The sequence below is a fragment of the Sphaerodactylus townsendi genome, linkage group LG04 (genome assembly GCF_021028975.2).
Source record: "Sphaerodactylus townsendi isolate TG3544 linkage group LG04, MPM_Stown_v2.3, whole genome shotgun sequence".
NCBI classification, from domain to species: domain Eukaryota; kingdom Metazoa; phylum Chordata; class Lepidosauria; order Squamata; family Sphaerodactylidae; genus Sphaerodactylus; species Sphaerodactylus townsendi.
Genome location: NC_059428.1, coordinates 5164894 through 5309072, shown reverse-complemented (window position 1 = coordinate 5309072; position 144179 = coordinate 5164894). Strand labels below are relative to the sequence as shown.

The window sequence follows — 144179 nt, the reverse complement described above, 5'->3', positions numbered from 1 at the left end:
TGACCAGTTGGGTCATCTGGTATCCTTACAGGCGTGTCTCCATTTTCTCCCAACCACTCCGTTTTCCTTCGCTTATTAATATGGGATTATTAATAGCCTCACCTGTTTCAGCGTTTGGAAGCCAACTATTTTCTCTCCCATGCTCTTCGAAGCCCAGGGTTGCTGGATGTCGTCTCCTCCACAAAAGTTTCTTTTCACCACTGGGTTCATGAGAACCGGCCACGACGAACGCCCAGAGAGAGTCAGTCGTCTGATTAATTATGTACTTAATGGGCAACTGTTTCAGACAATGTACAGGGACTGAGAACGCTCCAAATCACCGTCCTGAGATCAGGCCGAACAATAACACAGGGAGATGACTTTATTAAATGATGGCTATTAAATCAACCCGGCGAGGCGGGGCGCTTTCACCTTTTGAGTGTGAGGCCAAATCATTTCTCTCTCCTCTTTCTCCCTTTAATGGAGATTGCACCAGTGAGAAGCTGCTTTTTTTTTTAGGGAGGGGGAGGTTAGACAAAGATATGCAAGATACACATTTGCAATTGTGATAGAAGTTAGACATACCAGCACCTAGAGGATTCTGGGAACTAATAATAAGAGGTGGACGCGGCTGCATTTGCCTTGCTTGGGAATGTTTATGTGACATTTTGCTGGCTGAGTTCCAGATCCAAGGGTTCACCGAACAGAATATTTCTGCAAGCTTCTCGCTGCAATTCTCCAGTTTATACACATTTTCCCTTCAATTGTGCCACGTGAGGGATCTAAGAATCTGCATCAGGAGGGCAGACACACAGGCTTAGGGTTCCCATTTACCTGCCCTGGATGAGTTTCACCTTTGCACAGAGGCGGAGCGAGGGGAAACTACGCCTGGGGTGTGCACGTGCCCTGTGCCCCTGCCGCAGCATTGCCCACCCCTTCCCTACCCTGGAACGCCCCACCACACCCCCTCGATGGCCCAGCCACGCCTTCGCCGCTGCTCCACCCAGGGCATCGCGCGCACACACCTGTCCCGTGGGCGCTACGCCACTGGCCCAGCCTTAATATTCTACTGCCAAGGAACTGAGAATTAAAAAAGTGACACTCTAGGAGTTTTCCCAATCTCTATGGTAAAGGCTACAGAGGCAACTTAGAGCATTACCCAGAAGCGACATCACAGCTGGCTGTTGTGGATTTTGGGGGCTGTGTGGCCTTGGTCTGGCAGTTTTTGCTTCACCAGACCACAGCCACACAGCCCCAAAAACACACAACAGCCAGTTGATTCTGGCTGCAAAAACCTTCGACAATACAGTGACATCACATCCTTCCCAAATTCCACCCTCCCCAGTCATACATATACACAATATCCCAACAGGTAGTACTGGGAAACCTTATCCATCTCCCGTTAGGGTAGCAGACATAAGTGATAGATCCAGAGGTGGGATCCAACCAGTTCTCACCATTTCTCTAGAAGTGGTTACTAATTTTTTCTGAGTGCCGAGAAGGGGTGACTAAAGCAACTTCCCTGCCCAATAGGGACTGGAGGTGCGTGTGTGTGGCGGCCCCACTGTTTGAATCCCACCACCATCGGAACCTGTTATTAAAATTTTTGGATCCCACCACTGGATAGATCTATAGAACCAACATTAGAAACAAGAGAAGAGTCTCTTTTGCAACAAGAAAGCCTGGCCTGGAAGTCAGGATTCAAACGTTTCCGAGACATGTTGCTACTGGTTCTGAACTCAAATTCAGTAGCACCTTGCAGACCAACAAAATGTTGGGAAGTATAAGATTTCAAGAGTCAAAACTCCCTCTCTCAGATGCCTGATATATCTGAAAAAGGGAGGTTTGACTCTTGAATTCTTATACTTCCCAACATTTTGTTGGTCTCTAAGGTACTACTGGATTCGAATCAATATATCCTATTGCGGTCCAACACAGCTACTCTCTCAAAACTTATCGGTATAGCCATGAACACCACAGTTCCCTCCTTTGGCCAGAAGCGAATGGTAACAGATGGGAATTCATCTTTTGATTGATATCTGGTGGATCACAGGTTCAGTACCTGCTGTAGGCCAACAGGAAAAGGGTCAAAAACCTAGACTCATTACCAGAGAAAAGAAACAAAAGATTAAGATGAAACTGGGTCTCTTAAAATGAAAACTGCTAGGTAGCAAAAAATACAACGGTGTTTATTTGAATTAAAATCAAAATATCGCCTACAACCACTACTTCTGACTTGAAACTCTACAGGACTAAGGTATCATAGGACACCATTTTACCCGAACTGAGCCTGACTGAAAATATTGGCACATCATTTCACATCTTTTGAGCGAACAATGGCTCTATAGTGAAGACCTGAGTTTAAATGGTACTGAACTTTTCAATGCTTACCTCGGGCCCCTTCCGCACTTGCAGAATAATGCACTTTCAATCCACTTTCACAATTGTTTGCAAGTGGATTTTGCTATTTAGGGCATTTTACTATGATACTTTGATTTTAATTTGAATACACACATTTGCATTTTTGCTACATAGCAGTTGCCATTTCAAAAGGTCCGGTTTCATGCCATTGCTAGGTTCTTTCACTGGTATATACCGGTGGCCTGCAATCAAGTAAGTCCAGAAGACCTCAAGTGATCAAAAATGATACTTCGTTATTGTTCAGTGAACCATATGGAGGATCAGGTCCCTAGCCACAATGGGGCGAGAGGAGGCAGTGCCCATCAATAATTTGTCATGCCCCTTCAATCAGCACTAGGGGTTGGTGTGAAATTAGTTGCATGTCTTTCAAGTGTGATTTCTGTATGTAAAGGGGAAAGGAAAGAATTGAGGCCAAAAGGTGTGAATCGCAACATAAATCTTTCCGAGATTGACTACTCCAAGCAACCGGCTAAAACAGAATGAATAGTTAGCAAGGCTGGCGAGTGCTGATTTTAAAAGCCTGCAAGCAGTGAGAAAAATTATGTCAGAGTAGAGAGAAAGAGAGAGATTAAACAATGAAGGGGTAAAAATCATGTTGTAGCAGAGGCGGATTCCACATGGGCCAAAAACAGCGGTGTGAAAACTACACCGTTTTCACACCGCTGTTTTTGGCCCGTGAGGAATCTGTTGGACCAGGGGTCTGCAACTCGTGGCTCCGAAGCCGCATGCGGCTCTTTCAGCCTTGTACTGTGGCTCCACATGGCCTGGAGGTCGGAGGGTAGCGTGGGTGTGTCCCTCCAGCCCTCCAGAGCAGCACTGGAAGGAAAGGTGAGCGGAGGGGCCGAACCAGAAGCGACTCCATGTGGAGCCGCCTCTCCAGCTCAGTACATCTTCGGGGCTGTGGAAAATGGGTCCAAATGGCTGTTTGGGTGGTAAAGGTTTCCGACCCCTGCGCTGGACTCTGAACAAAGCAAAGAAAAGGCAGAAGAGTGTCCTGAATAACTCTTATTGCTGGGGAAATTATTTTTGACAGGACAGGAGACATCCCCACCCCAGATTCTTATTCCCAAGGGAGGGTTGTAGGTTTTGCTCTGAAGATGGAAACTTTTTGAGAAAGGATCCCTTTCTTGTTGGCAGCTCAGGGATCATGCCACTGTTGCTTAACCCATGCGTGTTCACTCCGAAAAACAAATCCTACTCCTAGCCTGCTCCTGTGCATTTTATTTATTTATTCACTTTATTCACAGTCGACCTTTCTCAGTGAGACTCAGAGCAGGATACGCTGTGTAAATCAATGCAATCAATCAGACGAGATATCTAATAAACAAAGCAATAAGACTGGCTTATAGCAATTGGAAATGGAGTAAAAAAATCATTACACATAATATCTCAATGCAGAAAATGGCATCTCAAAGGTAGAAGGAAACGCAATCAGAGCAGGATAATGCATATAGCAAACAGATAGTACATAATACACAGTGATGTTCTCCACAGTCCTAGCTGCTGCGCCCCCACCCCACCCTTTCTGATGTTGAGCGGGGAGAGGCGAGGGAAGGTGGCAACTTCGGGAGAGGCTGCGGGGGGCTCGTGGGAGCTCCAGCAGGCCACCCTGGCAGGCCGCACACAGCCTGATCTGCAGTCAGTCTGGGGTGGTGCCACAGTGGGATTCAGCCGGTTAGCTATTGGTTTGGTAGAACCGGTGCAAACCAACTGAATCCCACCTCTGAGTCCAACACCCTAACTACTTGGAATCTGGGGTGTGGCAAGCCCAGCTGACCTTGCTCCCAAGCTTTACATGGAGCTCAGGGGCAAGGTGAGCCACATTGGCCAGCGTTTAACTGCACCCCTGCCCCGAACTCCATGGGGAGTTCGGGAAAGGGCCGCAGTTGCATGGGGGATGCGGCCCTGGAATGTGCCCCTCGGGAAGTAGTGCATGGGGTTCTAGCCCCACACACACACACCCCTCGCTACGCCACTGCTTGGAAGTCTCCCATCTAAATACTTGCCAGTACTGAGGTTGAGAGTGTTCAGCTGACTCCACCCACCAAGTTTCCACAAACCTGGTTTTAGTCAAACTTGGGTTTAATCCAACACCGTAACCGCTGCACCATGCCACCTAGCAGTGATCATTTAAGAATCTGCCTGGGTCATTTGATAAGATGACTTAACAACATCTGAATCAAGCAAATACAGTTTTCCCCTTCCAGATTATGGCATCGCAATCCGTTCTGAATTCCTACACGGAGAACAAGTATAATAGGACATGACAGATTTTCATTGTCCTGCTGCCTCAAAGCAAGACTCTGTTCACATGCTATGAAAAACCACTTCACAAAACGTGTGTGTGTGTGTGTGTGTGTTTTTTCCCCTGGACTGCCAACCAATGAGAGGAATTGCGCCAACTAAACATCTTGTGTTTAACCAACCTATCAATTAAATTGGAATTTGTTTGTATAGTCTTTGAGTATTTGCCCTGCTGATGAACTTGCTAGTTCCATGTCAACTTCGTTCCTTTTTTTGCGACATCGAAAGAAGCAAAAATGTTTGCCATTTAGCAAGGTAATGTTTAACATTTTCCACTTTTCATCCCCTGTTTCAACACCATAGCAAAGCTGATATAGTCTCAACAAAGGATCAAGTGCAAAATTCTTGAGCCTTGAGCCTTGATGGGCCAAGATGGATGATTTCACCAGATCTCAGAGGCTAAGCAGGGTTGGCTCTGGTTAATACTTGGATGGGAGACCACCAAGGAAGCCCAGGGTCAAATGATGTATGCAAACACAGGCAGTGGCAAAGTACCTCTGTATACCTTCTGCCTTGACCTAGATGGCCCAGGTTGACCTAGATCCGTGGTGGCGAACCTTTGGCACTCCAGATGTTATGGACTACAATTCCCATCAGCCCCTGCCAGCATGGCTAATTGGCTATACTGGCAGAGGCTGATGGGAATTGTAGTCCATAACATCTGGAGTTCCAAAGGTTTGCCACCACTGACCTAGATGGCCCACATGATCTCATCCAATCACAGAAGCTAAGGGTTTGCCTTTAAGACATGGGGGAAAACATGGAAAGTCAAGGATCACTATGCAGAGGTAGGCAAGCACAAACCACCTCTCTTTGTTTCTTGCCCTGACCTGGATGGCCCAGGCCAGCCCAAACTCCCCAGATCTCAGAAGCTAAGCAGGGTCAGTCTGGGTTAGCACTTGGAAGGGAGATCACCAAATAAGTCCAGGGTTTCTGGCTACCTGAAAATGTCTTGGAAACATCAGCAAATATATACAGTCAAACCAATACTGAAAGATTTGAGGCCAGCCAAGCCTAAAAAACAAGGACTGTATCTATTGAAATTATACTCAAACTAACTGCTTATACCTCATTGCCTTGTATCCCTATATATACAGTCCTTGTTTTTTAGGCTTGGCTGGCCTCAAAACTTTCAGTACCTGAAAATGTCTGCAGGGGAGATTTTGCTTTCCAGGATGACTCAAACATCTCTGCCCAAACCACAATCGACAGGATACCTTTCATTAGGACCAGCTACAAGGACACAAAACAGTGTTTGAGCATTTGCATCCACTAGAACTCTTCTTGTCAAAAAATAAAAAATAGCCAGAGAGAGGGACAGGAAGGTGAGGAAAAGATGCTCCCAGAAGGGTTGCCGACCATCAAATAGGACCTAGAGAGCTCTAGGAATTACAGCTGATCTGCAGATCACAGAGATGCGTTCCTCTGGAGTAAAGGGCTGCTTTGGAGAATGGACTCTAGGGTGCCTCACCCCTGCTGAGTGAGCCCCCTCCCCTTCCCAAAACCCTGCTGTCCCCAGGACCTACCCATCCAAATCTCCAGGAATTTCCCAAACCAGAGTTGGCAACTCTAGTTCCAAGCCAAGATTTCTCACTGGAAACTTTGGGCTGAATGTCAGAAGCCGGCACAACCCCTAGTGCCTTCGACAAAGGTGGGTGGATTTAGATTTGGAACTGGTTCAGGTGCAAACCACCTTTGTTGCTGAAGAAATGGATGCTTTGGGGGTTGGACTCTGCGGCATTATACCCCACCAAGGTCCACGTTCTCCCCAGGCTCCATCTGTTGGAATAAGCGACTTCTGCATGCCTGGACACTGGGGGGTGCTGTGTATATCACTCTAACTGTGATGTTGCCTCTCTTGTCTGGGCCAGGAGACCGCCCACCAACTTCCTTTCTTCCCCATGCTGGTTTCACTTCTGCTCTAGCCTTTGACCTGAGCGCATGGTCAATGGCAGACTGCTCAGTGGGGCTTTCCCACTGTAGCATCCTCTCACCTGCACACACGTGATGGCGCGTTAGTTGTGCCCACTTGTAGGGAAAGTAATCTCTTTAGTCTAGGGTTTCTTTCTATCTACCTTTTTCCTGGAACAAAGCTGTGAACTGGAGGTGCTTGAATAAATGTCAGTTTTACCTTTTTACTTTTATCTCTTGGGAAGTTTCTATAAACTGCACTCACACACACTACTGGGCAGATCCATGACTCTAATCTAAACTAAATGTAACACCATCTCCACAACTCCAGGAGTCTCTAACCTGGACCTGGAAACCAGGTTGGAAGGTTGGAAGCCCTTGTAGGGGCAAATGTTGCTGGAGAACAGTTTGCCGGAAACCCCCCCTCCGGCCTCCAGTGGGGGTTCCGGCAAACTGTTCTCCAGCAACATTTGAGCCTACAAGGGCTCCCAGCCTTCCATTTTCAGTCTAATTCTCATCTATACAAGCCTTCACCTGTTGAGCATCTCTGGCTCTTTTCTGTGGGGTACCCCCTGCCACCTAGTGGTCCCTTTAGGAACGTCCCTCCTTTGTTGATGCATGAAACACTCCATTGGCGTTATTACCGAAAAGATTAATTACCAGCAGATCTGCTTCGGGGGCCTTCTGATGAAATATTTCGCAGGCTATCGCCCCCCAGGAGAGAAACTCTGTTTGCTGATTTATCTTAAACTTCACATTACGCAGGCCCCATTATCTAAGCTTTTTCGGAGATGCCACAGGCCTTAATAACCTCCCTGCCAAAAAAAAAAGATCTTTGACAATGGACAATAAACTTGTCCCGGGTCTGATGTACCTTTTCCAAGAAAACTTTTGGCAAGACTGAGAAACATGTCAGGGGCAATTAAGCCATGTGGCACGCCGGTCCTGTTGGAGAAGCGGAATGCAGATATGGAAGGGGAACGTCCCGGCCCAAATGACCGAGAGAGACTCAAATGGTAGCAATTATTACTGGCCCTCCCGGGACCAGGCGTAGTTTACGATAATGGATCATTGTCAACTTTTCCCTTTTCCAAGGGTGGGAGGGCGAAAGGGTATGTAGGAAGACAGGAATTCGTTCGAACGGCATGAACTTTTCCCATGGCTAGAGAACTGGGGAATTGGAACTTCGGCAGCTTGGTAGACAGAAAGGTGGGTTTCAAGGAATAATTTTAGGAAAGAACAGGACATAATATGGCCATTAGTGTGATGCTCTTACTGTACTTATAGTTCTGGCTGCCCTATTTTTTGTTAAGGATATCAAAGAACTGGAAAATGAATGGCTACAGAAGGAGGAGGAGGAGTGCGGTAACACATCTGGTTTACCAGATAAGCTTCTGCCACTCAAGTGGAGGAGTGTGGAATCAAACCCAGTTCTCCAGATTAGAATCCACCCGCTCTTACCCACTACACCAGGGGTCTGCAACCTGTGGCTCTCCAGATGTTCATGGTCTACAGTTCCCATCAGCCCCTGCCAGCATGGCCAATTGGCTGAAGATGGAAGTTAGTGGGTGGTCCCCAGATCCTGACAAAGAGAGAGCGATCTTCAAGAGATAACAACATAGAAAGGTACAGCATCTCCCCTCGCCTCCCGCAACAGTATCCAGATATGCAGAATTGCTCATCCCAACAGGTTCAGCCTTCCACCCTTCCGAGGTTGCTCAAATGAGTGCTCAGCTTGCAAGGGGTAAAGTGCAGGCGACTGGGGAAAGCCATGGCAAACCACCCCTTAAAATAGTCTGCCTAGCAAATGCTGTGTGATGTGATATCACCCCATCGGCCAGCATTGACCCGGTGCTAGCACAGGGCACTGCCTTTACCTTTATGAGGGTCCATGGTAGAAAAAACAACACATGGGATGAAGAAAGTGGATAGAGCCAGGATAATGTGGGGGTTAGAGTGTCAGAATAGGGACATGGGAGATGCAGGTTCGAATCCCCACTCTGCTGTGGAAGTTTTCTGGGTGACCTTGGCCAGTCTCCCATTCAACTTATCGCTCAGGGTTGTTGTGTGGATGAAATGGAGGGGAGGAGACCAATGTAAGCATTGACAGTGAGACTATTGGATAGTCTACATGGGATGCTGCATTCCGCCCAACCTCATCTGCCCCGGCAGCATCTAATGCTACTTCAGCATCATTTGGAACTGCCGATGTTTGATATAAACTGGGAGGAGTAGCAAGAGAAAGAGTTGCCAGTTCATCATCATCATCATCATCAACCTTTTATTGGCATGAGTTTAAAATACAACAGAGAGGTTGAGGAGAATCAAGTTAAAATAAGCAAGTTCAAACATTTCCAGCAGTTAAAACAATAAATAAATAAATAAACTAAAATCTGTGGCGAATCTGTTTATTGCCAGCACTTTTAAGGAATTTGTAGCGTCTAGGGGATCTCTGAGGAGACTGATCCACCTAAAGCAGATAGAAAGATTTGACCTTGTCTGATGAGTAGGCGTAGTTCTCAGTATATCGGTCTATATATTGTCTTCTAGATGAAGGCGCATACACGTTCACTTGAAATCTATAAGGAGGATGTGTGCTTTCGATTGTTTCAATGGCTTGTTGTGAGCAGGGACCGTTCTTTGTTGGTATGGGATCATGGAGAAATCTGCCGCTCCAGGACTGCTGAGGAGTAGGGCGTTCAGTCGGGCTAGCATTAAGATGCGTCGGAGTGCAGCGAAGATATATTGTAAAGAAATACCTCGGTAGCCCTTTACTGAAAAGGGGAAGAGTGAGGAACCCTCAGGTAGAATGCCCTTCATGTACTGAGTAGAAAGCAGTTGGTTTTCATCATCTAGTAGCCTTAGCGACAGAAGTTTGACTATTTGTGCATTAGCCGATCCATGTTTGTGAAGAAATCTAAAGCCCGAAGCCCTAACTTGAATTAATTTTTTCTTGATCAGAAGACTCCAGAGTGGAGAGATAGGAATCCGAAAGCATTAAGCTTTGTTAGGCTGTATCCCTGTTCTATTGATGTCGAAAATGGAAGCGCAGCCAGTATCGAAGCGAGAGGAGAGCCATATAGAGTGTTTTGAGAAGATTTAGACCCTAATTCGAACATAAAGAGAGATATGACACGCTGTTGGAAAGGGGTGTCCAAATGTAGTTCTTGGCAAAAGCTAGATTCAGTATAGACTCAAGAGGCTTCAGATTATGGTTTAGCCAAACTGGGGCACCATACAAGGTTTTTGGAATCAGTGATCTGCCATCAAAGGCTCTCTGGCGGCTGGGACGCATTGACCCCCCCTTGGGAGTAGAAGAACCGCCTAATTGCTGCTTGCTTGCACTGATTGGTGTGGAGAGAGGGAGATGTGTTTGTACTGCTGGAGTCCAATTCCAGATTATATTGGAAACAGATTCCCAAGTAGTTGGAAACTTTTGACTTGGTCAATTCTGTTCCCCATTGGTAGACCATGCTCTGATGGCTTCCGCGATTTTGAGAATGTCACAATTTTGGTCTTCTCATAGTTTATTGTGAGTTGATTGCATTAAGCAGTATTATCTTTCAAAGGCAGTAGATGTCCCGTTTCAGGCCTATCTTGGTGCGCGAGAGTAGAACCGTGTCATCGGCGTATAAAAGAGTGGCCAAGGGTGCGTTGCCAAGGATGGGAGGGTGAGCTTGAGCGGTTGGAAGGGAATTTGGGAGGTCCTGTAGAAACAGTTGCCAGTTCTGAGCTGGGAAATTCCAGGGGATTCGGGGATAGGGGTAGGGTATCAAAGCTCCCTGGCCACTATGCAGGATGGAGTGGAGTGGTAAGTAGAACCGCCACTGCCCGATCACCTGGAGGGATGGAGTCTAAGGGGAGGATAGAAAGTACCTCAGTGCAGGGTACAAAGGTCCCACATAGTCAGAAGGTGGGGATCAGCAGGTTCTCACCAGTTCCTGAGAGTGGGTTACTAATTATTGGTGTGTGCCGAGAGGGGGTTACTAATTGGGTCTGCTTTTGCGTTAGAAATCCCATTAGGTCCAAAGATCATAAAGTCCTGTTGTTTCCTATGTGGCTGGTTAGCGAAGGTAGAAAACGGGATAATTCTCCCCGTTGGGCTGTTTTAAAAACATGTTTTAGGAATATGGTCAAGTTCCTTGTTTAAGGAAAGTCTCCTTCTTTTGATTTCTAGAAACAAAATTAAGTATTTGAAAGTATTAAGTATTTGACAGGCGGTCAATTAGAGGAGAAGTAGTTGTTTCGGTTGGCAGCAGACGATAGGACTTGCTAGAATGAGTTTAAATGATGGACAGAAAGATACCAGCTGGAAATTGGGAACTTTTTTTACAGTAGGAGTTTTTTACAGTTAATGCCCCGCCCCCGGAATGCCCAGCCACGCCCCCGTCGTGCCCCGCCCAGACCCCATTGGCGCTACGCCACTGTTTGAATCCCACCACCATGGGGACCTGTTACTTAAATGTTTGGATCCCACCACTGACAACAACCTTTGAGGTAGGTTAGGCTGACCGTGTGTGACTGGTGTGAGGTCACACAGCAAACTTCCATTTGGAGTGGAGATTCCAACCTGAGGTTCCCCTAAAACACAACACACACCTGACAGAATGTCAGTCACACTCAAAAGGAGCCACGCCAGAGGCAGGCCAAGAGTTCACGGCTGGAATCGAGAGGGAGATTTAGTGGGAAGCGCCTCGGAGCAGCTGAGTTACGATGCCACGATAAAACACCCTCCGCTAAACCCTCCCAAAGCTCCCTCTCAAAGCCTTCCAAGTGCCTTAATACGCTGTCATTGTTCCAGCCGGGACGGGTTCAGCTGGAAGCTCTCAGCGGTGCAGGGGTGATATATATATTTAAGTGGGCTGCCAGGATTTGTTTTGCTTTTTTTTTTACAGTTAAAACCCTTTTACTAACTCTACAGAGGGACCCCTTTCCCCCCCCCCCCCAGCTGATTTTGATCTGGGGTTTGTCAACCTGCAGACACAATCCAGTCCAGAAGGATGCGCATTTTAGCTTGCTGGAACACGTTGGAAGGAGAGTTGCCAATCTCCAGGTGGGGTCTGGAGACCTCCCAGAATTACAACTGAGCAGCAGTGGCATAGGAGGTTAAGAGCTCGTGTATCTAATCTGGAGGAACCAGGTTTGATTCCCCACTCTGCCGCCTGAGCTGTGGAGGCTTATCTGGGAAATTCAGATTAGCCTGGGCACTCCCACACACGCCAGCTGGGTGACCTTGGGCTAGTCACAGCTTCTCGGAGCTCTCTCAGCCCCACCTACCTCACAGGGTGTTTGTTGTGAGGGGGGAAGGGCAAGGAGATTGTAAGCCCCTTTGAGTCTCCTGCAGGAGAGAAAGAGGGATATAAATCCAAACTCTTCTTCTTCTTCATCTCTTGGTTACAGAACTCTGCTTCTGTAGAGAAAATGTCTATTTGTGCATGTTTCTTACCTTGTGGTTGTTTAGCAGAGGGCTTACCTGCTTTATTTTTTTTCTAAAAGAGATTCTTTGGCTGCAAAATGTCCCCAGCCAAGCTGATCCTTCATTTTGCCCACCAATATCCCACCTCCCTGTTCCATTAGTCCAATCTTCATCTGGGGAGGTTGTCTGCTGCCTTTTGCTAGACCATGTAAGCTGCAGTCGGGTGCTGTGTGGTTTCCGGGCTGTATGGCCGTGTTCTAGCAGCATTCTCTCCTGACGTTTCACCTGCATCTGTGGCTGGCATCTTCAGAGGATCACTATCAGATCCTCTGAAGATGCCAGCCACAGATGCAGGCAAAACGTCAGGAGAGAATGCTGCTAGAACACGGCCATACAGCCCGGAAACCACACAGCACCCCAGTGATTCCGGCTGTGAAAGCCTTCGACAATACATTAAGCTGCAGTCAATTCCCATGGTCGGTTGCACCATCGGGTTGCACAGTCTATTGCACAAGCTTCAATGCAACAGCTGCTTTACAGTTTGGAACTCACCCCCTGAAATCATAAGTAATACAAAAATTCAGACGCCTCTATGTTGCATCTGTCTGCTCATTGTATTGTTGAAAGCTGTCACAGCCAGACTCACTAGGATGCTGTGGTTTTTTCCGGGTTGTATGGATGTGTTCCAATAGTATTTTCTCCTGCTGTTTTGCCTGAATCTGTGGCTGAATCTGAATCTGTCACTACACAATACTGGCATGGGGGAACTTTTTGCTTTCTGGCACTTACACAGCGATCTGTGATGTGAGACACAAGACTTCGCTGGAGAAATCTGCTCTCTGAAGAACCCAAAAATCCCATTACACGATCACTGTCTGAATTTGGGGAATGATTCATCCCTCCTGGCTTTCAGCAGCCACAACGGTGGGCCCGGCTCTGCCATTCTGTTTCACGCTACCCCCGCTGGCGCTGGACACCTTTGGACAAAGTGGAAATTAGACCTAACATGTTATAAGATTTCCAGGAGAATCTCATTTCCCTTCAGCGTGACTCGTCGTCTCCTAGCCCAACCATTCGCTTTTTTGCCTTTAATAAATTTCCAGGGTCTGCGACCTTGTAAAACCTCCGCCGAAGAGCCGGTCGCTCGGCAAATGTGCATGCAGGAAATTGCTGTCATTTTTCACTCTGGGAGCCTGGTGTGGGCACTGCAGATCAGTACTGGCAGAGAGCTGTCCTGCAAAGTGATGGCAAACCCATTTCACCAGCGGGGCATTTATTTTGCCTGGTGCCGAAGAGACACCACAAACATTTCCCTGGCATGTGGGTGCTGTGTGGTTTCCGGGCTGCCACAAACGCCACAAACATTTCCCTGGCACTCTCTCACTCGGACTCTGTGGAGATATGAAATCCAGTGAGGGAGAATAGAAGAAGAAGAAGAAGAAGAAGAAGAAGAAGAAGAAGAAGAAGAAGAAGAAGAAGAAGAAGAAGAAGAGGAAGAGGAAGAGGAAGAGGAAGAGGAAGAAGAGGAAGAAGAGGAAGAGGAAGGAAGGGAGTTTTGGTTACCATCCTTGCCGCCTTTTCCCCCCTCACAACAAACACTCTGTGAGGTAGATGGGGCTGAGAGAGCTCCGAGAAGCTGTGACTAGCCCAAGGTCACCCAGCTGGCGTGTGTGGGAGTGCACAGGCTAATCTGAATTCCCCAGATAAGCCTCCACAGCTCAGGCGGCAGAGCTGGGAATCAAACCCGGTTCCTCCAGATTAGATACAAGAGCTCTTAACAAGCTCGGGTGCTTGACGGAGAGTGCTCCATGATACCTCTTCCCCAGGAAGAGGGTTGCTCGAAGCCGTAGAGCTGGGAGATGAAACCAGTTCCTCAGATTGATCTAAGAGCTCTTAATAAACTGGTGCTTGGAGGGTGCTCCCCTGGAAACCTCTTCCCCCAGGAGAGGGTTCATCAGAGGGTGTGATGTCACTTCCGGGGAAACCTGGAAGTGACTTCACACCTAATATTGCCACCTTTGAACTGCCCAGGATGGTTGCTCAGTCTGGAAACCGGCATGGATGTATGGCAGCCTCTGAAGAAGGCGTGATGTCACTTCTGGGGAAACCTGGAAGTGATGTCACATCTAACCCATTGAGCTTTTATATAATTAGAATTACAGTTTTGTAAACTTTTATCGCTGCTCTTAATTGTCTATTTGCTTTTATATTGTATCCTTATATATTGTGCACCGCCCAGAGCCCTTCGGGGATGGGCGGTATAAAAGTCCAATAAAATAAAATAAATAATAAATAAAAATAATGTTACCAACTCTGAATTGGGAAGTTCCTGGAGGTTTGGGAGTGGAGGGTGGGGCTTGGGGAAGGGAGGGACCTCAGGAAGGTGTAAAGCCAAAGAGCCTATGTAACCTCTATCTGTGGGTTCTGTGGGGCAGAACTTGGAATGAGTTTGCAACAACAAATTTTAAAAACAAAATGGTTTACTTTCTTAACATATAACATATAACATCAACATTTAACATCACACTTCAAGGTCCTGTTCAGGTTGCATTTTCAAGTCCTTCTAGTTACAGTCTACTGATACTGCCAAGTCCAATTCTTCTTTGCAAGTGGGTTGGCTCCTGAAGACTCCAAGGGCTTGGTGAACAGGATTCAACATGATGAAGGTTTCCAGGAGAACTCTCACCCATTACAAACATAAAAAACCATTAACAAGGTGTTAAGGGCTTATAGAAATCAAGGACCGAGTCTGGTAGCCTGGTCTATGAAACCAGCAGGGCACATGAGCCACAGAGGTGTGATAATCCTTCGGAGAAACCTGGAAGTGACTTCACACCTAATATTGCCACCTTTGAACTGCCCAGGATGGTTGCTCAGTCTGGAAACCGGCATGGATGGCAACCTCTGAAAAGAAGTGATGTCACTTCTATAGGAAGTACAGATGATGTCTCACATCTAACCCATTAGACTTTTATATAATTAAATTACAGTTTTACTTAAACTTTTGTCGCTGCTTAACTCTGGTATCTCTTTGCTTTTATATTGTATCCTTATATATTGTACTTGCCCGCTTAAGAGCCGCCGAGGATGAGAGGGTATAAGAATCAATAGCATAAAATAGTAATAAATAAAATAATGTTACCAACTCTGAATTATAAGGAAGTTCTGGAGTTTAGAATTGTGGAGGGTGGGGCTTGGGAAGGAGGACCTCCATAGGAAGGTGTAAAAGCCAAAGAGCCTATACTTAAACACTCATCTGTAGGTTCTAATGAGGGCCATTTAGAGATGGTTTGCAACAACAAATTCCAAAAACAAAATGGTTTACTTTCTTAACATATAACATATAACATCAACATTTAACATCACACTTCAAGGTCCTGTTCAGGTTGCATTTTCAAGTCCTTCTAGTTACAGTCTGCACTGATACCTATAAAGAAGTCCAATTCTTCTTTACCAGTGGGTTTGGCTCCTGGGGAGCTCAAGGGCTTGGTGAACAGGATCCAACATGATGAAGGTTTCCCAGGAGACTCTGCCTACAAACATAAAAACCGTGACTAACAGAGTGTTGGGGCTTATGAAATCAGGACAGTCCTGAGTGTGTACTAGTCCTTCAAACTACGCATGGTGGCTCTCACCCAAGCCTTGCTGCTTTGAGTCTCCACCCCTTTCTGGGTCAACCCATTCTGAGCATGGGGGTTACACCTACTCTCCAAAGAAGCCATTTCCCCAAAGGAGCTGGTTGCTGTAGCATGAAGCTCAACTGCAATTCCAGGAGACCTCACCTGGATGCTGGCACCCTACCTTTCTAGGAATTTTTAGAAATTATATGGAAAAATCAGAGTGTTCAGTTATTCCAAGACAGTCTACGGGTTTTTCCCCCATCCCCCAGTTGGACCTGGATATCTCCCCAAATTACAACTGATCACCAGGTGACACAGATCAGTTTTTTTTTGAAACCAAAGGGCTGGTTGCTGTAGCATGAAGCTCAGCACCTGATTCAGGGAGACTTTCACCTGGATGCTGGCACCCTTTCTAGGAATTTTTTAGAAAGTATGGAAAAGATCCAGGTGTTGATTTATTCCAAAGGGAGCAGTCTCTGAGGTTTCCCCATCTTTGCCCCAGTTGGACCTGGATATCTCCCCAAATTACAACTGATCACTGTGTTCGGTGGCCTAATAGATCAGTTTTTTTTACAGAGCTCCACGGTTGCTGGGTCATGCTGATGTCCCTCTGCTTCCCAGGTTCCGCCTGTCTAATTTTTAGGAATTTCCCAGCCCACAGTTGGCAAGTCTACCGGGGGGATGCTCAGTCCTTGGGTTGGCATCTTCCTGGGAATCCTTTTATGCCGCCTTGAATTTCAAAGAAGAAAGGTAGGGAAATCAATTTTAAAAACCCTTTCCACAAGGACATGGTTAAAAGGGAAGGGGTAGAAACGAGAGCAGTGGTGGTTCCTGAATGAAACCTCTGGAGGTGAGAAGATGGGGGTGAGAGAAGCCAAATGGTGTAGAGCAGTGGTGGCGAACCTTTGGCACTCCAGATGTTATGGACTACATTTCCCATCAGCCCCTGCCAGCATGGCCAATTGACCATGCTGGCAGGGGCCTGATGAAAATATAGTCCATAACATGGAATATAAGGTTCCTGATGATGAACTCTAATCTGAAGAAACGGGTTTGATTCCCCACTCCTCCATTTGAGCGGCAGACTCTTATCTGTTGAACTGGATTCGTTTCCCTGCTCCTACACATGAAGCCTGCTGGGAATTTGACCCTCTTGTCTAAAATACTAAAGTTCACCACCTGAGTCTCTGATGATGAACTCTATTAATAATCGGCAGGTTTGATTCCCCACTCCTCATTTTGAAAGCAGACTCTTATCTGGGACAGGCACTGCTCCTACACCCCACCTCCCTTACAAGGTATCTGTTGTGGGGAGAGGAAGGGAAGGAGTTTGTCAGCCACCGTGACACTCGTTACAGCTGAGAAAAGCAGGGCAGGGCATGAATCCAAACTCTTCTCCTTCATCATTGGCAGAGCACCTGTTTTGTACGCAGAAAGTCCCGAGTTCAGATCCTGAAAGCACCAGTTAAAAGGGTCCTGTTGTGGGTGCTGTGAAGGATTTCTCCTCCTGAATCCCTGGAGACCCATTGCCAGTCTGTAGATGATATTCTGCAACCCCACAAGATCGACACAGACTTCAGAGAATAATCAGAACTGCAGAAAAAAAACAATTGCTGCTAACCTGCCTTCCATTGAGGACCTGTATACTGCACGGGTCAAAAAAAGGGCTGTGAAAATATTTACTGACCCCTTACAGGCCATCTGTTGGCCAGGAGAGGGAAAGAGTTTGTCAACCGTAGCCTGCGTTACAGCCTTAGAAGAAAAGGCAGGAAGCACATAGATCAACTCTTCTCCTTCATCATTGCTGCAGAGCACACCTGTTCTGTCACATGAGAGGTCGAGTTCCAGATCCTGAAAGCACCAGTTAAAAGGGTCCTGTTGTGGGTGCTGTGAAGGATTTCTCCTCCTGAATCCCTGGAGACCCATTGCCAGTCTGTAGATGATGACTACTGCCACAAGATAAACCTGAAACTTCAGAGAATAATCAGAACTTCTACAAACAATTTGCTGCTAAACCTGTCCTTCTGTTGAGGACCTGTATGCGGGTCAAAAAAAGGGCCAGTGAAAATGGCTTTTACTGACCCTAAGCATCCTGGTTATAGGCGCTGTTTTAGCTCTTTTACCTCCTAGTAGCTAGCACTTGCACCAAGACAACTAGACATAAGAACAGTTTTTTCCCGAATGCCATCACTCTGCTAAACAAATAATTCCCTCGATAATGTCAAACTATTTATTATATACTTATTATATAATTACTGCACTACTTTTTTCATCATTCCTATTACCCATCTCCTCCCAATTATGACTGTATGACTATAGCCTGTGCTGACATTTCATTTTATTTTATGATTTTACATTTTATGTTTTTATTACTATTGATTGTTTCCTGATTGCTTACTAGACCTATATGACAATCATTAAGTGCTGTACCTTATGATTCTTGACAAATGTATTTTCTTTTATGTACACTGAGAGCATATGCACCGGAGACAAATTCCTTGTGTGTCCAATCACACTTGGCCAATAAAGATTCTATTCTATTCTATTCTATTCTATTCTATTCTATTCTATTCTATTCTATTCTATTCTATTTGCCTTGATAGTGTGTTTTTTTGATATCTCTAGATGTGTCAATTGGCTACACTATTAATAAACCAGTGGGCAGTTACGTATCCTTTGGTCCGCATAACTCTCTGCTCCGTCCCCTTCGGTCTTGTCCTGTTGAGCAGATCAGACTCAATTACGCTAGATACGGGAACAGACGTACCTTGAATCAAAATGCACCACTTAACCACACCACAGAATTCATCATTTCTTCTCTTTAGCAAGGGCTGCCGCTCATGCCGCTAAGCCCGCTTTTCCTAAGCCCAAAGCCGATTTACTGGAAAATTTGGGCAAACCAATGCGGCTCCACCGCTTACGAAATGCCAGCTGGGAAACTGGAAAGACAATTCGTGCCAAAGTCATCAGTGCCAAAGCACAACTATCAACAGACGGGGGTGGTGGAATGGGAGCTTTAATCTCTGTTTGGGGCTCAAATTGCCAAGAGTTGCCGATGCAGCTGGCGGCGCAATAAAACCCGCAAGTCTGAGTTGGGGGGCGTTAAATCAGCTCCCGGCTCAGGATCTGGTGAACTCATAACCAAACTGTTGAATCCTTCATTTGTGGTTTTGACCCCTTCAAAGAGCAAAGGGCAAAGAACCGCGATGGAACTAACCATAGGATGATTCTCCTGGCACACCATCCAACAGAACGGATATTAATTTTTAATTGAGCTAGGAGCGGCATTAGTCACTTTATTACTAAATTTTAAATAGTCCGACGGCAGACTGGATGGTTGAGCTGACGCTGCGGGTAGCCTCAGTCACAGCGCATTCTTTTGATTATTAAAAAAAGGGGGTTGGGATAGAATAATGGATTAGAAAGTTGGAGCGCAGCTTTGAGCAAGCGGAACGTCATGATTCCTAGCTTTGCTCCCTACAGTGTCAATTGCAGGCTCACGGAGCCTCATTGGGTCTTAGGGCAGTGCTGGGACAGAGATGGGGTTTAACCCTTTAGTCTCTATTCCGTGTTTCTGTTCAGGGCTGAGCGCCCACTTTTCTTACACTCTGTCTCAGAAAAAGATGTTAGCACGGTCAGTTGAGGGGCAGCGGTTGAGAAAACTGTTTGTTTCCACATTAGAATATAGTCCCAAGCAAATATGAGAATGATAATTCATTTTTACATGCTGCCTTTGTCAGCACAGTAAAAGTACATTATTTTGTGCTTTACTGAACATGGTACTTTGATACAACAGCATTTATAGTTCATAGTATTTTTATTTTCAAACTTTCAAATAGATGCCGGGGGCGGGGGTGGGGGAGCCAGGCTAGGTAGGCACTAAGGTAAGGTGACCAGATTATCACCTTTGTAAACCTGGACGGGCGGGTAGGCGGGCGGCCGCATAAGATCGCAGCCGCAGGAGCGCACTTCCTTCTGGGGTGCTCCCGTTTCCCGCCCTTTCACAGGGCGGGAAACGGGAGCGCCCCAGAAAGCAGTTCTCCTGCAGCCGCGTGCGCGGGAGGCTGCCGCACTGCCTTGTGCCCCAGAAGGCAGTGCAGCAGCCTTCCAAAAATCGGGACACTTCAAAAAACCCGCGGGACGCAGGACAAATTGTTTTAAGGCGAGACTGTCCCGCCAAAAGCGGGACGTCTGGTCACCGTACACTAAGGCCCAGGCAGAGCATTCAACAACAAAGAAGGTCTGGCATGTTGGAAGAAAGGGACTTTATGCTGTTTCCTGCCTCAACCTATAGAGGGTTTTTTTACTAGATAGCCAGTGACTAGAAAGGGACCTAGGAATTTGTCACCTTTACTCTATCATGCTGATCCTGTCCTTTGAAGTAGACTGATACTCCTAGGGACTTCCTCCCTTGCTTCCGCCTTCTTCTCAGAACTCTCCATCTTACTTTCACCATGCCTAGGGAGAGGATGTGTCTCCTACGCATCCGTCTCCATCCAGCTAGGATAGTTAGTAAACCTATCTCTCCACCTTTCTATCCAGAATGGCGTTCACTAAAAAATACTTAATAGATTAGAAACTGCAAACGACTCTGACTTTCTTTTGTGCCTAAGCGCTCTCTCTCTCCCAAGCTCATCCACGGGTTGTCCAGGTAAGCTCCGTTATGTGCAGCCTCTGCTGGGTAAGCTCCGCTGTGTTTCAGCCTCCGTGCACCCTGCTCTACGTGCAAAGGGAAAACACACACACCAGGTGCTGTTTCTTCCAACATGGCCGGCTGAGTTCTGTGGTGGAGGAATACACAGCCCTACTAATATCTTTTTCTGAGACAGACTATAGCATTTTAAAACATTCACAAAGCCTTAGTGTGCTTTGGGACAATGCTCAGAAGGAGACAGTGTTTAATCCTTTACTCTTCCTTCTGCATTGCTGTTCAGAACTGGGCTCCCGGTTTTCTTAGTCTTTCATGAGAAGAAAAGACACATCCTTTAAAATGCCCATTTTTTCCCTTTAAAATGAGCAACAGGGCCACGTTTGAATAGTGAGACTGAGTAGAAGTTGAAGGGTTAAATCCCACCCCCAAGTCCGTTCCTTGAAAGACTTCAAAGCAAACTGAGACTGCAAGAGCAAGAAACATGCATTTTTATAGGCTGCTTATTATCACTCCAACCCAAGGCAAAAGGGGCCTTAGGTTAAATCCCCCAGTCAGTTATGAAATTCACAGCAGACTTGGGGTCAGCTGCTCTCTTTTACCCTAACCCACCCCACAGGGTTGGTGGTCAGGATAAAATATGCTGAAGAGCTTTTGGAAGGAAAACAGTAGAAAAACATAAGAAATGGTCAGAGTAATAGTGGCAAGACCAAGGTTCTAACAGCAACCTGGCCACTATGCTCACTGGGGCCAACCATTCTCTCCCAGCCTACCCCGCAGGGTGATTGTGAGGACAAACTGGAGGGAGGGGGTACCTCATGCACCTGAGCTCCTTGGTAGAAAGAAAAGACAAAAATCACAAGAAAATGAAGACAACCCCCCTCCTCATTTGCTCCAGAAGTTAGCTTGCCATTATTATTTATGTCTTCATGGCGTTGACCATTGAATGATTGTAACTTCATTTGTGACCAGTGTTGGTGTCAGCTATCACCGAAGCCTTCTTTCTGCTTACGTTTCGGAAGCCTAGGTAAAGTCCCCTGGGCCAACTGTCAGGTGGATTGTATCTACGTGACTGAGATGCATTCTTAACCCAATGTAACTGCTTAAAACTACAAATCAATGCTGTTACAAAATATATGTAACCAGCCTGCTATATGTTACCACTGCCACCTAGAGCATTCTTTCCTTGATCTTTACTTTGTGGCTTCACATGCTTTGTAGATAACTAGGCTTCCCCTGACACCCTGGTCCCACGAGAAACAGTATTGTATCCGGTATCTTGTAGGAGCAGGAAGCCAGGTGGCTTTCTCTTGCTATCTGTTGCCAACCTTGGGATGCTTCAGCTTTGGAGATTGTTTTTCACAACTTCTTGGGAAAGGGGGACGACGACTTGCGATGGGATAAAGGGGGTGGCAAAAGCCAGGTTTGTCAGAACTGGCTTTGCCAAGCTTTGGTGCTCTGACGCTTTATCAATAAACGCTACTGATCAACAATACAGTGTCTGTTCATTGCCTTACGGTTCAAGACCTAACACAAACACACAGTCATTACCGACCCATCGGGTGACATCACATCATGATGTTTACTAGGCAGACTATGCTAACGAGGTGGTTTGCCACTGCCTTCCTCTGCATAGCAGCCCCAGTCTTCCTCGGTGCCCTTCTATCCAAGTACTAACCCTTTTGCCAGCCCTGCTTACATTCCAAGTCGTGACGAGACTAAGCTGGGTTGTTTGGGCTGCTGCTCAAATATGGTTAAAAGGTAAATGTAGTTCTCTTGTGCAAGCACCAGGTCGTTACTGACCCATCGGGTGTTTACTAGGCAGACTGTGTTTACGGGGTGCTTTGCCTTGGCCTTCCCCAGACGTCTACACTTTACCCCCAGCAAGGTGGGTAGTCATTTGACTGGCCTCGGAAGGATGGAAGGCTGAATATACCTTGAGCCAACTACCTGAAACCGACTTCCGTCAAAGGAACAATGTTTATTTACAGTGTGGTTTGTATTGTCTTCCCCAGTTGTCTACACTTTACTGATTTTACCGACCACGGAAGGATGAAAGACTGAATCAACATTTAGACAGCTACCTGAAACCGACTTCCGCTACAGTTGAACTCAGATCATGAGCAGAGCTTTGACATACTCCGCACTCTGGGGCTTGCTAAGGCAAGATGCCACCAAGCAGAGGCATAGCGCCAATCGGGTTGGGTGGGGTGCAACGCCCCGGGGGCGCGGCATGGTGGGGGCGTGGCCAGGGCCGGGGCATTCCGGGGGTGTTCCGGGGCGGGGTGGGGACAGAAGGCACCGCAGCAGGGGCACAGGGCGCGCGCGCACCCCGGGCAGAGTTTCCCCTCGCTCCGCCCCTGCCACCCAGTAATATTAAAAGGGTAAGACTCCATGTTGCCCTTCATAATGAAGAGGAAAAGAATCTCTGTGTTTGTAACACTTCAAGCCTATGCAGCAACAGCAATGTATCCATCTTAAGAGCTGGAAAAGTAGCCAGTTTCTTCTAATCCTGTCTTCTACCTCTCTCTCCACAGTCCCTAATCCCTTCTACTTCAAAAATAAGCCCAGGAAGCCCTTATTGTCAAATTTCTAGTGGTCTCTTCGGAGGTTTGCCAGCAATCTATTCCATCTGCTTAATTGCATTTTGCAGTTAAGATGGCGGCAGCCACAGACTCAACATATCGCAGACGTCTGTCAGGACTCAGTTCGAGAGGAGGAGCCAATGAAAGAGATCCCTGGCTATAAAGCAAGCAATATCGCCAACTGCACGTACAAGAAATACTTCCTTGATCCAGAAGCTAAATCACCCGTAAGACAAATTGGGCACGCGATCACGTTGACAAGGATCTATGACCTCCAATTTCCTGAAAATACATTTCTAGATGCTCTCAGAGGACTTGCTGGACTTGTTTGTTTTTTAAAAAAAATAGTGATGTGGGGTCACCTTGGATTTGGGGGTTGGTTCACATGCTATCGTAGTACAACAGCCAGTATTCATATGAATCACAGGTAGCTACAGAAAAAAGAGATCCATTATTTGGGGAGTGTTCCAGAGCACCTCAACAGAGAGCAGAGCTCTGCAAAGGGCTGGGTTGGTTGCCAGGTAAAGTTCAGGTGTTGGAGAGTCCCCCAGGTTCCCTCTGGTTACCAACCTCCATGTGGGGCCTGGAGATAGATTTATTTATCTTGTATGCCGCCCTTCTCCTCACAGACAGGATAATAATACACAATATCAGACATAATAATATCGAATTATAATAATTAAAACCCTTCTGGTGGTACCCTAGTTGTTGTTATTTTAATTTCCAGATTGCCCCAAGCCCTTGGGCTCGGGGCGGTTAACAACTTAGCAATCAGGTAACACACACATATAACATAAAACCAGGACAAGACTAAATAACCCCAAACCTTAGTTAAATCAATAATCAATATGGTGACGCCATTTCAGTTTATAAAAATGCTCACCCAATGAGCTTGGTCCAGGTGGGATTCAGTTCACTGATCGCAACAGTTCCATTTGCAAAAAAATCCAACCAATTCTCAAAATAAGTTATTAAAAATGGGATTCGGGGAAAGAGGATCCCAAGATGGTAAAAATGTTGTTACCTCAACCATATCGTAGTAGTGGAGCAGCAGTGGCGTAGGAGGTTAAGAGCTTGTGTATCTAATCTGGAGGAACCGGGTTTGATTCCCAGCTCTGCCGCCTGAGCTGCGGAGGCTTATCTGGGGAATTCAGATTAGCCTGTACACTCCCACACACGCCAGCTGGGTGACCTTGGGCTAGTCACAGCTTCTCAGCCCCACCTACCTCACAGGGTGTTTGTTGTGGGGGGGGGAGGGCAAGGAGATTGTAAGCCCCTTTGAGTCTCCTGCAGGAGAGAAAGGGGGGATATAAATCCAAACTCTTCTTCTTCATATGCCTGGTGGGCCAGCTCTGTCTGACAGGCCTTGTGGGACTGTGATGGGACAAGGGGGCAAGGGAAATAAGGAATTCCAACTCTACCAGCTCAGCCAGACCATCTCCCTCCCACCCCCCCACCCCCAACCCCGGGCCTTATGGCTTACCTGCAAGAGAGTCGCTCATAACTCATAACTCACATAACCTAGCCCATAGCTGGATAAGGATATTGTGTAAGGATATTGAAATAAAAAGGGACTTAATTCCGCATAAGCAGCATTGGATCAGACTGACAGAGAGACGGCAGGATCTGGAGCTGCCCTATATACTTGGAGATGAGACACGTTATTAACAGAATCAATAAACACCCATTTCAGCCTGTTGTTAAATCCTTAAATTCCAGCAGTTTCCTGGGAATAACTGTGACCCTGCTTGTTAAATTAAACTCTTTAACCTGCAGACATTTCACTGGAAGCTTGTTAGACATCCCCCGCCCCCCTCCCCTCCCGGTACTGGCCAAGACTCACCAACAGGAAATCCAAGAGCCCAAAGGGGGTTAGCGGTAACAAATTTATTGTACGGTGTAACCCCAACCATCAATTTGGATTATAGTGTTAAAAATAAGATCATGTCTTGGTATACCCCCTGGGCTGCTTGTCAGAAACTCAGGATTGAAATTGGCCAGATACAGGAGATGAGAGAGCCAATTTCCTCCAGGAAAAAGACGCCAACAGTGTTCCTGTCGTGCCAGTGCCGGGTGGGAGCTCCTTTCCTTTGCCCTTGTTCCTTGCTCGCTTTCTGCTGCCAAAGCTAGGAAATGCCAATCCGTTCTGCATCAAAAATATCATCACAATTGCGCCACAAGCCAATCCGATTCCACACCAAGAGGCAGAATTCTGCAATCGGTACTAACTTGCAAATTAGTTCCGCAATTTCTTTTGCGGTGCAGAACTCTGACTTGGGGAGTTGCGGCAAGGACAGGTAGGTGCCAGAACCCCCACCCCGCAGCCAATGGACATTTTATTCAGCTCTCCAGCCCATCAGGTGGGTTCTGAGATTTAGCGGCTTGGATCCAGTAGAATATTTCCCTAGATGATGGTGGTGAAGGAGGAGGAGGAGAGTTGGAGTTGAAAGCAAGAAGAGGAAGAGTTTGGATTTATACCCCACCATTCTCTCCTAGCACATAGCTAGGGGGTAAAGAATAGCCGGGGAAAGCAATGGCAAACTACCCCACAAAAACAGCTTGCCTATGAAATCACTGCTTGCAGTGGTACCCCAGGGTCGAATACGACTGAAGGGGAAACTTCACCTTTACCTTTTCTCTCCAGTAAGGAGACTCAAAGAGACTTACAAACTCCTTTCCTTTCCCCCCTCACAACAAACACCCTGTGAGGTAGGAGGGGCTGAGAGAGTTCTGAGAGAACTGTGACTAGTTCAAGGTCACCCAGCTGGCATGTGTTGGAGTGCACAAGCTAATCAAGTTCCCCAGATAAGCCTCCACAGATCTAGTGGAAGAGCGGTGAATCAAACCCGGTTCTCCAGATTAGAGTGCACCTGCTCTTAACCACTACACCACCCTGGCTTTGATTTTTGAAAAAGAAAAAAGCAGCTGAGCGTCTGGTGTATGTAAATGTTGTCAAGTTGCAACTGACTTATAGCAACCCCAGGCATTCAAGGCAAGTGAGAATCAGAGGTGGTTTGATATCGCCTTCCTTGGCAGAATTTTCCTTGGTGGTCTCCCTTCCAAGTACTGACCTGCTTAGCTTCTGAGATCTGGTGAGTTCACACTATACGCCATACTGCTGTGCCATCCCTTCCACAGAGCATCTTTCAAAATGCAGCCGACAGCATCTCAGCTGTACCCACAATCCTGTAGGACAGGCCAATACTGGAGACAGTTAGCCGAGAACCATTATGTTCTTGAAGGCCTCTACACAGAGGAGGAGGAAGAAGAAGAGTTTGGATTTATACCCCCCCTTTCTCTCCTGCAGGAGACTCAAAGGGGCTTACAAGCTCCTTGCCCTTCCCCCCTCACAACAAACACCCTGTGAGGTGGGTGGGGCTGAGAGAGCTCCAAAAAGCTGTGACTAGCCCAAGGTCCCCCAGCTGGCGTGTGTGGGAGTGCACAGGCTAATCTGAATTCCCCAGATAAGCCTCCACAGCTCAGGCGGCAGAGCTGGGAATCAAACCCAGTTCCTCCAGATTAGATGCACGAGCTCTTAACCTCCTACGCCAGCAGGGCAAAACTCAGCTCAAAGCTCAGCATCTCAGACACTCTGCTCCAGACTGTGTCTCTGGACACTACATGTTTATTTCCTTGATGGTGTGGATTTGGGTTGAATCTCCGTCAGCCAAAGCAGAGTTTCTAGTCAGGTCGACGGAACCTGAGCATCTCACTTGGAAAAAAATCTTATTCTTAATCAGGTTGGGGGATGGGGTCTGGATCGAGGCCATTCAGACAGAGGCAAATTTCGTTTCTGGCACCATCCCACGAGGTCCCGATGACAACATTATCGTTTTTTACAAACAAGCTAGAGCTAGCCCAGAGCTCGCCCTGCTTTCTGTCACTGTGCAATAAGAGTTCCGTGATGCTACAGCAAAGCCAAAAGTGTCTTGGTGGTAGAACATGCTGTCGAGCCGCAGCCAAGTTATGGTGACCTTGTAGGGTTTTCAAGGCAAGAGATTTCCAGAGGCGGTTTGCCACTGCTTGTCTCTGCCTAGCAACTCCAGGCTTCTCCTATCCAAGTGCTAACTCTGCTTCGTTTCCCAGATCTGGCAAAATCAGACTTGCCTGAGCTATCCAAGTCAGAGCAAATGCGTCTTAGAAGATCCTAATCCATACAGAAAAACCAGACTGGCAAAGGTAGCGGTCTAACTAGAACCGATGAGAGCCGGGTTCAAACCCCCATGAAGCCAGTCACTGACTCTTAGGACTGAGGGGGGAAATGATTGAAGTCTATAAAATTATGCATGGGGTAGAAAATGTTGACAGAGAGAAGTTTTTCTCTCTTTCTCACAATACTAGAACCAGGGGGCATTCATTGAAAATGCTGGGGGGAAGAATTAGGACTAATAAAAGGAAACACTTCTTTGCGCAACGTGTGATTGGTGTTTGGAATATGCTGCCACAGGAGGTGGTGACGGCCACTAACCTGGATAGCTTTAAAAGGGGCTTGGACAGATTTATGGAGGAGAAGTCGATGTATGGCTACCAATCTTGATCCTCTTTGATCTGAGGTTGCAAATGCCTGAACAGACCAGGTGATCGGGAGCAACAACCGCAGAAGGCCATTGCTTTCACCTCCTGCATGTGAGCTCCCAAAGGCACCTGGTGGGCCACTGCGAGTAGAAGAGAGCTGGACTAGATGGACTCTGGTCTGATCCAGCTGGCTTGTTCTTATGTTCTTATGTTCTTATCATAGGGTGGTCACAATGAGGGTGAAATGGGTCAAGAGGAACTGTGTGGGTCTCCCCGGGCTCCTGAGCGAAAGATCAGAATGGAAAGGTAATGGAGACAAGAGCTTGTGAGGAAAAATTAAGCAAGAAGCAGTTTGTCGAGATCCAGACTCCTTGCAGCATTGGCCTGCTAATGGAGCTCTCTTGAGAAGAGTTTGAAGACGAACAGTGGGTCACACGGGGCAGGGAATGATGTGCTCCATCAACCACTTCTGCGAACTGTTCCAAAATATCCAACACTGTCTTGCAGTCAGGTGCACATGAAGCTGCCTCCTGCAGAATCAGCAGGGGTGTAATGCCCATTGGGCAAGGTGGGCAGCTGCCCAGGGCATCACCTTGTGGGGGCACCAAAAATGCAGGGTTTGTTTTTGGGTATTTTTAGTGGTTTTCCATTTTTGGCCTGCAAGGGGGCGCAGTTTTTATGGTAGCAGCACCAATATTTCAGCGTATCATCAGAAGACTTTCCTTATGGTACCCCCCAAGTTTGGTGAGGTTTGGTTCAGGGAGTCCAAAGTTATGGACTCCCAAAGGGGGTGCCCCCATTGTTTCCAATGGGAGCTAATAGGAGATGGGGCTACATTTTTGAGGGTCCATAACTTTGGCCCCCCTGAACCAAACTTCACCAAAAATGGGGGGTGCCATCAGGACAGTCTCCAGATGATACCCTGAAATTCTGGTGCCGATATGTCCACAAATGCGCCCCCTGCAGGAACATCCCAGAAATTTGCCCAAGAATCTTTGTTCTGCATTGAGTTTTCTGCATTGCTGTCAATGGGGGTTGCAGGCTGTGGGGGGGGGGGCACATTTCTGAAGGCAAAGTCTCAAAACTTTCATGGTCTCATCAGGAGACTTCCCTGATGATACCCCCCAGGTTTGGTGCAGTTTGGTTCAGGAGGGCCAAAGTTATGGACCCTCAAAGGGGGTGCCCCCATCCCCCATTCTTTCCAATGGGAGCTAAGGAGATGGGGCTACCCTTTTGAGGGTCCATAACTTTGTCCCCCTTGAACCAAACTGCACCAAACTTGAGGGGTAGCATAAGGACAGTCTCCTGATGATACACTGACATTTTGGTGGTGATATGTCTAAAATGCACCCCCTGCAGGCACCAATGACCTGGTGCAAAAAATAATTTTGGTCGTGGTGGGGTGGCCACCCATGGGGGGGACATCCAACTCAGGTTTTGCCCAGGGCTCCAGTTTGCCTTGTTACACCCCTGAGAATCAGGCTATTGGTCTCTGAAGATCAGAATTGCCTACTCTGGCTGGCAAGAACTCTCCAGGGTCTCTGCTGCAGGTCTTTCTCATCACCCATTGCCTGTACTTTCAAGTGAAGATGCCAGGGATTGAACCTGGGACTGTTTGCATGCCAAGCGGATGCTCTACCACTGAGCCACACCCCGTTCCTAGGACTCTCCGGGGTCTCAGGTGGAGATCTTTCACACCACACACTGCCTGGTCCTTTTAACTGGAGATGCCAGGGATTGAACATGGGATCTTCTGTCTGCCAAGCAAAGGCTATTCCACTGAGCCATGACCCCTTCCCTAACTTGCTACATATGAACATTGGTACCCACCCAAGGCCACATAGCTCTACACCTCCCCCACCAAATCTGTGAAATAGGCAAAACTGCACCACAGTCTCTAGCTCAAGAGGTGAACTTCCTGGTCGAGTGGACATTTGAACCCAAGTGCATCCAAACTCATCTAACTGGGGCAATGGCTAGGGTGGCAGAGACATTTGGGAGCCTGCTTTGAGTTTATTCCATTCTTCCTCCCACCACGTACACACAGCTTGCTTCGCTTGAAGTATTAACCCACAGTCGGGCCCCTACGTTTTCAGGTACTTCGGGGTCCCTCCGGTACGCCAATCTTTCAGCCCACTACAGCTAAGAACCTCAACCTTGTATGGTAAGTACTAGACCACAGTACATGGCCCCAGTGGAGTAATGTCCATTGGGCAGTGTGGGCAGCTGCCCAGGGCTCAGGCATTTTGCTGGGCATGCTCCTGCGTTTTTTTCACATTTCAGCCTGCAGGGGGCACATTTTTAGAGATATCGGCACCACAATTTCAGGGTATCATAAGGAGACTATCCTGATGATGCCTCCCAGGTTTGGTGCAGTTTGGTTCTGGGGGTCTAAAGTTATGGACCCCCAAACAGGTTGACCCTATCCCCCATTGTTTCCAATGGGAGCTAAGGAGATGGGGGCTGCACCTTTGAGGGTCCATAACTTTGTCCCCCCTGAACCAAGCTTCACCAAACTTGGGGGGTGTCATCAGGACAGTCTCCTGATGATACCCTGACATTTTGGTGTCACTTCTTAACAATTGCACCCCTGACAGGCACCCCCCCCCCCAGAAATTTGCCCAAGAATCTTACTTCTGCGTTGATTTTTTTCCCATTGATGTCAATGGGGAATTTCTGGTGCAGCCTGTGGGGTGCACATTTCTGAAGGCACAGTCACAGAACTTTCAGGGTATCTTCAGGAGACTGTCCTGATTACACCCCCCAAGTTTGGTGAAGTTTGGTTCAGGGGGGCTAAACTTATGGACCCTCAAAGGGGCAGCCTCTATCTTCTATTAGCTCCCATTGGAAACAATGGGTGATGGGGCACCCCATTTGGGAGTCCATTAACTTTGGCCCCCCTGAACCAAATTTCACCAAACTTGGGGGGTGTCATCAGGACGGTCTCCTGAAGATACCCTGAAATTTTGGTGTCACTAGCTTTAAAAATGTTGTTTTTTGTGGAACCCAGCAGGCTTCATGTGCTGGAGCAATGATACCCTGAAATTTTGGGGTCAATATCTCTAAAAATACGCCCCCTGCAGGCCGAAATGTGAAAAAACACCAAAAATTAAAAAAGCATCTGAGAATCTCGGATGTTACTGCAAGTTCAGATCGCGCACAGTTCGGAGGGGGCAGGCTCGGGCCAAGCGCCTCCAAATTGACTCAGCTCGGCCTGATCCACAGATCGGGCCAAGCCGAGCCGAACTGCCAAGCCTTGCTGCCGGTACTCCGCCTCTTGTCAGCCCTGCTGCATCCTCGGATGGATCTTTGTGGGGTGGCAGGACTAACAGTCAGGGGTGCACGCACACCTGGCCAACCCACCAACCGCGCCGCTCTCCCCTGGATGCTGCTGCTGCCCGCCATCGCCCACACACACACCCCGCATCTCATGCCCTTTCGCCGGTAAGGGGGGCGCCTAAGTTCAGCCGGCAGGGAGGGGGGAAACCACAAGCCACCAGGGGAGGAGGACAGTGGAGCTCCACCTCCTTCAGGTTTTGCCCAGGGCTCCAGTTTTCCTCGTTATGCCCCTGCATGGCCCTATATCTATTTTGAGGGTCTCCTGCAGATCTTAACTCACCATTTTAACTACACGTGATCAACGTCACAAGTAGACTGTATTGCTCATGGAGGTGTAATAGGGAGGAGGCGACATGATGTCACAACCCTGATGCCGGCACACTATAGACCCTCTGTCTCCCTCTCCCCCACTGCCACTGACTCAAAACAAACCTCAGCTGACTATGAGTGTGCTTTGCAACTTGCCAGGAGCCTGTTTGGTGTAGTGGTTAAGTGCAGGTGGATTCTAACCTGGAGAACTGGGTTTGATTCCCCACTCCTCCACCTGAGTGGTGGAGGCTTATCTGGTGAACCAGATATGATTCTGCACTCCTACATTCCAGCTGGGTGACCTTGGGCTAGTCACAGTTCTTTGGAACTCTCTCAGCCCCACCTACTTCATGAGGTGTCTGTTGTGGGGAGAGGAAGGGAAAGGAGCTTGTAAGTCACCTTGAATCTCCTTACAGGGGAGAATGGTAGGGTATAAATAAACTCTTCCTCTTCTTGCTTTCAACTGCTCGCACACTCACTCAGTCAGCATCTGTCAGAAGGGCCTCAGCATCATCATCATCATCATCATCATCATCATCATCATCATCATCGAATCATCAACTGGACACAGGCTCAGTTGGAAGCATTGGATAGAAAAACTCGGAAGCTTATGACAATGCACCATGCCTTACACCCACGCACTGATACTGATAGATTATACCTTTCCCGGAGATCTGGAGACCCAGAAAACCAAACAAGAATACAGAAAAATGTGATTAAAATAAGGACTGAAAGCTGGCACAACAAAGCACTGCATGGCCAATTTCTGGAGAAAATCAAAGACAAGGTGGATAATGAAAAGACCTGACTGTGGTTAACAACTGGAACTCTGAAAAAGGAAACTGAATCCCTGCTTTTAGCCGCCCAAGAGCAAGCCATCAGAACAAATTCGATCAAGGCCAAAATTGAAAAATCCTCAGATGATGCAAAATGCAGATTGTGCAAAGAAGATGAAACTGTAGATCATGTCCTCAGCTGCTGCAAAAAGATTGCCCAGACTGAGTACAAACAGAGACACAACTCAGTGGCCAAGATGATTCACTGGAATTTATGCAAGAATTACAACGTAAGAACAGCTAAGAACTGGTGGGAACATTGTCCAGAGAAAGTAATGGAAAATGAGAAGGTCAAGATCCTGTGGGACTTTTGAATCCAAAGTGTTGAAACACAATAAACCAGACATCACCGTGATCGAGTACAAGAAAGTGACCATCATCGACATAGCAGTCCCCGGTGACAGCAGGGTCATTGAAAAAGAACACGAGAAGGTCACTAGATAATGAGATTTGAAAATCGAGCTTCGGCGTCTACGGCACAAACCAGCTGAGGTAGTCCCAGTGGTAATCGGCACACTGGGTGCCATCCCAAAAACACTCAGGCAGCACTTGAAACATCTTCGAATTGACAAAATTAACATCTGTCAAATTCAGAAGGCAGCCCTGTTGGGATCCGCACGAATACTACACCGATACATTACAACTTCCTAGGCTTCTGGGTGAGGCACGAATTGTAATGAAGGCCAACAGCCAGCTAAAGATCTGGCAGCTGTGAAATCTACAATAATATTAATATTAATATTGATGATGATGATGATGATGATGATGATGATGATGATGATGATGATGATGATGATGATGATGATGATGATGATGATGATACTCCCCCCCTCACTGCAGGGCCCCTACGCTTCAGCCTAGTCAGTCTTACAGCAAATGTACTTCACACTGTTCCTTCTGCCGAGTGAAGATGATTTCAGTCATATTTTGCCATCTGAAGATCAGCGGCAAACCCCTTGAGGGGGGATAAAGGTGTATAGTTGCTGGATCACAGGAAGTGCCGGAAGATTAACAAACCCTGCCTCCGTGTGCGAACAATCCATTTCCACACTCCATAAACCTCCGCCAAAGTACAAACCCATGTGGTGTCCAGCACCAGAATACTTCGCAGGCTGTTATTCCAGCTGTGCAGCATCTCTGTAATGAGGTCCCAAAAAAGCAGTGCCTATACTTCATTCCAGAAGGAAACCCGGTTATATCCCGCCCCCATCCCTGATCAGCATCCTGGATAATGAACGCTAAGGAATATTGCCAATTTGTTTCTGTTAGGGCAAAAACGGTTGTAGCGATCACTTGTGCAAATGTATTTAAATAAATGGTCATCTAAAATGCCAAAAATTCAAGGTAGATGACTTTTTGATATGGTGAAAAACACTGAATATTAGACCTGCATACTTACCAAAAACTGAACTTTAACAGCTGTTGAAGTCCAGCTTTTGGTAAATCCGCAGGCCTAATCTTCAGTGTTGTTCAGCATATGACCATTTACGCACTTGTGGTCTCCTTTGCCTTCGGGTTTGATTCTTGGTTATGCACTTGGTTATTTCCCCTTAGGAACTCACCACATGCTCAGATCAGAGAATTCCCATGGTTTCCAAAAGCTCTGAAGGTGCAGCTTTTCCTCTGCCTTTGCAGGGAAGACGAAGGAGATTGCTGTGTGTTCAGCTTTCTTTGGGTGTTCTTGCTCCTCCCAGCCTTCCTTCACCTACACAACAGCAGTTTCCCCCCATTCTTTGGATCACCATTTCAAAATGAACAGAAGGGCACCGTTTTTGAAAATTTATTTTAACACTAGAGGAATAGTCATGAAACTGACATGGTCTAGCAAAGTAATGTTAGACCACAGATGGCATGCACATGCACACGCGATGGCAAGTAACCTCCCTAAATGGAGGTTGCATGAAAACAACAAGGAAGGGGGGAGCGGGCAAAATTGTGTCTCGGCTCAGGGCGCTTCGCATGGGGAGAATCCCGGTGTAAACAAAACCCACTGGGAAGCAAACAGCCACATGTTAAGTAATCGTGGCCCACCCACCCAACAGGAAGAGGTAGGGAAGAGCCCCGTCATCTGGTTGAGGCCCACCCAGCCTGGGTGGAAGAGAAAGGAGGGGGAACCCTAACCCCTCACCCTCCTTGCCAGAGTGGGTAACCCATGACCAGATGCTGGGCCCTTTTCCCCCACGGTGGGTGGGCCATGACCAGATAACAGGCCCCCTCCCCTTCCTCCCAGGTCTAATGCAGAGAGGAAGGGAAAGGAGTTTGTAAACCTCTTTGAATCGCCTTACAGGAGAGAAAGAGAAGTATAAATCCAAAATTCTCCTATTTCCCTCCAACAGATTTTATTATTTTAAAACACACTGCCAGATCTCAGAAGGTAAGTACGGTCAACCCTACCTAGTATTTGGATAGGAGACCTCCAAAAAATACCGGGATTGCGATGCGGAGGTAGGCAATGACAAACCATCTCTTGCCCTGAAAACCCTACAAGGTCGCCTTTTCTTTTTAAAAACTTTTGTAAATTGAGGTACAAAAGCCAGGTGGAATTTGTAAAGCATATTCTCAAGACTATCTCCAGTCGTGAAACATCTGCGGAATCAAGGCTATGGACCCCCCCCCCCCCCCCCGTTTGCAATGATGTAGTTAAAAGCAAAATTATAGCATGAGGTTAGATGAAAAACAGAGTCGGGTCTGAAGACCGTGAGCTGTTCCAGGGCTACATGGGAACAGTCCCTCCGAAGGGATCCCATAACTGTCACTGAAACGTGCCAATCTGTCGAGGTTCAAGGTTTCCATTCCACGTATCGACTATTTTCTTAACAGTTGTTTCGGTTTTGTTGTGGAATTAACCCAACCGGCTGGAGTAAAAGGTTGGCAAGAAGTTAACTGGGAGAAAAGAAAATACCAGGCATGAAGTAAATTAAACTTTTATTCTGCTATACATATATATATATATTTATTTATGAGCTCACAATTGAGCCCAGACTTCAGTATACAATGTAGAAAGTGAGAGCCAGAGACATCTGAACTCCAAAATGCATTTCGTCAGGAATTGCAAGCAGTCTCCAAAACCTGCTTGGACATTAGTGCAGTCGGAAACGAGCCCGCCAGTGGCCAACTACCTCATCTAGAATCAAACTTGCCCCATGGATGGAGTGTTGGAGACATTTCATTGTTTAACACAGGGATGGTCCAGGTGATTAATGTTTGAAAAATTAAGTGCAACCATGAATGGTCGACTCCGAGAGGCATTAATTAACGTAACCCCGAATTTATTGCACTGAAGGCCAGCTGGCTTGTTTGTAAACTGCTTCACAGCTTGACGGGGGTCTGAAAACGTTCTTTGTTTAGGGTGTAGTTCTGCGGTGCAGAATGGCTCCCTTGAGATACATCGGCATACAAAGAGCCGTCTCCCAGACAGGCTCCAATGTTGCAAAAACAGCATCTTCACTTTACAGGCCTAACCTGGGAACACAGGTTAGCACACTTCTGCTCACTCAAGACAAACCAAGTTTAGCATAATACTTGTGATGGACAGAAGCCAAACAGTCCAATGATGGAGGGGACAATCGAGAAGATTCAACGCACACATAATCACACGCAGCACCTCCAATCCTTCACCTATCAGCAGTTGGAACAATTTCCCACACATTAAAGCTCTTGCTTGCAGGTCCCGCCCCGGACCTGTTTATTCAGCAATTCATGCCACTGCTCAGATACATGAACATCGGGAATACAGGGGGATAAAGGGAAAGAAACCATATGGGGAGAGGAGATCTTGCATGCTTTACCAGGGGGCTGCGAGAGCCAGGTGCCCCCGTGGCACTGACTGGTTGTTTTTGAGCAGGTCCCTGAACTAGAAAAGGATTGTGTGGGTGGGCTGAAGGCAAGAAGCCGCTGAGAAGGTAAGACACACACACACACAGCCTTGATGAAATAATAAATTTAAGCGGACAACACACGCACCCTGACTGATCTGACTCACCAGAGAAAAGTGTAAATATAGAAAATTAGGACAGGAAGTGGTATATGTTTACCTGGACTGTAGATATACCATGATCGTGTGTAATAAATGTGGTCAATGCGTTTCAATAAAGATTGAGCCACCCTCCCCAAATTACAGCGTCTTGTCTCTCCTCCCCACAACCCCCATCCCCGACTCATAAATGTCAGAGATCTTGAGTGCAAGTTTTATCTTCGTTCCAGATGGATAGTTCGCCTTGGTAACATGCTGCCGCCACCGCTGCGGCTCTGGGACTCCGCGCTCACTTGTCGGAACTCTTCCGCGGCCTGCGAAAGGTGGGCGCGTCCTTGTTCAAGGCGTAGATCCTTCGGGAGAACTCTTCAAATTCCCCCAGGACTTGCTCGTCACACTCCACCGCCACGGCGTTGTCGACAGGGATGTAGTTGAAGGCTTCGAGCTGGTCCCCCGTGCTGAACCCGGTCGCCTCCATCCCGATGATCTCTTCGGCTTGCTCGACCGTGCAGAGCAGGTCGGCCCCAAGGGGGCTGCGGAACGGGCAAGGCAGCTCATTGGCAGCAGACCCAGGGCACTCGCTGGGCAGTGCCGCGCCGTTCATTGCAGGAGAGGATCCGAGGAAAGATTCCTGCTGCTTCCGGGAAACGTTTGGGCTCCTGCTTTCTCCATTTAAGCTGCTATTCAACCCTTCTCCCTTTTTGTTTTCTTTTGAGAAGTCAATGGAGGTGTCTAAAGAGGAGGACAACGAACCCACGTTTCTGTCAGGTTCTCCTACAATGGCAACGGGCTGGGTTAAAGCAGAGTTGTAACTTGGTGGGGGAGTCTTGTACTGAAGTCTCTCGTTATCCGAGTTGGCCCGCTTTCGGAGTCCCTTATCTGGAGAAGGATGGCTGCCAGAGAAGCCAGGGTCCAAAGCCCCGAATGTAGAACTTTGCCTCTTTGGAACTGGAATAGCACTTGAAATGTGATGCCGGTCGCTGTAAAAATGAGAGGGAGAGTCATTAGAAAGTGGGGAATCGTTATGCAAACAGCTGTCAAATTTGAACAACCTAAGCAGAGAAGGGCAGAAGGCAAAGAGATTTGAACTACTTAGCCCCAACGTCCAGCAATGTCTTTTTATTAATTATGTCTGTAACTATTGAAATTAGCTTATAATGTGGCTTTGAAATTTTATTTTACATAGATGTACTGATAACTGACTGTGTGTTAATCTTGGCTGATTTACGATCACAAAAAATAAAGTTAAGTTAAGCTATGAGTATTGATTATTTCTGTCACACATTTCTAGAGCTGTCCCCGTAGATCCGTAAACCACCTCTAGATCAGTGGGAACCGAATTCAGTATAAACTTTTGAGAGTCAAAGTTTCCTTTATCAGAGACAAGTAGGAACAGAGGACCGTATCCGACAAAGAGAACTTTGATTCTCAAAAGCTTATAACCCCAAAATCCTGTTGGTCTCTGAGGTTTTTCAAAATAAAAGGTGATAGTTATGAGGGTGCAAAGTTCTACGAAAGAGAAATTCCCTCCTACACAAAATTGTGATCCTTCCTTGGCTGCTAGGGTGGGGTGGAGGGAGGAGCGTGCTGGGGGTTGTGCTCCAAACCATCTTGTTTGAAGAACTTTGAAGGAAGGAAGGCAATCTCAACAGTATGGTAAAGATGGCTGCCCTTGGTTACATGCTCCCTTCAAAGAGTGGTCAATGCGTTTCAATAAAAAAGATCCCCCCCCACACACACACACACACATTTCTGCTGGCTTTCAGCTTTTTGACAGAAAAGGTATACAATACACAGTGATTTAGCAGCACACGTGACAGTGTCGGCAATATCATTTAAACCAGAAATCCCCCAAGCTTCTTGAGACTGCAGGCACCTCTGGAATTCTTCATTCATGGGGAATAATTGTAATCCCAGGATTGCAATTACTTCCCATAAACGAGGAATTCCCTGTAAATGTGGGTCACAAGCTCACATTGGTGAAATCCTTGCCCTTTGTACACACCGCCTGTCACTACTACTCATTTCAATCTGTATTGTTTACTTGTGCACTTGCAGACTATGACTTTTGTTTCAATATAGTTGCACTGCGTTCATTTCCAGTGAGTTTCGAATTTTTTTGTTTTGTCATTTGTGGTGGAGTTCCCTTTGTTAATACTAACTCCCCCTTTTGTGTTTTCAGGTACCTCTAGAATTCTGCCACAGAGAGGAGGACATGGCCACAAAAAAATGGGTGCCTCAAAATGGCGGCCACAGGAGGCGGAGCCAGCCACTCAGTGAATGCTGCAGTTGACCTTAGTCGCACAGTGAAGATCCTTCAGCTGTGGCGGTAGCTGCTGTCAAAGGGACATTTTTTAAAAATCTGCCCAATCATTAGCCAATTAGTCATTAGCCAATCAGAAGCTTTGCTGGGCAAAATCCTCCGTTAGCTCTGCCCCCTTTCGAAAAACAGCTGGTGGGGACCAGAAAAGGTTCAGTGAGCACCAGGGAGCTTCTGGGCATCCCTGTCCTGCATAGAACATTTATCAGAGGTTTTCTGTAAAAAAAAAACCTGCAATCTATATTTTGCACCAAACTGATTGTACAAAAATAATATCAAAGTGTTGCTCTGGTCCCTTCTGCACATGCAGAATAATGCACATTCAGTCCACTTTCACAATTGTTTGCAAGTGGATGTTGCTATTCCGCACAGTAAAATCCAGCTTCAAAGTGCACTGAAAGTGGATTGAAAGTGCCTAATTCTGCATGTGTGGAAGGGGCCTCTAAGTCCACTACTGTATTTCCCATTATATTTAAGGGGTTTGTTTCTCTTTCTTCCCAGCCAAAAGATTTTCTTTTAAAAACACCCTCCCCATTTAAAAACCACACATTCAAACAGATTACCTTGTCATCTAATACGTTTGCACAAGGCCTACAAAAAACTTACCCAAAAAGACAGAATACAATTCACAGTCTCAAATATGTATCTTTCCCTCCCTACATAACGTTTCCTCTGAGGGAGATTACTTGATCGCAGATGGTTAAAATACTAAATTGTGATTGTCTGGCTGCCGGCCAAAACGCACAGCTATAGACCGACGGCATGAAAATACTTCAAGGGGAAAAATATATAACTCCAACTGCATCGGATTTTTTTTAAAAAAAAAAACACCTTCGTGCAAATATGACCTCATGGCAGCGAGAACCGAAGGTGTTTGAGTTGGTTGGCAGCCATCTGAAACGGTTCGGGCAAGCCCATTGGCCAATATCGCACTGACAAAAAAGCAACTACCGGTTTCTCACATCCTTAAAGATTATAGCTTAAATGATGCAGAATAATGACAGCGTCACCAAAAAGTGCCACCAGGAGAGAGAGCCAATGTGAAGGCAAGTGAAACAGGTGCGTTCGGGCAAGCTGAATAATTATGGCACGGGTGTGTTTTCCTTAAAATGCTGAAAATTTTTTAACCTGCTTGAGCTCTTCAGTTCTGAGAAGAAGCGTCTAACAACACGATATAACAATTTAAAACACACATACAATGATTAAAATTTCATTAGCAGACGACTCAGCGGTGCCTGAGCAGTTCACAAAAAATGGGAGGCTGATAGAGAGGAAGGGAAGGGACAACCACTAATTAACCTCGGGAAAAGGAGCAAGGGGGAAAGGGAAGGGGAAGATGAAGATGAAGAGAAAGGAAAAGGGGAAGAAGGAAAGGGAAGAGGAAGGGGAAGAGAAAGATGAAGAGAAAGGGAAGAGGGAGAGAAAGGAGAAGGGGAAGGAAAAGAAAGGAAAAGGGGAAGGGGAAGGGGAAGAGAAAGGGGGAAGGGGAAGAAGAAAGAGAAAGTGGAAGAGAAAGGGAAAGAAAAGAAGAAAGGAAAGAGAAAGGGGAAAGGGGAAAGGGGAAGGAGAAGAGAAAGGAAAATGGGAAGGGGAAAGTGAAGGGAAAGAGGAAGGGGAAAGGAAGAGAAAGGAAAAGGGGAAGAAAAAAGAAAACAGAAAGAGGAAAGGGAGAAAGGGAGAAAGGAAAGGTGGAAGGGAAGGGAAGGAGAAGAGAAAGGAAAAGGGGAAGGAAGGCCAGCTAGATGGAACCAGATGCAAACCTGGATGTATAAAAAAACCTTCTAAGGCCAATTACCCACTGCCAGCATTCTCTGGCCTCACCCCAGTCTGGCATGAAAAGTCGGGTCAAAAGCACTTTCACTTTCCCCAGGGAAAGCAAGAAACACATGCGGGGCAAGGGGAAGCAAGTCGGGACAAGAAATCTTGCCCCGATGCACCTCCTCTCTCAGTGTTCCACAAACAGGAAGCGCTTCAGGACACGAATCCTTGCCTCGACGTGCTTCCTGTCCCACCACATGCCAGGGCACTGATGGATAATTAGCCTAAATGTTGTGTGGCAGAAACTCAAAGCAAGCACATGGGAAAAATCTGAATCCATAACTGGAAGTACATGAATCGGAAGAAGCATGTTCACCACAGGGCCCCAGTCAAGTACCAGTGGGAAATTCTTAGCAGCGTTGTTTGTTCTCTTGAAAGGTGCTGTCAATCACAAGGAGAACCTGCTTTCAACGATAAGCAGAGATGGAGGCCCAATTGCCTACTTTTGGCTTATTTTCTCCAAACCGCACAGAGAAAAGGGTTAACACTCCCTGTTTACCTTGGCAGCTCAACTTTCAAATGGTATCGGCTTTTTAAAAATGGTATGAAATAGGAAAACACATTACTGGCAGGAAACGGGGAAGACTCCAAATGACTACTGAAGAATGTTGGAATAGAAGGTGCCAACTAGGATTGCAGCTAAACTTCACCAAGACAAAAGTAACGACTACTGGGGAATTGCACAAATTTAAGGCTGGCAAGGAAGAAATTGAAATTGATTGAGATTTTCAGTTTCCTGGCTCCTTCGTCAACCAAAAGGGAGACCACAACTGAAAAATCCAAAGGAGACGGAGGCTGGGAAGGGCAGCCATGAAGGAGCTAGAACAGTGGTGGTGAACCTATGGCCAGAGGTGGCACTCAGAGCCCTCTCTGTGGGCACGCGCAAACAGAGTCACCCTCACCCCCACACACATTTAGGCTGGCCTGGGCCACTAGGCTCTATTATTAGCATTAAACCTGAGACCTAGTTTTGGGGAAGCAGTGTAGGTAACCCTGCTAAGCGCTGTTAAACCCCACTGATTTTCATGCGAAGAACTAAACCTGAGAGTAAGCTCGGTTGCTGGCAATGGGGCTTGCTTCTGAGTAAACCCTCCTAGGGTCGTGATTCACCCATTGGAAGAGTTGCACGGTTGCTTCAAAGCAAAGCCACCGACTACCACCAAGCTTACTCCCGAGTAACGCACACCTCAGAGCTACCGTATATACCGGCGTACAAGACGACTGGGGGTATAAGACGACCCCCCTACTTTTCCAGTTAAAATATAGATTTCGGCACATACTCGCCATATAAGACTACCCTGTGGCAGAGGCAGCGGCGACACCCTGGCAGGCCAATCGTCGCGGGGCCGGGACAGAGCCCCGGAGGCAGTGGCACCCCGGATGGCCTTCCTTGGCCTCGGCGGAGGTTGGCTGATTGTCCTGGGGGTGGGACAGAGCAGAAGCGGTGGCACCCCAGGCGGCCTTCCTTGGCCTCGGCGGAGGCCGGCCGATTGTTGTGGGGACGGAAACGGGATCGCTTCCTTGAAGTCTCTCTTCCCCTTGCTCTTGAATTTCTTAAAGGGGCAATTCCCCAAAGATTGCTTAAAGGGGAAACTTTCCCCTTTAAGCAGTCTTTGGGGAATTGCCCTTTTAAGAAAATCATAGACAGAGGCTCAGGCTGACTGCCTGAAGGGCAACCTGGAGCCAGCCTGAGCCGAGGGGGATGTGTGGGGCCGGTGGCGGCGGCAGCGGGCAGGCGGGCAAGAGCCGCACAGCAAGCAGGAAAGAGCCTTGGGCTAGGCGGTGGCAAGTCCGAGCAGGGGGTGGGGGGTGCCCGGCCTATAAGACAACCCCCAGCTTTTGTTAAGATTTTCCTGCGTTAAAAAGTAGTCTTATAGGCCGGTATATACGGTAACCGTTTTTTCTAAACTAAAACCTCAGTATTCAAGTTAAATTGCCATGTTGGCACTTTGGGTTATGGGTTGCAATCTGAGCACTCGGTCTCAAAAGGTTCGCCACCACTGAGCTAGAAGATTCTTAAGTGTAAGGATGGGTTGCTGGCAATCCAAATAATCCATGCCTTAGTATTCCCCATTAGTTGAATAATGGAGAAAGCTGACAGGAAGAAAGTAGATTCCTTCAAAATGTGGTGTTGGAGTAAGGTTTAAGAATACCACAGACCATCAAAAAGACAATTAAGTGGCCTCTAGACCAAATCATGCCTGAACTCTCCCTAGAAGTTAAAATGAGCTACTGTACTTTTTTCAGATTACAAGAAGGCAAGAGTCACCGGAAAAGACAATAATGCTAGGAAAAGCAGAAGGCAGCAGGAAAAGAAAAAAACCCAACATGAGGTGGACTGACTCAATCAATGAAGTGATGGTCTTCAGTCTGAAAGACTGTTAGCAAAGCTCCCTTAGATTTTTAAAAGTTTAATCTTGTTGTTGTTTTTTATGGCGCTACTCTACAGGACTCTTGCTCTATAAAGTATTAAAATGTCAGTATCAGGAGCATATCTGGAAACTGTACGGGGACCTAATTCTGTTTAACTCAAGCAACAGCCTCCAAGAATTCATAACTTGTAATATGACTGCTAACTGCTGGGATTTTTAAAAAGTGCCCTGTCCTTGAATAGAGGCTTAATGGCGGGCTCTGTATCAGCTAGCGTTACTTATCCCATGCCATGAAAAGCTCTAGTTGCCCATTTACACACACTGGGCCTCTATTAAGGGGGCAGGATATGATTCTCCAAGTCTGCTAGTAACGCTGATTTCCAGAGCAATCTTCCCTTCAAAACTCATGATTTTTCCAACTGGCCCCACGCCCTCACTGAAAACTGCCAGCTAATCTAAGAGGCAGAAAAGGTACAGATGAAACAGGTGCTGTTACCCAGATCAGCAACAGGAAGTCATGCCATTAAACAGGAAGTGAGATCTTGGGGAAAGCAATACAGCTGTCCCGCAGATGCATTTGATTGACAGGATTCAAAAGCTGAAGCAGGGTCTAGAAGCTGACCTCGTTTTACAATTTATAATTTCCGTGGGTGTTGGCTATCAATTTCCTTCCTAAGATTTATAGTCCCAGGACTCTGTGTGGCAAATAATTTATGCAATGAACTGGGCCTCTTTTGTAGAGACGGCAGGATGTCATTTACCTCCGAGCCATGAAAAGCTTCAATGGCACATTGGGCACGTTGAAGATAATGGATGGCATCAAATCACACCTGATTCAAGGCGACCCCATGGGATTTTCAAGGGAAGAGATGAGGTGGTTTGCCATTGGCTGCCTCTGCGTAGCAACCGTTGGTGGTTGTCACTGGCCTCCCATCCAAAGGTGAACCAGGGTCGACCCTGCTTAGCTTCCAAGATCCGATGAAATTCAGCCAGCCAACTAGGCTGGGGCAGAGTGATTCAGTAGTACTGGTGGGTTTTCTGGGCTGTGTGGCCATGGTCTGGTGGATTTTTTGATTCAGTGGTAGTTTGCTGCTGTCTTCCTATGCATAGCGCCCTTGCCTTTCTCAGTCTCCTCCCATCCAAGAACCTGCATGGCTTAGCTTCTGAGCTCTGATGAGATCCTGCTAGTGTGAGATACTAGACCTGCAGTGTAGGCAAGTTAAGACTATGCAAATAGGAAGACAGCTGCTTGCCCAAGATCCCCCAGCCAAGCCAAGAAGCAGAAATAGGATCTTCAGTCTGTTCTCATTGTGTACAGGGCGGTATTAACAGTTGCAAGAACCCAGTATCAAATCGCTCCATGACCACAACAGGATAGACCTCACAGATACACTCTGCTAACTTTCACTGATGTGGGAGAATGACCAGTTGTTCGGGATAATTTTAGATGGATTGATCAGTAGCAGAAGAGCAAGGTTGCAGCTCAGTAGTACTTTAAAGACCAATAATATTTCCAGGGTATAAGTTCTGGAAGTCAACTCTCCCTTTGCCAGACACCTCATCTATTTGACAAAAAAAGCTTTGACTCTCAAAAGTTTATACCCAGGAAATCTTGTTTGTTTCTCAGATGCTGCTAAATTTGAATGCTTGTCACCCAATAAATGAGCAAAGTTCGAGTTAGACACCATCCAGATTCCCAGATTATAAGGTTCTGAGAGTCAACGCTCTGGTCATCAGGTAGACAGGGCATTCAACGAAAAGAGATTTGACCCTCGAAAGTTTGAGAGCCAGCATGGTGTAGTGGTTAAGAACAGGTGGACTACAATCTGGAGAAATGGGTTTGATTCCCCACTCCTCCACATGAGTGGTGGACTCTTATCTGATGAACTGCATTTGTTTCCCCGTTCCTCCACATGAAGCCTGCTGGGTGACTTTGGGCCAATCACGGTTCTCTAAACTCTCTCAGCCCTGCCTACCTCTCAAGGTGCCTCTTGTGGGGAGAGGAAGGGAAAGAGTTTGTAAGCCGCCTTGAGACTCTTTACAGAAGAGAAGGTGGGGTATGAACCCAAACTCTTCTTATATCCTGGAAATATTGTTGGGTCTCTACGGTGCTACGGGATTTGAATCTTGCTCATTTACTGGGTGACGAGCGTTCAACACATGTTTCTCTTATGAAGTACAGCACTGGGGAAATCTACCGAAACCTGCCCCGAACTCTGGGAGAGAACAGAAAACATAATATAACTGTCCCATTATATGCCTACTTTTCTCAAGCGGTTACCAAAAAGCAGACAGACCGTCAAAGAGGAAGAAACCATGTTGCAGAACATCCACAAGTGAGGGAAAAAAAACTCAGCAAGAGACAATATTCTCCTGTCCTCCGGCTACTGATGCAGAGGGGCATCTGGCAACGCTTTGTCAGTCTTGGGACTCATAGACTGCGGCCAATCAACAGCACGGCTGACCCGCTGAATATATGCGGCCATAAATCTTAATTTTAATAGCCGGGCCCCGCAGATATCAATTTAACCATCTGTGCACAGACATTTGCACGCGCACATTCCGCACAGGCACATGTGAGCCGGACTCTTGCAGCCAAGCATGTTCATGCCCGGCCGCCCGAGCTGGAAACAAGGCCCCTCTAATCTCCCCCTCGAGAGAGGATCTGTGAAAAGCCTCATTACTGTTTATGCCGTAAGAAAGTACCTAGAGGTCCTGTTCAGAATCATCAGGCCTATCTGAGCCTTAGAGGTGAGAAAGAAATGAGGCATAGATACGCGGCTGGTGGGGAAAAGCGATAGTCCCGGAGAACTACAGCTAATGTCCATGCAGGTTTTGAAATATTAGCCAGGCGAGGAATGTGTTTTGTCTTGATAATGAGAACATGCCACTCCAAGGAGGCGCCGGGGGACAGAGGCCTTCTCTTAACTCAGGCAGCAGAATTCTCCGAATCGGGAAAGCCAAATTCTGCCATTTACGCGGAGCAAATTGAGTTATGCAAATGACATGTGTAATAAAAGGAGCATTTGATCCATTTATTAGCTGGCTCACTTGCTGTAGCTGGCCCCAGTGGAGGTAGTTTCGAAAGACACAACCATCCATATCTACCGGACGAGAAATGCTGGGCTGCTCGCAAAGAGGTACGCTGCCAAAATCTGTAATTATCCCATTTGGAATACGAACCTGTGCAACCAGTAATGCTTGGATATACTGCAAAATCGATTAACGTTTCCTTTAAAAGGTTTTCTACGGCTCTGAATATGCAAGGGTCTGCACATGGACAGAAGATGGGCAGTTCTAGCTACCCATATCTCAAAAAAGGATATTGTGGGACAGGAAAAAGTAGAGAAGACCAAGATGAACAGGTTGGACCCCCTTCCCTATGAGGAAAGGCTGAGGAGTCTGGGACTTTCCAGTTTAGAAAAGAGATGACTAAGGGGGCACATAACAGAGGTTATAACAGAGGGAGCAGAAAAAACGAAATGCACAGATATAGGATGGGTGACACCTGGCTTGACAACACTTCATGTGAAAGGGATCCAGGAGTCTTAGTAGACCACAAACAGAACATGAGTCAGCTGTGTGATGCAGCGCCCAAGAAAGCCAATGCGATTCTGGGCCATATCAATAGGAGTATAGTGCCTAGATCGAGGGCTGTAACTGTACCTCTCCATTCTGCATTGGTTAGACCTGGTACAGTTCTGGGCACCGCAATTCAAGAAGGATATTGACAAGCTGGAATGGTCCAGAGGAGGGCGACCAAATCTTGGCCTCGGTCTCCTACTGTTGGATCCCCAGAGGAACTGTGTGAGACATGATGCTGGACCAGAAGTTTCAGATTTCTTCAATCCTAGTCTCAATGCATTGCTTATTACGTTTCTCATCCTACTGACCGCACTGACTTACAATGTGTAATCCACAATGTAAGACTCAATGGCCATTTGCGCATTTGTGATCTCCTGCACACTGAGCCTATATGCCCTTCAGGTTTGATTCTCGGTTATGCACACGTTTCCCCTCTTTGGAACTTGCTGTGCTCTCAAGTTAGAGAATCCCCGCAGTTTTTGGAAAAATGTGGCTTTTCCCCTCCATTTGCAGAGAAAGCGAAGAAGATCATTGTGAGTTAAGCTTTCTTTGGGGTTTTCTGGCTCCTTTACACCTTTCCCAGCCCACATAACAGCAGTTTCTCAGCAGGCCCCCCATTTTAAAATGCTCAGAAGGGCTTTCTCTTTTATTTTTAATGCTAAGGCTGAAGATCTATCACTACAGTGATAGAATTTGTGAAATTGACATGGTCCAGCATAAAAAAGCCAGACCAAAATGCCCCCCCCCCCCCCCCCCCCCCCCCAAAAAAAAAGCTGTAGGCAACTTCCACAAATGGAAAGTACAAGGAAGTGGCTGGCAGGCAAAATGGTGAACTGGCTCAAAGGGGCTGACTATCTCCTTGCCCTTCCCCCCTCACAACAAACACCCTGTGAGGTGGGTGGGGCTGAGAGAGCTCCAAGAAGCTGTGACTAGCCCAAGGTCACCCAGCTGGCGTGTGTGGGAGTGCACAGGCTAATCTGAATTCCCCAGATAAGCCTCCACAGCTCAGACGGCAGAGCTGGAAATCAAACCCGGTTCCTCCAGAGATAAGGTTGTGTGCTACCAGGTAAGAGAGAGAAGAAATAGCGGGGGAGGGGATACATGGAAAAACAAGATTCCCCCCGCAAAATCCTTGATGCCTTCCTTTTTGTTACAACAGATTCTACAACACTTTCTCCCTGGGTTTCCACCCGCTGTCCTCTGCCAAGTCGTACCGATAAAAGAGGCACTTACCACCTGACCATGAGCCCGTGCTCCAGGAAGTTCTTCAGGTTAGGAAGGGTTTGCCGTAGATCTGGGGTCCCCAGCCCATGTTGGTATCTTAGCTATGAAGAAAGATTGGGCAAAATTAGCAAATTCGGAATATCTGGGGCGTGATTCCGAGGGAGCTCAAGGCGGTCTGTGGCTTTGCAAGCTGCGTCCCCCAAAAACTAAGGAAGTCATGTGGAACAAGACACTGAGCATTTTGATTCCACCGCAGACCTGTTAGGACTGTACCGTTCCAGGGCGTACGACAGCATGTTCTTCCCTATTAAGAAATCCTTGCCCACAGAAAACTAGGCGAATGAGCAGGAGCGTCATCTGGAACCCTCCTCTTCAAAGCCTTCAAGCCACTATTATTACAAAAGAAACCAAAAGACCTCTTTTTTTGCTGAGTTTTGCTGAGCAGAGTTCTGATAACTCCCAGAGGGTTTTCACGTCAAGAGATGTTCAGAGGTGGTTTGCCATCCTTCATGTCACAACCCTGGTATTCTGTGGAGGTCGTCTCCCTTCCAAATACTAGACGAGGCCGGACCTGCTTAGCTTTGGAAATCTGATGAGATCTGACTCGCCTGGTGCTATGCTACTTAGCGGCAACTTTTCTCTAGCTTACCCACCTCGCAGAACTACTTACTCTGTTGCGGGGAGAGGAAGGGGAAAGGAGCTTGTAAGCCACCCTGAATCTCCTTACAGGAGAGAAAGGTGGGATATAAATACAAACTCTTCTTCTTTCCATAACTCCGCAGCTTTCAACAGAGTAAGTAGTTCTGTGAGGTGGGGTAAGCTAGAGAAAAGTTGCCGCTAAGTAGCGTAGCACCAGGCTAGTCAGATCTCATCTTGTGAGGCAGGTGGGGCTGAGAGAGTTCAGAAGAACTGTGACTAGCTGAAGGTCACCCAGCAGGAATGTAGGAGTTTGGAAACACATCTGGTCCACCAGATAAGCCACTGCCACTCAGGTGGGGAATCAAACCTGGTTCTCCAGAATAGAATCCACCAGTTCTTAACCTTGACACCACGCTGGGGGTGGGATGGGGGCTGTTGCCTTCCCACACAGATCAGTTCACCAACTAAGCAACCCAGTTCCCTAAAATTGAACAACCAAATTAGCACACCCATTACATAACTTTTTTCACATACCCCAAACATTCTGGTGCATATCCCTGGGGGTATGCGTACTCCAGGTTGGGAACCGCTGATATATGGTGTCCAAACCTTGGCCTGACTACTAAAGCTGCACCTTCGGATCACATAGTGTCCTCCTCTCCTGAAACCCAATTATCTCCCAGGCTTCCACAAACCGTGATTCAACTTCAGGTCAAAGCTGGAAACCAAGTTCAAACAGTGCATTTTGGCCCCAGCACAGAAGCCTCTTCCGCACATGCAGAATAATGCACTTTCAATCCACTTTCACAATTCTTTGCAAGTGGATTTTGCTATTCCGCACAGTCAAATCCAGCTGCAAAGTGCACTGAAAATGGATTGGAAGTGCATTATTCTGCATGTGCGGAAGGAGACACAGACAAGCAATACTGTACTGGAGGTCCTGATCAACCATGATTTTCTGCAAATCGGGGAAAGAATAGACACAGATCAAGGAAAGCAGAGGGAAGGGAGATCAAAGACTTTATGACCTCACAGTTGGACTGTGGTGTGGTCATTACATATGGAGGGGAGGGGGATAGTGTGCGCATCTGCCTGTAGCTTCAGGCCATTACCCAAAGAAATATTAAACAACACTAGAGGAAGAAACTCTTTCAAAATAAAACATCTCGATAGCTTGATCTGGTGCATATTTGCTTGGAAATAAACTTTACTCGTTTCAAAGGGTTTCAAACACTGTGAGGATTTGGGATTTGTGTTTAAAACTGCATCCTCAAATGTAATGTAAAGCAGAACTGAAGAATTCCTGTGAAGCCGTGTTTCAGATCTGTTTAATTTCTTTATTAAATTACAGACATTGAAGAAGAAAGCAAATAACATCAGCGGAGCCAAGATCTTTAATATCTGGTGTTTGAGGATAATCAAGCAGAGATTTGGGATTTAGCTAGAATCCAGAATCAGGGAATTACGTAACTGTAAGGAGCAATTTCTTCTCCTTGGCTCCTTTCTCAACCGAAAGGGAAACTGAACCCAAAGAATCTGATGGGGACTGAGACTGGATCCAGAAAGATTCTTAAGTATAAGGATGGGTTGCTGGCAACTGAGATCAAGATAATTAATGCCATAGTTTTCCTTGCTACCACGTAGGAGTCTAAAAAATTGGACAGTGAAGAAAGCTGACAGGGAAAAAGTAGATTCCTTTAAAATTCAGTGTTGGATGAGAGCTTTACAGATGCTGTGGACCACCAGAAAAACAAATGTGTGGGTTCTAGAGCAGATCATTAAAGAGAAAGTCTGTAAGCACTTAGAAGGGAATGCTGTGATCACTAAAAATCAACACAAGTTTCTCAAAAACAAGTCATGCCAGACTAATCTATCTCTTTTTTTTTCTAGAAGAAGAAGAAGAAGAGTTTGGATTTATATCCCCCCTTTCTCTCCTGTAGGAGACTCAAAGGGGTTTACAATCTCCTTGCCCTTCCCCCCTCACAACAAACACCTTGTGAGGTGGGTGGGGCTGAGAGAGCTCAAAAGAACTGTGACTAGCCCAAGGTCACCCAGCTGGCATGTGTGGGAGTGTACAAGCTAATCTGAATTCCCCAGATAAGCCTCCACAACTCAAGCGGCAGAGCTAGGAATCAAACCCGGTTCCTCCAGATCAGAGTGACAAGCTTGGTAGATGAAGGGAATGCTGTGGATGTAGCATACCTTCATTTCATTAAGGCTGACAAGGTCCCCATAACATCCTTGCAAGCAAGCTGGTGACTTGTGGGCTAGACAGGGCTACCATTAGATGGATTTGTACTTTGTTGACTGACCCATCCCAAACAGTGCTCACCAGTGGCTCACCTTCATCCTGGAGAGAAATGACTACTGGGGTGTTGCAGGGTTATGTCCTGGGCCCAGTGTTGTTCAACATTTTTATCAATGATTTGGATGATGGAATAGAGGGCATAGTAATCAAATTTACGGATGACATCAAATTAGGAGGGGTAGCTAATACCCTGGAGGACAGAGGCAGGATTCAAAATGATCTGGACAGATTAAAGAGCTGGGCCAAAACGAACAAAATGGATTTCAACAGAGACAAACGCTTAGGCAGAAAAAATGAAATGCACAGATATGAGTGACACCTGTCTTGACAACAGTACATGTAAAGGGATCTGGGAGTCTTAGTAGACCACAAACTGAACATGAGTCAGCAGTGTGATGCAGCAGCCAAGAAAGTCAATGCAATTCTGGGCTGCATCAATAAGAGTACAGTATTTAGATCAAGGGAAGTAAATGCACCTCGCTACTCTGAATTGGTCAGTCTTCACCTAGAGTACTGGGTTCAGTTCTGGGCATCGCAATTTAAGAAGGATATTGACAAGCTGGAACGGGTCCGGAGGTGGGCAACCAAAATGCTGCCAAAGGAGGTGGTGATGGCCACTAACCTGGATAGCTTTAAAAGGAGGAGAAGTCGATGTATGGCTACCAATCTTGATCCTCCTTGATCTGAGATTGCAAATGCCTTAGAAGACCAGGTGCTCGGGAGCAGCAGCAGCAGCAGGCCATTGCTTTCACATCCTGCATGTGAGCTCCCAAAGGTACCTGGTGGGCCACTGAGAGTAGCAGAGTGCTGGATTAAATGGACTCTGGTCTGATCCACCAGGCTCTTTCTTACGTTCTTAAAATGGTAAAAGGACTGGAATCCATGCCCTATGAGGACAGACTTAGGGAGTTGGGTATGTTTAGTCTGGAGAAGAAGAGAAGGGTAAGGGGTGATATGATAGCTATATTTAAATATCTGAGGGGATGTCATGTTGAAGCTCCAGAGACTAGGACAAGGAGTAATGGATTCAAGGTACAGGAAAAGAGATTCCACCTAAATATTAAGAAGAACTTCCTGACAGTAAGGTCTGTTGGACAGTGGAATACGATGCCTCAGAGTGTGGTGGAGTCTTCTTCTTTGAAGGTTCTTAAACGGAGGCTTGAAGACTGATAATGAATAGTTAATAATATGTAGTTAACAGACTGTTACCCAATTTAAGCTTTGGACACAGATAGGGAAGACACTGATTAAATTAGTTGGGAGAAATACAGATCACCAAGATGCATGATTCACAAATACACAACCTTTTCTCCTTCTACTTACTTGTGTGATTTCTTCCGGCCTCCTTCTTTCCCAGAAAAGTCTCCGAAACTTGATACCTCTAGGAACCTGTTTCCCACTGGCTGCACATTAACATAAGCTATGCTGGGGCTTTTTTTTTTTTGGGGGGGGGGGGGGCATCCAATATATGAGCTTGGAGCAGAGCACGCACTCTTGGCAGACCTTCTGTGGCTGCAGAAATTAGCCTCCTGACAGCTCTGTGAAGCTGCTACGGAAATGTTTGAGGAAGCGTTCCTCAGTGCGCCCGCGGCGCTTCACGCTTCCGAGCTTTTCCACACCATTGTTGAGATGGCTGGCCACCTCTCTCTGAGTGAAAGATGGTCGGAGCAGCACCGTCCATCTTGGCTGCACCAGGGGAGTCAGTGTGGATGGGACCGGGAGAGCTTGAGTCCACAAACAAAACAAATCGAGAGCATATTTGTCAGCCTGCCTGTTATTGGGAACACAGCCTAAAGCTCTTAGGGGAGTCCAGATTAAGACGGATTTCAAGTGATTTAAGACACCCTTCTCCGGCACAGCGATTACCTTTCAGCATGGCTAACCGAGGGCTGCTGTTCGCTTCTATTCTGCAAAGACCGCTCAGTTCTCACTAGCCGTTGGGAGTCTCTGCAGAGATGCAGAAACCTCCCAAAATACTTACAAGTTGGGGTTCAGGGACACTCAAGACGAGGGACAGGTGGGAATTTCAGTTTCACTTGAAAGCTCGGCTCGTGGGGAAAGCGAAGGGAACTGCTCGCTGGAACCCGCTGGAGAAGACTACGACCTCTCTTATCGCACTCAGAGCAATGCAAAATTCGAGCCCAGCAGCATGCAGGTTCAATCCCCAGCGTCCCCGGTAGAAAGGACCAGGCAGTAGGTGAATGTGAAAGACCTCTGCCCGAGACCCCGGAAAGCCTCTGCCAGTCTGAGTTGCTGTGACCAAGGGTCTGACGAGGCAGCGTTATGTGTGACCTTAAAAGCCCAACAGAGTTGTCCAGGGTATAAGTTTCCTGGAGCCAAAGCTCACAAGCTTAGTACAGATGACATCAGTGCTTCGATCCGGGTCAGAAAAGATGATATGAAGAAGGGACAAGCAAAATTAGGAAGCAGATGTACAACGTGCAACATCTGAGGCAGGAAGCTTCGATACTTGAACGTTTCTACCCCCAAAATCTTGTTGCTAGTGGAATCCATCTAAAAGTTCCCAAACTTTTTCGGGCTGCTGCGCCGTTGGCTCCCAGGCCACATTCTTAGTGGCCCCCACCCCCCGCTACTGCAAATTCAAGACAACGTCTAACGCTGTAAATACAAGTCTGTATTTCACAAAGTAAACACGCCCTAGTAAAGGTAAACCAATTTCTTGAGCTATGTATTGTTGAAGGCTTTCACGGCCAGAATCACTAGGATGCTGTGGGTTTTCCGGGTTGTATGGCCGTGTTCCAGTAGTATTTTCTCCTGACGTTTCACCTGCGTCTGTGTCAGGAGAAAATAAAAACTCACAGCATCCTAATTTATTGAGCTGTTGGAGCAACATGAAAGGGTGTGCTTGCAGCTCACCAGTTATGTCTTCCCAGTTTTAATGGGATGGAGGTGCTTCTCAGCATCAGGCTGCAAGACGTTTCCCCTCTCCCCATTTTCCTTTCCTCCTTCCCTTTCCTGTCCTTGGTCTTCCTTCCTTTTCCTTCTTCTCTTTCCCTCTTGTTCAGCGAGGGTTGATTTAGTTTGCCTTCCCAGTTTTTATCCCCCGTTGAAGAGCGGAACAGAGAATCAAGTGAGGTGGGTGGGGCTGAGAGAGCTCCGAAGAACTGTGACTAGCCCAAGGTCACCCAGCAGGAATGAAGGAGTGCAGAAAAAATATCTGGTCCCCCAGATAAGAGTCCGCTGCACATGTGAAGGAGTGGGGAATCAAACCCGGTTCTCCAGATTAGAATCCACCTGCTCTTAACCACACCACCACTCTGGCTCTATAGCAGTGGATATAGTGAGTATATAACCTACAAAAATCTTTGCCATTTTATTTTTCTTTACAACACCAGAAGATGTAAAATTCTGTTGAATTTGCCTGAATAAAGATCTGTGCCTCCCCTTTTTAAAAAGTAAATGGCAGGTGTTACACAGAGGGTGTTTAACAAAGACACATATTTTTGAGAAGTCCATCCTCAACATCCAATTGCAGCATGTAAATAATTGCATCAAGGGTTTTAAGGCAGGCAGAGACCGACTCCAAATACAGCCAGGTTGGGAAGGTACGGAAAAGGAAAGGCTATTCTCGGCATAAAGCTAACGGCTACAAACTATTTTCACTCAATCATTTTAATTCCGAGTCATCAAGGGAATTTGACAGCGCTGTCCGAAAGGAGGCTGCAAGTCAGGTAAAAGCTTTCTTGGCTCCGTGCTCAAGATAACTTTCGCTGTGCTTTTCTTAGGTGTCACTATGCGTCCGCTGATTTAAGTTTCTTGTTTGAAGGGAAGAGTCTCACTGGGCTGTGAGAGGGAGGCAGTGGAGTGAAATGTGAACTCACTTCTACCACCACCACCCCCGCCTCACACATAAATGGTCAGAGTAAAGGACAATTAAAACGCAGTTGATGAGCCCAAAATGACATAGAAGGAGGAGGAGGAGGAGGAGGAGGAGGAGGAGTAGTTTGGCTCCTGCAGGAGACTCAAAGGGGCTTACAATCTCCTTGCCCTTCCCCCTTCACAACAAACACCCTGTGAGGTGGGTGGGGCTGAGAGAGCTCCGAGAAGCTATGACTAGCCCAAGGTCACCCAGCTGGTGTGTGTGGGAGTGTACAGGCTAATCTGAATTCCCCAGATAAGCCTCCAGAACTCAAGCGGCAGAGCGGGGAATCAAACCCGGTTCCTCCAGATCAGAGTGCACCTACTCTTAGCCACTGCTCTTAGCCACTACGCCACTGCTGCGATGAGCCAAAGTGGACCTCTTTTCAACAGGCATTTAAATGCTGGCAATTGGACCAAGAGGCCATCTGTGGCTACTAGCCATGCTGACTAAAGAGGACTTATGGCGTTGGCCTTCTCCTGGACAGCAATGAGTCCACAGGGGATGTGCAAAGTCCAGTAAGCCCAGACAAGAGATGGTTTGGAGCAGCCAGGGCCTCTGCAGGCTCTACTACTACGCCACTAAACAATGCTTTGAGCCAATCAAAAAGCTCTGTTTAAGGCCCAGGATGGCCAGCCAGAGATGCTACTGGTTCTGGTGGGTTTTCTGGAAGCAGTTGAATCCGGCCGTGAAAGCCTTCGACAATACAGAGATGCTACTGTTCACTCATTATCTTGCCCCAAGTGCTCATAGCAGAGAGGCAAGAAATGCTGATTTGGGAGGAGGGGTATGATAGCTGCAGACAATTCCGCAAATATATAATTCAAGCACACATTTTTAACTGTGGCAGCTAACCAGTTTCCCAGTTCCATCATCATTTGCCTTTCCTGAGAAGGCACCAATTAGCAGAGTGTCGGAACAGCTTAATGCAGGAATGTGAGATTCCAAAGGGAGTATTGCTGTGTCCTACTGATATTCCAGGGAGATTAATAAAAAATTGAGCCTGGAGTACTGGGCGGGTCAACCAGATAAATTAATTCCCTAATTGTGCAACTGCCTGTCAGGCTGTACGCACACAGACAATAAAATTTAAAAATGATACTCTCAACTGGTTTTGCAAATTTCGGCACGCTGGGAGATACAGCTTCTTGTTTGCAGAGTGAACGGTTCTTTTAACCACTTATGTCTCTCCCTTTCCAGCTTAAAGAGACAGGCAGGATTCTTCCTTGACATAAGTGTATGTCTTGCAGCTGGAAATGCGAACATCCAGGTTAAAAAAGGGGTAAGAAGTCAAGTTTTCCAATGCAGAGTTGTTAGCAGCTGATCAGCCAAAGAGGTTCCCAATTTTGGATTGGGAGATTTCCGGGGTTGGAGCCTGAGGAGTCTCAGCAAGGGGTAACGCCACATAGTCCACCCTTCAAAGTAGCCCCTTCTCTAGGGGAACTATCTCTCACTGTAATTTAGAGATCAGGTGTCATTTCAAAAGATCTCCGGGACCTGTCTGAATGTCGCCAACCCTACCTGGGGACCTATGATCCAGATCCACATAGTTGTTTGAGGGTGTTGATATATCTTCTACAACTGCAAAGGTTCTCTTGCATACCAGGTTAGAAAAAATTCACCCAGCCAGGGGTCAAGATAGGTGCTGTGGCTCACTGACAGAGTATTTTGCATGCAGAAGGCCCTGGAAGGTTCATTTGAAGGGACTTGGTAGACAGAGCCAATCAAAATACCTGCAGGACCGCATCTCCCCATATTGCTCCATGAAGTCCTTCCACTCATTGGAGGAAAACCTGCTGGTGTTCCCTGGCCCAAAAGATATCCGGCTGACTATCCTTTACAGTTCTGGCCCCCACCTGGTAGAATAGGCTGTCCAGTGAGATCAGGGCCCTGTGGGACCTAAACTGTTTCCGCAGGGCCTGTAAGACGGGGCTATACCACCGGGCTTTTACATCTAGCCAGCCAGGTTGAATTGAAAATATCATCGTTATTGGCCTCCCATGGGAACAGAAAGGGGGGGAGGGGGCTGCCATCAGGTGTTTATTTATGGTTTTGGATTATTGTTGTTTTTATGCTGTTTTTATGCTGTTGTTGTTCACTTTTCACATATGTGTTTGTTTACCAGGGAGTATCTGGGGTTTTGTTTGTTCATTGTGTCTTGCACGCTATACCCATTGCCCTTTGCTGTGTTGTCAAACAAAAAAACAGGCTATTGGGTAGCTCAGAAAAGACCGAGAACTACTGACTTGAAAGGTTGGAGGGGTCACAGGACTCATGTGGCGAAAGGCAACTGGGTAGGTTTAACTCCCAATAAAACCATACCTGGCGAAGGGAACTCTGACTCTCGAAAGCTTATACCCTGCAAATCTTGTTGGTCTCCAAGGTGCTACCGGACTCAAATAAAATCCAAGTGTGACATCGCTCTCTGGAGGAAGGGGTTCTATTTAATGAAAATATGGGAACCAATTTTTATATGAGAAATGCATTCTTAAAGCAGGCTTGTTAAAATGGATTCCAATTTTAAAAATAGAAGTAAAGGGACGCATAAAAGGTGAATGAGTCAAGGGCTATTTTACACTGGGAATGGGGAGGGGAGACTTAAAGGACAATGCAGTTATTAAAGAACTCAACCTCCCAAATACGCCACGCAAAAGTATCAACGTTCAGATTTTTACCTTCTTTTTTTTAACAGGCTTGTATCCTAACATAAAACTTCCCCAAGTTTATACCTCTGTATTTATTTAAACTTTTCCATAGCGTGAAGCAACATTTCTCATATTTCAAGACGGGGTGTATTCCCTCCGTATGACCTCACTTGGAGAGAATTTACACATTAATGTAACCAATTACATCAACAGGTCTTTTTCTTTTTCTTTTGAGGATCAAGAGGGCAGAAGCCTAAAGGAGAAACCTGGAAATTAAACTCTCGTTTTTGTTGTTGTTATCTTCATCCAGGGAAGTGACATAATATTAAAGCAAACTCCACATTCCAAAACAAGGGTGGTTTGAAATACAGATTTAGCCACTGAAATTCAAAACACTAGCAAAATCCAAGTGAAAGACATAGAGATCACACAGTGATCACTGTGAGGTGGGGAAAGCATTTCCTGATCTATTCATTGTAATCTGGGTTTATAAAAGTTTAAGGACTGTCCCGCATTCTCTTTATTTCTGCCTCAAAATTCGTGTTTCATTGGGATATTTTTTTTAAGTTCTGCACGTGCTTTGGTCCCTCTAGTGCCGTGGTGGCGAACCTTTGGCACTCCAGATGTTATGGACGACATTTCCCATCAGCCCCTTCCAGCATGGCCAATTGGCCATGCTGGAAGGGGCTGATGGGAATTGTAGTCCATAACATCTGGAGTGCCAAAGGTTCGCCACCACTGCTCTAGTGGTCAATTCAACATCACACCAGATTTTATCAAAGGTAAAAAGCTGCTGCTTAAAACAGCAGGGAAATAAACTAGATTTAATCTTCTGCTATATTGAAGAGACCACTAGCAGGCGTAGAACACACACGGAACTTTAAAATGAAAGAATCAGGAACTTCCCAGCAAGGGGAAAAAAGGAGGAAAAGGCCTAAGACAAACCATAAACTTTCATGTTGTTTACTGTTCCCATTCCTTCACAGCAACTATGACAGACACCCAATCAAAACAATTGTGTAAATTCAATGGATTTGGCTCAGAGATCTCCTCTCCCAGCTTGAAGAGAATTCATCACCTTTATTTGAAGGAAAACAGAGTTTTGCTCAATTGTTGGAACTGAAGTGCAAGAAAGCAGATGAACTTCTGACTTTGGGAAACACCAGGAGTGAATGGCAAAGACAAATGAATAACGACAGCCACCCTGGGCCATAAGACAATGTTGGGGAGAGGCTCGGCCTCTCAGCCTTGTCTGATGGTCCTCCAGGGTAGATAGTCAGGGCTTGTGCAAGACAAGATGCAGGCTGAGGTGAACCACGGGTCTGATCCAACAGGGCTCTTCTTACATCCTTATGGCTAGTCCTAGGAAGCTTATCATAAACAGTGATAGCCGTCTTTTAGAATAATTGAAATTGTCAAAGGGCTGAAGACAGTCAGCATGTCCCAGCCAACTCTGTTTCTATGATTCTGTGACAAAGGTGTGGATGACCCACATTTTTGCAGTTTTGGGTTGCTCACTGTTCAAAGCAAAATCTGTACACTACTTTACAATGTTAATATCACATTGCTGACATCAAGGACCATCAATATGTCCTTCTGCTTTTGGTCTTCAAAGAGAAGTGAGCTTCTGGCTTGGGGTTTTACATTACATTTGTCAGCCTCAATCTTTTTTCTTATTTATCTATTGATTATTTCAATTTATATCCCACCTTCCCCTGCAGGGCTCGCAAACAATAAAACAATAAAAACACCATAACAATAACACAGTAAAATCAAACAGCAATAGCAGCAACAGATCGCAAAGACCCAATGTGATGCCTCTCTTTCATTTACTTCTTTGCCAGGATGCAAATGCCAGAACCCAACACCATCAGCAATCCAAAATGGCGAGCTTGGGCTATTTTGCAAAAATAATACCAGTTTTCATGATTGGCCAAAAAAATCTGCTTTCCCTTCCATCAAAACAAATTATTTTGTCACATCTGACCTGATAAACAGTTCCTGTCAGTTCAAAAGCTTCCACGTTTTGCGTCATCTTGATTGACCCTAATTTATTTATTAATTATATTTCTACCCCGCCCAGCCTGAGCCGGGCACAGGGCGGCAAACAATAATAATCAATAAAACATTAAAATTCCAATAACAAATAATTTAGTTCTAAAATTACGTACATACCTAAAGATGGCTATTTCAATAAGAGTCCCAGAACCCCAACCTAATAATCTGCACCATCCCTCATTCTGATTTAAATCCTTTTACTGTAAAATTTCAGGAGTGGGGAGGAGACGGAAAATTGCGCAATAAATGCGCAAGATGGAAATTGGGAAGGCCGGAAAATACGGACTAATGGAGACCTTAATCAAAAGCCCAGTGGAACATCTCTGTCTTACAGCCCTGAGGAACTGATTACGGTCCTGCAGGGCCCTGTTGTCATCCAACAAGAGAGTTCCACCAAGCTGGAGCCAGTGTCAAAAAAACCCCTGGTGCTAGTTGAGGCCAACTAATGTCATTGGGGCCAAGGACCACTGGGAGGTTACTACTGGAGGACTGAAGTATCCCCTGAGGGCAATATGGGGAGATGCAATTTCAAGATATGAGGGCCATGGACCACTCAGAAAGGTCAGAACCAAAACCTTGAACACTATCCAGAATTCCCCTGGTAGCCAGTACAGCCGGTATAGTATAGGTGCAATATGCTGTCTCACTGTTGTCCCAGTCATAAGTCTTGCCACCACATTCCGGACAATTTTAATTTCCAGATCAAGTGTAGGTCCACGTAGAATGAGTTACAGTAATCCAACCTGGAGGTGACCACTGAATGGATCACTGTGGGGTCAAGTTGTCTACCCTGTCAAAGATGGTTAAAGGCCACTTTGGCCGTATGTGTGGGCTGGACCTCCATTAATAAGGAGGACTATTAGGTCATATCCAGGCTCTTGACAAGGGAGGCAGGTGTTAAAGCTACCCTGTCAAGTTATGGCAGCTGGAAACCCTCCACCAGTGTCCCCCGACTCAGTCACGGGACCTCCCTTTCCATTGGATTGTGCTTCAGTCTATTCTTTTCAAACCATCCAGTCACAGCTGCCAGACCACAGAACCAATACCTCAGGGGCAGCAGTCGGCTGGCCTTCCACCAACCCAAAAAAAGCTGGGTTTCATCTGCATATTGAAGACAACCCAGCCCAGAGCAACAAACCAGATGGCCCAGGGAGCGCATGTAGATATTAAACAAGCTCTGACCTGGATAGCACAGGCTAGAGTGTACTCAAAGCAAAGCAAGGCCAGCCTTGGTTCGTATTTGGATGGGAGACCACCAAGGAGTCAAAGTGTCCCTAGGCAGGCAATGGCAAACCACCTCTGCATATCTTCTGGCCAGAGCTGGATGGCCCAGACTAGCCCAATCACACCAGCTTTCAGAAGCTAAGAAGAGTAAGCCCTCATATTTGGATGGGAGACCATCTACGAAGTCCAGGGTCACTACACAGAGGCAGGCAATGGCAAACCACCTCTGAATCTCTCTTGCCTTAAAAACCCTTTGGGCCATAAGTTGACTGTGACACGACAGCATATTTCACAACCATAATTATTAAAAAGTTATCACATGGATTTTGTTTTGGATTTTGAGTGGGCAAATAAGTTAGGTTACTACTTTTCCTCCCTACTTTATGTTTACAGTCCAGTCTTGTCTCCAGTGTGCTCACAGCATGCCAAAAAACACCAACCCTCAAAACAAAGAGGTTGTCTGCCTGTAATGAGCATACCCCTCACGCGACACATAAAATAACCCACTGTATCTTCCCAGAATGTTCTTTTTGCTACACAATTGTATAATATTGATAGTGATAAAATACCTGTGCAATGTTTTTGTTGAGAAGATAGACTCCGTACTCAAACTGCAGTTTCTCTCCTCCTTTTGGATTCAGAGGAAATCTGAAATGGAAAGAGAATAAAAGTACATTGAAGTAAGGCCGTCAATCAACTTTAAGCATTCTCCATTCTCCCAAGAGCCATGCCAAAGTCATTTGCAAGATTTACTCAGTTGACAAGAGAGCTCGTGCACACAAGCTATTTCGACCAACCCCAAATGGACAACAGATTTAGCTAGATCTGAAAGCAGGAATAATGTGGATTCCCTAAAGGGGCAGCTCTCAACCTTTTAAGATGATGAAGAGTTTGGATTTATACCCCCCTCCCCTTTCTCTCCTGTAAGGAGACTCAAAGGGGCTCTCTTTTCCCTTCTCCCTCACCACAACAGACACCCTGTGGGGTGAGTGGGGCTGAGAGAGTTCCGAAGAACTGCGTCTAACCCAAGGTCACCCAGTTGGCATATGTTGGAGTGCACAAGCTAATCTGGCTCACCAGATAAGCTTCCACAGCTCAAAGTGGCAGAGCAGGGAATCAAACCCGGTTCTCCAGATTAGAGTGCACCTGCTCTTAACCACTACACCACGCCGGCTCTCTAGTGCGGTGACCCACAAGTCCAACATTACTTGGTGTCGTGGGCCAGGCCTCAGCTAGTGAGGAATCCTCAGAGGAAGAGAATTGTCAGGGGGACGCAGTCTCCCCAAAGCCCCAACTGAATGATGTCCTAGTTCAACCATCGTTTCAGCAGCAGGAGGGAGACGTAGCTCCGCAGCAGGAAGCTGACCAGCAGACAAACTGGGAGAAGGAGGTCAGGGTGCCTGCAGAAGCTCCACACACCCCTGATCCTGCTGCAGCTGCAGAACCCAGAACTAGTAGCCCAACCAGCTCACCTGAACCACTCAGGGAACGTCAGATTCATGGCCGCAGGGAGTTACTGGCTAAAAGACGCAGCGCAAGAGAGACGCCACATAGAGCATGCTGAGTTTCCTCAGGATGAAGACAAGGTGAAAGAAAAGTGTCATAAAAGGTGTGGAAAAGCTAGCTTTGGGCAAGCGACTTTGCAGACAGTCTGTGCCATTTGCCACTGCCGCTTCGTCGACTGCTATTCACTCACTTCTCAACCCTTCGACTGGACTGACTTACCTGGACTGTGCTTATGACCTTCAGCAAGATCTCCAGACTCCACCTTCCCCCCAGCTCAGCTGTTGCCTCACGTTGAAACTTGATCCCCTCCCTGAGCTCGGCCAGGCTCAGCATACTTGATAGGGTGACCCATCCAGGGCTGGCCCAAGAGGTTATGGGGCAGCAGGTAAACTCTTGACCTTGGGCCCCATCTAGTTCAGCATTCTATTCTCTACAGTGGCCAGACAGATGTTTCTGAGAAGCAAAGGAGCACTGCACTAATGGTGCATCTGCCCCCACTAGGAACCCCAAGCAAGTGGTTTTCTGATACACACAGCCTGGGCAGGAGGAGGTTTCATTCCAGTCTATGACCACCCCCTCCTTCTTCATGACTTCCTCTACTCTCCCCTAAGATGATAAGAAACTCATTCTAGGAATGGGCTGTTGAGGCCTTTCCTGGTTGGGTGGCAGGGGTCTGCTAGTTTTCGCTCCTGATGTTTCCCCTGCATCTGCGGGGTGGCATCTTCAGAGGCATGCCACAGTAAGATGGGTTTCTCCCCGTGATACTATGACCTGGGCTGCAAATTTCCTGTGATGTTTTAATAAGGATGCTAATAAGAGCAATTAGCTGGGTCCGTTGGGGTACCATGACTGGTGTGCTATCTCCAATGATGTCAGCCCTTGCCACGCTTTCTGTCTTGTGCCTGTCTCTTCTCATTCCCCCCTCCCTGCTATGCTTCTGTTTGTCTGCTTTGCTTCTTCCAGGCCTTATTAGACACCTGCTGTTGTAGCTCCGTCAGTAATGTGGAATGCAGTAATGTGGAATGCCTGGTGGGTGGAGGTGGTTTCTTCTTCCAACAGATTGGAGGGGTGCCAACAATCCACACATGAACAGATCTGTCCATGTAATACATGCTCTTGACCATTATGCCATGTTGGTTCTCCAGAGGTGGGTCGTCATTGGCTGCCTCTACATAGCAACCTTGGGCTTCCTCGGTGATCTCCCATCCAAATATTAGCTAGTGCCAACTCAGATTGGCCTAGCTCGAGCTCTTTAGGTTTCGAAATAGTAACTGAGTGCCATCGAGTGGCAGCCAACCCCATGGGCTTTTCTAACCGAGAGGAGATCACAGGTGGTCTGCCCTTCCTTCCATCTGCATACTGATCCTGGTATACCTGAGCAGTCACTCATTCAAATACTGACCCTGCTTAGCTTCTGAGCACTGATGAGATGAGGCTAGCCTGTGCCATCCAAGTTCGGGGAAAAGACAGAGGTGGTTTGTCACTGCCTGCCTTTGGATAGCAACACAGAAACACCCAAGTACTAACCAGGGCCAACCCTGTTTTAACTTCTTCAATCTTCATCAGGACCTCAGGCATAAGTGAATACCAACATTTTACTATAAAGAATGGCTATAGGTATACTAGGCAGCAGCACCAAATTGATTTCTTTCCCACAGCTAAGCAGGTCTTCTCCTGTCCAGAAAGGAGATAGGAGAAAAATCCATGTAGCGCTGCTTTCACAATACTAGAAGGGTGAGACACATCTAAAAATCCCAGCCATCTGGTCATCTCATCTCCCAACAGCCAAGTCCTGGTGTGAAGAGAGTGAGGGAGAGTCATGAGTAAATCCCCGTACCCTGTATGTATATCATCAGAAAGATCTTTTTGAAGAAAAGCAGAATATAATTTTTTTTAAAAAGACCAGCAACCTTGCCCCAGATATGTAGCTAACCCTCTCTTTCATAGAACAGCGGGTCAATGTATAAAAGTCTACTACAGATGCTTCAAAGATGGAAAGCCAAAAGTGGTCAGAATTAAACCCCAAATGTGATGACTGCCCCTCTGAAGGAAAAAAAATGATCACAACATGTTTGAGAAGAGGAGGGCTGACTTGGAAGAACCCAGATTGCACTCCACTGAAGCGCGTCTTTCCTTCTCCAGAACTGAGCCAAAAGAAGCGAGTTCAGAACACTGATAGCAAATGCATCCAGCTGAACTCAACTAAGGACGGAGCCTTCTTGGCTCTGGCCCCAGCCGGGTGGAATGCTCTGTCCAATGAGACCAGGGCCCTGCATGACCTCTCTCAAGTCTGCAGGGCCTGTAAGATAGAGATGCTTCACCAGGCTTACAGCTGAGAGCAGCAATGGGGGTTGCTCCCATCTCAGCTGGCCTCCCTTCCTTTCTGTTCTGCATTGTGGACTAGGGGAGCTAAGAGGGGTGTTTTTGCTAGGGGAGCTAAGAGGGGTGTTTTTGCTAGGGGAGCTAAGAGGGGTGTTTTTTCAATTGACCCACCCTGGTTGGATTTTAAGCCATTGTTGTATTGTAGATGTTTATACTGCATGCTTTCAATGAAATGCTGGAAGCCACCCAGAGCCCGCTTTGGAAGGAAGAGCAGGTTATAAATCTAAATAAATAAATAACAACAATAAAAGTCAGCAACTCAAGGCTTGGGTGGACTGGCAGCCTCGATGTAACCAAGAAACCTTCCCTGCACTAACCTCTGGAGTGGTTTCCTCACTTAAAATCCCCAGGCTTACATTTTATCATTTGTGGCTTTTATTTAGCCAAGAGATGAATTGGCAAACATGCGTGTAGCACTTTTCAGAATTGAGAGGGCAGACAGCCCGCGGGAAGCAATGGGGCCAGAAAAGGGCTCAGTTGACAGCCTCTCTTTCGATAGTAGCTGTTGCTTTACCCCCAATAAAGAATATCTGTGGGTCTATTCTTACGAGCTAAATAAATAAATCAAACCACTTTACCTAAGTGGTCACTTATCGTATTCATGTTCAACTCCCCAGCAAAAAGTTAGGACTCATATCTGATCTTGCAGGATGTGTTGTATTGTTACAATTCGTATAATATTTTCGAACGTTTGCAAATGAATTCGTCATGGTGTTAAGGATTCGCCCATTTGACTTTAGAAACTTGATGAGAAAGGTTTAAAGCGTCCAAGAGGTACTAAATCCACACTGGGCTCATATTGTGAGGTATGTCGTAATTGGGAACAGGTGGATGCGTCTTATAGCGAATCAGACCCTTGGACCATCAGGACGGTCTTGTCTGTTCAGGCCAGAAGCCGCTCTGTAGGAAAGGTAGAGGTCTTTCTCATTAACTGCTGCTTGCTCCTTGACCTGGATGTGCTGGGGATCGAACGTGGGACCTTCGCAGATGCTCTACGACTAAGCCATGGCTATATACCCCTTGCATTACAAGAATCACACCACTGGCCCATCAACATCAGTATTGTCCACTCAGACTGGCACCAGCTCTCCAAAGGCATGTCACCTATTGCCACATCCTTTTAACCAGACATGGTAGGGAATGAACTTGGGACCTTCTGCGTCCCAAGCAGATGCTTTACCACTGAGCCAAGGGTCCTCCCTATGGAACAGAGATGTTTCTTGACTTGACTATTACCTCTGGCCTGAACCCACTAGCCAAACAAGCTGCACTCTCTCTCTCTCTCTCTGCTTCAGCCCCATATCTCTTATAACAGGTAAATGATAGACATGGTTTATGGCAGTGATGGCAAACCTTTTCGAGACCAAGTGCCCAAATTGCAACCCAAAACCCACTTATTTATCGCAAAGTGCCAACACGGCAATTTAACCTGAATACTGAGGTTTTAGTTTAGAAAAAACGGTTGGCTCTGAGGCACGCGTTACTCAGGAGTAAGCTTAGTGAAGCAACTGTGCAACGTTTTCAACAGGTGAATCACGATTCTAGGAGGGTTTGCTCAGAAGCAAGTCCCAATGCCAGCTACCGAGCTTACTCCCAGGTAAAGGATCGTGCCCAGGCCAGCCTATATGTGTGTGTGTATGGGGGCTGATTTTCCACCCCTCCTCCCACATGATGAATCCTCTGGCGCTGAGTGTCTAGAGAGGGGTTTGAGTGCTAACCTCTGGCACCTTGCGCCATAGGTTCGGCCACCACTGGTTTATGGGGTTGCTCTAAGGATCACTGAGAAAACTCCAAAAGTACCATGCAGACGCTAGATATGACCCTCCAGAGGATGTCAGAATAGGCTTCTTGGGCTGGTTCTTCAAGGTCAAGGCAGCTGGCAGACCTGCCGAGGTCAGGCCAGCCAGGGATGTGTTGATGTTCTTTGGTTCCCCTCCCAAACTCAAGATTTTGTGACCTTTTTGAACTTGAGTCGCTTTAGAATATGGAACTCACTCCGAATGTTCAGTTTAGGTGAGGAGCAAAATCCAGCTCTGCATTAAGGTTTGCCCAGATTACAGAACTTAACTCATTATTTATTTGTCTATTCATTGATTTCATTCGACATGTATGCCACCTTTCCCCTTGCACGCTCAGGGGTGGCTCCCAGCAAATATGGTAAAATCAGAGTTAAAGCAAACCATTATAAACCCAGATGGCGACTACGCAATTTTGCAGCCGCCCTGAGTCCTGTGGGAGAGTTGACGGGATATAAATGTACAGAATAAAAATAAATAAAATAAACAAACATTAAAGCAATAAATTCCCATAATTAACAATGTAGAAATGAGACGCTGAGAAAGGAGGGAGAGAAAAGATGGGAAAAGGGAAAGCCTGTTTGAGTGGTAAACCGTCAACATCCAGACTATACCTTTAAGCAATTCCTCTTACAGCAGCCGAGGGGTGTGGGGGGGGAAATACATTATTTCTTAGAAGAGCCATTAAAGTCCAAGGTTAAAACAGATGTCATTACAGTATAACCAAACTGTCAGGGTCTCGGTTTTTACAATGCTTCAACTCTTAATGGGTCACTTCAAGTGGAGGAATATAAAATCACTCCAACCACTATATATCTAAACTCGCCTTACTTAATAGATCTATAAATTCAAGCTGTCTGCAGAGCAGGAAAATAAAACACACTTTTTTTCCTTTGACAAAAAAAAAACACACCATGCCAAGAGATACCCGAGCACACGGCTGTCGTGAGCAAGGTATACCTCACAAGGAATTCGCTTCAGGATCTGCCAAGTTACTTTATCCAACTGTAGCAGGATTTGGACTATAAAAAGGATTCGGTTACAATTAACAGCACAAAGTTCATTCAAGCCGGACCATAAAGATGCCCTTTAAAACACACCACGCAATTTGTCACACAATAGCATTTCATTAAGTTTTTTGGGGGGAAGGGGAGCTATATATCTGCTACGAGGAGTCAGGGAACCTTCAACCGAGCTACACAGCTTACAGGGTTCAGCAATTTTGTTCGAAGTTTCATTTGAAGGGAGATTGACATCACTAAGACAAGGCTCAGAACCATGACCCGGCAGCCCCACGGTTACTTTTCTGGGATTTTATCCCTCCATAAACACTAAAGGGGAAGGGGGATATTTTAGGTTTTTTTAAAAGTTTCAGCATGCCAGCGTTAATGAAGCACTCTGGGGGGTAAGATTCAAGAAACATTTTCGAAACAATAAAACACACACACACACCCCAATGATCTTTCCTACAAATTGGTCTCTTCCCAGTCAAGAGTTCCAGAGCATGACCCCTTAACCAGCCAGCTGCCTCTCACAGTGAGATCTTTGCACCAATGGGTCCACCAAAGATCTGTGGGGAGAGGAAGGGAAAGGAGTTTGTAAGCCACCTTCAGTCTCCTTAAAGGAGACAGATGGGCATAAATCCACACTCTTCCTCCTCTTCCTCCTTCTTCTAAAATGAGGTTCTGCCGCTTCTTGCAGGGTCAGAAGCAAACTTCTGAATTTAAGACTACTCCGGCCTTTTCCACACAAGCCGTTTACATCCTTTCCAGCCCACTAATGAAATGTTTCCCCCGTGGATGTCCACACGTTCCCAAGCACCTTTTACCTCATTCTTTTTTCCTGAAAACAGGAAAAATGAACTATGCTGGCACTTGCTAATAGCTGCAAGGGTAACAGCTGCATCCCACTGGAAAACTAAAAAAGGTCCTACCACAGAACTCTGGGAAGACAAAGCTAGAGAATATGCTACAATGGCCAAATTAACACATTTTGTAAACAGACAGTCAAAACAAGAGTTTGATGAGAAATGGGAACTGTATTTTTTATTTGAGGCTGAACTGATTATGTAAAAAAAAAATGATGATAATAAGATTGTTAATTTGTTAATGATTAACATATAAATAACTGATTATTAGATGCTTATTTCTGTTTTGGAATTAAAGATTAAAAGACAACAAATTTTAAAACTATAGGATGTTCTCTCTAAAAATGATATTCATACTATAATTTTAAGATCCAATGCATTAGAATATATGTAGATTATGGATAGCCGAATTTTTCCCCCTTCTTTCTCTTTTTCTATATTCCTTTTGTTCGTTTGTTTGTGAAGTGTGTATTTGAGAAAATTAATACAAATACTGTATTGTCAAAAGGGTTTCTGATTGAATCACTTGGGCCGCTATGGTTGTAGCTTTGGTTGTATGTGGTTGCAGCATTCTCTTCTGATGCATGTGAGTACCATCTGTGGCTGGCATCTTCAGAGGATCCTCTGAAGATGCCAGCCACAGATGCAGGCGAAACGTCAGGAGAGAATGCTGCTAGAACACGGCCATACAGCCCGGAAACCACACAGCACCCAAATACAAATATTATTTTTTTAAAAAAAAGAACTAAAAACTGTAAAATAAAACAAAAGGTTCATGAACCAAAATGTGAGAAACAGAAAAATCTAACAGCTGACTTTGCCTGAGAAGTATTTAGTGAAGCTAACAGGACCCAGCTCGGTCCTGTGTTTGCCGGGTAACGTCACTACCATGGCAAGCCTTCAATTACCATCACTCAAAATTTCAAGCTCAACATTGAGGGAAGTCTGAGAAGAATTTCCCAGGCTGCAGCTTAACGTAACAGCTGAAGATTACTATTAGCTACAGAGAACTGGGTAATCATCTCTAAGAATCGCCATTATCGCAAGCAGAAAAGGACACCTTTCGGCACCGGATGCTTCCACTACTAAGTTAACTTCTCTAAGTCCGTCATTTTCGGCTGGACAGAAGTTTCCCCTTCACCCCCTCATTTCATTTCGGAGCCTTGTGGTGATGTTATCAGGTTAATCTCAACCTGCTCAGCATCACGGGACAGCTTCGATATTTGAAAAGGCCTTAATGAGTCTCTGCAGGCTTCTGGGGGTCACTCAGATGTTAGCCGTTAAAGCAAAAAGCTAAAAGGATTGAGGTGCTCTTAAAAAAAAAGATTTCATATATTACAATTATTTTTCCTCCTCTTCAGATACAAGAGCTAGCTCTTCCGGGTTCAGGAGTCTAAACATCTTTATATTGCTAAAATCAGTGATTTATGACCTCCGATGTACTTCAAGAGATCTATCTCATATGTACCAATATGTTAGCGACGGGTTTTTTCGAATGTGCGGGTACAGTCACCTGCCTTTAATCCTGGCTATATTTTAAGCCTAGGGAAACGATTGATTTTTAACTGCTCCCACCTGGTCCTAATCGGACTTGGAAACATGTGGTTTAGATCCCAATTTCTCTCTAATCAGGCCCTCGGCCTGTATTTCAAGCCGAATTGACGGGACCCAAGCAGAGAGCTGCAGATCCACAAGTCTCCCCGCGCTATCGGGGAAAGATGGCCGAAAACGTAATGCTTCCAGTCACGTCTCGAGAAGAAAGGTTCTCGCCAGCTGAACGCTCCGGGCGCTCCAGGAAAGGATTAAGTTCCAATTCAAAAGCGAGAGCCGCCAGGTGAAAATGGTTAGAATGAGCTTGGGTCTCTTCGACCTCATGGATTCGGTATTGGCAGAGCATAAATGCAAAGACTGCTTTGTTCCACAGACAGACAGACAGACAGACAGACAGACAGACAGACAGACAGACAGACAGACAGACAGACAGACAGACAGACAGACAGACAGACAGACAGACAGACAGACAGACAGACAGACAGACAGACAGACAGACAGACAGACAGACAGACAGACAGACAGACAGACAGACAGACAGACAGACTGATTTCCATCTGCTGCCGCAAGACTTCTGAAGTACACATGAAGCTGCCTGACATTGAACTAGTCCATCCAAGTGAGTACTGGCTATTCAGACTGGCAGCTGCTCCCCACGGTCTCAAGAGGAGGTCCTTCTTATCCCCTACTGCCAGGCCCTTTAAATGGAAATGGCAGGGATTGGGCCCTTCTACATGGCAAGCAAATGCTCTACCACTGAGCCACGGCCCCTCTCCATGGCTCTCCAGATTCTCAGATAGATGGTCTTTCCCATCACCCTACTGCTTGGTCCTTTTTAATTGGCTATGCCAAGGATTGAACCACATGCCAAGCAGACGTTCTATCACTGAGCCACAGCCGCTCTCCATGGTTCTCCAAAGTCTCACACAGAGATCTTCCAGATCACCTTCTGCCTGGTCCTTTGAACTGGTGATGCCAGGGATAGAACCTGCAACCTTCTGTATGCTGAGCACAAACTCTTCCACTCAGCCACAGTTCCTCCCCTTAAGATAAACACAGATGAAGCTGACTTACACTGAATCTGACCATGGGTTAGTCTTGTCTACTCTTGACCGGCAGCCAGTCTCCAAGATCTCAGGACAATGTCACCTACTGCCTGCAAAACTGAGCTGTTCCGCCAGGGCTATGATTGAGGGCAGTGGCTGTATTGTATCCCTTCCCCTTTTCCATCCCCCTCTTTAAATCCCTTTTTTCTTTCCTTTTCCTCCCCACTCTGAGGTTTATAGGGGTGATTTATAGCGCCCAAAATGGAATTGTATTATAAATGCATATTGTAAATTTGAGCATCTGATATATTTGTTTTTTAATGTTTGCATTTTGTGCTGGGATGTTGTAAGCTGCTATACGCCTCTCTTGACAGGAATGGGCAGCCTAAAATTCAATATAACAATCAACGTTCCCTGTAAGTCGTGCGGCTGTGCAGACGCCATGCTGGTGCCGCGCAGATCGGGCAGCTGCCAGCAGAGGGAGCTCTCACAGGTGTCATTGTTCCACACAGACGTAGGGAATCCGCACAGTTCCCTCTAACTGTGGGACTATCGATAACAATAGTTGTACAGCTGGAGATGTCAGGGATTGAACCTGGGACCTTCGGCATGCCAAGCAGATGCTCTAACACTGAGCCATGGCACCTTGTCAGAACTTGCTCAGTAGATCGCAGCAGCAGGATGAGCCACTTGCCTACTTGATGCCTACCTTGGGTTGGTCAGAGTGAGGGAGCAGCTGATGTCAGATCACAGTTTGGTAGGCCTGGCTTTAAACCCCCATTTTGCAACTTGCTATGCAGGTCTGTTGCAAGGATGAAATGGAAGAGGGTCCTACTTTAAAAGGCTGTTGTACAGATCAGGAATGCGGGGGAGGGGGGGTCGCCTAGCTGTTGTGCCACTCATCTTGGACATCAGACGTAGCCTGCAGAGCATCCTTGTCAGTCCTGAAAGATGAGAGCTGAGGCTGGAGGTTTAGGCCCTCCAGTCTCTTGACTGTTGCCATGGAGCCACTGGGCCCAACCCACCACTCCCCATCTACATGGGAGTTTGGCAGGCCAGAGACTGCCCATTGTTTGTTGCCAATGTACTGTATGGGGAAATGGTCCACATTCACTTGGGCTGAGCAGCTTATCACCCTACTTCTTATCACAGGGAACCCAGATTTTTGTACGAATTACAACCATCTTTCCAAGTATTTACTCTGAAATTCAACCCAGAACTAGCAAAGACCCCCTGGATCAGCTTAAATTTGAGTCCAGTATGACCTTGGAGACCAACAGGAATTTCAGGGTATAAGCTTTCCCGTATTTATTTACTTCATTTATACCTCTCCTTTCTCTTCGATGAGGACCCAAGGAAGCTTACATAATTCTCCTCTTCTCCGTTATATCCTCACAACAATCCTACAAGGTAGGTTAGGCTGAGAATGTGTGATGAGCCCATGGTTACACAGCAAGCTTCTTTGGCAGAGTGGGGTTTTGAACCTCGGTCTCTGTGACTGACACTCTAACCACTACACTACACTTTTGCAAGCCAAACCGTCTTTCATCAGATAAATACAAGTAGGAATGGAGATTCCTTAACAAAGGAGTCAAAAGCTCAGACGCCAAAAACCTTGTTGCTCCCTACACTGCTACTGGACACAAATCTAGCTTTTCTACTGAAGAATAGCATAGCTATCCTCTTGAAACTATATATACAAAATCAGCATTTAAAAATGCACACATTTGAATTATAACAATGATAAAAGTGGTTGGACTCCGGGGACCTCAGCCATTTGACCTCATTGCCCTTGAAACCTGGAAAAACACAGGCCCACTTCAAGTTTACAAGAGAGCGGATATAGCCCAGATACCTAATCCTTAGAAAGGTCAGGGAGGTTAAAACCACTTAAGCCCCAAATTTAAACTCACTTGAAAACTGCTCTAATTCCTGATTAGCCGTCCTGATAACGGTGAGCGATTGCTCCGATTATGGAAGAATTTTACAAACGAGGGTTAAGTGGGCCGCAGACGTTATTTCTGGCTTGCACATGCCCTCCAGCCAGTTCTGCCGAAGCATACTGTTTCACTCACGGGAGACTTCAGAATTCCTGAGAGTAATTAATGCATGTTATCATTTTAGCCTTTTGCAAAAGAAGAAACGACTCGGGTTTCAACGGCACCTTCTGAACAGGGATAGGACTAACCTGAATCAATTTGCACAAAGAAGGATTTCCACAGGTACGCTATGAAACTGTGGCAGGCTGTACAGCCCTCCAGCAATTCAATGGGAGTGGCAGAGGGAAATCGCTGGATAGCCACGTGCTCTGACCCACGTGACTGTAAGGGGCGTGTCTGTTTCCAGGCTGTAACTATGCAGTCAGCAATTTGTGCCACCCTGCATGTAACACAAAATCCGCCATTTCCCCAACATGGAAATTTAATTTTATATCAGAAGCCACTGCGCTGGATCCTGACAGCTCTTCCTTGAGTGGAAGAGAGGGAAGTCATCCCGGGTTGATTCTCCTCCTGTGCGAAGCCCCACCCCATGTGGCATTTTCTTCATGTGGGTCCCACAATCTCCAGTCAGGCTGTCAGATAAATTTGCCTGGAAGTGCCAATGTTATTGTTATGACATTGGACTAGACCTGGAAAGACCCATGTTCGAAGCCTCACTCACCAAGAAGCTGAGTGAAATACCTTGGAGCAGTCAGTCTTGGCTATCCTACCTCACAGGGTTGTTGGGAGTGTAAAAGAGATGGCAGGAGACTCATGCACCCTGCCTTGACTTCTTGGAGAAATGGAACAAGAAGCACGTAAGAAAGAAATAGCCATGGGTATACGAGTCACTGAGATTTTAAAAATCATGATAAACATGGACTCTGCCCCCAAGAAACTGAGCAACGCAAACTTGTACTTTTCAGCTGAGATCCTCATAACCAACAGTCTGAAAAAAGCACAGTATGAGAAGAGGTAAACTGAATGAGTAAAGAAAACTGACTTGCTCTGAGTGTAAAACAAATTCAATGCGACTAAAACAGAGGCGCAGGCAAAGTTCAGTTGTGAGGTAGGTGGGGCTGAGAGAGTTCAGAGAGAACTGTCATTAGCACAAGGTCACCCAGCAGGCTCCAGGTGGAGAAGCAGGGAAACAAATCCAGTTCACCAGATAAGAGTCCGCTGCTCATGTGGAGGAGTGGGGAACTGAACTTGGTTCTCTATATTAGAGTCCACTGCTCTTAACCACTACGCCACACTGGCTCTCCAACAGATGATGACTAGAAGAGACCAACTGTCAAAGGCTTTCACAGCTGGAATCAACCAGCCACACTGGATAAGCTTTCGAGAGTCAAAGATCCTTGTATCTGTCGAAGGGAGCCTTGATTTTCGAAAGGTTATCTGCTGGAGATCTTGATGGTCTCGACAGCGCTGCTGGATTTGAACCTGCCTTCCCTGATGCAGCTCTCGCTGAGATTGCGCCTGTGTACACAACTCTCCCATATTCTCCAATCAGTCCAGGAAGCTCAGAAATACAAAGGTACATTTCACATCAGCTCTAGGGAGGAGTCGGCACTTTCTGTTCTAATAATAAAAATTTAAAATTGCCCACCAGGGCTCTCCAGACTTGACCCTACACCAGGTGTCCCAAGATGGGACCAGATCAGTGACCCAGTTTCCAGACAGCCCCCAGCTGGTCTTAACTGTTTGTCTTGCAAGCGGAAGCCTCGATCAACACATCAAACCTAATGCAAGTGGGGCAAAGCTTGTGGGTGGGGCTTCTTCAGGACCCCTTTTTAGCATCCCAGGAAATTAGGAAAAGGGGGACTTTAGCAAATCCAGGTCCAACTAGATTGTTTAATGTTTTTGTTAAAGATTATTCAGACTAGGGTGTTGTGGGTTTCCCGGGTTGTATGGCCATGGTCCAGTAGCATTTTCTCTAGAAACTCACAACAACCTAGTGATTCCAACCGTGAAAGCCTTTGACAATACATTATTCAGATTGTTAAATATAAGATGTAGGCAGATAGAAGATAGAAAGTCAGTAGAAAAGGAGTAGAAACTGTATTAGGCTCTGTAGCTGATAATCTTAATAATTAGACTATTGTTAGATAGCTTAACGTCATTATTTGGAATATGCTGCCACAGGAAGTGGTGATGGCCACTAACCTGGATAGCTTTAAAAAGGGCTTGGACAGATTTATGGAGGAGAAGTCGATCTATGGCTACCAATCTTGATCTTCTTTGATCTGAGATTGTAAATGCCTTAGCAGACCAGGTGCTCAGGAGCAGCAGCAGCAGCAGCAGGCCATTGCTTTCACATCCTGCATGTGAGCTACCAAAGGCACCTCGTGGGCCACTGCGAGTAGCAGAGTGCTGGACTAAATGGACTCTGGTCTGATCCAGCAGGCTCTTTCTTATGTTCTTATCGTATATGGGATGTTTTGTTTTTTCTAAAATATGTATAAGTTAGTTAGCTATAGGAAGGTAGAGAAATAGGAAAGACTTCAAGAATAACAAGTCACATTTACGATATTATGTGTTACTAAGGATGATTATAATGTTATCTGTATTGGAGACATAATCCTTTGGATCTATAAATATTTTTACAAATATTATTTTACAAATATTATTTTTTTAATGTAATTTTTAAAAAAAATTAAATTAAGAAGAGGCAAAATGCCCGCTCTGAGACTAATTCTAGCTGCTCTTTTTTCTTTTCCTTTTAAAGTTGACAGACATGTAAAATGCAGAACACACAGAGAGACTGCTGGGTGTTGTTACCTGCTGTTCCATCCAAATCCAGACTAATAAAATTATTACATGCAAGAACTGGTGAAACGGTTATGAAAGCCGCGTGGATTGAAGCAATATAGAACAGGGGGGAGGGGGAGGGAATTTCCATTAGGCGTCAGTTTCTCTAGAGTCGCGAATTTTGAAATCAGCTATAATTGGCCAGCTTTTTAGGATATAAAAGGAGAGGAAAGAGAAAAAAAGATTGGAAAGAGAAAAAGAGAGAGATGCTTATGGAACTGTGAAGACTTTTCAACTCAACAGTGCAGTATGTGATGGTTAGCGTGTCGGACTAGGTCGGAGCTAGGAGGCCCAGCTTCAAATTCTGACTTCTGCCATGGAAGCTCACTGGGGTGACTTTGGGCCAGTCAGTCTCTTCTAACCTTCCTCACAGGGTTGTTGTGAGGACGAAACAGAGAGAAGAGTTATGTAAGTCGCTTTGTAGCGATTTAAGAAATGCAGAGCATAAATGAAGTAAATAATAACTTCCAAAGAAAAATGATGTGTGCGCACAGCCACATTTTGCCACGGGATGGCAGTTTTTGAACTCCATAGGTGCTCCACAAGGACAGAAGTGGTGCCTTCAGCAATCATAACCGGAGAAGAGATTGATTCTGGATTCCTACATGTTATATGACAATGCTATAGCTCATGGCTGTGTGGGTGTTGGGTGCTGGGGGGTTGGGTGGGAGAGAGAAAGAGCCAGGAACCAGGGGCATACATTGAAAATGCTGGGGGGAAGAATTAGGACTAATAAAAGGAAACACTTCTTCACGCAACGTGTGATTGGTGTTTGGAATATGCTGCCACAGGAGGTGATGATGGCCACTAACCTGGATAGCTTTAAAAGGGGCTTGGACAGATTTATGGAGGAGAAGTCGATCTGTGGCTACCAATCTTGATCCTCTTTGATCTGAGATTGCAAATGCCTTAACAGTCCAGGTGCTCGGGAGCAACAGCAGCAGCAGAAGGCCATTGCTTTCACATCCTGCATGTGAGCTCCCAATGGCACCTGGTGGGCCACTGCGAGTAGCAGAGAGCTGGACTAGATGGAATCTGGTCTGATCCAGCTGGCTTGTTCTTATGTTCTTATGAGAGGATGGACCTCCAAAACATCCTATCTTTAACAGACTGAAGACTGTCTCTCTCTGAGGAGTCGAAATCCCATATCAGGTCTTCCTCTTTTCCTTCTGCCTTCAGTTTTAGCTCTATTGTCTTTCCCAGTGACTCTTGTCTTCTCCTGATGTGACCAAAGTATGACAGCCTCAGTTTAGTCATTTGAGCTTCCAGGGAGAGCTCAGGCTTCATTCAATCTAGAACTCACTGATTTGTCTTTTTGGATGCCCGCAATATCCAAAAAACTCTCCTCTAGCCCACGATTATTCAGCATCGGTATCGTACCTCTAAAGATGGTCAGCATGAGCAGACGATCACTTAGGATTGCTGCTCACACCAATTTCCAACTTTGCGGGCATTTCCAGAACAATTTACAAATTATCAGACGATCGGAATGGAAAGTAAAAAACAAACAGACCCACCCCCACCCCAAAGCGGCAGGGCCACTTTCTTAAGTAAACGTTCTGTATTTTATGAGGAGTTATTAAAAGGAAATACGGCAGAAACGGGTTGGTAAAACACTTGCTGAAAAGTCCTTTTCTTTGCAAGGCACATGCGGAGAGAGACGGAGAAATTTATGAAAGGACTTAAGTCTTGTGATATGACATCAACCGGCCGGCAGCATAAGACTGAAAGCCCGTCTCGCTGTTAACTTGATCACGAATCAGCCATTAAGGTATCCTAAAAGCTTCGGCACACGAGCCAAGCAGGCTGTAAGCTGGCTAGTAGCAGACAGTAATTCATACCATATTTCATATTTGTAGCTGGGGGGATTTGCCAGGGACAGACCCCCGCAGCCATCTCTTGCTAGCTTTATTGCCTGGTTCCAGCGCGGCCGTCAGCCTGCAAATATTTCACTTTGAGGCCTTCGCCAAGCCACTCGCACCACCCAGACACTGGCTGCTGCAGACCCAAATGTGGAAAAGCCTCGGAGAGTCTCTTGCTGCGCTAGCCACAGCATCGCTCACAAATTTGGCCCTATCGTTCAGATATGGCAGGGGTCCCCGACGTTCCTGAGCCTGTGGGAATCTTGAGAAGGGGTAATGAGTTCCATTTCAAAATGGCTGCCATAGGAGGCGGAGACAAACCTAAAATGGTTGCTGTAGGAGGTGGCGTTAAATGGAATATTTCCCTCCTCACACCACTGGGGAAGAAAGAAAGCCCGAAGGGGGAACGTAACCATACAGTTATTCTAATGAAAGGATGCTTGATGCTTCTCCTGATCCTCTAGTGAGGGCAGCAACTAAAAAGCAATTCCAAACAATGGCCCCCACCCACTTTGTGATAAGCTCAATGGATGCCAAGCACCAAGCACTGGAAGGCATCATGAATGCCTACAGAAAAGATGAAGTCTAATCATATTTGTGCCCTGAACCTTGGATGGCCCAGGCTGGCCTGCTCTGATTGGATCTCAGAAGCTAAGACAGGTCGGCCATGATTGGTACTTGGATGGGAGACCACGAAAAAAGTCCAAGGTTGCTATGCAAAGGCAGGCGCAGGCAAACCACTTCCATCCTTCACCGTAAGGCAGTTGCAACTTGATGGCACTTCCCATCCCCATTTGTATCCTCCAAGGAACTCGAAGCAGCTCACATTAGATCATCCTGTTTTATGATCACAGCCGCCATGAGATTGGACCTGGACCCCTAGACTCTCTGGTCCAACTGATGTACTTTTAAGGAAGTGGCTCAGGCATGAGGGTCCTCTTAAATCCTTCAAGAGCTGTCGGGATCAAACCCAGATGCTGCTGCTCTGGCTTCATTGAAAGGTGTTTAATTTTTTTTAATGCAGCAAAGCCTCAAATCACAGTTTCATGCTGTAATTGGCTATGGCAGAGGTGTCCAACTCTGGGAAGGGGCTGTTGGGAGTCCTAGTCCATGAACATCTGGAGAATCAGCGTTGGACACGCCCCCCCCCCCCCCCCCGGGCTACAGCATAACACAACCAAACCACTCAATTTAGGGGCCACCACCATGCAAGCCCAACAATTGATGGGAGACACAGCAAAAGCAAAGACTCTGCACAAAGTTTGTGAACACATTTACAAAAGCCATATGCATTCACGTGTTTTTTCCTTAACCGTCTGCATATCAGCACCCCACACACAAGAATATTTAACATTCACTTACTCCCTTTCCTTCTCCATCAACTTGTCGTTGATATTGTCTTTGATAGTGGACCTGGAGCCCTTGTGGATGATCGGATACCTGAGTGGCACTTGCAGGAAGAAGGAAATCATGGAGACCAGGTGAGCCGTGTAGCCCAAGGCAACCGCAATGCTCCCATCATCCTTTGCTGTACAGGAAGAGAACACAGAGCTTGGGCGTCATTCCCAAGAGCAGGTCTGTCTCTGTCTCTCTCTCTGTCTCTCTCTGTCTCTCTCTGTCTCTCTCTGTCTCACACACACACACACACACTTGTCCACTTCAGACAAAATGTTGATGGAAGGCCTAGGGGGAGGGATACATCAAGCACACACACACACACACACTTCATTATTGCATGCCCTTTGATGATCTAGTTTAACCCTATCCTCTCTCACCCAAATTTAATTTTCCACAACCTGTCTGCGCCAGCATCCAAGAAATCAGATGAAAGGCACTCTCCTCGGGCAATTTGGCTATTCTGTTTCTGCCCGCTCACATTTCAAGTGGTACCACGAGGCACCCAGTCTAATTCTAGGTGACAAGCTGGCTAAAAACAGTAATCATTTTATTGGCACAGTCAAATAGCGAGAAGTCTAAGAAGTGAGTTGTTAAAAGTCTTTCGGGTTCAACTGACAAGCAGGGCCAGAAGGAAACAAGGGAATCGTCATCTGGCTTCTCTGCAAGGACTCTGATCAGCAGATGGGTTTATTTCAGCTGCCAAAGAACTGCATTTGCCTGTCTAATTTCACTTCAGGGCTTCCCACTGTTCCTTTTTGGGGGGGCCAGTTCATAAAAACAAGCGTACCCTATGAAAACAGTAACATGACAAGATAGCTTGATAAATCTTAATTATTATTCTTTATTTACTTTATTTTTATCCCACCATTCTCCTCAATGGGGATTCAAGGTGGCTTACACAGGTGGCTCGTCTCCTCCATTTTAGCTTCACAACAACCCTCCAAGGTAGGTTAGGCTCAGGACCTGTGACTGGTCACCCAGTCAGCTTCCATGGCAGAGAGGAGATTTGAGCCTAGTTCTCCCAGTTTCAAGTTCAATGTGATAACCACGACTCCACACTGGCTCTCTTAATGCTGGGCTGCAGATCTACCAAACGGTTGGGGGGAGAAGCCCACTGAACCTTAAATAAAATAGTCTCGGGGTAAAACACGGTCCAATGAGTACCCCTTTATCAAGGGACTGCTTGAGGAAAATATTCAGTGCACCCCGGTAAGTAAGATGAAGAGTCAGACTATATGTATATATATATATATAGCCTGACCTCTGCATCTCACTTACTGGCTCCAAATATTTGGTGAGCCCAGGAAAGATGTCAGTGGGTGCTGTGCTAGAGTCTTCTGGTTTAGGTAGTAAATCATGTTATGCTTCAGTGCACTCTAGCCTACCTTTGCCCAACTAGCACAGTTACTATACGCTGTCTCAGAAAAAGATGTTAGTGCAGTTGTGTGTGTGTGTATCTGCATCTATATATATCTCTCAATTAAAACTACGAAATGATAAAGTTCTTTGTCCATCTAATTGGATGCTGTGAGTGCCTCAGTCAACTGAAAATTCAGCAGATGCTCACCTGAAAATTCAGCAAATTCAGCAGATGTTCACCTGATTAGCTGCTGTATATAAGGATCAAGGAAGAGAAATGTAACTAACTATATGATGTTTCCTTTCAGCCCATGTTTCACAAACAAAGGCATATGTAGACTGCAGGGATGGTTAAAAAAATCAAGTTGTAGATTAGTCTGTCTCAGAAAAAGATGTTAGTAGGGTGGTATATTCTGCCCCCACAGAACTTAACATCCCGAACTTTCTTTGTTGTAGAATGCTCTGCCTGAGTCCTAGTACCTACCTAGCCCTGCTCCTCCCATCTGTTTAACAGTCGTTCAATGAATTATAAACACTCTTGCACCAGAACACCATGTTCAATAATGCACAAAATAATGGTTTTGGCGAAGACAGGGGAGAAATGAACGATAATTCTCATATTCATTTGGGACTATATTCCAATGCGGAAACATACAATTTTCTCGACCGCTGCATCTTGATTGACTGTAGTAACATCTTTTTCTGAGACAGAGTATAGTAACTGTGCTAGTTGGGCAAAGGTAGGCTAGCGTGCACTGAAGCATAACATGATTTACTACCTAAGCCAGAGGACTCTAACACAGCACCCACTGACATCTTTCCTGGGGTCACCAAATATTTGGAGCCGGGGGGGATATTGATCACTGAAAACTTAATTGACTGCAGATTTTTAAAAATGTTGTTTTGGCAGCAGCTGCCACCACAACATAAGGATGTTCGTAGTACGACTGAAGGTAAGTTGTGAGAGCTATTTTATGATCGGGTCCACCTCTTGCAGCAGTCATTCTGTGGCAGCCATTTTTTGGCTGCACCCACCAAGCTGTTTCAGAATTCCAAAGGTGCCCACAGGTTCAAAAAGGTTGGTGTTCCATGACCAAAACTGTTTTCACAAAAACTGGAAATACAGTATGAAATTGTCAGGGAGCTCCTGTTCAGAATCTGCCTTTATTCCAGCCGATTCAGGCACCTGGATGTGTTTACACAGGTCAACGGGATACCGATCAGAACAGCAACACGCCCAATTACCTTGGAAGTCTTCAGAATTGGGCAACTTGACTCCACAGATAAAATAATCCTTTTGGTCATTCTGTAGATTTAACAACAGAAAGCAAAACTGGATCAGAGCTACTCTGGAAGAAAAAAAAACCTGTAAACAGGTAATGGCAACAGAAGGGGCTTTAAACAGCTAGACAGGAGTGCAGTAGAACTTTTTGGAGTATAAACTTTTAGGAATTTTGGAGTATAAACTTTTAGGAGTTTCTGACTAGATGGGGCTGAGAGAGTTTGGAGAGAACTGTGACTGGCCCAGGGTTACCCAGCAGGCTTCATGTGGAGGAGCAGGGAATCAAACCCGGTTCTCCAGACTAGAGTCTGCCGCTCTTAACCACTACACCACACAGGCTCTTGGTAGAACTGCTGAGATTAACAGAGAGGCTTAAAAAAACCCCAAAAGTTAAAAGATAATATTAAATAAAAAAAATATTACTATATAGAAGCATTTATAATTAATATGATGAATTTAAAAAATAATACCAACACTGGTATATTTGGGGTTTTTTTTAGTTAAAATAACCAAACATCTCATAGAATAGTAGTTGTAAAATTTAAAAGGCAATTTTGGAATCAAAGAACGTTATCACAGCTAAGATCCATTTTCAGTTAATAATGTTTGTATGATTCTTTCTTTTCTGTTAATAATGGAGAAGTTATTTAAAAATTAAAGAAGAGATACTGATGTATATGTTTCCAAAGCAGGTGCACTTAAGACAGTCCAAAACTTACCAAATCAATTGGGTAAATATAGGAAAGCTCTGACAGCAACTGCCGGCATCTGATGGTCAACTGAGCATTGGTCTTCAAGAATTGCTCTCTTGGTACAGAAAAAAAGAAAAAAGTTATCCACCTACATGCAGGATTTAAACTTTTGCTCCTGTTGGACTGGCAGGAGTATTTTAGATAAGAAGAAAATAACCCTTTAAAATGCAAATAGTGTAGGCAAAAGGGCTCTGCTAGTGTGGTACATTTATCATATATGTATGTATAGAATCGAAGTCTCTGAATCTCCCCTATTATTCCTGTGACTTAGTTTGGTCCTCTTGGGTGGAGCTCTTGGTTTCAGTTTCTAGTTCTTGTGTGTTAGCTAATGCTGATGGTTGCAAGAGGTGCCCCCCGGCAAATAAAAGGCTGTTGTTTCAGACCAGCTTGAATCTGTTGAATGGACTCTGGCCCAATCTCTCGAGCAAAGAGAAAAACCCTACTGTGAAGTAAACAGCCTCGAGGCAACCAGTAAGTGCACAAAAGCCTTAAGGGTCCAGAGCCTGATGGGCAACGGCAGGAATACAGAACTTCCTTGTCCCATGTGCTCTGTTCACCACTGACTGTTTGTTCCTGGTTGGACTGGACGCCAATGTGGACTACCCTTATTAGTTCCAACCCAGCCCCTTCTTCCACTCATATGCATTCCGCAAAACTGGAGGCAAAATCCATGCTGAGACCACTCTTTGTCATCTTCTCCAAGGTTGGAAAACAAAAGCGCAGACCCCCCCCCTTCCTTTTCACCTCTTAGCTGTGCACTCTTTCCTCGACTCCTGCAGGGGTTCTTTAGCCATCTGCAGCTTCTGATATTCCTCTTCAAACACGTTTCCTACCAAAGGCATTTTAAAAAGAAGAAACCGTTAGGGGTTCCATTCACATATCAGCTCTGATGGCAGGCAATGATTCCGGCCAGAATCAACTAGGTGCCGTACGTTTTTCAGGCTGCGTGGCTGTGGTCGGGAAGTTTGTGATCCAGACACTTGGTCCATATCTGCAGCTGGTGTCTTCTGTCACATACCATGACATGCCTCTGAAGATGCCAGCTGTAGATGCAGGCGAAACATTCAGAACAAAAACTACCAGACGGCAGCCACACAGCCCAGAAAACTTATGACAGCCAGATTCCAGCACTATTGTCAAGGAATCCACAAAGGGAGAGGCAAGATTGCAAATGACTCTTTTTAGGGAATCAAATGCTTCGCAGCCCATTTGGGGCAGTGCTGGACTGGAGGGGGGGGGCGGGGATTGGGTGTTCCCAGAGCTTCTCGCATTGCTGCAGTAGGAAAAGCTGGGCTACTGGACTTCTGAGCCCTTCAAGCCAGAGGCAATTTGACAATATCTAGGCAACTTCCTGAAGACATTAGCACAAAGATGTCAAGGATCTCCAGTCAAAAATTTTATAAACCGCTGTGGTTGGTCAGAGGAGAGATCTCCTCTAGGATGCTGTACCTTCATTCATTCATTCATTCATTCATTCATTCATTCATTCATTCATTCATTCATTCATTGATATCCCACCCTTCCCAACAGGGCTCAGGGCGGCAACAACACAGAACCAGTACAGAATAAAAAGCCACAGAACACAATTAAAACAGCAAACCCCAACCACAGATGGCAACAATCCCCACCCCCCACCCCCTCGCAGCCATGGGAGGCCAGTGATGATAATGGTCAGGCCAGCCGGCTAAATGGAAATGCCTGGTAGAAAAACTCCGTCTTGCAGGCCCTGCGGAACTCATTCAAGTCTCGCAGGGCCCTGATCTCTCTAGGGAGCTTATTCCACCAGGGAGGGGCCAGATGGGCAGAGGTGGTTTTATAAGTACAAAGTCGACATGGAACCTACAAAGTCTGAGCTACTTCTACACAGCTGCCAATCCTGGCTCCACCCTTTCATCTGAACAGCTTGCCGTTAAGGAATGGACCACGGTGCTCTTAAATCCCCCACTCCCCTGCTTGCATGCAGACCACCACTGCCAATCACTGGGAAGCGACGAACGACCGCCATTCAAACTCACCTCGCTCATAGAGCGCGCTTTGCTTCTTATGCAGTAAAGCCACCTCTCGATCCAGAGCTTTCTTCTGCCTCTCCAGCTCATTCCGAAGCACCAAAATCTTCAACTGTAAACACTCGCTCTCTTTTTTCTGCCGATAAAAATGCCAAGTATTAAAAAGCCCTGCTTGGTAAACATATTTCTGTTGAGCATTAAATACCACAAAGCGTCCTCAAGCACTTACAGCAGTGATCCCCAACACAGCGCCCAGGGGTTTCAAGGAGTTCTCTAAGAGTTTTTAGATGGAGGGGGGGAGGATTTCCCCAAGAGAGGTTTCTGATTGGCTACACAGATTTCTCAAAACATTGCAGCAGCAATAACCACAGTACAAGGTTCTTCAGCATGCGACTTAGCGTAAGCTGCCATTTTGTGACTGGCTCCACCTACAGCGGAAGCCATTTTGCACCCGCGCCCACAGAGTTATGTCAGAGTTCCAAAGGTGCCCACACCCTCAAAACGCATGGGGACCCCTGGCTTAGGGTCAGGCTTGCAGTCTACGAAGAGGTCACCGGTTTGGGAGAAACATAGATTCTTGTATGGCTTTCGGCTCAGTCACATCACAGAGTAATACAGGCAAGTCCTCAGCACAAGCAGAGAGTTATAGCTGAGGAAAGACTGATAGCTTCAAAAGAATGCATCAAATGTGTTCAGGGACGAGCGTTGGGGATGAATGACAGAAAAGGCCGAGTACATGAAGTGCTAAAACTGCTTCCCAGTCTTGGTGCACTGCCGGTGCAGTCCCACTAGGATATCAGCTGCCTTTAAATAACGAAACAGACAAAGCTCAAGAGCTCCACTAGAACTGTGTGCCTGCTGTTTCATTTGCTAAAATATCTACACATTCATCCAGCAGAGTCCAAGCAAAGAACGGCATTCTTTAGCAAAAATTGAAACTCCAGCTGCTGCCTAAAGTAATTGATATTCTCTGACTGTTGTGGGTTTTCCAAGCTGTGTGGCCATGGTCCGGTAGCTTTTGTTCTCATCGAATCGCCCACAGCTACGGCTGGCATCTTTAAAGGTATGTCACATATGTGAAGACGCCAGCCATAGATGCAGGCAAAATGTTAGAAGCAAAAACTACTAGACCATGGCCACTCAGCCTGGAAAAGCAACAACAGCCAGTAGATTCTGGCCATGAAAGTAGAAGAAGATGAAGAAGAGTTTGGATTTATATCCCCCTTTTCTCTCCTGCAGGAGGCTCAAAGGGGCTTACAATCTCCTTGCCCTTCCCCCCTCACAACAAACACCCTGTGAGGTAGGTGGGGCTGAGAGAGCTCCGAGAAGCTGTGACTAGCCCAAGGTCACCCAGCTGGCGTGTGTGGGAGTGTACAGGCAAATCTGAATTCCCCAGATAGGCCTCCACAGCTCAGGCAGCAGAGCAGAGAATCAAACTTGGTCCCTCCAGAATAGATACACAAGCTCTTAACCTCCTACGCCACTGCTGCTCCTCGTAATCAACATTCTCTCTCCCAGCTTGCACAGGGACATTATTGCTGGACACACTCCCGTTCTAAACTAACCAGAGACTCTACCTTACCTTGGAAATGCAGTGCACAATAGAAAGAAGCCTGCATTTTTTAAAGTGGCAAATTTTGCAACTTTTGAGTCAATCATTCATGCACTGGATTGAGAGGTCTGTTAAGAGGGAAGGAGTGCTGTCGACATCCTGTATCTAATGTAGACATTCACCCCAAGGAGACTTGGGTACTGCCAAATAGGAAGGCACCAGCAGCACAAACCATTAGCGAAAAGAAGAACACAACAGGATCGCAACCGTCGGGCTACAGAGATAGCGGGACAATTAAAGGATAGAGACAGTTGCTCGTGGTTTAAAGAGGGTTTTACGGAGGATCCCTTTACGAGAAAAATGAGCTTCATCTGCCATTTTCCATTTCATGTAAAACCCTTTAGCTGGCCAAGGAATCTCACTAATAAAATGTAGAACTCCCAGATCAGGAGTCAGAAAAACATAATTAAGAGAACGAGGCGCAAGGAGATTGTTTTATTATTACTGATACGAGGCACCAGGTACCTGGCAAGCCATGCCAATATATATTTTTGCAAATTAAGTCACCAGCTACAGCGCTCCCGCTTTTGAACTGAACTGAGCCCTCTGACATTAGCTGGTGCCAATACTGTTTTATCCCAAGGCTATAAAAAGCTACACTGACAATTAAAAAAAAAAATTTGTCTCCCATGTTTGAGAAGTCATTACACACATTTTACCCATCCTCAAAAGCCAGGAACATCAATGCGATCGGCTGTTTCCATACAGTGACAAGGTTCACCAAACTTCCCTCTGGTAGCTCATTAATCCCAATCTGCAAGCGTTTGTTTTTCCTGGCAGCCAACCATTGCTCATTTGCCGCAGAGTCAATCGTTGATGCTTTACAAGTGCCGAGGACTTGGAGACCCCCATTAATTCGTTTCTCCCTCTCAGCAATTTAGGTTCAATCCGATACATCAAGACGTTAGGCTTGCTAGATAAACATTTCCATTGAATAATAAAAAAAGGATCTTGTGTAACAGGCCGGAGGGAATGAACGGTTCAGCGTTTAAATAAGTCTGTACAGATGCAATTATTACATAAAGATGCCATTCGATTTCCAGCTCCTTATTGGAGACGGTTCCTCCTCTGCGCTTCCCAGCTGCTTTAACCACAAGTGGAAAGCTAGGAAAATCATACTGGGCATTTTATCTGGCAACCAGCGAGAAGGGGGCATGGGGGAAGAATACAGAAGTTGCAAGGTTTTTCTACAGAAATAAAGCCTATCCACTTACTGGAAATTGATAAGGAAGTGGCAGAGGGTGGCTCTAGGAATCACCACAAATTCTATGGTAAAACCATAGTGTTTCCTGTGATTCCCAGAGCTACTCCAGAAGTTTGCTCTATCAATCACCACAGCTCTATGAATCACCTGTGATTCCTTAAGCGACACTTTGTCAGTTCCCGAAACAACTTGTGGGTAAGTTCACAAGGCTGGTTTTTTCACTTAATCCCCCCCCCCCCCCACACACACACACACACACTACTGCTCAGAGCAGCAGCATACAATGGGATAAGTGGGTGGAGGAGCTTCTGCTCCCACTGGAGGCGTAGAAACCCTACAAGTCCCTGCATGGATAAAAACTCATTTTTTAAAAAGAAGAAAGATGCTCTGAAATGTCTGACTAAATGACTCAAAGACTTGTATTTCAAAGCCCTCATCTTCCAAATTCTTATACTTTCCAAATTATTATCCTATGAATATTTTTCAGTTTCTAATATGTAATTTTTCTAACTTTTATCAGTTCCGCGTTTATAACAGCGCGTGTGAGCTACCAGAAGTCATGATACTCTAAAGGAGATTCCCCATTAATTAGCCAAGGCTGAACAAGCAAAACTACCACCAGGCATTGAAAAGCAGGGGGAAATATTTTGATCAATTGATTTAAGCAAGGGCGAGAGGGTCAACAACACTGGCTCAGCCCACTGATTCGCCAACACAAACCATGACTCAAGGAAAGGGCTCTTTAAACAGCCTCCCACTCAAATAAAACATACAGGAGATTAAACATGCATGCTGTGTGACTCAATTCATACTGAATTCTGAAAACCAGGCTTGGACTGCACCCCCAGCAAAGAACTCTGCCCAAACCTCTGCTGTTCTCCCCACTAGGGAAGAGAAGGTAAAGACCCCTTCCGCACATGCAGAATAATGCACTTTCAATTCACTTTCACAATTGTTTGCAAGTGGATTTTGCTATTCCGCACAGCTTCAAAGTGCATTGAAAGCGGATTGAAAGTACATTATTCTGCATGTGCAGAAGGGGCCTTAGAGATCCCTTTGCTGATGTTTTTTTAAAAACTGGGTAGGGGAAAAGGAACAACCTAAGAGGCCAGCCTAGTCTGACCTTGGTAGATCTTGGGAGCCAAGCCAGATTGGCTGTACTCAGTACCTGGATGGTCGGCCACTGAGGGTTGCTATGCAGAAACGGGGAATAACAAACTGTCTCTATTCATCTTGAAAACCCTGCGGGGGTTCCAATAAATCAGTTCTAACTTGATTTTCCACCCTGAAACCTGACAACCCAACACTTGGGTAGGAAGAGAACATTTTTCTCCCCTGACTTGAATAGGCTAGGATGGTATCATTGGAAGCTGGGCACGGTCAACCCCGGTTAGGACTTGGAAGGAAGTCCAGGGTAAGTTACACACAGACTTCCACAGAGGAAGTCCAGGGTAAGTTGCACACAGGCAGGGGCAAGCCACCACTGTTCCTCTCTTATCTTAAAAACCCTATGGGGTCGCCCTAAGTTAGTTGCAACCGAACTGCACACTATTATTAATAGAGAAAAGGGACAGCGGGCAAGGAAGCTGGCAAGCTAAACTCTTCGCCTGACTGGACCCGTTCGATCTTTTGCCTGGAGGAGGTTAAGTCAGAAGGTATGCGAAACCTGGACTTTTCCATCATGCTTTAAAACTCCCTTGGAGGACAAAGGAACAGAAGAACTGCTGAAATATTTATTTCAAGTTGATTTCACTATTGTATCACAGGAAATCAACCGGGCGGGTGGGGGGGGAGGGAGGGGTTGGCGATGCAGGACATTTCTTCACACTGCTGTAAACCATGAACCTCCCCTGGGAATTGCTCATACCTGCTCTAAAGAGAAGCCGGACCCCACTTTGAACGCTCCAACGGTGCAGACTCACCTTTTAATCATCTTGCTTTTGTTCACTTACAAGAACAACTAAGTTCGAGTCCAGCAGCACCTTAGAGACCACAAAGATTTGGGGGTGCAAGACACCAACAGGATTTATTTCAACTCTCAAAAGCTTGTACCCTTAAAAATTTGATGCTCTCCAAAATGCTGTACTGGACTCAAATCTAGTTGTTCTAGTGCAGGCCAACAGATGTACCCTCTGAATATTCGCTTATGAGAGTCGCCCAAGCAAGAGGAATGGAAAAGATTCCAAAAGCCTACCAGTTCGTTGCTTGTCGACGTCAGCCTCAGCTTCTCTTCAATCTCTCTTCCTATTTTCTGAACAGTCACCTGAGTCTGTTTGATTGCACACTGAGCCCGGTGGAGCCTGCGACAAGGGAAGGAAAGAACACAGGAAGACATTAAAAACGCCATAAATAATCCCACAACGGCAATGCATTTGTTCCAAAAACTTGTACGCTGCCTCTCCCACAGCTGACCACTAAAACAGAAGGCAGAAACGATGCGAATTACAGCAGACGCAATAAAAATAAATCATCACTTGTTGGAAGCCAGTCCAAGCCTCTGGATGATCTCTCTTAGGGGTGTCAAATAAAGAGCAAGGGGAACAAGAGACTGGCAATTGCCATCTACTAACTTACCCAGCTACTAAGATCAAGAAGTAAAGTCCTGCTCTAATGCCCCACAATTGGGCCTTCTCAGTGATGGCCCCTGACTGAAAAAGGAGATCTAAAGTTCTCTTCAACAGCCTTTATGTAGCCGATCAAGACATGTCAGTTCTGATTACTTTCTTTTCAGTCTTGAGTTGGTCTCATTTGTTTTAATGACAGCACTGTACAGTGGCACAGCATCCCACAGGCCAATTACAAAATCATACTAAATTGTACTTCTTTTTGCTGTTTACTTCGGTTGGGTCTTGGTCCAATAATCAATAAGCGGACTTTAGATGCAGGATCAGTAGTCTTTATTGAGTTGGCATAAAAAACTTGGCTTCAGAAAGCCAGTTCTGGCAATCCTGGCTTTCACAGTCATATTTATCCCCCATTGTCGCCCCCTCCCAACTTCCCAGAGAATGTGAGAAAACGAGGTGTGAAAGACTTTGTTTTTGAAGGCAACTATCCCAGGCCACAGCGATAGTCTCCTGCCGAGCTGCGCCTGTGGCTTCCACCACACCCTCCTCCCATCCGAAGTACCAAGTAGCAGCAGACAAATTGATTGATTGATTGATTGATTGATTGATTGATTGATTGATTGATTGATTGATTGATTGATTGATTGATTGATTGATTGATTGATTGATTGATTGATTGATTGATTGATTTGTATACCGCCCCAAGCCCAAGGGGCTCTGGGCAGTGCACAACAAAGTCAACGCATATACAATTTATAACAAGAGATCACAATAAGTGACCAGATAAACAATTATTACATTTACTAAAATCCATTAAAATAGCGGTCATCTACATGTCTAAGCGCATAGAAACAAAAGGCCCATTACCACGAGACAGGTGTGCTTACACAGAAGGTTGGTGTACCATCCCCCTCTCCAGCAGAAACAATCCCAGGTGTCTCCCTCAATGCCGTTCGCCTATGGCACTCCTGACAACTTCCCACATTGTTCTCCAATTGACAAAATTTGTTAAAACCATTCCCTAGCACAGTGGTGGCGAACCTATGGCACACGTGCCAGAGGTGGAACTCGGAGCCCTCTCTGTGGGCACGCGCGCACAGAGTTCGGGGGAGCAGAAAATCCCTTCCCCACACATCTAGGCTGGCCTGGGCCGCTGGGCACAATGCGTAGATAACCCTGTTAAGTGCTGTTAAACCCCACTGATTTTCATAGGAAGAACTAAAGTGTGATCCTTTACCTGGGAGTAAGCTCAGTTGCTGGCAATGGGGCCTGCTTCGGAGTAAACCCTCCTAGGGTCGTGATTCACCCATTCGAAGCATTGTATAGTTGCTTCAAAGCACAGCCACCAACTACCACCAAGCTTTCTCCCGAGTAATGCGCGCCTTGGAGCCAACCGTTTTTTCTAAATTAAAACCTCAGTATTCAGGTTAAATTGCCGTGTTGGCACTTTGCGATAAATAAGTGGGTTTTGGGTTGCAGTTTGGGCACTTGGTCTCGAAAAGGTTCGCCATCACTGCCCTAGCATGTTGCTCTTTAAACAAGTCCCCACGGGTTGCATAGTAGATTCTCACCAATGGAGCTGATGTTGAAACACAAAAATCTCCCCCTCCCCAGATTCAAATGTGCTGAAGCACAGAATAAAGTCATCACCATTTGGCGTCTTTCTGGGTATACTATATCCATCTGATATAGATCAAACTGTTCTGAGTTGTAAAGCTTTTCAGTCTGCATTTTTCGGACACAATTCCAGACCCTCTGCAGATAAAGAAACCCAGTTACTTTGAATTCAGAATGGATCGCTTCAAAATCTCTCTCTCTCGCTTCAAAGACGATGGTTCTGCTTACTCGAAAAATTCAGTTGCCGTGAACCCACAAGCTTATGATCTTTATACTTTGGCGGGAGGCAGGTCAACCAAAACCGCCCTGAATCCCAAGGGAGATTTGACGGGATATAAATGTAAAGAATAAAATAAATATGTAAATAAAATGGGCTTCTCCTCTGTATCCAATTTAGTGAGGCAGTCTGAATTAAGAACACTTTAGAAAATCTGATCCATTTCATCTAGAATAGCTAACTCAAATACGGTTCAGAACACTTTTATTAAATCAGACATGACATATTTAGACTAGAAATTCCTCCGCAATTAAAAAAAAAAACCTCCTAAAAGGGAGGCTTTAATTATGTTTCAAGAAGGATTTCCCAGAAGCAAATACTCTAAAAGGAAGCCCTTAAAGATAAATTAAAAAGGGAAAAGAAAACAGCCGTCAGAAACATGGCTGGTACGTAAGCGATCTTGTAATGATGAGAGCTTCAATATACAAATGATTCATGACCGCAATTAAAGGCCTAACATCATCCATTTGGTGGCTGCAATGCCTGACTCACGCTGATCCTCAGGGCTTTAACGCTAGAAAGACAGGGAGATGGGAACACTTTCAACTAAGTTAACAGAGCAAAGGTCTCTTGATTCAACATGCTTCTCATGCGCAAAATGACTCTCCCCCACCGGTGACTGGCGTAGGATGAATGCAGTTGCTTGGCAAAGGGGGTTCACCTAGCGACCTATGGGATAGAGATTTTGATCACTCTCAGATGCCCCAAACTTCAGGTCAAGATACATGCTGTGGAACATGAAGCTAGGCAACCCACAGTCAAGTGGTTACGAAAGAACTTAAGAAGAGACCAGTAGTCTACCTAGTCCAGTGCCCTGTCTCACATAGTGGCCAACCTGTTGCCTTGGAGGTCCAAAAGCGGGGCAAAGAGGTCAAGGCTTTCCATTAATAAGAACCTCAAAAAAGCCTTGCTTGGATGAGACAAGTGGTCCATCTAGTCCAGCATCCTGTCTCAGACAGGGACCAACCAGTTCCTCTGAAGGGTTAACAATAGGGAGTAGAAGCCAAGGCTTTCCATTAATAAGAACCTCAGAAGAGCCCTGCTGGATCAGACCAGTGAGAGTCCATTTGGTCCAGCACCCTGTCTCACACAGTGGCCAACCAGTTCCTCTGGGGGTCCAACAGAAGGTATGGAGGCCAAGACCTTCCCCTGACAAGAACATAAGAGTCCAGCTGGTACATCTAGTCCAGCATCATGTCCCACAGTGGCCGACATGTTCTCTGGAGTAAGTTACTGGTTGACTCAACCACAAATGAGGCTGGTTTGAGGTATGATGTTGTTTCAAACCATGAACACCTATTACTTCCCGGACTTCATGCATAGACTGGCTTTCGCCCCAATGGTGACTCAAAGTGGCTTACACCACTTTCCTCTCCTCCATTTTATCCTCCAACAACCATGTACATGACTGGTTCAAGGTCACCTTCTGAGCTTCCATGGCAGAGTGGGGATTCAAACCTGGGTCTCCCAGACCCTAGTCTGACATTCTACTACATCTTTCTGAGACCTTTCATGTAAGGAACTCCACTGTGCAGAGGACAGAGTATCTTCGAAATTGCATCTCCCCATACTACCCAAATAGAGCCCTTTGTTCCTCCGGTGGTAACCTCTTGGTGGTCCCCAGCCAAGGACATTCAGTTGGCCTCAACCAGAACCAGGGATTTTTCAGCCCTGGCTCCAGCCTGGTGGAACTCCTTAACAGCTGATGTCAACACCCTGCAGGAACTCAATCAATTCCACAGGGCCTATAAGACAGAAACGTTCTGCTGGGTCTCTGGTTGAGGCAACCATGGGTTGGATAGATCTGGTTGGTTTCCTGAGTTTTGTATTCCCCCCTTCCCCCCATCCTAACAGTTAGGATTGAATGTGTTAGCTGGAAGAAAGGAAGGCTCCCTGACAGCAGCAATGTAGGCATCAAAGGGATAGAAGCAGAATAGCAGAAAGGAATGATACATGGGATTTTTATCTATTTCTCAGATTCTTTATTGTTCCCCTCTGACATCTGAGGTGAAGAGAAAGTGAAAAGCTCTTCACTGCCAACAAATACAGGGCTAAAAGTCAAGGTTTCCAAAGCCACACTTCAGGTTGACTGCTGACCTAGCAGGCAGTCACTCAAACTATCAACTGAAGGGAACTCAGTACTCCTTGGACTGGCCCCCGTGATAAACTTTCGTTCTCTGAAAGAGCGAGAGAGCCACTTTGCCCACAGTAGCTTTTTAGAAGGGAGATGAGTGTCAGAATATGGGGAACAGTCCTGTGTCTTCGCCAAAACCAAGGCGTTTGATGCAACCCAGATTTGTTTTACAGGACAAATCTTCCCCAAGGGTGAAAGAGAGAACGCTGGCTCCAAATTTGGCACGCCGGATCCTGAAGCAGCAATTTCAGTATTGCTCCTTGTGCTACTCAGAGGAGTCCAAGCACAGGAACAGGTGAATGTTAGCAAGGGATGATTTACGACAGATATGTAAAACACGCAGGGCACACATCTTCTCTCTGCTTCCCTTAATCCATTTTGGTGTTAGGAAAATAGGATTTTAAAACCGAATCCAAGAATGTAGCAGTTTCAGGAAGCATTAGAATTACAGACACGAGTGCTATTTTTGAGAGCGGAAAGGCATTTTCTCCAGGGGTCGGTCCAGCTGGTAATCCCGCTGGGCGCTTCTGGGTTTTCCGCACAGCACAGCTCATTTGCTTGATCCATTGACGCCAGCTGTCATTTATCACTTATAACAGTGCCGGAACGGTGGAAAGCACTTTGGAAACCTCATTTCATTTATCTTCAGCAACTTGAGAGGTAGGTCAATATCGTTCCCATTTTACATTCGGTGAACTGACGGAGTCTGCAATTTGGCCACGGTAACGCAGCGCTCTCCATTGAGCCGAAACCTGAACCGAAGTCTTCCGGGTTCAAGTCCACAGCTCTATGCATGCAACTGGTAATTCCAGTATGCTTGTTCCTTGCACTAACATAGGTGTGGCCTAGCACATCTGGCCCCCCACATTCTCCATCCAGCAGCCGCTACCAAGGACCTTTCTGCCTCCCTGGCAGCTTCTTCCCTTCCCAAACACAGTTGCCAGTTTCATTCTCCCTTGCCCTACTCAGCAACGTTTATGAGGGATGTAGTGGCTGAGATCGCAGCGTTCCAAGATCTAATTTCTTCCTTTAGCTTCGCCAACTGGTTTGTGGATTTGGTAATTGGCATTCTGGGTCCATACTCAAACATAACAACTGTGCATTAGTAAGGAAACACAAAACTCTACAGGAGTACAGATTTACCTTGAATGATGCATGCCAGGCATTAATTAATCAAAGGGATTTCAAAAATAAACTGAATATTATTTTCTCAAACCTAGAGGAGGAGGCTAGTAATTTACAAACTGAGGAAAGGATTTGGGTGTTAAAACCTGAGGCAGAGAGTACAAGTGAACTGAAAAAAGTCATTTTCAATCTGATGCAGTCTAATTTATGGGAAGAGGTTTATAAAATACAGTACCAGTGGGACCAGGAAGTTCATTAGTAAAGTCTCTCTCTCTCTCTCACTCACACACACACACACGACTTCATTAATTAACTGCCTGGTCCCACAGATGACAGATTGATGGAAGATAGATCATAGATAGATAGACGTGCATGTGTGTAAATAAATAAATAAGTATGTGTGTATAGATCCATCAGTCCCTGCAATTACCAGACTCCTGAGTTCAGAAATCAGTTTATGGACACGATAGTGCCAAAGGTTCGCCACCACTGGTATACACAAACACATACACACACACACCGTTATCAGTTGGCATGGAATTCAAATACAGATATGACCCATATATTGTATAATTGTCAACAGTAAAGGTCTTTTTTTGGTGGTGGAGGGAATAACGACATTAAGGACTTTACGGGGGAATATGATTTTTTTTCCGTTTTGATAACTGAAGCCGTCCCCCTTGAGCATTTCAAGGGCTGCACACAAGAAATGGCAGAGAAAGAAGTCCTGATCTTCACCATCACGGCACCAATTTGTAGTGTGCTTTATTGTCAGACTGGTCTAAAAAATTGGGACAACACTTTCACGTCTAAAAAGGAGAATGGGTGTTAATTGTCAGCCTGATATTTATTATTGCTTTTTTCTATGTTTGTATTACTGTATATAAAACAAAAATTAGGGAAATGTGGGACTAGAAAACAAAGTCAATGGGGAACATTAGATTCCGATGAGAAAACTTAAACTACAGCTAACATCCCATTGCTTCGTTGGGTGGCCTTGGGTTAGCCTTTCTCCAAGCTGCTGGGAAAAAGAGTCCCCCTGGCCCCACCCAAGAGCAGCCATGACATCAAAGCACAGATATCTTAAGGATCGCCTCTCCCCATATTGCCCAGCCAGGTCCCTCAGATCTTCAGAGGAGAACCTTCTGGTGATTCCTGGCCCAAAGGATATCCGGCTGGCCTCCACGAGGGCCAGGACCTTTTCTGTCCTGGCCCCTACCTGGTGGAATAAGCTCCTGCAAGAGATCAGGGCCCTGCAGGATCTGAATCAATTCTGCAGGGCCTGTAAGACAGAGCTATTTTGCTGGGCTTTTTCTGGCGGCCAGCCAGGTTGACACCTATCAAGTACAGTCATACCTCTGTTTTCATCAATAATCCATCCAGGATAATGGTTTTAGTCACCATCTTTTATTCTTGTTCTATCCTGTTGTTGGTATTCGATAGTATTTTTATGGTATTTTGTTTTAATTATTTATTACTGTTTTTAAAAACTGTATTGCTTGATTACTGTGCGCTACCGTGAGCCCTTCAGGGATGGGCAGGGTGGGTGGGTATGTATGTACGTTCGTAGGTATAAATAAATATCTAAGATGCTCTAAAGCACAGATATCTAATATGCTGAGCATATATGATCACCTATCAATGTAATTTTCAGTAGGTGGTAGTGAAAAACGCCGTCACAAGGCAAGATGTAAGCAAAGGTGGTTTGCCATTGCCTGTCTCTGTGTCGCGACCTTGGACTTCCTGGGTGGTCTCCCATCCAAGCACTAACCAGGGTCAACCCTGTTTAGCATCCAAGAGCTGATGAGATTGGGCCAGCCTCGGCCATCCAGGTCAGGGTTCATTAGACTACCTGAGAATTAGCTACATGCCATTCGTATAACATAATACAGTCACCTGAAAAACTTCAGCTTTTAACACAATTTTAAAAGCCCCAACGTGTCTGCAGCGGCATGTCTGTAGCCAGCCTCCCTTATATTCGGTTGTCAATCACAGCCGCATTATTCTCTGCTTACCTATAAATACCAAGCTCAGCAAAGGATTTGAAGTCGAGACTTCCTGCAGTGTATTTACTTTCAGATTAAAGTTCTACTGCTGGCTCACAATTTAAAAAAACCAACCCTATAATATTTCAACTTGCTGCTAAGGTCTAATTCCGTTAGATATTAAGGGTTCATAATCCAATGCCACTGAACAATTGCAAAAGGATGCTCTTATATAATCTTTTCTCTCAACCAAGAAGCCAATCAAGTTCCAGATCATTTTCAAAGTATTGGTATTGACCTTTAAGGCCTTAAGCGGTGTTGGACCCACATATCTTTGAGACCGCATCGCCCCATATTGCCCTCGAAGGCCCCTCCATTCATCGGAGGGGAACCTTCTGACGATCCCCGGCCCGAGAGATATCTGGCTGGCTTCAACAAGAGCCAGGGCTTTTACGGCCCTGGCTCCAGCCTGGTGGAATAAGTTGCCAGGTGATGCCCAGGGCCCTGCGAGAGCCTTTGCATTTCCAAAGGGCTTGCAAGACCTGGCTGTTCCACCAGGCCTTTTCCACCTAGCCAGCCAGATTTGAATACAGCATAATCATCCCCTTTCAGTCGGGTGGGGGGGGGGGGGGGGGGGAGGAATAGGATGATCTGGAGGGGATTTTGTCTCGCCATCTGTTTTGCTAACTACTCAGTATTATAAAATTGTTATTGGCTTTTCACTGTACTGTTGTTTTAAATTCTGTATGGTTTCAATTTTAGATGTTTTAATGGATTGGGGTGCTGTGTGGTTTCCAGGCTGTATGGCCGTGTTCTAGCAGCATTCTCTCCTGGACGCTTCTACTTCTGCATCTGTATTGGCATCTCTAGAGGATCTGATAGTGCAGGAAAGCAAAAGCAAGTGGGAGTATATATACCTTTGCAGTAGTTGCTCAACAGGTGAGGGCATCTGAATAGGAGTGGCTTGGCAAGAGAGTAACAATGAAGTGTAGCATGTGAGTAACAATGGAGATAGCAAGGTCAATAGGTGAGGCATCTGAATAGAGGTAGTCTGGCCTTTGTTCCCTTTGATTGTCTATAGTCATCCTGTGTTTGTGTGGAGCTGATTAGTCACTGTCTTGACTCTAGTGTTTTTCAAAACTGGCAGCCAAATTCTGTTCATTTTCATGGTTTCTTCCTTTCTGTTGAAATTGTCCATGTGCTTGTGGATTTCAATGGCTTCTCTGTGTAGTCTGACACAGTAGTTGTCAGAGTTTTAATGGATTGTTATTAACTTGTTGTGACCCGCCCTGAGCCCCATGGGGATAGGGCGGTATATAAATTTGAAAAAACAAACGAATAAATAAACAAACCCAGAGGGGTTTGTTTGCATTTAACCCATTAATGCCCACTAAGGATTTAGCATGAGCAGCTCCAACCCAATGTAAAAAATTAGGGCATACCAGCAGCACAGCTGATACAACAACTTCATACGGCTACATTCATGATAAACATGCACAACGCACAGCGAGAAACGGGCCCAGTAGCAACTGAGAGCCCATCAGAATTTCCTAGGGATAAGCTTTTGACAGTCAAAGTTCCCTTCATCAGACTCACTCCCAAAAAGCTTGTCGGTGCTACTGAACTCTGATGTTTTATCGCAGACCTATACTGCTACTCTTTGAAACTGTGCCCAATGAACAGACTGCAGATATGTGTTCAGTAACAGTCTTCTGCCTGTAGACCACCTGCCTACCCCTTCATGTTAGACCAGGGGTCGGGAACCTTTTCCCCTCAAAGAGCCATTTGGCTCACCCACCCCCCACTCGCTGGCACGCCCCCCCTCCGCTCCCCCGCCCACTTGCTCGCTCGCGCCCCCCCCTCCGCCCGCTCACACACACACACCCGCCTGCAGGGCAGGCGTAGATAGGCCCGGCGGCTCGGCCTTGCCGGCTGCCGGGCGAGTGATGCGCCCGCCCTGCTCCTTACAGGGCGGGTGAAGAGGTGCCCGGCGGCTCGGCCGGGCCGGCCGCCGGGGAAACGATGCGCCCGCCCTGCTCCTTGCAGGGCGGGAGAAGAGGTGCCCGGCCGGGCCGGCCGCCGGGGAAACGATGCTCCCGCCCTGCTCCTTGCAGGGCGGGAGAAGAGGTGCCCGGCCGGGCCGGCCGCCGGGGAAACGATGCTCCCGCCCTGCTCCTTGCAGGGCGGGAGAAGAGGTGCCCGGCGGCTCGGCCGGGCCGGCCGCCGGGGAAACGATGCTCCCGCCCTGCTCCTTGCAGGGCGGGAGAAGAGGTGCCCGGCCGGGCCGGCCGCCGGGGTAACGATGCTCCCGCCCTGCTCCTTGCAGGGCGGGAGAAGAGGTGCCTGGCGGCTCGGCCGGGCCGGCCGCTGGGGGAACGATGCGCCCGCCCTGCTTCTCGCAGGGCGGGAGAAGAGGGGCCCCGCGGCTCGGCTGATGGAGCCGCAGAACAGCGGCGGAAGAGCCGCATGCGGCTCGCGAGCCGCGGGTTCCCGACCCCTGTGTTAGACTTAACTCCTATTTGCTGTATGCCACTTTTTAAAGGCCTGAGGTGGGGTGGTGGTGGATCTAAAGTCTGGGATTTTATTTTCATGATGGGTTGAGCAATATATTTACAAAAACCTCTAGTGGTTACCAGAAATCACTGCAATACTGAAGCGACTGCCTAAAACCCTGCAATCACAAAAGCCCACCATAAGCCCCAGAAGTACCCCACAAGAACGCCTCCGTTTGTAATCACAGAGCTAGGAGGAGGAGGAGGAGTTTGGATTTATACCCTGCTTTTCTCTCCTGTAAATAGACTCAAAGGGGCTTGATAACTCCTTCCTTTCCTCTTCCCACAGCAGATACTTTGTGAGGTGGGGCTGAGAGTGTGGAGAGAACTGTGACTAGCCCAAGGTCGCCCAGCAGGAATGTAGGAGCAGGGAAACAAATCCAGTTCACCAGGTAAGAGTCCACCATTCATGTGGAAGAGTGGGGAATCAAATCCGGCCATCAAGTCCAACCCCCCCCCCCCCCGCCATGCAGGAACACATAGTCAAAGCACTCCTGACAGATGGCCATCCAGCCTCTCTTGAAAAACCACCAAAGAAGGAGACTCCACCACACTCAGGGGTAGTGAACTCCACTGTTGAACAGTCCTGACTGTCAGAAAGTTCTTCCTAATGTTTAGGTGGATACCTTGAACAACCAAAAAGACAAATAAGGGGGTTCTAGATCAAATCAAGTTTGAATTGTCCCTTGAAACTAAAATCCCTAAACTTTGGACTAAAGTCCCCACACTTTTAAAATGTGTAGGTACCTTTGAAATTCTGACAAAGGGCGGTGGACATAGTCACAAAAGAGCAGCTGCAGGAGGCAAAGCCAACCATAAAATGTCACGGATTGAGACTGGCTCATTCCGCACATGAAGAATAATGCACTTTCAAACTGCTTTAAGTACTCTTTGAAGCTGTGCAGAATAGCAAAATCCACTTGCAAACAGTTGTGAAAGTGGTTTGAAAATGCATTATTTTGCATGTGTGGAAGGGGTCACACTGATATATGCAACTCTAATAGTAACTCTTCAACATTTCAAGCAGAAGCTCTGTTGAACAGGAAACCTTTTAATCTGCACAGCCAATCAAAAGCCCTCTGGAGAAAAGCCCCAGCTACTTTCAAATAGCAAATATCAGGGGCCATGGTGCCCATACGGTCCCCTGCTTTAGAACACAGGATGAGTAGACAAGTCTCACTGGAAATGACAATAACACTAGGAAAAGTTGAAGGTGGTGGGAAAAGAGGAAGACTCAGTATGAGAGGGACTGACTCGATAAAGGAAGCCATGGTCTTCAGGGTGCAAGACTCAAGCAAGGCTGTTAAGGATAGGACATGTGGGAAGTCATTGATCCACAGGGTCACCATTAAGTCGGAAGCCGTGACAGCACTTAATATAGATACACACACATAAATGTAAAAGCTTTTACAACTACTTCCTTGCCTTTTGCTGGGTATTTACCCTCAATATTCCTTCTAAGGCTTTGGTGTTCACTATCATGACCACCCCCTAAGCCAAAGGTTTAGTTTGCAATTAGTTTGCAAACCAAGTTGTTTCTCAGAAACTGCTCCAGTAAATCAAGATCCTCTAGAACACTTGCATAGATGCACAATGTGGGCGCCAGCCGTTGGCTCTCGGAAGCAGAGAGATTCCTGCCGGCAGATGTGGCTTTTGAAACCCTGTGGGTCATCTTCTTGTCATCTCAGCTTTGTAAGCAAGCATCCAGCTCCTAGCTAAACACTTGTATCCTGTCGTTTTTGGAAACGGTTCCCTGCAACTTGCCAAGACATTTTTCCAACAGCAAGGCTAAAAATAAGAAGGCTTGTTCCAGATGTAGCTCAAGCAGAGGGAAAGAAGTTTCGCCAACAAAACCCCATAAAGTTATTACATAAGAACGGGACAACTCGGTGCCCAGAACTGCCTTGGAATCTTCTTGCCAGCAGCAATTTTGTATTTATCAAAAGAGCTTTTTATCCTGCCTTTACAATGTTCAAGACAGCCAACATCTACTGGACAAGTATCTCAACATAGCACCATCCAAAGTCTCTGGATTCTCACTCTGTCTTCCACAGCCTATTATTCTAGAGCAGATTATAAAGCTTTAATGGGTGATTTAAATAAAATAAGAGCTAGTTTCAAGTCCGGTAGCAGCTTAGAGATTAACAAGATTTTTTTTGGGGGGGGGGGGGGGGAACTCTGACGAGTCAGCTACCGTCCTCCTACTAAAATACAAGTATACCAATTCATCCATTTCAGTAATTAAATGGAATCAAGCTTTATCATATCTGCCCTCGCCCTGCCTTGTTAGAAAACAGGGTGGAACACATGAAAGTTCTTCATTCAAATAAAAATTTATTGTATTTCTATCCCGCCCTTTCCCGACTGAAGTCAGGCCCAGGGCGGCTAACAGCATAAAATGAACCATCAGTTAAAATACCCGACACAGTTAAAACCCCATCAATTTAAAGCCCTGCGGGTGCTCCAAAGTAGTCAACAATTTTCCAGGATGACCAAACAAGGAAGAAATAAAACCAAAGCAATCAAGGAAGAAATAAAACCAAAGCAATCAAGGAAGAAATAAAACCAAAGCAATCAAAACAGCTAAGGGGATAAAAATAAAGATGGATAAAAACAGGGGGAGGGAAGTCAACAAAAATAGAACCATCGTTGTCTCAACCATAAGCCTAGTGGAATGGCCCTGTCTTGCAAAAGTGTACCAAGTATCACAGCGCCGGGTCTCAGTTGATAGAGAGTCCCACAAGGGCAGGGCCAAAGCCGAAAAAGCTCTGGCTCTGGTTGAGGAAAGACACTTCTGGGGCCAGGAATCACCAGCAGGTTATTCCCGGTAGAACATAAAGCCCTCTGGGGGTTGTATTGGGATAGGGGGTCCTATGGGTACGACAGCCCCAGACTATTCAGGACTTTAAAGGTTTAGGGCTTCATCCCATTTTATCCCCATATCAACTAGGGCAGGGGTCTGCAACCTGCGGCTCTCCAGATGTTCATGGACTACAAATCTCATCAGCCCCTGCCAGCATGGCCAATTGGGATTTGTAGTCCATGAACATCTGGAGAGCCGCAGGTTGCAGACCCCTGAACTAGGGTGGCTTTTTTAAAATTTTTGCAGCCTTTCACATCACCTCCTGCCTGGTCCTTTTTAACTGGAGATGCCGGGAATTGAATCTGGGACCTTCTACGTGTCAAGCAGATGCTCTCCCACTGAGCCACGGTCCTCCCCCAGCTAGGACCCCATGGCTGGCAGAGGGGAGAATGAGAGTTGGCTAATATGGATCCCTTGCCCATATGCATGGCTGAATGCAACCATTAGGAGAAACAAAAAATATCCCTTGGGTTGCGTGTATGACCAGCTTCTTCGGAAGACCTGCAACATGGGCCATCTTGGCTCCTGTATCAGAAATGTAGCAAGCAATTGTGGCAAGAACCCAGACTCTACCAATCGGTAATTCTTGTTCATAACTACCTCCAGACACAAACTTGACTTTGAGGAAAGCAAAATAATTTGAGAAAACAGGTTGATGGATGCCAAACATATACACAGCATATTTGGGAGAAGATTCCTTCCCAGCCCCTCGACAAGAGATGATTGTCCTCTAAGTAAGCAACCTTTCAAATCCATTCCAGTTACTCCACAGGATAATTGCGTCTGATTGGGTTCCGCAATCAGTTCTGCTTACATTAAAGGAGCAGGCGCTGCTATTAACTGAGCATCAAGCCGTCGCAGTCAGATTCCACCAGCCATTTCCCAACAAAATAATAATAATAATTCCCCCGACAAACCACGAGGGGTTGGAAAGTGGCCCAATTGACGTCATTCAACTTAAAGATATCCCTCCCTAGTCTTGAAAAGACTACAAACGGATGCAAAAGGACAGTGAAGAAAGCTCTGGAAGAAACTCGATTCACTTAAAAAGCGGGACTGGAGGAGAGTTTTGCGGGATACTAAAAACACAAATCGGGTGGGTTCTAGATCAAATCAAGCCTCAACTCTCCCTTGGTGAAATTGAACAGTGGATGGCAGAACCCTGATGGGCTTGCAGGTGCTGCAGAGGTGGCACTCGGAGCCCTCTCTGTGGGCACACGCACAGAGTTCGTCATGTGGGGGTGGAAAATCACACCCACACACACATCTAGGCTGGCCTGGGCCACTGAGCATGACGTGTATAGCACCGTGTGGTGAAGCAGGGAGGACCCGGCTGGCGGGCCTGGTGCCTGTGCTCTGGGTGGCTGCTGCCGAGGAGGCGGTGAAGAGGAGGCAGAGATGCTAGAGAGGCACAGAGCTGAGCATGCGGGACTTGCTGGAGGCTAGAGCAGGCTGGCCCCTGCTCGAGTGGGTGGAGCAGAGGAAGAGGGAGCCAATCAGTTTTTTCTAAACTTAAACCTCAGCATTCAGGTTAAGTTGCCGTGTTGGCACTTTGCGATAAATAAGTGGGGTTTGGGTTGCAATTTGGGCACTCGGTCTCAAAAAGGTTCGCCATCACTGCCCTAGAAGCTAAAATAACTGAATTGAGGATATTCTATGTTGTAGTTCTCACAGCAGGAGAAGATAAGGCTCAGCGGAAAAGACAATAACGCCTAGAAAAGTTGGAGGCAACAGGAAAAAGACCCAATATGAGATGGACTGACTCAGTCTAGGAAGCTAACAAACAAAGCAAGGAGCATGAAACCAGGCTGCAGGACAAGTTAATCAAATGCTAATGCTAATCAAAGTTTAATCCCATACATTCATAAACACCGTAGTAAGCATCAAGCTCACAAATGTGGCTCTGAATGCTATGCCCAATACAAGGCTCAAGTCAGAAAATAACCACCACAGACAACAAACATGCATCACAACACATAATATAAGGAATCAAGTCATGAACAGTCCATCTGGTTCAATGATCCAAATCAATCCAGAATTAATTCACTGGTCACTTCCCGTTTTCATGGAAACCAGTCCACTTCTTCAGCTTTTTGTTTTGATGCCAGCCGGATGACGATGAAGAAGACAAAGACGAAGAAGAGTTGGATTTATATCCCCTCTTTCTCTCCTGTAGGAGACTCAAAGGGGCTTACAATCACCTTTCCCTTCTCCCCTCCACAACAAACACCCTGTGAGGTAAGTGGGGCTGAGAGAGGTCCAAAGAACTGTGACTAGCCCAAGGTCACCCAGCTGGCATGTGTTGGGAGTACACAAGCTAATCTGGTTCACCAGATAAGCCACCACAGCTCAAGTGGCAGAGCGGGGAATCAAACCCAGTTCTTCAGATTAGAGTGCACCTGCTCTTAACCACTACACCACACTGGCTCTCAGGAAGCCAAGAATCTTAGAGAACAAATTAAGACACATGTTCCTTCCTAGAGGGCTAAGCTGTGTATTCCATGGCTTCCATGAAATGGAAAATAACTGGAGAACCATTCCAAATCGATTTGGATGACTGGACCAGATAGATTTGGACTTTGTCATGACTTGGTTCCTTGTATTATGCACTGCAATTCATGGCTGTTGACTTCAGCCCATCTTTTCTGACTGGATTCTTGAATTTGGCATAGCATTCGGAGTCACTTTTGCAGGATAGATGCTTACTGCAATTGTTTCCAAATATACGGGATTAAACTTTGATTAGCAGTCAAGACTCTTTCCCTTTGTCCTGCAGCCTGGTTTAGTGCTCCTTGCTTTGATGGTTAACTCTACGTACACTTCACCTTCCTTCCGGTTTTTATTCAAAGAAGCCACGGTTTGCAAGACCTGAGCAAAGTTACTAACAACTGGACTTTCCAGCGGTCACTCATTCATAAGGTCACCGCCAGTCAGAAGCAACCTTCTGGCACATTACAATCCCTAGTCTAGTTCTTAGATCACACCTGCTCTCTCTACATTATTTGTGTCCTTTCTTAAACATCTGACATGAGGGAAGGAGAATACGGCTTTCTTTCAAAAGCTAACCACACTCCTGTAACTGAAAAGAAGAAAGCTCCAGGCTCATACCAAACCAAACCAACCGACCGGTAGCCGTTTTGCAACATTCAAGCAGGGGTCTTTCACAGCACCTACTGACAGACCCTTTAACAGGAGATGTCAGGGATTGAACATGGGGCCTTCCGCATGCCAAGCAGACGCTTTACCCATGAGCCACAACCCAACCTTTCTGTGCAGGTTATCTTATGGATCTGATTCACGACTGTTAAGGCTCCAGTGAACTCCCAACTAGTTAAAAGAAAGTCTCTGAAGGCGTTTTTTGCATTCGGATCCTCCTCTTTCCGATACAGGTGGCAATCGGTCGATCAAACTGCTCACCATCCACTTTTCCGAATGGCTGGACGCTGATTGCCCTCTTCCTCTTCCTTTTTTTTCCCATGGACACCATGTGTTTCATTCTTGGTCCCGAGCCATGAATGCGCAGACTAAATACAACAGCCGCACATCCTACAGCGATTTCTCACAAGAGAAATAAATACAGGGAAGGTCGAATTTGCCAAAACAACCTTCGTTTACACTGGGTTTATTTAAACAAAAGTAACGACCGCTGGGGATTTAGAAAACAAGAACGAGAGGTTTTTGGCAACGCGAGAGATACGGGATACCCGAGCTGCAAACACCCAGTGCCATTATTAAAAAGTCTTCTATTAAAACAGGTTTTAAAATGAAAATATGAAACCTGACCAAACAAGTCTTTATGCTTGCCTAGAGAATAGATCGTGAAGAGATACTGCTACACTAGCCATGAACATAACCCGCACACCCAAACCGTACAGAAAGTACAATTAATCTGACACTTTGTCTTTGGAATTTCCTTTCCCCATCAGCATTTCCTACAAACTTTTCTACTCAACCAGTTTCTTAAGCAGTGGGACCAACCATCGATATCATGACCAGACACAAGACAAGAAGAGGAGAGAGGTGGATGGTCTCGGCAAGGTCTCTTCCTGACTCGCCACCAGCTTACTGTGTTGACATTCGTCAACTGCTTTCGTAGCAGTCAACTGGAAAATGGTCCAAGGGCTTAGGACACAGGTGGGTCAACTGGTCTCTCGAAGTCAACGCAAACTGAAGGTGAAACATCTCAATCCAAGATTTCTTGCTTGCCTACCATGAAACGGCAGCATTAGTTCCACACAACCAAAGAATATGTTCTTCCCAATTCTTAGGCATTTAGTTTAGTTGCAATTCCAATTTATCTTATCTTTCTGATCTAGAATTACCCACGCACAGATGTGCCTTTATAGATGGCCAGGATAAACATCTTCCCTTACCTGGGCCTTCTGCGAGATTCCTCCATGGGCCATCCTCCATGCGATTTTGGGCATGCGGGGGGGGGGGGTGCCAGACTTTATCGGCCCCCATACTCTTTGACTGTCAACTTTACAAGGACTTACAGGAGAAGCTTATTGGCCCAGTGGCCCAGGTCAACACAGCTCAAAGCAAAAAGAAACAACTTGCTCTCCTCCTGTCTGACAGAGATCCACAACTTACAAGCTTGGTAGCTCAGTACATCTCACAGATTTTAGAAATATTTAAAAATTGTAAAGTGAAGACTTGTATGAATTATGAACAAGCATATAATATAATCACCAATTTTATCTTTTTATAACATCAATTTTAGCCGTAACTTTTACCATCTTAATGTTTCTGACTGTATGTATATTTTAATTTTATGCCAATAGAGGTATTTATACTTGCACTTGAAAATGAAACATCTCAATCCAAGATCTCCTGCTTGCCTACATATACCCAGAGGCAGCAAATACCTACCTACTCCTGGTAACAAGCAAGAACATAACCAACAAAATGCCCTGTTGCTCACAAGTTACCTCCCCCCACCTTGAGTAGGTATCCAGGACAAACATCTAAGTTTTAAAATAACCATGTACCGCAAAGAAAGCTTGACCTGGTTGACCCAGCTTCTTGTCAGATCTTGGAAGCCCTTGTTACTATTTGGATGGGAGACCACCAAGGAAGTCCAGGGCTGCTATGACGTAGGCAGGCAATGGCTAACCAGCTGTGCTAATTTCTTGCCTTAAACTCAACAGGGTTGTCCATAAATCACCTGCGACTTGACCACCATCATGGAGGGGGAGTTGCAACATTTTAGGGCAGCCAAGTACATAGAACAACCAGTTCATATTTCTTGGGTAAGGTCCTGACGCAACCATGGTCACCTCTTCTCTAAGATGGGCCCACAGGTACCTTTAATGATGATAGCTTTAGAAGCTTCCCAACGAACACTATATGCTGGCTTGCAAACAGCAGACTCCAAACCAAAACTTCACTCTCCTGCCTGCAGGACTGAGCTACCACATCTTAACACATGAGACAATTCACTTCACATTCCAACACCATTATGACAGCCATCTACCCCTGCACTTCACAACTTCATGGTTAACTGACCTGACCACAAGGAACACAGGAGAACCTACTACACCAAGGCAAAAGCAAAAATACAAGAACACAGAATATGTTACATTTAATGTGAAACACAAAACAAAAATGTGTATACCACACACACTCCCCCCCCCCAAAAAAAGTGGATAAACAGGTGCATTAGTCTAACTTATCAAAATTCCATAAAAGAATCACTGTTTAATGCAACTGGTCTGACGTCCAAAAGATTCTATATGGTACTGAAGGAGTATCCCATAGAACTGGATCCTCTTGTAATTGCTGGCAGATTCAATGATTAGTTTTGAATTTTGAAAAGCAGGGTATAAATCCAACTAGTATTCTTCTTCTTCCTGGCAAGTAAATAATTAATGGGACTAACAGTTCGCTGATTTCACCTATTCAGGTATCAGGGGACCCTGTGGTTAGTTCTAAACTGTGTGTGTTAATTGCAACAAGTCACTTCCGACTCTCGGTGACCCGAGTACAAAGTACATGTATCAACGTCCTTTGAAATGTCCTGTTGTTAATATCCTTGCTCAGGTCTTGCAAGTTGAAAGCCAAGGATTCTTTATAGAATCAACCCATTTCATGTTGGGGCTCCTTCTTTTCCTGCTGTCTTCAACCTTTCCTGGCATTATTGTCTTTCTGTCTTCTGTGGCCAATGTGCAACAGCCTCAATTTAGTCATTTTAGCTTCCAGAAAAACTTCAAGCTTGATTTGATCAAGAACCCACTGATTTTCTCTGAACTAATTGTAAATGACAACGTTATTTCAGCACACAACTGGAGGAAGAAGGGAACACTCTTGCCCAAGAACTTCCTAATTTATTATCAGGAAAGAGCCGCTGTATTAAAACACTTTGGGATTCTGCAGGGGACCGATGAGGATACCTGCGACCTTTGAACCACAATAGAAGAATCTACCGAGCATCCTCCAAAACTCAACAGTTCAGGAAACACACATGTGAGCACACGGGCAGATCCGGAGCTTATTTTAAAGCATCCGGCATTACCTGTGGGTCTTGTTCTCATTAAAGCTCCAGGGAAAATTTAAGCCATCTTGACGTAGCTTTCCATCCAACTGGATCAGCGCACAACTTGTGTAAGTTTTTATATGGCCCCAGGCTGGAATTCAACACTCCCTGGCCAGCTGTTGGAAATTCCCGACCTAATCCCATGCAGGATGGCCAGGGGGTGATCGCCCTTCCCAAACTCAGTGGAAAACTGCGCTCTCAGAAGTGCCGTTTGGGGGGGGAAAACGGATCCAGCTAGGAGACCCTCCTCTCTTCTGGTCTGCAGATCCGGTCGCTGATCTTAAAGCCGTCTCTTTTGAGAGCCCGAGAATGTAGGACAGGGCTCCCCAGCCTTTCTGAGCTTGCAGAAACCGCTGGAATTTTGATATAGGGTGATGGGTGCCATCACAGAATGGTTGCCGCAACATACCTTCAATCACACAGTGAAGATCTTTGTGCTATGGTGGAAGCTGCTGCCAACAGTACCATTTTTTAAAAAAAATCTGTGCTGCCAACGAAATCTCCAAAGGCCTGCTGGGCAAAAGTCCCACCTCACCCTGCCAACTTTCTAAGAACGCTAGGCCAGTGCCTGAAAAGTTGTCAGTGTGCATTCTAGTGACCACAGCAACCCTAGGAAGCACACCAAATCTAGGATAAAGAAATCAGGATCCCCCAATAATTGTAATGGCAACGGCCAAAGTTTCAACATATTGTCAAAGGCTTCCACGGCTGGCTTCAACTGGTTGTTGTGTGTTTTCTGGGCTGTGTGGCCGTGGTCTGGTAGATCTTGTTCCTAACGTTTCGCCTGCATCTGTGGCCGGCATCTTCAGAGGTGTATTACAGGGAAACACCCCTTTTCTAACAAAGGTCCTGGGAATTAACTATTTCCATTCCATGCCATTTTTTAAAACCTCCCAACTTACTATTTCCCCTTTGCAGTGAAAGCGGGCGCTTAGAACTGGGAAAACACTGCAGGGGAAATGGACTAGTACCTCTTTCCTTTCGTACCAGGCCTTAAACCATGAGCTGTGCTGAAACTGTTTTTGAAAAGTGACAGACATCCTATCTAGTCAATGCGATGTCATACTAGAATCTGGGAGACCCCGGTCTGAATCCCCATTTTGCCATGGAAGTTTACTGGATGACCCTGGGCCAGTCATACCCTCTCTGTCTAACCTACCTCACAGGGCTGTTGTGAGGACAAAATGTAGTAGAGGAGAATATAGTACGCCAATTGTAGTCTCTGCTGGGGAGAAAAGTGGGATATAAATGAAGTAAGAAACATATCCATTCTGACCCTTAGGAAAAGCGACTTAGAGAGCTGGGTATGTTTAGTCTGGAGAAAAGAAGGTTAAGGGGTGACATGATATCCGTGTTTCAATATCTGACAGAAGCTTGCATCCACATATGGCCTTCTTAGCCATGCATCAAGATGCAGAGATTCTTATGAAGCTTATACCCCAAAGGGCAGGGTCAGAATTCAAAATGACCTGGACAGATTAGAGATCTGGGCTGAAACTAAGAAAATGAATTTCAACAGAGATAAATGTAAAATATTCCATTTAGGGAGAAAAAATGAGACATAAAAATACAGGGCAGGTGATACCTGGCTTGACAATAGTATGTGTGAAAGGGATCTGGGAGTAGTAGTAGACCATAAACTGAACATGAGTCAGCAGTGTGATGCACCAGCCAGGAAAGCCAATGCAATTCTGGGATGCATCAATAGGAGTATAGTGTTGAGAACAAGGGACATAATAGTACCTCTCTATTCTGCATTGGTTAGACCTCACCTGGAATATTGTGTACAGATCTGGGCACCATAATTCAAGAAGGATATTGACAAGCTGGAACAGGTCCAGAGGAGGGCGACCAAAATGGTAAAAGGTCTGGATTCCAGACATTAAGAGGAGACACTCAGGGAGCTTGGTATGTTCAGTCTGGAGAAGAGAAGGTGAAGTGGTGACATGATAGCCATGTTTAAATATTGGAAGGGATGTCATGTTGAAGAGGGAGCAAGCTTGTTTTCTGCTGCTCCAGAGACCAGGACACAGATTAATGGATTCAAGGTGCAGAAAAAGAGATTCTACCTAAAGGTCTGGGACCTTCGTACCTCAGGGACTGTCTGGCCCCATATGTCCCACGTCAGTCTCTGCGCTCGGCAGAGGCCAATTTACTGGAGATCCCCGCCCCCTCTATGATGCGGCTGGTCTCCACTAGGGCCAGGGCTTTTACGGCCCTGGCCCCTGCCTGGTGTAATGCTCTTCCCCCAGCTGTCCGGGCCCTGTGGGACCTAAACGAGTTCCGCAGGGCCTGTAAGACCGAGTTATTCCGTCGGGCTTTCGGGGAGGCCGGCTACTGATAGGTGCCCATTAACAACTGAGATCCGCTGTTCCCCTCTCAGAGGAGTTAGAGGAGTTAATGGTTGAACGCCATCTGTTTTAAATTATTATGAATTTGGAGCGCTGCATTTTAACTGGTATTAATTTTTAGCATTTTATCCTGTTTATCCACTTGTTTGTATTTATGTTGTAAACCGCCCTGAGCCCTTTGGGGGAGGGTGGTATACAAGTGGAACAAATAAATAAATAAATAAAATAAACATTAGGAAGAACTTGCTGATGGTAAGGGCTGTTCAACAGGTCAGTCTGCTGTCTCAGAGGGTGGTGGAGTCTCCTCCTTTGGAGATTTTTCCACAGATGGCTGGATGGCCACCTGTCAATGGTGCTTTGATTGTGATTTGCTGAATGGCAGGAGGTTGGACTGGATGGCCCTGGTGGTCTCTTCCAACTTGAGGATTCTGTTCCATGATTCTATGATGCCTTCTTTCAGGTGCCAAGTTAAAGCCCTCCTTTTTAAATCCAAGTTTTTAACTAGGGGGGCTTATCGTATTGTCCTTTTAATTATTGGCTTCTGTGTTATGGACAGTTTTTAGGCTGCCTCTGTCATCCCATTTTTTTCACAGCTTGCATCTTTAGTTGCTAGCCACCTCAAGCAAGACTCTGAAGAGGCAGCATAAAAAAATTCTAAATAACTAAATAAACCCCCAGAGAGTGCTACAGTTTCTCAGTTTACAAGGTCTTCCAGCAGCTACAGAAAGTCAGAGCAGAGGCCCTAGTATAAAATGAGCACGTTCTCCAGGTTTGTGATTTCCCAGATCTGAATTTCGGTCTTCCTTGCCAACTTCACTTTTTTCTTCTCTCTTAGGACTCCAGTACTAAGCTGGGACCAACCGACGAGATCAGCAGCAGCAAACACAAGCTGGGACCAACCGACGAGATCAGCAGCAAGCACAACAAAAATCTGGCACCTTTCTCTGAAGCCCTGTTTTGATTCAGAATTGAAGTACACAGTAGCTGTCACAGATTGCCCTAAAAATCTGGAGGAAGCCATATCGATAGCCCACTTTTCTCACTGGGACTCAAGGAGGATGACAAGATAAAAAAGCAAAATTCAGACAACGTATTGTCGAAAACAAACAAAATTTGGCTGCCAGTACTTAAAAACACTAGAATCAAGACAGTGGCTAGTGAACACCACCCAGACACAGGATGTCTCTCTGCAGGAAGCAATCAAATGGATTAAAATGCCAGGCAACTGCTATGCAGATGCCCTCACTAACAGATTATGCAAGTTCAGTGTTACATACATATGATAAAATGGGTGGGTTCCACTTAACGCATGCAAATTACACTTGCAAATCGCACCCTTAACACTTTTAACCAATGCTAATGGTTCTTTCTCCCACCCTGGACATTCCACAGGTATATATACTCCACTTGCTTTACTACCATCAGATCCTCTGAAGATGCCAGCCACAGATGCAGGCGAAATGTCAGGAGAGAATGCTACTGGAACACGGCCATACAACCCAGAAAACCCACAACACCCTAAAATTCAGACAGCTGAACACCCTGAAATTCAGACAGTTGAATGTCCAATAAACAGTGCAACATGCCTGGAATTACAAACGTCAAAAACCAACCTTTTTGAGCCTACCGGTGCCTGTGGAATTCGAACACAGGGTGCTAGGGCCAACAACAGTATGTCAAGGAGTGAGGTTATGGGTAAATCTAACAGTAACCGCCCAACATTTCAGAAAGAAGCTCTGCTCAACAGAAAGCCTTTTAATCTGCACAGTCAATCAGATCTCCAGCAACCAATCAGACTCTCCCCTGGATAATGGCCCCACCTGACCCCGTCAACGTTCTGAAAACCTTCGGTGGCCTCCAACTGTGTTGGAGGGAGCCACGGTGCCCAAGAGCACCTTGTTGGGGACCCTGGATCTAAGCCCTAGCAAAACCTTGGACTTCAGAGCTTTTGGGTGAAGCTGCCACCGGCCTGTTGCTGGCACACCCTTTCCCCAGTGTACCAGACACAATCAGCAAGCATCGTGTCTAATGTACATATAACCACAGCCAGTGGGGGTCAAACAAAAGTCAGTGGGAGTCAGTGGCGGTAGCTGATGTGCAGCCCACATGTTAGCAAGTTAACCATTACACAACACCAAGGAATACACATGCTCACTCATGCTCCCTCCCACATATAGACAAACAGGCTTATGCTTTAGCACATTCCTGCCTCTGCACACCATGTGTAGAAACAAGACCCCATGCTAATGCAATGTTTCCAGAAATGTTCTAACTATAGGAGAAAATAAATTTCTCCCCCAAGATTTTTTTTTTTGGGGGGGGGGGAGCGGGGAACGCAGAGAAAATGGAAATATATGCAATTATTTGTTTCGTATGATGCCTAAGCTTATTTTATTTCTTTCACAGCAAAGATCCATCCACCTATAATTAGTTGGCATATCAAATCATGCTGCATGAAATATTTATGAAATTTAAAATGTAACTGCCCCAGTTTTATATAAGCAAAACTATGAATATGATCAATACAACACGCACACACAGGGAGGGAGGGAGGGAGAGAGAGAGATGTAGACCCTTATATTACCCCAGCACATTTATTTTTCCCCTACCTCACACATGGGAAAAACAGAAGACAAAAACAGAAAGCACAAGTTTTATAATAAACAAGAGGAAGTTCACTATTTAATCAGAACAGTATAAACATGATCAGATTAGCAGCATATTTCGATACAGAGTTAAACTTAACATTGGAAAAATGGGATTCAATTTTGTATATTTGTATGTACCTGCACACACACCACAAATCAGTTGTGGACAAAATAGTCACAATTAAACAACCACATCTTTAAAAATATGTACATCCGCTGCATACACATGAATAATCGTTTTCAGCGCTGTGGATCGTTTTATAGAAAACTCTGCTAATAAACATTTTGAGTGAGTAAAAGCTTTGAGTAACTTACACACACTCTCTAGATACAGACAGATAGACAGGCCAAATGTCTTAGGTCAGCTTTGTTACCTTATATCCCTCAGAGTAATTTTATTAATGAGCAAACCAAAATGCTGGCTTCCCTCACAGGCGGCTCTGTGACTACCTGACCTGCCTTCAAGGGCATTTTCACAAGTTCCGGATGTTTGAGAATTCCAACTCCAGCGCATTTGGCTGCATTAAAATATTTAAACACTTGCAGGGTATCCTGATAAGGCAACGAAAGCTTTCCTTTTAGCTCTGTGCGTTTCTCACAATGCAACAGTGACATCATCTGGTACAGCCGCAACATAGGAGTTTTTGATTTTTCCAACTCCAGCATTGACAGCAAGCTATTCTCATTGCAAAGAGTCCCATCAAGGTGGCGAGGCAGGCCACGAGGGGGATGGGATTCCAACCACTCCCCCCAGCAACTGTTTACTGACAAGGGGGCGGTGAGTGCACACCACGCACGAAAGATAAATGGAGAAAGACAGCTGCCACACTCCACTCAACAGCAAGCTCTAGTGAATAATGGGGCCAGGCCGGACATGACACTGGAAGCCACAAGATGCACAGATAAAGGAGGAAGGCGATAGAGGAAAAGAAGGAGGAGTTGGAGTTTGGATTTATATCCCCCCTTTCTCTCCTGTAAGGAGACTCAAAGGGGTTTACAATCTCCTTTCCCTTTCCTCACAACAAACACCCTGCGAGGTGGGTGGGGCTGAGAGAGCTCCAAAGAACTGTGACTAGCCCAACTGTGACTAGTTGGCATGTGTTGGAGCACACAAGCTAATCTGGTTCACCAGATAAGCCTTTACAGCTCAAGTGGCAGAGCGGGGAATCAAACCCAATTCTCCAGATTAGAGCACAGTTGCTCTTAACCACTACACCACGCTGGCTCTCAGGAGGAAAATGATACAGGAAAGGAAGAAAAAGAGGAGGAGAATTTGGATTTATACACCCGCACCCCCTCCTGTAAGAAGACTCAAGGCGGCTTACAAACTCCCTTCCTTTCCTCTCTCCACCGCAAACACCCTTGTGAGATAGGTGGGGCTGAGAGAGTTCAGAGAGAACTGAGACTAACTCAAGGTCACTCAGCAGGAATGTAGAAGCGGGGAAATAAATCTGGTTCACTAAATAAGAGTCCACCGCTCATGTGGAGGAGTGGGGGATCAAACCCAGGTCTCCAGATTAGAGTCTGCCACTCTTAACCACTATACCAAAGAGGTTAGCCAGACAAGCGAGATAAATTTGAAAGGCTGTCCTTGAGAGGAGGGCAGGGAGCTGTTCCTGTGGGCAGCAGAGTATACAATTCACAATAACAGGTTGAAATTATGGGCAGAAAGGTACCGGCTGGAATGGATATTAGGGATTTATTTTTTTTTATAGTATGTGTAGTTCAGCCATGCAATCGGCTCTCTAGGGAGGTGGTGATTACATTGATAATCTGCACCAAACATTCTTGCTCTGGGTTTTCTTCTTTCGAGTTACCTAAGCAAAGAGAAGATGTCATACGAGTTCCGAACACAGTTCTGATCCACCTGGAGCAGGCTGTTCTTCTGGATTCCTGACTGACCCTTCAAAGGCAAGCATGAGAACACATTAAACAGGCTGCTAGATAACAGTGAAATATAGCTCTGTATATCAACGAAAGGCCTTTTCTGCATGTCTGGTAAACAAACACCTACTAGTGTAGCCGTGCAAGGCTGCGTTGCCCCTTTACATCATTTATTGTTATTTTATTTGTTTAAAACGTTAGCCACCTTTCCACCTCAAGGCCGTTTACAGTGTATGTAAAACAGCAATTATGGAACAATAAATGGATGACTGCAATTTAAAAATTGCTATTAGGATAAATAAGAACCAGCTGCCTCCTGAAGATCAAAAGTGAGGAGGCCAGGCACCGTGGAGTTCCTTGGTGGCCTCCCATCAGGTTTCTAGCCAAGGCGTGACCCTGCTTAGAAGATCTGAAAAGGCTGGGCTAGGCAGACTATCAGGCTACTGTCAAGCAAGAGTCCATTTTCAAAACTGAAAGCCTAGGAAATCTCCTTTCATGAGGGTTACTAGAGTTCCAAAATGCAGGTGTTTGCTTGTTGCGTGAGTTCTTATTTATTCCAGGTCACTGTGTGCCCGATGGTGTCATCTTTGCTAACTGGGATCCAGCTGAAACTAGTTATGCTGAGAATGTTAGAAAAGGTTTCGTTTTGTATGGGAGGGGGGCATTTGTTCTTATTAAGGAAGTCTGGAAAGTTCTGCTTAAAAGGCTTCCTCATTGGTCATTCAGCGGTCAAGTGTTGAGATCAATAAAAGCCATTAGTTTCTTCAGTGTTAACTGGTAACTTCCTTATCCAGCTTTCCCTTTCCCCTTCATTCTACATGCAACGTTAGTGGGACTCTGCACATGAACTCACAACAGCTCAGTACTTCCTGCTTGTAGGAGTTCTTTGTGGTATGCAGAAGCTAGCCTTTGTTGTTTTCTTGTGAAAATCTGACTGCACCTTTTATGCGTGTCACTCTAATTTCAATTCTGTATTTTGACAAGTTTATTTCAGTAAACCTTTAATTATTCTTACGTCTTGGGAGTTTCTGGTTTACAGTCCATGGTGTTTGGGAATGCTACCACACCAAAGGCTGGGGATAGGTCCTTGACAGCTACCACTGACACATACGCAGTGAACTGTAATAGCACCTGACTTTGAAACAACTAAGCTGAACTACATCTCGAGGAGGAACGGACATAGTTTTCAGCAGAAGCCACCAGTCATGAATCTGTGGATGAAGCCTAGCCACCTACCTAAACAAAAAAAGGGTTGTTGAATATTCCTACCTTCTGTTCATAGGAGGCTCCGTAGTAACCGTCGTTAAGTCCAAAAATGACTTCGTTTGGACTACGAGCATGGATCTGTAACAGAAAGCGTACCATTAATTCAGTCACCATATTCCAACTCAATTTGCTTTCTATCTCTTCCAGACAGTGTTTGAGCAGAAATGATGATAAAATACCAACAAAGCAAGACTGGATATTGAAAGTCACAGAATACCAAGGAAGAGCAAAATTAACAACTTCATTAAGAGACAGTAATATGGAGAAGTTTTCAGAAAACTGGACACCTTTTATGGATTATCTATTGGAAACAAATGGTAGTAGAGAAATAAATGCAAGATTTGAGATCTAAAAAAATAGCAGAATGAAAGAATATTAGTAATGATACAGTGTGTATTTGATAGATGGTTTCATTTTAAATATATGGACAAACCTAGAATGGATTAGCATTATAAATGAGATAGCTGGAAGTCATTATATGGTTTTATGGTGTTTAGTTATAACAGGTTGTGTTTAGATATTGTAAAATTTGTGTTTTAATTTTTCCTGCATTCTTTTTTTTATTTTGTATTTTTACTCTGTTTATTATTTTTATTCTGTTTATTCTGGGTTTTTTCTTTGATGTTGAGAAAATAAACATTTATATATTAAAAATGTGTTCTATTTCTTCCGATACTTATTTTAAAAGTGGTTACAGGTATTATCAATTTTTACAACAGCCTCCCATTATCAGAGTTCACTATTGTTTAAACATTTGGAGAAAGTGACAGGTTATCAAGGTCCCAAAATGGTATTTCCAGGGCTAAGCACGGAACAAAGAATCCCTTAGAAGTGCAACAACGAATCAGATTGTTCTAGAACAAGGGTCAGCAACCAGTAGCTCCGGAGCCACATGCAGGTCTTTCGTCCTTGTACTGCGGCTCCCTTGTCTGGCGCCTGGGAAGGAGGGGAAGGACACTGGAGGGAGGGAGGGAGGGAGGGAGGGGGCGCGCTCACCATGTCCCAAGTGCAACTTGTTGTCGTTGGCGTTGCCACTGCTGTCCATCCCGCCCGCTTGGGCGGGATAGACGGCAGCGGCAATGGCAACAACGGCAAGTTGCACTTGTGACGCAGTGAGCACGCCTCCTTCCCCGCCCCCTCCTTCCTTCCGCATCCTTTCCCCTCCTTCCCTCATCTGGCACCTGCTGTCACCTGCCCAGCTGGGGGCGTCCTCTGTAAGTGCAGCCGCCCCTGCAACTTACTCTGTCTGTCAGCTTACATGGCTGGCTTGCAGGCTGAAGGTTGGGCTTGGGGAGGCCAGGGGCAGGGGGCAGGGCTTGGGGAGGCAGGGCCACACCCCCATGGCTCTTTGGGTATTAAAGGTTGCCGACCCCTGTTCTAGCATAAAAACATCGGCTGAAAGGGACTCAAACTTGTAAAAGCATACGTCGCAGTGCACACCCAAGTTATTTTTTAAGTGGGTCATCATAGCAAGTAGGTTTGAATAAGAGGATCACACCCGAAAACGGTGGGGAAACCGCTGCTTTGAAGGAAGTATAAGGACTCTTTGGTGGCTTTGATGCAGTAGATTAAGCACAGCTCAGTTTCAGATCTGATACCGTGTAAGATTCTTGATAATAAATAGGACAACTCACTGGCAGTTCAATAGCCTAATTCGGTCCTCTAAAGCAGAAGCAAATGTATACTGCCACACTGCAATTCCACCCGGTATTCACTAACTTTCTTAGAAGAGTTGTGCTGAGCTAGTCCATATTTCTGTGTATTACGTGCTGTCGAGTTGCTTCCAACTCATGATGACCCTATGAATCAATGTTCTCCAAAATGTCCTGCCCTTAACAGCCTTGTTCAGGTCTTGCAAATTGAGGGTTATGGCTTCCTTTGTAGCAGGGGTGGGAAACTTTTATTCTGCCAAGGGCCATTTGGATATTGATAACATAATTTGCTAGCCATACAAAATTATCCAAAGGCTATGTACCTCCCGCCCCTCAGTAATTCGTTTCAGCTCTATCCTGTCCCCTCCGCAGTCCGCTACTGACGTTCACCCAATCAGTGAGCATCACTGACCCACCTTCCCCACCACCCGCCAATTAAAACACTCGGCGAGGCCCAATTCCAACCAACAGTGAGCCAGAGAGTGTCAGTGGCAGCAACAGAAAGGGAGAGAGGAATGAAAGAGCCCAATCCCTGCTCCGCCTTTTGAAAAAAAAAAACCTCGCTTTCATGCCTTCATCTGGTGGAATTAGCATCAGGGATCCCTGCCACACTTTGGTGGCCTCAGCCCCAGCCGACACGCGTTACCGGCCCAAACGACAGGGGTGTGGATGTGACAGACAGAATGAACGCAAAGTGGCGGTGAAGCAAGATGGTGGCAGGCTGGGACTGAGATGTAGAATAAACTCCGCCCCCTTACTCTGCCTCCTCCTCATCATCATCTACTTGATGCGCCCGATTTCCAGGCACAGAAGTAGTGGGTGGCAGCGGACCAGACCAAATGATTTTGCAGGCCATATATGGCCCACGGGCCAGATGTGCCTGCTTTATAGAGTCAATCCGTCTCATGTAGGGTCTTCTGTTCCCGCTTCCTCCAACTTTTTTCCTAGTACCAGCAGAACAGGCACTGTTCCAAGAAGTTGAATTCAGAACTACCCAACCTAACTTTGAAGGGGCATACTTTTACTTTACCTGCTGGCCCAAATACTTGAGGCCGTCTAGATTGACGTTCCACTCGATCAGCAGCTGGTAAGAGTCTTTCTTGCCACCCCATATCCTCACCACAAAGCAGGACACGGACGTGTCGAGGCGATCAGGAATTAGACCAAAGTCAAGACTCCGCCATGTTGGATTCTGTCGATGTGAAACAAGATAGTCACACCAAAAAAAAAAGATTATATTTTACTTCAGCTTGCACAAAGCTGGTTCGTGCCAGCATAAACCACTGCTCCATCTAACCCAATTGGAAACATTAGTTGGCAAAGTCATGGTCAAGACAGCGGGCAACAGTTTTTGGCCCAAGTGCTAAAACTCCACAATTACTCTAAAAGACATTGATGCCACCAAAATCAGGGTGAGAGGTGGGGGAGGGGGGCTGCACTTTGCCATGCACACACTGCTTTCATCACCAGAATGTTCTAGCAGTTAAGAGCGGGGGGCTCTGATCTGGAGAATCAGGTTTGATTCCCCTCTCCTCCACATGAAGCCTGCTGGTTGACCCCTTGACTAATCACAATTCTCTCCAAACTCAACCCCACCTATCTCACAAGGTGTCTGTCGCAAAAAGAGAAAGGGAAGGAGTTTGTAAGCTGCTTTGAGACTTCTTAAAGGTAGAGAATAACAGGATATAAAAACCAGCTCTTCATCTTCTAGTTCTTATGTGTACTAGACCAGCATGGTGCAGTGGTTAAGAGCAGGTGTATTCTAATCTGGAGAACCGGGTTTGATTCCCCACTCCTTCACCTGAGTGGCGGAGGTTTATCTTGTGAACTAGATGTGTTCCCGCACTCCTACATTCCTGCTGGATGACCTTGGGCTAGTCACAGTTCTCTCAGAACTCTCTCAGCCCCACCTACCTCACAAGGTAGGTGGGGGGAAGAATTAGGACTAATAAAAGGAAACACTTCTTCACACAACGTGTGATTGGTGTTTGGAATATGCTGCCACAGGAGGTGGTGATGGCCACTAACCTGGATAGCTTTAAAAAGGGCTTGGACAGATTTATGGAGGAGAAGTCAATCTATGGCTACCAATCTTGATCCTCCTTGATCTCAGATTGCAAATGCCTTAGCAGACCAGGTGCTCAGGAGCAGCAGCAGCAGCAGGCCATTGCTTTCACATCCTGCATGTGAGCTCCCAAAGGCACCTGGTGGGCCACTGTGAGTAGCAGAATGCTGGACTAGATGGACTCTGGTCTGATCCAGCAGGCTAGTTCTTATGTTCTTAGGTGTCTTTTGTGGGGAGAGGAAGAGAAAGGAGCTTGTAGGCCACCTTGAGTCTCCTTACAGGAGAGAAAGGTGGGGTATACATCCAAATTCCTCTTCTTCTTTTTCAACAGGGCACAAGGGCCCCTCTTTGATAAAAAAAAATGCTGGAGAGGAAGGCCTCAGGCCCTCCATCTTATACGCTGAAATCCTGATCCAAATCAGAGCTCTGTTTGCCTCATTACTTTTAAAACTAAAAAAAAAAAAACCCAGCCCTGCTAGAAGCTCCTGTCGTAGAATTCACAGCATATTGTAAGCCTATTCATGCAGGTATCCAGACACTTAACAGCATAAAATAGTTTCCTGCACGCATACTAGGACGAGCTCCACAACGAAAGAATGCAACAAAAGGCCAGATAAATGAATTGCGAGAAACACAGACCCAGAATTTGTAGTTACTGTAAAAAGCCTACTGAGCCAGACATTATTTCCACTACTTGGAAGATTCCCCACATCTAAAAAATGCAACAAGTGGACAGAGAAATGGCTTGTGAGAAAAATCTGGTCTAGGAATCACCTAAAAACACACACTTAATGCACGGGGCTGGACAATTTCCTATGTGAACACAAGACTGTGCACTCTTTAAAAAAAATAACAAAAAAAACCCCTCCAGTCAAGATAAAGATGAAGACAGGTTTGGTTTTTCCAGAGAGCTGAAGGCAGTTTGAAAGTGCACCACAGCTTGCTAGCTGCAGACTCATCCGACTTTCCTCATATCACAGAAGACCTTTTGTGGTTGTTTGCAGCATTTCAAAACTCCACTCGACCAGAAAAGGTGGGATAAAAATACGCCACCCCATGGGAAGGAAAGGCTGCCACAAAATCAATGGTCAGTCTCCAACTTAATTCAGCTTTAGAGCAACTTGCCAACTTCCACGAGGGTTAACTCAGAAGCACAGAGGCTTCTAAAGGCTTCTGTCGAGATGCTCTACGGTTTCGGGGAACCGATGGTGGTGAAGCAGCCGCCTTTATTGCAGTCGACAGCAGAGGATACTTACCAGAGAGTTCTTTATTACTTCGCTCCTGTAGAATTCTAAAAGAAAGAAAGAAAATGAAGGAAAATTAGAGGCTGGGTGGCCAAGGCTGGGAGAGTCACGGTAGAAATTGGACCACGGATTTGAATGGGCGGTGGGAGGAGGGGGGGAGAGACTCCCGTATTTATTCCAAAGATTAAAATTACAGGATTTCATGCTGACAATAAACTCAGCTCAAGCAGTATACAAAGAGTCTTTATTAGAAGTCACCTGTTTCCGAAATCGGCAAAATATTACTTTGGCTATCTGGGAACCACCTGAGGTTCCAAGAAACCCACCCCATTGTGACATCACAGCGCCTCAATAAACGATAATGGTGGGGAAAGCACACATTAAAATAAATATTGGTGTGGGGGGGGGGGGAGATTGCAGCTTTAGCTCACTGAAGTCTAATTTTAGATGTCACCGCAGAACAATGGCTGGCCAGAGTCCTGGAAGGAGGGTGCGACTCAGGCTAAGCTTCCGCTTCTCCATCTCAGCCAGCCTCTTCGGGCTAAAACTGCCTTAGCCACTAAAAACAACCATAGTGTTCTACTGCCTTTTGTGTAAGTGGGGAAAATTAAGTAACCAGGACGTGCCCAAGTGAATCTACCATCAAGATAGTTTTGGGAAGGTCAAAAATGCATGACGAGTTGTTTGAGTTGTTTAAATGTATAGTAATAGCAGCATGAATTGTATTTGCAACCAGGTGGAAAGCTGAACATTCCCTGATCTCACGGAATGGATGGCAAAACTATCATCTTTGGTACACAGCAGACCCTCTGGGGTGTCAAACTCTGGCCCTCCAGATGTTCATGGACTACAATGCCCATCAGCCCCTGCCAGACACGCTGCCGAAAAAGTCTCTTGCAGGGCAAAAACAAGCCACTGGAATGACACTGTCTTGGCCCTGGGAACAATTTCAAGTTTACATTCCAGTTACTTAAGTTAAGAGCTGTTGCAAGAAAAAGCCAACATTTTGCCTCCAATTCTGCACATACAGAGAGAGCAATCACAGGCCGGGCCCCAAGGCTGCATTTGTCGTTCTTGTTCAAGGATTAGTTACCATAGAGATAAGCACCTTAAGAAAATATGGAAATAGATTGTGCCCAGACAGGAGACAGGTCACAGGCAGAGAGGTGCGGTGCCTTAAAATTCCTTAGACCGGGCACACCGGTTAGCAGGATTTACCTACAGACTTGGCGAGCTGAAGCCAACGGCCTCCAAATCTAGGGGGCCTCCTCCAGCTAAAGTGTATAATATTTTTGCCCTGCTTATTCCACAAAATGTTTGTAAAGTTTGGCTACAGCAAAAGGTTTTCACAGTGTTAATTTTAAACATTTTTGCTTTTTTCATTCACTACAGTATTTAACAATTACATTTTACGTCCTTTAGAGGAGGAATTGTGAATTGCAGGGTTTTAAACACCTGTCTTCATCCTCGGCTTTACTCAGTTTTATTTAAAACGCTCTTCCATCTTCCTCTAGTCGTGAGGATGGGAGGGGTCTCACAAGTGGAATAGCCTAGAGTCTCTCTTCATCTAGAGCAGGGGTAGGGAACCTGCGGCTCGAGAGCCGCATGCGGCTCTTCTGCCCTTGCACTGCGGCTCCACGAGCCAAGCCGCTGGCCCCATCCTTGCCCGCCCTGCAGGCAGCAGGGCGGACGCATCCATGCGCTTCTCAGAATGAACGGAGTAAAAGGTAAAAAAAACCAATATATACAGTGTTGTCTTTATTTTAAATGTCAAAAATTATTTGTGGCTCCAAGTGTTTTCTTTTCCCGTGGAAAATGGGTCCAAATGGCTCTTTGAGTGTTAAAGGTTCCCTACCCCTGATCTAGAGTCATCTTCAAAGTTCTGGTATTGACCTTCAAGGCCTTACGTGGCTTCAGACCTGCATATCTTCATGACCACCTCTCCCCATATTGTACTCCAAGGCCCCTCTGTTCTTCGGAGACATCTGGCTGGCTTTGACATGAGTCAGGGCTTTCTTGACCTTGGCTTTTTACCAGCTAAGGTTAGAACCCTGCGGGACTTATCTTCATTCCGCAGGGCTTGTAAAACCTGGTTGTTCCACCAAGCCTTTTCCAACTAGTCACCTGGCACCAACAGCTCCTCTAGGCCTCCAGAACGGGGGAGAGGGGAGGCAAGTTGGTTAGATTTTGTAAGTTGCCATCTATTTTTTAACACTAATTTTAAACTATTTATTAATTTACTGTTTGAGAATACTACAGCAGTGCTATAGTTTAAATGTTTAATGTATTTTTAATTGTTGTAACCCGCCCTGAACCCTCTGGGATAGGGTGGGATAAAAATGTGATTTAATAAATAATAAATCTGGCACTGCAACTTAGAACTGCACATGGGGTCACAAGCTTTCATCGACTTGGTTGTGCACATGAGAGGCGGAGCACAGGCGGCTTAAATGTCTGAAGAAATCTCAGGCTGAACAGACATCCTCTTGACGTGGACTCTTCCATAGCTATCACGAAGGGCAGTGAAAGCTGAAAGAGGGTCTCCATTGCTTTGCTGACCTTCCCTAATGTGACCTTCCCTAATGTGGATGACCTTCCCTTTGCTGACCTTCCCTAATGTGGATATATGGTGAGATTTTTCCAATAACCTCACATGTAGCTCTCAATTCTGGTCTTCCAGGGGACCCATGATGAGGTTAGCTGCCATTGGGACAGCAGTTTGCATTTTCTACAGAGCCTAGTTTCAGCTTAAACTTCACATCACCACCAACATGGGAAGAACAGATCCTTTGCAACAGCATGATACAGCATGATACAGAACTCAGCTCAGGACCAACGACACTCATCATCACAAACTCTTTCATGTTTCCAAAACTTTAAAGGAGAGGTAAGCGGCCACAAAGGACAGAGCCTTTTCGGTGGCTGCTCCCCTTTCTGGAACATTCTCTCCCTTTCCCAGCATTGGTACCTTCACTAGATATCTTTTATCTCCAGGTAAGAGAAGCTCCCAGAGGCCTGCTGGGTGGTAATAAATGCACTGAATTGGAGGGCAACAACCAGACAGGAAGTTCAATCGACAAGTTCCTGCATCCCGGAGACTGGGGTGCGAAATCACCCCATCCAAGATGGCCTACGCCTCCAGGAGAACTGGGCAGTCACAATTCTCTCAGAACTTTCTCAGCCCCACCCACCTCAAAGGGTGCCTGTTTGGGGGAGGGGAAGGTGACTGTCCTGAGACTCCTCAAAGGTGGATAAAAGTGGGGTGTAAAAACCAACCTTCTTTAGTGAAAATGCAGTAAATACTATAATTAAAATAATTTTGATCCTTTAAGACGAGCAGATTAAGATGAGGAAAGAGGGGTGAAAAGACAGGAAGGCAATCGGCCTGGGCTTACCTTTACAGATCTTTGTATTGTCACACAAGTGAAGGGTGAAATAAGTATCCAAAAGGCGAAAGCCGTTCCTATTGACGATGTTCCGCGCCGCGATATTCCGCAGATGCCGAAGGCGCCGCTGCAAAAAGAGCGAGAGAGGGAGATTACTACAGAGCATAGCATCAGGAGACTTTGCTGCCCTGCCAGAAAGATACACCAGGGGTCAAGGGAGAAAGGATTTGAAAGTCACAAAGAGGATGAAAGGCCTACAAAGCAATACTTTGAGCCATCCATTGCTACCGTGTTTCCCCGAAAATAAGACAGTGTCTTATATTAATTTTTGCTCCCAAAGACACGCTATGTCTTATTTTCAGGGGATGTCTTATTTTTCCGCTCCACAACTGCATGCTCTGGTATACTGTTTCGACGGGCATTCTTCCAAACAAAAACTTTGCTACGTCTTACTTTCGGGGGATGCTTTATATTTAGCACTTTAGCAAAACCTCTACTACGTCTTATTCTCAGGGGATGTCTTATTTTCAGGGAAACAGGGTATTATAGCGTAGGAGAGTGTATTCCCTGCACAAATCTACCAGCTCCAGAGTTGCTATTCAGAGGCAGGCAATGGTAAATCACTCTTTTTTTTCTTTTTCCCTGACCTGCTTGGCCCAGGCTAGCTCAATCTCATCAGATCTTGGAAGCTAAGTAGGGTCAGCCCTTGGTTAGTCCTTGGATGGGAGACCACCAAGGAAATCTAGGGTTGCTATGCAGAGGACAGCAATGGCAAACGACCTCTGTTCGTCTCTTCCCTTGAAAACCCTACAGGTTTGCTAAAGATAATGACTTGATGGCCCTTTATACATCCATACACAGCCCTACGGAGCTCTTAGTCTTGATTAGAATAGGTTATAAAACTTCGACAAGTCAGTTTCGTCAAAGCTGCAACCAAGTTCTGGTTAAGTATCATTCCGGTAACCATCATATCTTAAAGTTGAGACCTGGAACTGAAGATTACTTTAACAGCTCAGTGGGGGGAGATGATTATATTTCGCAGCAGGCTGCTGCATACAAAATTATATATACGCGGCCTACACAGAAAACTCCCTACACAGAAAAAGCCCGGAAAACCTACCAGAACCAGTTGAATCTGGCCATGAAAGCCTTCGACAGTACATGATAAGTTGTTCTCACTTGAGAGCCAGCGTGCAATGTAGCCAAACTGCTGGGATTATAGGCTTGCCCAAAAGCGACTACTGTCACGTTCTGTCTGCTCTTCAGTGACCCTATGAACCACTGACCTCCAGAACGTGCTATTGTTAACAGCTTTGCTCAGAATATCATGAAATAAATTGAATTAGCTGCCGAGAATCTTAATGCTTCTGATTTCTTCTTGCCTTATATAATTGTTCCTAGTGTTATAAAATGCTGTGCCCAGACTAGAAATAACAACCATAATTTTTATAGTTCGAGTTCAGTAGTTTCTTACAGTCCAACAAGATTCTTAGGGTATAATTTTTGAGACCTGAAGTATCCTTCGTCAAGCATCTGATCAAGGGAGCTCTGACCCTTGAAAACTTACACCCTGGAAATCTTGGTCTCTAAGGTGCTACCGGATTCCAACCTAGCTCTTCTACTGCAGACCTACACAGCTCCCTCTGACATGATCTTCACAACATTTATTCAGTTTCAGAGTCCAAAGGGTTTCCACACACGTTATCTTTGAAAAAGGCTATAGAGATGTTCCAACTTGGCAGGTTCTTTCCCACAACCAACTCTATGCAAACAGGGAATTAGGACAGAGAGCAGAAGACCTTTGCTTATTGTGCTGATTTTCTATTTGCAGAGAGCTGTCAACCTAGGATGCAGTCCAAAACGGGAATCTCCACGATGCATCACCTTCGGACTGAAGGGAAATGGACCGTTCTACCACTTCAGCATTCTCATACTTCACCCTCTCACCTTTTCAGCCTGCATACGCAAGCCAGGCTTTATTTCACTGCTCGGACAGGAAGCTCATCATTCACAACTGCATTAGGTTATAAAGTACTCCTGGATATGCGGTGCTTGCCTGAATAAGTGGTAAGATGACCAAACAAATCAAGGGCTTTACACAATGAAAGCTTTTTGTTTTAATTGCCATCATACATGCTTGTAACTTGCACACAAACTTCCTTGAAGAGGCACCTGGACAAAAACTAGACTCGAGTCCAGCAGCAGCAGAGAGACCATGAAGATTCTGCACAGCAAACATGTAACGGGTTGCAGCTGTCATAAGGAACCTGTTTTTGTTTTTCCCGTTCACATGTATGCCGTGCAGGCAGCGATTGGAGCTCATTGAAACAATCTGAATTGCTTTCGTGCCTTTGCACAGAGATGCTTCTCTCTTCTAAAAAAAATTCCTGCAACACATGCGTAGGTACACAAGCATGCAGAACTGAACCCCCACAGCCATGCCAATTGTCCCACAATATGATTGGCTGCACATGCGTAGCTGCGTATGTGAAACATGCAAAAAGAAAAAGAGGCCTCCCTGCAATGGCAGAGCAATAACAGGCGGATTCTCCCTGACCGTGGACAGTGCAATGGAAAGGCGGGAAATAAAGCGCCTCCTGCCTAGTCATTCGTGTAGGAGCAGCTCCAACTCAGGATTTTGTAAAAGGATCGCTGGTTTAGCAATTTTTGAAAATCCTGGGTTAAGGGAAATCAAACAGGGCAGACTCGTTTTGGGGACAGGACCTGTGTGAAGCCCCCCACCCCCAAACTGTTTATATATAGTCCTACACCTTCTATATTTGCCTTGCGCGGAAACTACCAATGCTGAATTCTCATTTGGTCTTCCTACCTGCTCTTCCCACCGGATAAATATTGTTCCTTAGTGAAACCGCCATCTCTTGTTTTACTTTTAAAGATCTGCTTATATTCTGCTGAAAGTTCCCAAGACCAAGCCGTGCCTCACAGTGAGTATTTTCGGAAAATATGAACAGTGTCTTGCCAGCAGTTTTGAGCAGGCACAACAGGCAGGGGGAAAAGATTTTAAGAAGTGAAAGGAAGGAGAAAATGCAAACAATTTAACAAGCTTATTGAGCCCAGCCCTAGATTCCACAGAAGTGATATCTTCAAGTTCGAAGTTTTCCACTCTCTTTAGTTACGGAACCTGTCAGAACCGGACCAGTGACAAGGAGCAAGTGTATTTTACCTACAAAATGTTCTGATTTCCTAACTTGGCAGGAGAAGACAGAAAGTAGCTGAACAGCACTGAAAGCAAGTCTCATTGAAACAGCCTATGCTCCTTCCATTTTTTTATTGTAGTTGGAGGGAAGGAGAGAGAAAGAACGCACAGAAGATATGCCTCAGATGGACAGGGCCTAGAAACCCCTGCTGCACAGTGGAGGTGGAAAATGCCTTCAAATTGCAATCAACTTGTGGTGACCTTGTAGGGCTTTCAAAGCAAGAGAATTTCAGAAATGATTTGCCAGTGCCGGCCTCTGTGTACAACCCTAGACTTCCTGGTGGTCTCCCATCCAAGTACTAAACAGGGCTGATCGTGCTTACCATATATACTCCCGTATAAGCCGAGTTTTTCAGCCCTTTTTAAAGGGTGAGAAAAGTCCCCTCGGCTTATACACGAGTCACCATTTTCTATCAATCACAAGGAGGCTGGGGGCGGGGGTGGGACAACCTCCCTGCCTCCCGGAAGCTGCTTGTTGCTGCCCTCCTGGAGGGTGAAGGGGGAACCCCGAGGCACCATGGCTGGCTGGGCTTCCTCAAACCCGCAGGCAGAGGGAGCTCCTTATTTGGGCAGTGACATCAGGGGGAGTCACTGCCCAAATAAGGAGATCCCTCTGCCTGCCTGCCTGCCAGTTAGCTGGGCTTTTCAAACCCAGCCGGCAGGCAGAGGGAACTCCTTATTTGGGCAGTGACTCCCCCTGATGTCACTGCCCAAATAAAGAGCCTCACCTCAGCTTCCACCCTTGGCTTATACCAGTGATGGCGAACCTATGGCACGGGTGCCAGAGGTGGCACTCAGAGCCCTCTTTGTGGGCACACCTAACAGATTCGCCCCCACCACCCCCACACATCTGGGCTGGCCTGGGCCGGCTGGAGAAGCGATTATTAGCATTAAACCTAAGACCTAGCTTTGGGAAGAAGTGCTTAGGTAACCTGGCTTAAAGCTGTTAAACCGCTGGTTTGCATCTGAAGGAACTAAAGCGTCCAGCACTGTGAGAAGCTCGGTTGCTGGCAATGGGGCTTGCTTCTGAGTAAACCCTCCTAGGGTCATGATTCACTCGTTGGAAGAGTTGCACGGTTGCTTCAAAGCCAAGCCACCGACTACCACCAAGCTTACTCCCGAGTAACACACGCCTTGGAGCCAACTGTTTTTTCTGAACTAAAACCTCAGGATTCAGGTTAAATTGCTGTGTTGACACTTTGCAATAAATAAGTGGGTTTTGGGTTGCAATTTGGGCACTCGGTCTCGAAAAGGTTCGCCATCACTGGCTTATACCCAAGTCAATAATTTTTCCCAGGTTTGGGCAGTAAAATTAGTTGCCTCGGCTTATACACAGGTCAGTTTACACACGAGTATATACGGTAGCTTCCAGGATCTGACAAGATAGGGCTAGCCAGGACAGGGCAAGTAACATACAGAGATGGTTTGTCATTGCCTGCTACTGCACAGAGACCCAAGATTTCCTTGGCGGTCTTCCCCTCCAAGAACTAACAAGGGTCAACCCTGCTTAGCTTGCAAGGTCTGACAAGGTCGGGCTAGTCTGAGCCATCCAGGTCAGAACAAGTGACAAAGAATTGTTTACCACTGTCTGCCTTTGTATAGCAACCCTTGACTTCTTTAGTGGTCTCCCACCCTGAACTTCTTTAATTGTCTCCTGTCCAATAACTGACCCCAGCTGACCTTGCTCAGCTTCTAAGATCAGGTAGCTGATAACAAGCTGCAAATCATTAAGAGCTAGGTTCAAAATGCTGCAAGAGGTACATGAAGACCTCACAACAAAGCCAAGGACTAGAGTTAATAAGTTCTAGCAGAAAGCATCCCTTTTTGACACTTATTCCAGATTTCAGCTGCCTCCCACACCTTCCGGTGTCAGAAATGGTCCCATGCCCAGATGCCTAGCTCTAACCAGTTCCCTGCAGACTACAACATCCTAAGACAGCTGTTCTCACCAAAGAGAGAATAAGAATGCTAGACAGTTACACAGCAGTTACAAAATCAATACACCAAGGAGCAAAATAAACTTTTCGGTTCCAGTCAGCCCCAAAGTTCCTTTAGCGCTTCACAAGCACGAAGTTGGATAAAAATATACAATTTTTTGGAAAACAAACTTTCTAAAGGTAATGACTTTGACAGTAACAGACAGCTACTGTTTTTTTCTGTTGTCTATATTTTGGTATTTTACATAAGTGAGAAAAAAACACATTAGGGTTTTGGTTAAGGTTGGGAATCTCTGCTCAATTTAAGTACTATACTTTGCATTTATGTAACACTTGCGGGTTCAGTGTACTTCATACACAATATCTGGTTGGAACCCTTGCAACACCCAGCAAGGCAGCCCAATATAATGCTCCCCATAATGCAGCTTGTGGTGGGAGACAGAGGCAGGCTCAGTAATCTCATTTAATGAGTTAGTGGCAGAGGCGAGGTATGAGCTGGGCACTTCCTGAAAGCAGAGACACAGTCTAAAGGCAACTATAAGCACACAGGAGAAAAAAAACTGACATGTCAAGCAAGTCCCTAACTTTGTTGATGATGGCAGCCTGTAATTCTCCATCCTGCAGCCCAGAAGAGTCCACAGGTTCTGCTACTAGCGTAGCTGCACCTTAACGCCTTAGCAACGGTTCATCTGATCTCCAAGCCTGATAACAGACTGAAATCATCTACAGGAACAAGGATAAAACAAGCCAAGTGGCAAACTTCCAACCACCAGCGGCCCATTTCGAATGCAATCTGGTTTCCTGTTAAACTGGAACAAAGGGGTATGCACAGTCCAAAGGCACAAAAGCAACTTCTCACAGTGAGACAGTTTTTCCCCCAGTACGTATACAATATGAGGGCATACACTCTGAACTCTTCAGGAAAGTTTGCATGCAGTGTAGCCACATTCAGCATCAAACATTACCATATCCCTGAATTTCTGAGAAAAATCTCCCCAACAACTCACACTTGTGGGACAACACTGTTCTGCCAACCTGCTCAAAAACTCTTCACACTACACCCCAGATGGCAAAACAGATTGCAGCTGCATATGCTTCAATGCCAACCTATCACAACACTGCGTACCATTTGGCAGTGCACTGAATACCCCCCATTAATTTGTGGGTTGGTGTCACGGTCTGGTTGGCGACTAATGGGGCAACAGGCAGTTTCAAGCTAGGAAACACAAATGAAGGTCAAACAATCTGAGGTCAAGCACGAAGAGTCAAACAGAGTCCAATAGAATAGTCCAAGACATGGCCCAGGGTCAGAGTCCAAGGTAAGGCAACTGAGCAGAGGTTCAGGGGCAGGGCAGGGCAGGTCCGGAGAAGAGCAACAGCAAGGCCAACAGACCTTGCTTCTGCAGAGAAGCGGGTACTAGCCCTTGTAGCTTTATGCTATGTTGGGGCAAATGGCTAACTTACTGTAGCTAACTTACAGCTGCTAGGCAGCCAATCAAGCAGACCCTCCTGTGCTCTGCTAGCACCGAGTGCAGTCGTTGGTGTGCTGTTCCAGTGCGCGGGGGTGGGGGAGGCCAGAGGGCTGCATGCCCCTGGTGTCAATGGAACCCTCTGAACGGTTCAGAATCCCTGTTGGTCACAGACAACGGTCCCAGGACATGGCTATCCATGCTGTCTGACACTTCTGGGTCCGTTGATAGCGCAGGCCCGGAATGCCAGTCCTCTATTGGTGGAGCCGTGCGGCCCACCTCATCCTCGCTGGCTGGCTCCTCTTCCTCACTGCTCTTGCCCACATGTTCATCATCACACCTGTCAGTCTCAGCAGGGCACGAGGGACAAACCACGACAGTTGGATTTCCACGACCCTTTACTCCTTTACATTATTTCAGATTTACACCCCGCCCTACCCGGGGTGAACCAGGCAAACTCCCAATTTCTACTGTACAGTATGAAACACGGAAGAATGAAGCTGCTGCCTTCGGAGAATGCTGTGGATCAGTGGCATTTCCAGTGTAAAGAATGGGGCAATATGGGGGCAGAAGGTGCTGACCAGTCACAGCAGACTTGTGGAGGCCCTGTAGGGTTGACAAGGCAAGGGGAATTCAGAATTAGTTTGCCACTGCCTGCCTGTAGGCCCCCTTAGAGGTCTCCATCCAAATACTAACCAGGGACGACCCTGCTTAACTTCCAAAATCTGATGAGATCAGGTCAGCCTGGCCGTAGATGATGTGAAAGACCTCTGCCAGAGACCCTGGAGAGCTACTGCCAGTCTCAGTAGACAATATAGACTTTGATGGCTCAACAGTCACTATCAAACAGGTTTGTGTGTTCACTGTTCATTACCATCTGAGGCAACTGGCTATGCGTTATTTTGCAAAGACTGGGTGGGGAAGCACCACAGTGTGGCGAAACAGCCCAGCCCCGTTACGTGTTAGCCCACTGAATTGCGTTGGATGTGGAAGTAGCACTTTTTCTGTGGGGAAAGGCCAAAAGGGAGAGGGCTAGCCACAGAAGCAGATGCAAGGAGCGCAGTGAATGTAGAATCATAGAGTTGGAAGTCCAACCCCCTGCCATGCAGGAACACATAATCAAAGTACTCCCAACAGATGGCCATCCAGCCTCTCTTTTAAAACCTCCAAAGGAGGAGACTCTACCACACTACGAGGAAGTGAATTCCACTGTCTAACAGCCCTGACAGGCAGAACGTTTTTCCTGATGTTTAGGTGGAATCTCTTTTCCTTCACCTTGAACCCATTACTCCTGGTCTTAGTCTGTGGAGCAGCAGAAAACAAGCTTGCTCCCTCACCAACATGGCATCCCTTCAGATATCGAAACATGGCTATCATGTCCCCCTTTAACCTTCACTTCTCCAGACTAAACATCCCCAGCTCCCTAAGCCTCTTTTCGTGGGGCATGGATTCCAGACCTTTTACCATGTTGGTCGCCCTCCAAAATGTAAACTGCCTGAAGCCTGAGGTAGCTATGGGCAAAGGCTACTTTGTTAGCTATGCATCAGCACCCTGAATTTTAGGATGTGGTTCTCCATCACTCATTAATAAAAACCACTTGAGCACTGGAACATCTAGGTAAAGGGGTAGCTTCATTATCACATTCACAAAAGGGAATCACTGCCCCCAAACACTCAAGAATTAAGCATCTGTCCATTGGAAGCACAGGGAGTCCCTTGCAGTTCTAGAATCAAGAGCAACCGTTTGGGAAAATGAGGTTCTTTGCAATGCCAGCTGAGCCTTTGTAAGCCTCACATGACACTTAACACCAGAATCCAAAGCTCAATTTTAGGACACCATCTTCAAGCGGAAAAAGTCGGCAGGCCGACCATACATCATGGGATTTAAAGCTGAAAAGAAAACACACCAGACTTTTGCTTCTGGAACATTTCAAGCAGACTCTCTCAGTGTTCAAAGCTACAACAAGCTGAGAAAAGAGTGAGCTTCAAGGTTCCTTGTCACCCACATGAGATCATCTGAGACTGGGATTCTTAAAACCTGGGTTTTTTTGGAAGGGAGTGGATTCTCTGGTAGACATAGACCAGAGTTTCTATCTGGTTCTACACACCCCTTCGTGGGTTCCATGATTTGCATAACAAAACTAGAGGGGAAAACATTTGAAAATTTTCATTCTATTTTTATTATCAGAAGCAGCAGCACCACCACCAAATGAGAGCAGCAAGAAAAACATTTCAGACACCTCACTTATTTCCTGCACCCAATCGTGCCGAAAGGTACCAGCCCCACTAACATGCCCCCCACCCCCACCTGGACCATACAGTAGTTAGAATCCCACAGATTTTTCTCACAATCTTCCAATGGAAGAAAATCCAGAGTTCCTCTGTCCATCTGTCACATTCTTTAGCTGTGGAAGTACCTTGCACTGTTAGTGCCAGGATAGATGGATCAATAGGCTGTCTACAACATGCCGTCAGCAGCTCATAAGAGGGCTGTTGGAGGGTTCTGTGTACATATATGCTTTAAGTCTGATTCGGATCAGGACTGCACTCATCCCCCTCTGCTGGAGTTCCAGAGGTTCCTGAAGGTTCAGAAAGGTTGGGCAGCCCTGATAGACATTCTCAGGCTCTCAAAAGAGATGGTTTTCAGCCCAGTGACCAGATCTGCAGACCAGAAGAGAGAAGGGTCTCCAAGCTGTTTCCTTTTTTCCCCACACAGAACTCCTGAGAGTGCAGTTTTTCCACTGAGTTTGGGAAGCGCGACCACCCCCTGGCCATTCTGCATGGGATTAGGTCAGGAATACTAACAGTTGGCCAGGGAGTGTTGAATTCTAGTCTGGGGCTACATAAAACTTACACGAGTTATGCGCTGATCCAGTTGGAAAGCTACATCAAGATGGGTGATTTTCCATGGAGCTTTACAGAGAACAAGACCCGTGGGTAATGCCGGATGCTTTAAAACAAGCTCCTATGTGCCCACATGTGTGTTTCCTGAGCTGTTCAGTTTTGGAAGTCATTTAGTAGATTCTGCTATCATGGTTCACAGGTTGCAGGTATCCACACTGGTCCCATGCAGAATCTCAAAGTAAAAATTGTGCAATGCAATGGTTCTTTCATGACAAGCATCCCAAAAAGCATCCTGATGTCCTCAGGTGAGTCAGAGCCTTTTTAGCCCTGGCCCCAGCCTGGTGGAATGTTCTGTTAGTGAGATCAGGACCCAGTAGGTCTAAATTCCACAGGGCCTGCAAGACACAGATCTTAATTGGAAATACCAGGGACTGAGCCTGGGACCCTTGGCAGGCCATGTGGCTGGTCTAGCCCTGAGTCACAGTCCTTCTTTGTGGTTCTGCAGGATCTCAGATGGAGGTCTTTCCCATCACCTACTGCCTGGCCCTTTTAGGATGGAAATGCCAGGGATTGAACCTGGAACCTTCTACATGCCAAGCAAGTGACCCACTGCTGAGCCACAGCCTCTCTCCAGGGACTCAGGCTGAGGTCTTTCACATTACCTATTGGCTGGTCCTTTTAACTGGAGATGCCAGGATTGAACCTGGGATCTTCTGCATGCAAAACAGAAGCTCTACCACTGAGCCATGACCCCTCTCCAAATGAACCTGAGCCACACTGGTGGTCTATTATGGCCAGTATTGTCTACTCAAACTGGCAACTGCTCTGCAAGGTTTGAGACAGAAGGGTTTTCTCATGACCTACTGTCTGCTCCATTTAACCGGATATGCCAGGGATTGAACCTGGGACTTTCTGCATGCCAAGCAGGTGTTTTACCACTGAGCCACGGCCCTTTCCCATTACGTGCAAGGGGCTTTCCTTGTTTCCAAGCAGGAAGGCTTGGCATCTTCTTTGATCGAATCCCAGCAGTCAGCACAACAGCTTTGAGAGATCAACTGACTGTAGCGTGACAAGCTCCACCACTAAGCCTGCATTTTTGCTTAAATCCTTCCAGGAGGAATGCGTCGAGACTGGAAATCTAATTCGTTCCGCCAGGCAGCCTGCTCACAATCAAGCAGAGAACTGTATACCAAAGCCTAATCCCTGCCCCGGTTCAGAAGTTACTGTGGACGGACATGGAAAACAACAAGCCCCTTTGAAAATGGGAGGAGAGAGGCAGATATACAGGTTCTCCTTCAACACCAACCTAGTACAGCATGTCAGAATTGGGAGGTGTATGCATTTCTCTTCAGTTTGGAAGAAGGGAAGGTTTTTACACCCGGCTAGTCTCTACCTTTAAGGAATCTCAGAGCAACTTGTAATCGCCTTCCCTTCCCCTCACCACAACAGACACCTTGTAAGGGAAATGGGGCTGAGAGGGTTCGGAGAGAACTGTGACTGGCCCAAGGTCACCCATCAGGCTTCATGTGGAGGTAAGGGGAATAGAATCTGATTCGCCTCCGCTGCTCCTGTGGAGGAGTGTGGAATCAAACTTGGTTCTCCAGATCAGAGTCAGCTGCTCTTAACCACTACACCAAGTTGGATCTCACAACAACCCTGTGAGATAGATTAGGCTGAGAGAGAAGGGCCAGCATCAAATACCTGAGACACACATGGCTGCCTAATACATCTTTGGTCCATCAAGTTCAATCTTGTCCACTCAAAGTTGGCAGAAACTCTCTGGGGTCTCACACAGAGGTCCTTCCCATCAGCTACTGCCTGGTCCTTTTAACTGGAGATGTTGGGGATTGAACCAGAGACCCTCTGCATGCCGAGGAGACGATCTACCACTGAGCCACAGCCTCTCCCCTTGAGTCTCCAGGGTCTTAGGCTGAGGTCCATCCCATCATCTACTGCCTGGTTCTTTATAACTAGAGATGCCAGGGATTGAACCTGGGACCTTCTGCACACTAAGCAACTTGCTCGTCCACTGAGCCAGAGTCCCTTCAACTTTAGTTTCTTCCTGATACTCAATGAGAATACTTTCATATACCTGCCACTGAGTATAACAGAATGAGTGATCACCGAAAACACTAGCAAAGCTGGATATAGAAGGAAAGCCCAACTATGTGGCTCCAATTCACACCTGATAGGCCTTAACACAAGAATTACAGCTACACTTGATTAACCTCTGGCATGATACCTGCCATCAGGTGCCAACAGGAAATACCCCTCTATTCTCTATACAGGACAAACAGTTCACTATCTAGTAAAAGAATAAAAGAAACAAATGTGGCCTTTAAAAATGCAGACTTCAAAAACCAACTGGTGAACATTCTCACTCTACCCAGTCCCTCTGTTTTTGATCTAAAAATCACCATTATTTAACAAAAGTACTTTAAAAGGAGACTGAAGCATGAAATTGGTGGACTGGGCTTCATTAAGAGATTCGGAATATCCCTCCACCTACCAGGGCTGAACAGAGATTTGTGGTCTTTATCTTCCTATAGTGGTTTAGTATTTCACAAAACCTGGAAATCTTCACCTGGTACCAGTTTTAACAAGATTACTTTAACCAATCAAGAAAAACACCAAAAAATATGAGCTTAGTTTAACCAAGTATAATACCCCACCCCCCCAAAAAAACAGACAATTTACTGGATCTGGATTTTAGATAGGCCGATTATACACAAGGTGTCTGCCGCGTTGCAGGAGCAAATGTCCATCGGGGCAAGCGTTCTTGTACAGATGTATTTCCCCAAGCCCCACTTTCAAAATCCAATCTCCCCATTTTCTTCACTGCCAGAGTGGGGGAGATTTGCCAGTGAGCACAGCTTTGCCCCAGACATCTTCCTTCTGCCCACCACCAGCCTGACTTCACCCCTCCCACTGCCTCATACTACCGTACACACTTCCCCCTTCCTGTTGCAACCAACTCCTTCCTGCTTCCTCCTCATTCTGCCGGATCGCTTTTCTGCTGCCCATTTCCTGCTCCTGACACCCCCCCTCCTCCTGCTGACTTCTATGTGCTGGGGCAAAAGAGGCACAAAACAGTACACTAGAATACAGGAAAGTGATGATTGGGAATCGGGACAGCGTTCCAAAAGGTAGATCGCATTGTTCCAGGTGGTCTGTGCCCTGCCATTACTGCCCCCTTCCTTGCCACCAGAGAATGGAAACAGTAGGCAGGCGGCAGGCAAGGAATCTTTTCAGATTTATTATTTCAATGTTTGTTATTTATTACATCATGATACCGATATATCAATATAAAAAGATAATCATCTGTAAAAATTATGCTTTTTTGTGCATTTTCAAACCAGATTTTTGTCTCCCCCCTTTCCCCTCCTACCAAAAAAGCACCAATACAATTGCAAGGGGATTTCTCCAGACACAGTCAGATAAGAACTTGAATTGCAGCCCCCCTCCCCTAGTGAAAAGAACACTCGTCCCTGAAATCTCCAATCAATGTAAATTACTATATATGTTGCATAAGATATTTGAATTACTATAGCCCTTGGACTAGTAAGATGAGGGGCTTTTTCCTGGGGCACGTGGGACGAAATGGCTGATCACATCCAATGGGAACATGAATGTGGCTGGACTGGGCTGAACAGGGCAGAGTTGCCAGTCCAATGAGCATGATGGTGCTGAGCTCTGAAGCAAGAAGCGCTGAACCCCAGGGTAAAGGGCAATGCCTGCCCCGCTGCAGACAGGGCGAGAAGCAAAGGGGAAAAGGGCAATGGGTAATAACAGCAAACATGCCCCAAAACAAAGACTATGTGGTGAATGCTACTTCTAACCACAGTAAACTCCCCATGCATAAGAGGCCAGGGTTACATTCCATTTTTAATTCTCAACGACCAGTTCGCTTCTCCAACCCTACTGTCACCCCCACCACTCACTTACCTGGCTACTGTGCTGCGCCTCGTGCCCCCCCCCCTTTCCAATTTTGAACGGGAGGAGGCAAAGGAAACCCCTGCCAGAGACTGGCCAGCCGCTGATTGTGCAGCACACACAGTGCGGCCTTAGCTTCTGGGGAGGCCTGCTCCCCCACCCCCTGGACTTCATTCAGGTCTTCTCCTGCCCCCCTGAGGGCAGGAGGAGGCCTGAACAAAGGCTGGAGATACTGGGCTCAGGCAAGCGCCACGGCACCTGCCCCCAGGCCTCCATTCAGGCAGTCTCCTGCCCTTGCCAGTGCAGGAGGCAGCCTGAACAAAGGCTGGGGGAGACGGGGCTCGGGCAAGCACCACAGCAGGCCAGTCCAGGAGCCAACCTGGCCCTGCAGCGCCTGTCCCCCCTGCCAGTGGTGGGATTACAACTGGTTAGCTACTGGTTCTATTGACCTGGTGCGAACCAGCTGAATCCCACGTCTGCCCTTGACCCTATTTTTTTAAAATCTCCTACATAAAATGCCTGCCAAGTAAGGATGTGCTCATTTCATTTGAAGAAGCAGTCCTACTACATAAAAGCTTAAGGGTGGGGAGGGGTTCTACTGGTTAAGATGCCATGACATTCCTGCTTGCTTATGCTTTTAAATGCAGCTCCTGCATTTAGAACTGAAACCATGTTTTCTGAAGAGGCAGAGGATGGAAAGGAGAACAAAAAAGAGTTTCGATTTATATCCCCCTTTCTCTCCTGTAAGGAGACTCAAGGTGGCTTACAAGGTCCTTTCCCTTCCTCTCCCGACAGCAGACACCTTGTGAGGTGGGGCTGAGAGAGTTCAAAGAGAACTGTGACTAGCCCAAGGTCATCCAGCAGGAATGTAGGAGTGTGAAAAGACATCTGGTTCACCAGATAAGCCTCCATCATTCAGGTGGAGGAGTGGGGACTCATACCCAGTTTTCCAGATTAGAATTCACCTGCTCTTAACCACTACACCACGCTGATTCTCAGAGGAATTGGTGGGGAAAGTGGGCAGGAAGCAGAGCCTCAGCACCTTCTATTTAAAGCATACCCCAGCTCCAGGTAGCAATCTGAAGGTAAGATGGACTATAAAACCTGCATGAAGGGAAAACCCAGCATCAGCTGGTATACACTAGGATTAAGTTGCAAATGGTATCCAGATATTGCATTTCACTGTCATTTCGGAGGAGGTTTCAATTTTTTTTGAAAAGACTACAAAGGAAAAAGAGCTTGCCAACTAAGCAATGTCAAAGGCCTGTGTTGAGAAATTCAGTTGGCCGCGATTAGCAAGCCCGTGCAATTAACGGCGAACGCAACAAGTAAAAAGAAGCTGCAATCTGTGAAGCTGTAAACACAGAAAACATACCAGGCTATATTTAGACATCTCATCCACAGAAGCACAGTTCTGCTTCATGGTCTGTTCCGCCCGCCTTCCTTTTCAAAAAAGCTTCACCAGGCTGCAAGTCAGGCAACAAAAATCATCCAGCAAGGCAGCAGTCAAGTAAACAAGGGGATGGGGAGAAAAGCATGGGGAGGGGGTGGAAGAATGGAAGTAGACTTAACTCGCTTACCACCCAAAGCACAGGCATTCTGACTTTTGCCCCAAAGTCAAACTGGACTGGATTATGTCCAACAGGAGAAGTTGGGTTGGAGAAAAGAACTAGAGATAGACAGTAGAAGAAGACTGTAAGGAGATTCAAGGTGGCTTACACACTCTTTTCCATTCCTCTCCCCACAACAGACACCTTGTGAGGCAGGTGGGACTGAGAGAGTTCAGCGAGAACTGTGACTAGCCCAAGGTCACCCAGCAGGAATGTAGGAGTGTGGAAACACATATGGTTCACCAGATAAGAGTCCACTGCTCATGTGGAGGAGTGCGGAATCAAACCCGCTTCTCCAGATTAGAGTCCACCTGCTCTTAACCACTACACCAGCAGCAAGAATCCTTTATGCGGAGAAATGAAAAATTCCAACTATACCTACAACTGAAGAATGGTGGGTGAAGGTAGTGAAGCTGGCCGAGTAGGCCAAGCTAACTTCGTGACTTAAGGAAATTAATGCAGTTAAATTCTTGGAGAATTGGAAACCCTTGATAGATTATATCTATAAAACGGGGGGGGGGGGTGTTTGATAAGCCTCTGCCACTCAAGTGGCAGAGCAAGGAATCAGACCCGGTTCTCCAGATTAGAATCCACCTGCTCTTAACCACTACACCACGCTGGCTCTCTCAAGCTGGTAGGTGTGAGAGAAAGTGTGTTGCCCAAACTCATGTTCGAAGACACAAAACATGTTCACCCAGAGCTCACCCATTTCTGGCACTCAATCAAGGAACTCACTCAGAAGAAGTAGAGATCACTGTTAGAAACCCACCCTCGGTCACCCGAAAATATATCCAGGATTATTATTCAATTTAAAAAATACATTCCTCTCCAACAGTCTTTGCACAGAGGTGGGCATTATCATGTACTATTTCAAAACAAAGCACAACTCCTCTTTTGTTTTAAAGCTGAGCATGGTGGGGCTGCTACTAATCCCAGTCACTTAACACAGTCAGCCGGCTAGCTAGAAAGGTATGCAGTGGACTCTGAGCCAACGTGTGGTCAGAACTACCCTATATATAAGTCAGATTATCATGGGAAAGATAAAGGGTATGTTCTTCTACCTTATCTCCAATACATGGAAGGACAAGAAAAACATTTTAAATTGTACATGTGAGGCCCTGGTCATTTCCTGCAATCGGCAGAGAATTATTCCTTATCAGAGTCAATGATCAAGACCAACCTGCTGAGGAATAAACCTATTGGCTGTTGTGGGTTTTTCGGGCTGTGTGGCCAGGGTGAAATTCATCTCACTGTAACATGCCTCTGAAGATGTCAGCCACAGAGGCGGGCAAAACGTCAGGAGCAAGAACAAGCAAGCCATGCAGCCCAGAGCACACACAACAGTCAATTGATTCTGGTTGTGAAAGCCTTTGAGAAGACAGTAAACCTATTCTCTCATCACCAGTTAACCAGAAACGTTAACCCAGGGGTAGGGAACCTTTAACACTCAAAGAGCCATTTGGACCCGTTTTCCGCGGGAAAAGAAAACACTTGGAGCTGTAAATAATTTTTGACATTTAAAATAAAGATAATACTATATATTTTGGTTTTTTTTTACCTTTTACTCCGCTCATTCTGAGAAGCGCATGGATGCGCCCACCCTGCTGCCTGCAGGGCGGGCAAGGATGAAGTTGGTGGCTCGGCCTCGCCGGTGCCGGGAAAGTGCCCGCCCCGCTCCAAAGGGGCGGGCGAGAGGGGAAGCCCACGGCGCAGCCCAGCCGACCGCAGGCAGTTGGTGTGCCCGCCCTGCTGCCTGCAGGGTGGGCAAGGATGGGGCCGGCGGCTCGGCTCGTGGAGCCGCAGTGCAAGGGCAGAAGAGCCGCAGGTTCCCTACCCCTACCCCTGCATTAACCCAATACTGCCCATAGGTGTCAAACTCAGGCCCTCCAGGTGTTCATGGACTACGATTCCCATCAGCCCATGCAAGCAGGGTCAACTGGCAATGCTAGCAGGGACTGCTGGGAATGGTAGTCCATACGCATTAAGTGGACTTCTTTTCTCCACCACCCCCATTCCAAATTCAAATGAGCTCTTCAAGAACGAGGGAGACCCACGTGAATAATAACCATCACTGCTGCTGAGAATGCAAAGCACTTCACATAGACCATCCGGCTGTACTACTTCCAAGCAGAACCCTTTAAGGCTGGATGCCAGTATTCTTACTGTGGCTTGCCTAAGGCCACCAAGTAAGTTCATAGCAATTTCAAGATTGAACTGGGGGATATCCTCAGCTTCCTGGTGATTCTGAGATATCAGCATTTTTGCTACCCAACACTAGAGAATGTGAAGACAGATCACCGGCCCACTTCAAGGGCCAAAGGTCTAATTCAGTATAAGACAGATACATGTGTCATCTTTTAAGTGGAAATTCTGGGAATCAAACCTGTAATTTTCTGCATACTGTTCCTCTCAGCAATGGACTTTAGTTCATGTACCTTAGCATGATTTACCAATTCCAGGAGATCTGCTGACAGAGAGTGCTCTTTCCTTAAAGATACCAAACATAGTGCTGTTAGTTGGCTACTGTGGGTTTTTCTGGGCTGTGTGACCGTGGTCTAGAAGATTTTGATCCTAACATTTCATTTGCTTTTATGGCTGCATTTCCACCCTACATGCCTCTGAAGACACCAACCGCAGAGGAAGGCAAAACATTAGGAGCAAAAACTACTGAACCACGGCCACACAGCCCAGAGAAACCCACAACAGCCAGCTGATGCTGGCCATGAAAGCCTTTGGCAATATGTAGTGCTGTTTAGGTAATTTCTGAATAAGAAGTTAGTGGTCTTCTCACCCTGCATCATCAAGATGGTAATGTACTTCAAGTGCAAAGCTACAGCAGTTTTGGAGGTCCCGCAACCGAACCCATAAAGAACGTTAATGTAACAGAAGTGTTCAGAAAAGTGCATCTAGGAAAGGAGTGCAGACTATGCCACTACAATACAGTGTATACAATCTGTTTGGGGTTGGGGTTTTTTGTATTATCTAGTTGTTGCTGCATCATTTGTCTTTTCTTTAATACTGCCCTGTGATTCATCTGACCTGCCACAAATTTGTTCCAAATGCCTCTAACCCTACTGGATTGCTTATTAGAAGCCTCATGTTGTTCGCTACTTTATGTAATCCTCCTTGTTTTTCAGTGGCAAAAGTGGACTTTATAGAACGCACAAAAAGAAAAAAATGCCACAAGGCCCTGCACTTCCACACCATAGTGCCTCCCCACAACACCCATTAATCTTACCTAAAACTGAGCAGAACCTCCTTTCCTGTTGAGAATGCCCCCTAGCAAGAAACACACACATTCATCATAAAAGATACAAGCCAAGGCCATCTCATCGGCACTATAGGTTGCCAATTCCAGCCTGGGAAACGGCTGGAGAAATTGGTGAGCAAAATGTGGGGATGGATTTCACCCACAATCTATGTTATACCATAGAGTTTGCCCTAGCTGGCACCCAAACAGTCCCTCACGAGACAGACCCCCCGCTCAGCCCAGCCCCGAAATTACGTGCCCCATTAACCCCTTCTTGCCCAGGGCCCCCCCCCCACCAAGCCCCCTTAACCCTTCCTTGCCCAGGCTGAGGGGGGGGGCGCGAGGCCTCGACTCACCTGCTGGGAGGGCAGCTCCACATGGAGAGCGCGGGAGGCCGGGCCCGGGGCGGCCAAAGCGGCGGCGGTCTGGCTCATGCTGCCGGGGGTGCTTCGGGAACGGCGCGGCGGCGACGGGAGCAGCCTTGGCGCCTGCGCATGGGGACCACCGGGTACGGAAGAGTTAAGGGTGGCGACGATGACGTCACGGCGTGCAACGGCTCCTGGTTTTCCTTCTCCTTCCTCCACCTTTCCTCAACCGTCGACGGGAACCGAGGCCGCGCGCACCTCACGGAGCCATATTATGAGCCGCACTGAGGGAGGGAGGTAACAGAAGTGAGAGGAAGCGATAGGCCTCGCGCCGATTGGCTCCAGCTGGCAGAAGGCGGGGCTGCGAACCACTAAGCCGCGTCTTCATTGGTCGACCGGAACGCAATCCTCCCGCCGTCCCTCCCCTCCTGCGATGCTTTTTTTTTTTTAAACACCGCCTCTGTCAAACCCCACTGACTGTAATCTCCTAACTCGCACCTGGTTGGTCGGTATGCTTCCGGGAGGCGGAACAGAAGCGTTCAGGATCCGCTGCGGAATGGATGACGCTTCGGTATACAAGAAGAGAGGAACCAACCGTGTTACAAGGGAAAGAACGGGGGGGGGAGGAACAGAACGTCAGTGGCGCGTCACGTGGGAGATGTTTTCGTCACGTGGTAGGAGAGACTCCTGAGGCAGCGGCGGGGCCGCTTCCATGGCAACCGAAGAGCTTGGCCAGAGACGCTAGCTATACTCAATGATTATTATATCAGAGTATCTCCTTCCAATTATTTCTAATCCTTATTGGTAGCCAAGTGTACTTGCCAACATTATAAGTTAACTCCTGGTTCGTACCTGACTGTAATGCTTTCGGTCTGTGGTTCCTCTTGATTCAGAGGGCTATGATTGAAACTATGCGAATGAACAAAATTTGGCTACCAGTACTTAAAAACACTAGAATTAAGACAATGGTTAGTGAGCACCCCACAGATGCAGGATTTCTCTCTGCGGGAAGCAATTAAATTGATTAAAATGCCAGGCAACTGTTATGCAGATCCCCTCACTAAT

General features: G+C 46.2%; 1 protein-coding gene across 1 annotated transcript; it reads right to left on the bottom strand.

Moving 5' to 3' along the window:
- Nucleotides 1–34791: 34791 nt before the first annotated feature.
- Nucleotides 34792–143403, bottom strand: UVRAG (UV radiation resistance associated). Its single transcript, XM_048495116.1, has 15 exons — nucleotides 143106–143403; nucleotides 124500–124617; nucleotides 121117–121151; nucleotides 118826–118987; nucleotides 116147–116221; nucleotides 114811–114896; nucleotides 88537–88642; nucleotides 83536–83662; nucleotides 82265–82349; nucleotides 81488–81575; nucleotides 80732–80792; nucleotides 78092–78257; nucleotides 60499–60577; nucleotides 47185–47276; nucleotides 34792–36836 (listed from the first exon to the last, which is right to left on the bottom strand). Exons 1-15 carry the CDS (start codon nucleotides 143181–143183, stop codon nucleotides 36146–36148), a joined length of 2049 nt encoding a protein of 682 aa, XP_048351073.1. The 5' UTR covers nucleotides 143184–143403; the 3' UTR covers nucleotides 34792–36145.
- Nucleotides 143404–144179: the final 776 nt, after the last annotated feature.

Coding starts and splice junctions, on each gene's coding strand:
- UVRAG (XM_048495116.1), bottom strand. CDS start 143,183: ATGAGCCAGACCGCCGCCGCTTTGGCCGCCCCGGGCCCGGCCTCCCGC. Junction 83,663..88,536: donor CGTCGACAAGCAACGAACTG/GTAGGCTTTTGG, acceptor TTTTATCGGCAG/AAAAAAGAGAGCGAGTGTTT. Junction 81,576..82,264: donor AAAGAGTGCACAGCTAAGAG/GTGAAAAGGAAG, acceptor TTCTGTACCAAG/AGAGCAATTCTTGAAGACCA.